Genomic DNA, 144,179 nt, shown 5'->3' on the forward strand with positions numbered 1-144,179 from the left:
CACCCAGCAACTGCAGCCTCACCTTTCTGCCAGAAGCAACTGATGTACCACTCCGTCGACAGAGTCATCGCAAAAACGGTAAGTTTTTAACTTTTTTGTTTGAATATTGTAACATTAAAACCTTTTTTATATTTGTAACGCACTGGTGGGTACATTTAGTCATTACCTGTGGTTTGATTTTGGTATGTGCAGCCATATACTTCATCAGAAAAATAAAGTGCATTTATTCCATCTGCAGCACTAAGTTTGAAACCCAAGTAATGGTCTTTCAGAGATTGTTAAAAAGGTACCCTGGAAAATTCGCTCCATTTAATATAACGGCAACGCAAGAACAAAAAATAATTACGCATTGTTTTAGATTATCTGCTTTAAGTGTGGATGATTCATCTATCACCGAACACACAGACTTGTTAAGGACAGTATGCATATGGTAGGGAATAAAACAACATTGAGGGTCACGCATCATTTAGTCTAATAGTTGTGACTGTTTTCACCCGGTTTAGGAACGAGGTGCAAACTGCATTCCCATATTCAAATGCACTTGCTCCACTTTGCACCGGACTAGTCCCGAGCAAGACAACATCGTATCATTCACAAAAATGTACAAGTTCATGTACATATCGTTTTCTGTAATGTTGCTATAAAAATGTTTGTTGCGCTTCTGTTATGGGTCACAACATTTTCGCGTAGTATTGCGTGCCGGCAAATAGTTGTTCAATTTAGTATTCGATATTAGTAAGTCGCACCGACCTTAGTATACCGAATTTAGTATTATACCCCTGCTACACGGGCGCTTCGAATGCCTTCCAACCTAATGTCATTCGAATTTTAGTATTATACCCCTGCTACACGGGCGCTTCGAATGCCTTCCAACCTAATGTCATTCCACTCGACTGCCGAACTTACGCTGCTACATGAAGTTTCTCAACGGCATTCGGTTCGGATGACATTCGAGTCGACGGAGCTCGGCGGAGACATTCCATATTTTGGAATGCCCTCGACACGCGAACGCAGCCCGAACCGACCGACAGGCGTTGCCGCCGCCATCGCTTCGCCCCGCCCACAGCCGCGCGAGTGCTTTCGGCTCTGTGGCTGCTCATTTTGATACCTGCTGCTCGCTTTTTCCTGCTCTTTACTTAGCAAATAGCTCGTGTTCTGTCTACGTAAGTGCTTGAAGATAACAGTGCACCAAAGAACATTTACTGCGTGAGCATGAAATTTCTCCAGCAGTGTGCCGATGAGGACGCCTGCGCGCATATACTATTGTTTACATCGCTGCGTACGAACAGCTAGCGCTCGTTTACATGACTTAAAACACATTCAGCGCTTTAGTTCTATTAAATAATGTCATCTTTTTTGTACTGGTTGTACCCGTGGCTTGTTAAGGCAGTGCGACAATCTGGGAGGAAGCGCCGATACGATCGCTCGCCTGAGAAACACTTGACAGCTGGGCTACTGACATCGTGTACGATCGGCGCTTGTCGCTAATTGCCCCGACTTCGTCCGACGCGATCAGTAGTTTATCTTAAACTGCTTTATTCAGAAGTATGATTTGGGACCGTTCGCGGTAATTGAAAAGGCATAACTTGTTATCCACAAAATAGCAACGGCGACGACTGCTGCTGGTCGTAAAGCAGTGCTCGGCGGTTTGGGTCACACCGGCGCTTCCCGTTCATCGTATGCGCGCCCTCCGATGTGAGCAATAGTTGATTTGAGGTCACTGTTGTCAAAACTACACTCGTCGATCATTTGCGTTCGTTCAAATTTGTGAATTCGCTCTTCACAACCGCCGAATTCGAAGACGTAACCCTGCGGACTCGCTAGGCCTAGTCGTCGCGGAAGGGAAGGGAGTCGCCGTTGATTAAAATTAATTTGGCAAGCGCTTATAGCTGGTGAGTGTTCGAGTGTGCAAATGTGAAATATACCCGTTCCTTTCGCTTAATAACAATATGGATAAGGTAGAAGGGCGAATATATTCACACCGTCGCCTCATCAGCGTGTTTTCGCTCAGCCGCCGGCCTGCCGAGGACATGAAGGTCGGATTCGTCGGGGTCGTTGGCCTCAAAAACTTGTCCCACTACAGTCATATATGCTGCTGTTGACCGTGATAGTGTCGTTGTCGCACTAGTGTGACCACCGCCGCCGTCGTCATCGTACACTGAAAACGAGCTGAGGAAATTTGCCTTCATTGTATTTTGTATTATGCTCTTCACATTTTTCCACGTTCAAGATTTTGTACATCATGTTAATTCGCCCCCCCCCCCCCTTATGTAATGCCCTCGGGCCCTTAAGGAGAAAATAAATGAAATAAATGAAATGCGTTTGGAAAGTGTCGTGCAGCGCCGCGGAAGTCCGTCGAGTCCGAATGCCATTCCAAGTTGCGAATGTCATTCGGCTCAGGTGTCATTGAAACGTGCCCGTGTAGCACAGGTATTAGCCTTTCTCGCGATTGCCGAGGACGATTTCTATTAGCGTTTGTCGTGATGACGCTCTGCCGCCTTCATATTACCAGCAGCATTTTTTTGTTTCATACAGATAACATGCCAATTTTCCTCGTAATAAGGTGCACGTGTACTTGCGGATCTTATAAACCTAATAAGTACCACAAAAAATAAAAACCTGAGACTCAGTTTCAGTTTCCCTACTTTTGGTTTCACCCCCCCCCCCCTCCCGCTTTCTTCAGATAACTGAAATCGTTTCCTAAAGTATTGACAAAATGTCTCCATTTGTCTTTCATTTAGCGCAAAGGATACCTGATCCATTGGAAAGGGTACTCCAAATGGCATTGCACCCTGGAGCCTAAGAGGAATCTCAACGAGGCCTGTCTGCGCGAGTTCACATCCCCAAGGAATCCATCGAATCGACTCCTCCAGTCTGCCTCTGAAGAGATCGTGTACGAAATTCAAAAAAAGCTGTCCAACTGCCGTCGATCAAGCGGTCTCCTGAAGGTGAAACTTGACCAGGACATTTATCGATGGGCTTTTCACGGGAAAGTCAAACCATTAGAAAAAAAAATGGCTACTCTGTGAGGAACAAGACTTCTCCAGGCTCCAACTTCCGCCTGCATGGTCGATACGGGAAACGAAACTTGGGAACACGGTGGCGATTGAGTTTCCAATCAGAATTAAGGGTGGGGTAACACTTCAGAAGTCCTGCAAAAGGTTTCCTTGCGGATTTCCTCGTGAGACCTTGCAGGTTTTTATCGTGACAAAGATCATTGCTGGCGCATCGTAATACAGTGAAAAGTGTTTATTCCCATGGAGTTCTACTTTTGTTCTATTTTTTTTTCGCGCCATTTTGGCTTGTTTTGTACAACGTGTCACCTGCTTAGCTCACTGAGTGTTACTGTCTCTATTCCACTGCTATGACTTCTTGTTCGTCAAATTTTCTAGTTTTTATTTAGTTTGTTGTTTATAGCTCCACGAAATGGCCACGCCACATAACCACATAATCTTGTCTGCTACCTTTGACAGTTGCAGTGTCACATTCACGCTGACCAATGAGACAGCTATAAAGACAAGACACGAGAAGGACCTTCTTCGAAAGACATACTTTGAAACTGTGCAATCATTTTTGCCCCCGAATGTAAGGCTTCCCAATATGGGTAAATATTTTGAAGACCGGTTTACGTCACTGTGCAATATTGCGGATAGGCGCTACAGGAATTTGACAGGCCGTGCGAAAGCGTCCTTCTTAAAAAATAAAAGGTTCATAAATATTCACCTCGAGACTCAATCTAGCCCACCTGAAACGAATAATGGAGAATCCATAGAGAACATCATAATTTCTGCTCTGCAAAAAGAACTCGAAAGAGTAGGAAAAGTTCCAGAAAAGGCCATAAATGAGCTCAGAGACACCCTCTCTGCCTATAAGGCTAAGCTTCTTAACCTAGAGCAGGAGAATGAAAAGCTGAAATCCGGAAACAACTACAATGCTACTGAACAAAGGAATAATGGTCGGCGAGGGGTGCAAAAAAACAGACCGAAGGAAGCTTAATGCCGCTGGATATTCCATCGCGCAAGCACTTGACGCTGTACTGGAGAGCTACGGCTTAAATGTATGCCAGCTTCTCGTAACTGACTTAAAATGCCTGCTGCATAAAGTAACATTCAAGGAAAATGGAGAAATTATTTGTAATTGCGGTGTAAAAAGAGGTTTCTGCAGCAATGGTCAAGTTAACTATAATGCCCTTTCTTCTCCAAACAAACAAAGCTTGCGAGAAGTTGCAGCCCTCTTGGACGTACATTTTGTCAGTAACGTTTTCTGGGAGCACCTCTCCGCGAGCGTCCCTAATCTGCCTACCATAAGGCTAATAAATGTTTACAGAGAGCACCTAGATAGCAGGATAACTGTCTTCAAGACACCAGGTACCTCACCTCGCGCTCAGGTTTCATTTGAGGAAGACTTGGCGTTAGCTGCGCAAGAGCTAGCTAAAGATGTAGGCATAAGTGTGACAGAGATCTCCACCGAGGCACTCCTTGTAAAAATAGAGGGTGATGGCTGCGTTGTGAGTAGACGCACGGCCTGGACATTATTATTCATCATTTGCAAAACGCAGCAGCTAAAAAGCCATAACCTTCATCGCCTTCTCGGTGTGGCGGAGATCTCGGAGGGTTATTTTGAAATAAGAGAGGCTTTTCGGGATTTGATAAAAGAAATTAATGTTGTCGCACGAAGGGGTAGCATACCTGTAGGGGACCACGAGATTCCGATTCACATCTGTCTAGGGTCAGATTTGTAATTTTTGCTTGTTGTTCAGGGTCTGCAGTCTACTGCATCACACTATCCTTGTCCATTTTGTCGAGCAAACGCACAGACAAGGTGCTCAGTTCTGACAAGTAACAGGAACTTTAATGAGCCTCCTTTGATCCGCACTCTTGAGAACATGAAAGCTGATTGCTGCGCAGAGGCGAACGGGATGAAAAACGTGCCATTGTTTAACTTTGACTCTGATTTAATAATTCCTGATGTATTGCACATGAAGTTAAGAATAGTTAACCGCCTTGTAGATGGATTGCTTTCAGAAGCACAAGACAGAGATTACCGTGAAAAAGTCCGCAACCCACGTTGTATGACCATACACGTTCAGGGCATCGTTGATGCCATAAATAAGTGTGGGATTAAATTTCACGTCTGGGAAGCCAATGAAGGAAACAAGGGAAAAACATTCACGTCGGTATCGGGCGGCGATTGTGAGCGCCTGCTGAAGGCTTTGCCTGAAAAACTGGACGGGAAATTGCACCCTCAAACAGAGGGAAAAACTTTGCTCGTTTGGAAGCTTATGCGGAAAATTTTGTACCACCTGGAAAATGATGTTGAAGGTCGCAGTATAGAAAGAGAAACCTCAGAATTCTTTCACACGTTCTTAGAATTAGGAGCCCAAGGTTGCAAAGGCTATGGTGGCGATAGAGTTACGCCGTACATTCATATTCTCGCGCCCCACGCTTCCGCAAAGCACGAAAGGTTCAAGTGCCTTGGTTGGTTTTCAAGCCAAGGGTTAGAGAAAAAAAACGACGTGCTAAAGCTTCTACACCATGGGAAGTCTAACAAGTGGAATGCAGCCGCTGACGCTCTCAAGCTGGCGAAAAAGCTTGAAGTGAGTGAGAATATCAGACTAAGCCGTGCATATAAAAAGCGGGACCAAGAGTATTGGTTTGAGGGACTTATTCAAGAGACACGGGCGAAGAAGCTACGCTGTGCAGAAGAAAAAGTGAGCGAAGGAAACTGTCTACAAAATGTGGACGACATGGATGCAGGAGAATTGCGCACGGAGCTTCGGGCTATGGGAATGTCGACGAAAGTCAAATCAAAAGAAAAACTTCGCAACCTTGTAAGGAAAGAAAGAGAAATGCAATGATTGTAGCCATAGGAGGAGATAACAGTTATGGGGTGAGATGTGCCTTTTAGTTTTGCGTGTTTCCTCCTATATTTATAGTGCTGTGTTGTACCTCTAGTTTAGAAAGTGCATCACTTCTTGAAGATGAAGAGTACTGTTCCTGATTCCTTATGTAACCTGCCCCTAAAGGAGTGTTCGGTGTGTACTAAAAATAGTGTATTTGTATTATGTGACTGTTTACCTGCCATATATGCCGTGAGCAATTTTTTGGTGTAATATAAACGTTTTATGTGTATTTTGTAAGTATTGCCGTTGTCACTTTTAAAATGATTTTTTGTCTTGTCTTTTGCGTAAGAAAATTCTTTTATGTAAACAAACCATGGATAACCGATTTATAACGCAATCAGTACAGCTAGAAAAAGTACTTGGGGGGGGGGGGGTGCTTTGAAAATGAACATGCACACACGCCTTTAAGTTCTGCGGGGCAGCAGGAAAAAAATTTGCAGCGAATTTAAGAAAACTGATTGGGCGTATCGGGCGTAAATCATATGATACTGGCATCAAGTGCACAATGCGCACAAACAGGCTCGAGAAAAGTGACGACAGCAGTACTACGCACATTCAATGCCATCATTTATGTGCATTTGTATGTCCTTCTTTGCTGACTCATTTTGTTTGGCAACCGATTAAAATTTTGCTTTGTTCTTTATTCTTTTCGCAAAGTATTGCTCCTTTTGTATGCCATGTTGCTGTGAAGTGTGTTTAGTTATATTCATATTCATTACGTTTGAAGTGCATCGTTCTGGTTGTACACGAGGTAATGACGCTATGTGATTCTGATTGTACACATTTTGTTTCCAAATGTTGTATAAAAAGTGTATAATGAAATATTTTATGTCGGCACTATAGCCCTTGTCCTTGCCTTTTCGCGGGGAAGTTATAACTCCTTCCGCACCAGCTATCAGATAGTGTGACAAGTGCAAGTTTACTGACAGCGACGCCATGAAAATAGACCTATTACATTTGCTCGATTTCCTCCCCAAAGGTGCAAAGGAGAAAAGAAATATAACCTCCAGTGCTTCGAATATTACTGTAAACGTAACAGATCACTTCCCATGAGTGTTATCGTTACGAAGGCTTCCCCTTCATTCATGGTAATTTGCTGACATTGTGCTTTCCGCTACGTGCTATAATGACATCCCCGCCTGCTATAATGACATGCCCGCCTATTTGATATTCTCATTAACTTTGTAACATAGAATGCAATTCGTGACTTATTTTATTGGTATACATTCCTTTTTAGCGTCTCGTTATTTTTGTTGCGCTCTACCTCTCTATTACAACTGTATTTGGTTTGATTTACCAAACGCTGCTGTTTCCACAGTAAGCGATAGTATTGTTCAGTGCAGTATAATTAGTTTTTCACGTGACCACAGAAATCAAAGCTGCTGCAGGCAGAGTAACCTGGGAACTGGGAAAAGCTACAATGAAATAATACAAATTCGTTCCATTACGGGCTATGAGGGACAGCGCACTGGAGCGCTTCGAACTAATTCGACCCCCCGGGTGTAAACAGCCGGAGCGTTGTTGCATTTCGCGTACGCTGAAATGTGAGCATAGCGACTGGGTCCTGAGCCGGCCTTACATCACCCGGCACCCTGTGCAAGACTTTGCCACTCCCCCCCCACCCGCCTCTCTCTCTCTCTCTTTGAATGTATTTGTGGGGGTGTTTATCTTGATTTTTATTGGCCGTCCTAACGGGGGGCACTTCTAGTTTTCATTATTTTAACAGTCTCAATGTAGTATTTGTACTGGCGTGGGCAGGACACTTAGTTGTTTTTTATTTTTCTTCCCCCTCTAATTTATACCCCTTGACATCCTTTGATCTTGCTATTGGCGGTCAATTTTTTACACGTTTTCATTGCATTTGAAGAAGATGAATCTTAAAAGGAAGCTGCTTGCGATAACTCAACTCATCTTTTATACTGGTGAAATAGAAACATTTATTGCTTAAAATGATTACAGCCCAGCCTCAAAGGACAGATGCAGACGTTCTTCAAAGGAGGCTCTCAAGAGAGTCGCTTCAGACGATTGATATGACATCGCGACTAACCCTGTTAATCCGTGGTTAACCCTCTTGCACCTGGCGGCCCCTTGCGATGTCACTCTGGGGGGTGCGGGAGAATTAACTGCGATATCATGACAATCGGCCGACGAAGCAGCGTAGCAGCGACTGGCAGCGTAGCGGCTGGCAGCGTCTCAAATTGCGACAGCCACCATATTTACCATTTGGCGGTATCTTGCGGTATCTTTAAAAGCGAAGTTTCGTACCTCAAAAGCGAAGCCTCATTTTTTCAGTTGTGTTACACAGGATGGATCCCGGCAATACATCATGCATGCATATTACAGAAGTCAGAATGAAAGAACAGCAAAAAAAAAAAAGTCGCCGATAGCTGCAGCAATAGAAGTATGAATAGTGATCATGCGTGAAATTTTTCATTCATACATTCATACTAATATATTTTCTATAGAAACGAGCACATTTATTAAAATTAGTTGACCAAAACAAAAGGTTCTGAACCCAGGTTAGAACTCTAAGTTCAATCTCGAGTCACCATGTTCGGACAACGCTAGAGTCACTAATTTGAAAGCATTACAGGTGTACGTGACAGTAACAACCTGAATGTCTATCTAGACGCTATTGGCTTCTAGACTCCAAATTCTGTGTTCTGCCCGACAACAGCTGAACAACTTCAGAATGTTTCTGAGTAAAGCTATATCAAATTTTCTTAAATAAGTATTAAAAGAATAAACTTAAACATTTATATCCGCGAATTCTTTTTGATGTCGGCCGTTTGAATGCCGCTACGCTCTTTAAAAGTAACAAGAATAGATAAAATTCAGGCGAGCTAGTTCTCATACCATAATATATTATGATCACACGCCCCAATAAACTTTTTAGATAATAGCAAAGGGCTGACAATTTGCAAAGTTGCTCCACGACAAGCATATATGAACAGCCGCGAATACTTTATGTAGCAGCGTTAATGCATGGTCATCGTAACAACCTTCTTTATTTAAAGCTCCGGTCGAGACACTGGGTTCGAGCTCTGACATGTGTTCTTGTCTGCAAGGCAACAGTCACCCGATAGAAAGGTAAGCGTCGAAATGGACGCAACTTCAGCAGTCCGACCCATTTCTGCAGCGTAGCTCGCTCCAGGGCGCCATCTTTCATATTTTAGGCAATATCAGGTTTCAATTAAAAGGCCTCAGGAAGCTTCTTGATCAAAGCTATGCCAGATCGTTGCACACCATTTTAAACTGCATATATTTGGGTACCTAAAACCGGGAAGCATTTTCGATATCTATCCGTGTTACGGTGCTATACAGTTTCAAAGTCTGGAAAAATGCCAAAACTTTGGCCCCCTACCGTAGGCAGCATCGTATAATATTCAAACGCGCTGGCAAGCTCGTGTATTAATAGCACAGGACAGAAACTTCGGCACATTCCTCAGCTAAGTGTGTATTACACAAATCCCCGGAACATTTTTTGTAGGTGCTTTTGTTCACGTTTTACGATTTTTTTTCTACTCCTTCCCATTCAGTTACGCTCCCTGTCGCCGCCACTGCCGGTAGATGGCGCAAGTAGTAGTTGTCCCAGAAAGCTGGGCATGTGATGACGTGTTTTGATGTATATATGTTGTAAGAGGACCTTGGTGTGGGCTAGTTGCTTCATACTGCTACGACACAGACTGACAAAGCGCAACGAAACTAGGACGATTAGAAGAAAACACGAAACACAGGACAGCGCCTGTCCCGTGTTTCGTGTTTTCTTCTGCTCGTCCTAGTTCCGTTGCGCTTTGTCAGTATATATATGTTGCATGTGTGAAATAAAATTAGTTGGAAGTTAGCGCTCGTGTTGTTCGTTTCTTCTGTGTCCTGTCTACTCCGCGCCATAGTCTCTTTCAGTTTATGCTCACAGACGCTTATGAGCTCCTGCATGGCGGCGTCTTTGTGTGGAGTTGACGTCGCGGATTATCATCGAGCAGGTTAGACAGGGCGTATGTACCGACGGGCCTTTCGAAGACAGTGTGTGCTGCTAATGTAATGACGCTGCCATCCTCGCCGGTATACATATCAGACCATCGCCCTTTTCTTCTGTCACTCTGGGTTCTGGTGGCTGCAGTGTCTCCTCAAAGATCATGGCGTTTGGATGCGCGCATCCTGCACGACGCCAGCACGAGAGGACTAACGCGGGCCTTGCGTTTATCGGTTGTTGGGGCCGTGCCTGGTGACTGGGACCGTCTGAAGGAGCAGTGGCGCCACCATTGCGCGGTTTCTGGTCGAGCCCTAAGGGCTCGCGTCTCAGCTGTGGTGCGTGTAGTGACGGCGAAGCTGCGTATAGCTCACCGCACCCCGTCGCCATCGTCGCTTATGTGCGCATGGAAAGAGGAGCTTTCGGAGCGTCTCCAGCGCCTTTTACGATCAACCTCTTTGACAGCGGCGGCATGGCGTTGTCGACGCAGTCCAACAGCTCATACTGAGGTGCTTTGGTTTGTACGCCAGGAGCTGTTGTGCCCTCAAGGGGCATCTTTACATCTTCCGCCACGGCTGTGGCTGAGCCAGTTGGCAGGAATTTCAGTGCGTTTTTCGTCCATTTCCAGGATATTGCTTAGTCGCTCCTTCTGGTTGATCGCGATGACGTTCCGCACGCCAATTTTTTTGCAGGCTTGCCGCAGGTTGCCGCTGAACTTCATGATGGCCTTATGGCTCCGCCAACACCAGGTGAAATCAAGGAGGCGTTAGATTCCATGAAACGAAGCTCAGCGCCTGGGCCAGGCGGTCTTCCTGTGTAGTTCTATTTACAATTCTGGCATATTGTAGGCCCCATTTTCTCGCAGGTGTTGAAATTGTTTCACTCGGCATGTCTTTCCCGATTCATTTAAAGGAGGCCGCGTTGTCCTGATTCCTAAAATGTCTCTTTTCTCGTTATGTCCGGCAGATTGGCGCCCTATCACCTAAATTCAGATTATAAAGTATTAGCAAAATTACTCGTTCGCCGTCTACGGTCTCTTCTCCCGTCGCTTATTTCCTGCCACCAGGTTTGCTCCATTCCGGGTCCTGAAATACATATATAGTTTATCTTCCGTAACGCGAGATATCCCATAGAGTATACTATACGGCGGCGCGCACAGGGTCTTCTTGTTATCCTCGATCAAGTGAAGGCGTTCCACTTTTTAGAGCATGAGTGTATTTAAGGTACATTGGATGCTTTCGGTTTCCTACCTTATTTAGTGCTTCTCATTAAAGAGCTGTACAGGGACATTTCAAGCACTCTGTTCCTCGATGGCTGGGAAAGTACTGCATTCGATGTTGGCCGCGGCGTCCGTCAAGGTTGTCCCCCCCCCCCCCCCCCTTTGTTTGTCTTAGCATTAGAGCCTTTCCTCCTGGCAGTCAATCACCACTCTCTTATTAGAGGTCTGACGTTGCCAGGCAGTGAGGCAGTACGCGTTACTGGTTATGCAGTAAGACTTTCTGACGGGCTAGTTGGTACATATTCATTTCTGGAGGCTGTGCGCTGAAAATGACGTTCACAGGAAAAAGGAGACAACAGGAAAGAAGCGCAACTTTCAACTTTAATGACGACAAAAGAAGCCAGGCGCACTTGTATATCGCCTGTTATCCAGAGATATGCTGCATGAGAGATCCCCCTTTGCTCTTGCTCGTGTTTGGTGATTGGGTTGACGCTCTGTCATGCAGCATATCTCTGGATAACAGGTGAGATATAAGTGCGCCTGGCTCCTTTTGTCGTCATTAAAGTTGAAAGTTCCGCTTCTTTCCTGTTGTCTCCTTTTTCCTGTGAACGTCTTTTTTATCGCACAGCCTCCAGAAATGAATATGTACCAACTAGCCCGCTAGAAAGTCTTACTAAATAACATTTCTCCTACTACGGGCTCTTTACTGTGTCACCAGCCCAGGCAAGCTGCTGCTGCTCTGTGGGTGAACCTAATAGCCGTCGCAACCTGCCGCTCTCGGTTTTTGTCTTACTACATGAAGCGGAGAATTGTGCCCTGGGAAATTCGATTACTCTTCGGTGGCCTGGAAACCTCATGGTGCCATTCCCGAAGGATCTGCAATGTTCTGAAATTCAAATCCTGGCGACAGATACGTCACTGCTATGACTGGCTCCGAATTCTTTTCTCTGAAGGGACTGATCCTTTGCTGGCCAACTCCTTCTTCAGTGGATACAGGAAGCTGGCAGCCGGATCCATCGAGTTTCTGTGGCAGACAACGAGGCTATCACTGCCACCAAAAGCCCGACCAAGTGAGTGTGCCAACACCGTTACCACCCTCAGTGACGTCGATCTTCCAAGCGGAGTCAAGAACACCTTGCAAAAAGGACCCAAGTACTGTTTTGAGCCTCAGACGAAACGCCCGGCTCTGGTAGCGATGGTACGAAAAATCGGCTGCAAAGTCAATGACAAAGATAGAGACCGGATCATTGGGGAAGGTGTCGCATGCCTCAGCAAATCCCATCCGAGCAAGAACCCTCCGCTCAATAGCCTTGCCAAATTCATGAAGTCGTCTGACCTCGCTGCTCTGGAGGCAGACAAAGAAGGTCGTTTTGTTCTCATGCCGAATGATACCTTCAACAAAAAAGCCACTGAAGCCATCGAGAAGAACTTTAGACCAGTCGACTTCAACCCTTCCAGACAAAAACGGGCCCCACTAAAACTGCTTGCAGGCATGAACCTGGAATCAATAGGAAAGGCAGTCAAAGCGGCTCAGACCAGATACCTGGAAATTTTCTTCTCAGGAAAAACGCGCAAGCCTGCATGCCCACTTCGTGCCATTGTGTCTGAAAAAGATACGTGGCAAAAAGTGGTGAGCGACTTCCTTCGGCGCCAGCTGGACAGGATAGCTGGTGGTGACCTTTACCGCGTTCGAAGCTCAACGGAAGTCGTGCAGGTCCTGGAAGGAGGCAAGTTGTCAGCCTCCACCGTGTTTTCTATTGACGTTGAGGACTTATTTTACTCTGTGCCTCACGACGCTTTGTTTGATGCTGTCCGAGAACTTTTGGAAGAATATGGCGAAGTCAGGTTTCAGAATTACTGGTGTCATAACTGATAAATTTCTCGACCTCCTAGAGTTTAATTTGGATTCTACCGTTATTTGCTTCCGGGAAGAGTTTTACTTACAAAAGGCGGGAATATGTAAAGGTTCGTCCGTTGCTCCGTTCCTATGTGAAATCTTTCTGGCGTCATTTGACCGTCGCATTGAAGCCAGCTTGAAGGAAACAGGGATAGCACGTATTTTCCGATACGTCGATGACTATCTTATCCTTCTTAATGTGCCTACACACTGTGCCGCAGATACACTTATAAATCAAACTCTCACGGCCTTTTGTTCTTTATCGAGGGACCTAAAATTCACGCATGAACAGGCAGAAAATGGTCGACTCCAGTTTCTGGACCTTCAACTTATATTTACAAATGCGCATGTGTGTTGGGCTTATCAGCCGCGCTCAAAGAAACCACTTTTGAATTATGACAGTGCCCACTCCAAGCTGGTCAAGCGTGGCATAGTATCCCTTTGCATGATATCCGCATTAGAATAATCATGCGCCCACAATATAGGGGAAAGCTTCCAGTCCCAGATTGACCGGATTTTATCTGCAGGTTACCCAGCCCACCTGGTCACCGGCATGTCTGAAAACCTTTTGAAAAAGGTAAAAAATTCAGACCAAGCTAAACACGACTCAGAACAGAAACCTGTGCAGGTAATGCCTTACCTGCACAGTCTCTCGCACAATTTGAAGAAAGTTGCGTCTTGTCAAGGGGTTAAGCTGGTTTTTTCTGCTCCCTGCAAACTAGCAAAATTATTTCCGATGGTGACCAAGAAGCTTGATAAGAAGGTTTGTAATATCAAGCATCAAACTGTATACATGCTATTGTTTCCTTCCTTGGCCAATACCTTGGCAAGAGGGCCTCTTCTTCAAGAAGACAAGAAGGGCGGGCGTGGTCTCACTGGGTGGTGACTGTTCGTATCACTAGCTTCTGATTGCTTGATTGTCTTTCGCTTTTGCAGGGCGCTTGCAGGTCGCTAGGGGCGCATGTCGACGTCCTATCCTGGCCAGGGGAACTCCCCCTGGTCGGCCAGCCTCCCCCCTAACCAACTCCCCCTGGACGCCTTCTTTCGGGGTGGCGTCGGCACTATTCCCGTGGCATTGGTTCCATCGGATGGTGGCGCCATTCGACTCAATAACCCGGATGCGGTTCAGACTGCGCTACAGGCGATTACGCCTCACTTCTTAAAAATCTGTGATGTCCGGTAGTACGGCAGAGGAGGCGTGGTGTGCAGGTCGGCCGACCAGGCCTGCATCATGGATTTGTTAACGTGCACAGCTTTTGGAAGCCAGTCGGTAAGCGCATTTATACCGCCGCACTTGGCGTGCTCTAAAGGTCTGGTGCGAGGGGTTGACCCACGCCTTAGCCCTAAGGAAACGCTTGAGAAACTCTCCTCCGCAGGGGTGATTTCTGTACATCGGTGCACTCGGGTCGTCGAGGAAACAAAACTTCCAACTGAAACGGTAATTGCCACTTTTGCGGGTCTCTCCTGTCCATCTGAGTTGAAGGTGTGGCACCTGGTTTTCAGGGTCGATCCGTATTCTTCAAGGCCACTTCAATGCCGCAACTGCTGGAGGTTTGGCCACAGCGCGAACGCCTGCAAGTCGAGCTCAAGGTGCAGTGTGTGTGGTGGTAATCATGACCGTGAAGGGAGGTGTTCAAAAGATGAGATGTGTTGCTTGTGCAGCGGTAGTCACTCCGCCACATATTCTAATTGTCCTGCAAGGGCTGAGGAGGTTAAGGTGCTGGAAGTGTTAGAAAAGCGCTGGTGCTCAAGGCGCGAGGCTATGGCTATTGTTAAGGAAAGGACGTACGGGCACTCAAGTGTGGCAGCACGGCAGACGACTGCGGTCGTGGATTCAAGCCTGTCAGATGCGATTGCTACAGCGGTTGAAAAGGCAATGGGCAAGGTCATGGATCGGCTAGTGAATTCAGTAACAGAGTGCACATCGCAAGTCATGGTGGCGCAAATGACCTCTTCAATAATGACCTCCAATGCTGCGTTGAAGTCATCCGTGGATCCTGCAGTACTTACTGAACTCAGTGCGGAGACGCCTTCTCTTGTTTCAATGCAGCCGCAAAAAGAGCGCACGCCTCCAACTCATGTACCTGAAGTCACGACCGGAGCATTGATGGGTGTGTTGAGCTGATGGAGCTCGATGCTCGAGCTCAGAAACGTAGCCGGTCTCCTTTGGCCGTTGCTGGTCCGTCTAGCTCCCCTCAATCCAAAACAAAAAAGAGTAATTCAGGAAAAACTGGTCACCACAGCATTTTGGAAAAGGCAGTTGCTGCTGCAGATCTCTCGGCAGAATAGGGTCTCTGGGAGGGCTGCAGTGGAACTGCCGTTCCATTCAATCAGCCTTCACTGATTTAGTAACTGTTTCAAATCGATTTTCTCCTCATGTCATTGCGCTTCAAGAAACCTGGTTGTCGAAAGAGTTTTCATTTCAAATAGAACATTATCGAATTTTTAGAATGGACCACCCATCAAGGGGGTGGGGGGGGGGAGGCGGTTTGCTTCTGCTGGTTTCATCCAGACAGATTCTGTCACAAGGCACGATTGGTGTTTCAGCGTGTGGACGCTCATTGCGAAATTCAGGCAGTGGATCTTTTAGTTCCTGGTTTCCATCCCGTTACTGTCGGAAATGTATATTTTCCATCTGGGGTTCATGACACACGGCCATTAGATTCCTTACTCTCTGTCAGCAGATCACATGTGTTGCTTGTTGGGGATTTCAATTCGCATCACTTGACTTGGGGTTATCGAACAGACCAGTGCGGTTTGCGTCTATGGGATTGGGCTTGTGTGAATAACCTAAACTGTCATAACTCGGGTTTTCCGACCTTTCTCCGTGGGCACTCCCGATCAGCATTGGATTTAACGTTTTCAACCCCAGGGGTAGCAGTTTCCTCCTGGACTCCGGTTGACTCTGCAACAAACAGTCACCATTTCCCACTCACTTTTGACATTGTGTGTCCGATGACTTCTATCGGCGGATTCAGTTGCACCCTAATCGATTACAACAAGTTCAAAAGTTCACTCAGTTCAGAACTACACTCTTTGCCGAATTTGTCTCAGGAGAGCAGGGTGTTAGGCTTATGCTCTATTTTAGATCGGGTACGGAGGCAATCAGAGTTTACAGTGTGCGATAGCATAGGCACTTCTCTGAGCCCTTGGTGGAATGCAGAATGTTCAAAGGATTATAGGCGGCGCAAGGCAGCCTGGAAGAAACTTATCCATAATCAATGTCCCCGGAATTGGATCGATTATAAGTTTCTTGCAGCTACCTTCAAGCGCAAAGTCGCTAGGGCAAAAGAAAAATATGATGAGGAGAATTATGACCATCTATCAAAATCAAATAACAGACAAGCCTTGTTTCGCTTTCTGAGGTCAAGGAACAGGCTGCCACCGCCTCACAACATTCCCTCTAATGTGCTGACTCTAGTAGAGCTTGCCAGGTCATTAGAAGAAATTGGCGAAGGCTTGGAACACCGTTTTTCGGCTGCGCTCTGTCGCCCACAACTGCTTGGGAATCACTATGATGATTTCCTTAATGTCTCGATTTCTGAGCTCTCCCAGGTGATAAATCGGTTACCTTCTGCAGCTCCTGTCCTGACCGTGTCACCTCAATGATTAAAATAGTGTGCGACGAATCCCAATGCAAATTGGGTCCGGATATTGGAGCTGTATCCCGGATGTATGGCTGTATGGATCCGGATGTATGGAGTGTATCCCAAATTATCCCGTGTTCCTTAAAAGTCTAGCGCCGGTGGTCTTAGACAACATTCGACCAATTTCATTGACATCGAATCTGGTGAAATTGGTTGAACGCGTGCTGTATGAACGAACCATGCCCATTATTACTGAAAAGGGACTACTTAACCCCTGTCAGATTGGTTTCAAGCCTGGGTGCTCTATATGGTGTGCGCATACTGACCTCGAAAGCCGTGTCCGACTAGCGCGCCGGCGTCGACAGTATGCTGCGCTGGTAACTCTAGACATCTCGAAAGCATATGACAGTGTCGAACATGGGGCTCTGATGTACAGACTACGGGCTCTGGGCTTGCCAAGTTATTTTGTGGAATGGGTGTCAGCTTTCCTGGCTGACAGAGAATTTTATTGTTGTCAACGCGGAATTTCTACAAGGAAATTTCATCAATCTAGAGGTGTGCCTCAAGGTGCAGTTCTCTCTCCTGTTCTATTCAACCTCTTACTCAGTTCGATTCCGACTTCCCCTGACGTGACTACGTACGTGTATGCAGACGATATAGCTTTCTTTGCTGCTGCGAGTGATTTACATTCTGTGTATATGGTTTTACAGTCATATTTAAATTCCCTTGACCGATGGTTATCTGAATTACACTTAAGTCTTAATGTAAACAAGTGCGCTTTGTTACCTTTTCCGGTTACTCAACAGGTATTGTCTTATCGTCATCATGTCATTCCTCAGGTATGTTCCCTAAAGTATCTCGGGGTAACTTATGACTCCTCTCTCTCTTGGCGGTCACATATAGATCAGGTTGCTGCGAAAGGGATTCGGGCGGTAGGCCTTCTGCGAAGGATGAGTAGCCCTCGCTGCGGTATGCGCAGACATGCTCTTCTGCTGATTTACAAAATGTATATCCGGCCAATCTTGGAATTCGGTTGCGTTTTGTTTTCTGGAGCAGCTGCATACAAACTGCGCCCACTTCTGCTCTTAGAGCAAGAAGCTCTGCGCCTGTGTTTGGGTCTCCCTAAATACGTGGCAAACAATGTTTTGTATCTGGAAGCGCGGGTGCCGTCTCTTACTGCAAGGTTTCGCCTTTTGACAGTACAAACGTTTTTAAAGTTTTGCGACTCGGAGCAGCATGCATCCGAGTTGATCTTCCTAGGGCAGCGAGCGGAGTTCTTAGGTGTCGGATGGTCTCGCCTTCAAACTCCCCAAATCTGTTTCGTTGAATCTTTGCTGGGCCCACTCAACGTGCGAATACCTGAAATTGTTCCGGTGCGGTCCATCCCCGCAACTGTGTCTATCATCTACGATGACATTTATCCATGTAATGCAAAATTACTGCCTTTCTCATGGTTAAATGGTATGTTGCAGGGTTATTTGTTGACCTTCAGCTCACATGTTGCAATTGCGACTGATGGCTCGGTGTGTGCAGAAAAGGCAGGTGTAGGTATTTACTCCCAGTCCCTTGACTGGTATTTTTCTCTCCGTCTCCAAGATTTCACTCCTATATATCTATCTGGCTGGGTTTCTAGCAGTGGTTCTCGCTCTGCGCAAGGTACCAATTTCTTTATCAGCAGTAATAATAATTACGGACTCGTTATCTTTATGCACTTCCCTCTCGGCGTCCACTGAATCGCAGCTCTTTCGGATACTAAAATTCCTGATCCCTCCACACATCACATCAATTCGACTTCTTTGGGCTCCTGGGCACAGGGGTCTTCTATTAAATGAATCAGCTGATGCTTTAGCGAAGGCAGCCCTGAGTGGACCGATTGTTGACCCGCTTCCAACAACTGCTTACATCACGGCGGCACGCTTTCGACGGTACACTGTAATGAACGAATTGGGCGCATCAGCGCTTACTTCCTTGGACGACTTCCAGCACCTTTGACAATACCAGTTGTTGGGCGAGTTGGTGCTGTGTGTTGTGTCTCCTCTTCTTTGTTCCGTCTGTCGCGCTGTTATGGATCATTTCCAGCACCTACTGTTCCCTTGGAGAAGCTCAGTCTGGCGATCGCGCAATCTTGAAGTTTCCTTCACGAGGCTTCGTTGCCGGGTGCCGCAACTAAATTTTTACCTCTACAGGCCTGGTCTGGCGATCTCCCCATTGTGTCCGTATTGTGCGGAGCCGGAAAAAATAGAGCACTTCCTTCTTTTTTGCTGTCGCTACTCATCGATTAGGAGGCGACTATTAGAAGTTCCAATACAGAATCTCAGTTTGCGCCTGTCTTCTGCGGTTGTTCTGTCTCTTGGCGCTTCTATGCTTGGCCATACCAATGGGAATGTTTGCTCTGCCGTTCATAATTATCTCCTAGAATCAAAACGTCTACCATCATGAGCTTTCGTCCTGCCCACCCCATTATCAGCATTTCGGTTTTTAAAACCACTTATAGTAATCCCTACCCCTTCTTTGCCTAAATTTTAGTTTTTATGTCCCCTCTAACCTCCTGCAACCACCTCGGCTATGAAAACTGTGCGATCCAAATTTTGGTAGGTCATCTCATGCTTGCCACATGCAGCTGGTCATTTAAATAGTCACCGCCTGGTTATGGCCAATCCCCCTTGTGGGTATGTGCCATTGTGTGAGGTCAACAACAACAACAACAACAACAACAACAACAACAACAACAACAACAACAACAACAACAACAACAACAACAACAACAACAACAACAACAACAACAACAACAACAACAACAACAACAACAACAACAACAACAACAACAACAACAACAACAACAACAACAACAACAACAACAACAACAACAACAACAACAACAACAACAACAACAACAACAACAACAACAACAACAACAACAACAACAACAATGTTGTGTACGAGATCCCCCTGACATGCGTCAAAGTGTATGTGGGGCAAACCAGAAAATGCTTTAATGAGCGCGCCCGCAAGCACAACGTCATCCTGAAGAACAGATCTGGAGGTAACCTTCCGTTACACTGTAACAATTGCAAAAACTGCTACCCCAAGTTTAATAAAACAAAGTTTCTAGCTAAAGCCCCAGACAAGACTGAGAGAGAATTGAGGCTTTTTTCATTGACCTAAGAAAAGACAAGTGCGTTAGCACGCCATCTATTAACCTTTCTAGGAATGAACTATCCTACTTGGATGGTTATATCTAATCTCTCAAACCCTTCGCTCCTAAGTATTTTAGTTGGGTTTAGAATTTTTAATGTGCCTTTAAATTTTTCTGCCGCCCTTTACGCGGTTTTTTCCCCGTCCCCCTTGTTTCCTTGGTTTGTCAGAATTTGTTGTTATTCATATTTTCATGTTGTTACGCACTTCTTCTATATCATTGACAACTTTCATGCAGATCTGTATTCTCATGTTGTAATGCATTGTTGTTAGCCCATACCTCGGCACGTGTCGATATGTTCACCTTCATAGGTTTTAATCTCACTGAAAAATCCCCCTTTGCTCTTTCTCGCGTTTGGTGATTGGGTTGACGCTCTCTCATGCAGCATATTTCTGGATACTAGGTGATATATAAGTGCGCCTGGCTTCTTTTGTCGTCATTAAAGTTGAAAGTTGCGCTTTTTTTCTGTTGTCTCCTTTTTCTTGTGAACGTCTATTTTAGCGCACAGCCTCCAGAAATGCTTATGCACATGACATCAAACTCTACATAGCTGATGAACGCTGCCTGTTCAAAGCATTAAACGTTTTTCGCGAACACGCCTTCTGGTCGGGGGCTGCTCTTAATTATTCGAAGAGTTATTGGTTTTTTGTGGCTTCTCCTCAGAGACATATTAAATGTGCAATACCTTTGCAGTGGTGTGCGCAGATGCGCATTTTAGGCGTGACCTACGGCTGTGCTCGAATATGGGATGGTATGTGATCTTACAGCTTACATAGGGGGTCTTACAGAGGTCATTACAGCTCGTGTGCGGAGGGCCCAGACATTTGACCTGCCTCTACTTGAGAGGCGCTCCCTGGTTCAGTCGGTCGTGCTGGGTGCCTTCTGGTACCTTTGCCTCATTGTTAAACCACTCCTGCGCGTCATAAGGCGGGTGCAGACTACGGTTTTTATTTTTTTTTGGTCAGCTGGAACCGAGGTTTTGGCTCGTGCTGTTCTTGGACAACCACGGGAGAGAGGCGGTTTTGCCTTTCCAACTTTGTCCATCACGTCCTCGTTGTTAGCTTTAAGTGCATTTTGCGTATCCTGCTAGGGGACGCGTCTCCGGCGCGAACCCTAGCGCGGTACTTATTGGGCCCTTCTTTGCGCTTTTTGAATCCCTCGGCCCCTTTTAATCATGGGCCTCAATCACAGCAGCCTACCACTTTCTATGCTACGTCAGTGGCCTTTTTCAGACATGTAAGCGAAGTAGCACCTGATGTCAACATTGCCGCAGACAGTGTGGTGGACAATATGGGCTCGCTGTTGTTGCCTGCTGTGCCGGCGACTCGCCGCTTACCGATGCGCCGCGTTCAATGGGCGCGCATAGCGTCGACGCCTCTCGCAGACCATCTACGCGACTTTGTTTGGAAACTTGGTTGGGCAGTGCTGCCTACTTGTGATCGGCTAGAGCGTTGGGGTGTTTTACGCTCCAGTACCTGTCTGAAATGCCCGCTTCCGGAATCTAATCGCCACGCTACACTCACCTGAGTGTTAGCGCGTGTCTTTTGGCGCGCGGTTCATGCGGGATTCCGTGGCCAGGCCACTTCGAGCTTTGTGTCCCGCGGCCGCTTCCCCAGCGGCCGTTTTGCTCGCCTGTTAATTGTTGCGGGTCTTTTTAGTTTATGGCGCAATCGATGCACCGCGGTCGCTGGTGGCTTTCGACGGCGCGCTGTGTGGCCAATACTTGGCCGTCTTCGAAGGGAGCTGATCAGTTTCTTGTCAGAAGAGCTCTTTTACTTGGGAGAGGAAGAGTTCTTCCGGCAGTGGTCGTGCCCATTCATTTCTGTTAACAATGGTCGTCTTGTTCTGGTCTTTAGATCAAACTGGCGCTAAGGTTCCCCCCTTTTTTCCGTGTCAGATTATTGCTGTTTCATTTTTCTGTCAATAGGTATGCTATCCCATCTTAAATCGCTCACAAGCAATTGCAATTAGTTGCTCAATGCTGCTTATTCTATCTCTTTAATTGGTTCGCCTTACTTGCTTATCGTCATGCCTACTTGTGAAGGTCAATGTATTCGGTAACCTTGGCATGTGTACGTATGTAAATAATTTTTTTTTTCAATCAAAATAACCTAGGTACGAAATAACCAGAAGCCCTCTCCCCCCTGTGATGACCCCCATAATGCGCAGGTCCACACGGGACGGAGAGGCAAAGAGACACCGTATGGCTCAGTTTAAACAAACAGATATATTCAATAATTATACATGATTAAGATTCAGAGGCTGGGGCTTCCGAGCTTACGTGCCGACGACTTCATGGTGGCGATGGAGTGGCTCCGGAGTTGGGCTCGAGCGGTTGCTGGCAGAAGCTGCACGCCGTCGGGCTTCGGCGCTGAAGGCCCTCTTGGCGAACGATGTCGTCCTGAGCGTTCTCTTCCGTACTGCTTGTCGATTTTTATATCCTCTTCTCCACACTCCCTAGGGTGAGGACGCCCACGCCGGAGGGGAAGGAGGGGGGGCTAGGGCTTTCACTTGGGCGCACAAACATACCACCGCACTTAAGGTCTCGCCCCCCTCACGTGTTGAGTCCGAGGGAAAGAAGGTTGTCTTCGAGGTAGCGCATAGCGTCGGCTGTGGTAAGGCGCGCTCTGGCCCGCTGACAGTTCCCGCAGGTCACCGGCCTCCATTCTCCATCCATCAACTGACACTCGCTCCTCAAGGTAAGGCGAACTCTGGCCCGCTGACAGTTCCCTTGTCCTGGAATGTGCTCGGGAGAGCCGCCCCTGGAACCGCCACGCCAATTGGGGAGGATAAAGCCCGTTTCCCCGCGGCGGCGGTGGCGGGTCCGGTTGGGTCCGGTTGGGCTTAAACCCCTTCGTTCTGGTCGTCACTCAAAGAGCATGGCTGGGTAATTGATGATGCCGCTGTCATCTGGGTCTTCGTCTACGCCGCGCCGTCGAACGCAGAACCTCGTAGCACACACAAGGAATGTCACACTCGCTCACCCTCCAGAAGAATGTTCTCCGAACATTTGAGTCCCTGCAGCTCCCCTTGTCTTTCTGAATCGCCTCGCACAGTGCGTCCGACAAAACACTTTTCGCTGCACTCAACACCACTGCACAACACCATATGCCTCCGCTGTCATAACTGGCGTCTCCAGGGGCAGCACTGATCTTCTTTTACAGATAAACATGAAACTCAGCACCCAAGCCTCTCCTTTCTAGTCCAAACTGGACGAAATAAATTTACCACAGTTACAAAGGAGCTCCCACTTCTAGCACGATCACGGCACAGATAAAAATATAGATAACGAAAAGAAGTAGGGCAGGTTCTGCATGCGCTCCGCATGCTCTCCTGTGAAGGTGTTACTTAATGACAGAAAGGTTTAACTACTAACTCCGATAACTTAACACATACGCATATAGCAATGTTATGAGCTGCGGCATTACACAATTCTGACCAGTTCACAACTCCGCTCTGTTTACACCATTAGTCCGACTTAGCTTTCCGATTTCGCAGCGGATATCGGCCTTCATGAGTCATACTAAGTAAGTCTGTGACCCTTTGTCTGCTTTGGGACTCGCGAGGGCTCGTGGCAGGAGCCTCTCCTGGCGTTATCTGCGCGGCAACCTCGCGCGCTTCTTCTTCTAGCAATGCATGAAGTAAATCCGGTGGCATTCCGGCCGTCACCTCTGGCGCCTGCCGAACAAATGCAGGAGAGGGCGTTTCTTGCGAACTATCTGCGCGCTCCGCTTCACTTCTGTCCCCATCAAAATCCGCGCTTTCCCTTTCCTCATTTCGTGAATACTGAACCGGTGCCGACTTGAGGCGATTTGCGTGTATCCTTATCAAGCGCCGGTTCACGTCTCGGACTCTGAAGTTTACCGGAGAAAGCTTCTCGACAACCTCGCACGGTCCTCTCCACTTCGTCTGGAACTTACGAGCTAGCCCAATCTGCCTTTGGCAGTTTTCAATGTACACGCTGTCCCCCACATTAAACGGCGCGTCTCTAGCACTGCGATCGTGCACCTCCTTCCTGCGCTTCGCCGCTTTCTTTAAGGCCTCCTTTGCGATGTCCCTCGACACTTGCAAGCGCGATTCTAGCTCCACCTTATAGTCGTCCAGTGAAGCGTATGGGACACGACGGGGGCCCTCTGGAACTTCACTAGGCTGGTCCGGGTCTCGGCCGTAGAGAAGAAAGAATGGCGATTCGCCCGTGCTCTCGTGTGCTGCGGAATTGTAGGCAAACATTGCATACGGGAGCCACAAGTCCCAGTCCCGCTGGTCGCGCGAAACAAAATGCGACAGGAACCCGGCCACGGTTTGGTTCAGTCGCTCCACCGCGCCGTTGCAAGCCGGATGGTACGGTGTTGTCTGCTTCTTAGCGATCTTAAGTAGCTCGCAAACTCTCCTCATTAGCTGCGACACGAAGTTCGTTCCCCGATCTGTCAAGAGTTGCCTCGGGGGTCCATGTCGGAGCACGATCTGTTCGACAAATGCTCTTGCAACCGTGTCTGCCTTCTGATCTGGGAGTGCTACCGCTTCCGCGTATTTTGAAAGGTGATCGACAAATACTAAAATGTACTTGTTTCCGGAAGTGGTCGTGGGCAATGGGCCCATTATGTCCATACCTGTCCGCTCGAAGGGAGCCGACACCTCAGGGAACGGCTGAATTGGAGCTGGTCTTCGTCCCTTGGGTGTTTTTCTTTCGAGACAGGAATGACACTTCTCACAGTAGTCTCTAACATCCTGTCGCATGCCACTCCAAAAGTACAAACGCTCCACACGCCTGCGTGTCTTCGCTACGCCAAAATGACCGGCGCATGGCGCATCGTGAAACGCGCGAAGAACCCTTTCTGTCCACGACCGAGGTATGACGACTCTCTCCCAAGCGGTTTTCTCTGGTCTCCCTTTCCTGGTTGGCCTCGTGCGCCGACACAGGGTGCCGTCTTTGCCAATGAAATAACCTAGCTGTTCGGGGTGAGACGGTGCGCCCTCTAAGCTTTCGATTATTCGCTTCAGGTCAGGATCTTTGCACTGCTCTGTGCGTAATTCGGCGGGGTCCACTACGGGGACAAACTCATCTATCGCTGCCACGGCAGCTGTGCGGCTGAGTGCATCAGCATTCAGATGCGTCTTTCCTGACTTGTGCTCAACTTCAAAGCAGTATTCCTGCAGGTGTAGATTCCATCTAGCGAGTCGCGAGCTAGGGTCCCTGACACTCATCACCCATTTCAGAGGATGGCAGTCTGTGACTAGCTTGAATTTGCGGCCGTAAAGGTAGCATCTGAAGTGCTTTACTGCCCAGACAACAGCGAGGCACTCCCTTTCCGTAGCTCCGTACTTTTGCTCTGTGGGTCTCAGCTGTCGGCTAGCAAAAGCAACGGGATGTTCTTTGCCCTCGATAACCTGAGATAGCACGGCACCAACTGCGAACTTTGACGCATCTGTGGCCATAACGAAGGGCAAATTAAAATCCGGGTGGCGCAACAGCGGTGCACTCATTAGCTTCCTTTTCAGGGCCCCAAAAGCATTCTCCGCGTTTTCGTCCCAGCGAAAGGCGACATTTTTGGCTGTTAAGGCGGTGAGCGGCTTAGCGAGCTTGGCGAACTCCTCTATGTGCCTTCGGTAGTAACCGATCAGGCCGAGAAACTGCCGGACCTGGCGGACGCTAGTCGGGGATGGAAAATCCGAGACACACCTTAGTTTCTCAGGGTCCGGTCGCACGCCGTCAGCTGAAACAACTTGCCCGAGGTATTTCACCTCGTTTTTGAGGAATTGGCACTTAGAGGGCTTCAGCTTGAGACCCGCTCCTCTTAGTCGCACCAAAACCTGCTCAATATCGCGCAAATGGTTCTCAAAACTGTCACTGTATATGATAATGTCATCCATATACACGAAGCACAGCCTCCCCAGAAGACCTGCCAGGATAACATCAGCGGTTCTCTGCCAGACAGCAGGGCTGTTGGCCAGACCCATCGGCATTCTTTTCCATTCATAGTGCCCTGAGGGCGTGTTGAATGCCGTTTTCTCGGCATCTGCCGGATCCATTGCTATCTGCCAGAATCCCGCCGCCATGTCCACTACCGTGAAGTACCTGGCAGAGCCCAGCTGAGAAAGCGTCTCCTGTATATTGGGGATGGGGTATGGATCGATGCGAGTTACGGCATTTAGTTTGCGGTAGTCCACTACCAATCGATACGAGCCATCTGGCTTTTCCACCAATAGTGCTGGTGCTCCCCAGGGTGACTTTGAGTGTTCGACAATGCCGCGATCAATCAGGTCCTGCACCTGCCGCTCCATCTCCTCACGTTGGGAGTAAGGAATCCTGTACGCACGCTGGTAAACGGGCGATGAAGTGCCGGTTTCTATCCTGTGCTTTATAACGCCACAGCAGCCCAAATCCAGGTTGGACGCGGCGAATACTTCCGAGTAGTCGTTCAGCAAACCAGCCAGAGCCTCCCTCTCCCTGGATTTTACGTGAGAAAGATCGAACGACACCTTTGGAGCAGCCGAAGGACTAGCATGCTCTACAGTTGCGAGTACCGTATCGGTGGGCTCACGTTTCTCTATCGCAGAGGTGAAGAAAGCCAATGTTTTGTTCTTGGGAAGGCTCAGTGGCTGCTGGCTACAGTTAACCACCCGTAGGGGCACTCTGTGGGCGTCATTAACTGTCACGAGGCACGCGGCTGCCTTCAGGCCATTGCTGAGAGAGTCGACCGGCTGAGTCGACCGGCTCAAGCACTCCCACGGCGCCGCTCTCTACATCTGAAGGCACAAACGCGTACAAAATGTGCTCCGACCAAGGAAGGACGACCGCCTCATCGACCAGCCTGACGGCAACCCGCGAATATACCTTCTCCAATGATCCCACTGTTTGACGGGTGTCAACATCGGTAATGCGAATCTCAGCCCCTCTCCTGTTCAAAAACGGAACTTTTGATCCGCCCGCATTAACCTCTTCCTCAGAGAATGAGACTACTACCTTCCCTTTTCTCAAAAAATCCTGCCCTAATATACCTGACACTCCGTTTGGCAGAGACACCGTGTCCGGGCATACGTAGCAGGGGTGCTCCAATGCAATTCCGCCGAGAGAGAAGTGTAGCCGGTAGAGTCCACTTATGCCAAGAGGATCCCCCGTTATGCCTACAAATTTGGTTGCCATGCCACCAGACGCTTCCAACACCTCACGGTCCCCCTTCCTTCGAAGCGTGTTAAAACTGCTCTCCTTAAGCAATGTCACCTTTGACCCGTATCTATCAACAATTCCATGCAACAACCATTTAACTTGCAACGCACAACAGGGCATGCCTCGTCGGCCACACAAACTACCACCACCTCATCATCCACTGCTCCCTCCCCACGCTCCTCAGGCTGGGGAGGACTATCTAGTTTTTTGTCTCGGTATCTGGAGCCCCGCTGTAGGCTTGCTTAGGGCGTGTCTCGCCTGCTTCTCTTTGTGGCTCTCCAGGGCGCACGTTTTGGCAGAACCTGGCGATGTGTCCGCGACCCTGGCAAGCGAAGCATACGATTTCTTCAAAATCTCGCATACCGCGCCTGTAGCTTTGTGGCGGTCTCCGGTTTCCAGCGAATGGGCGCTGTTGAGCGCGCGCTTCAACCTGGCGTTCTACCTGCTGAGATAGCAGCTGTTCTAAGCGATCTAACCGCTCTGTCAAGAGAGCAACCTCAGGGTTGAGCACCGCTCTCTCTATGACGCGTACTCTCGCTGCTGCTGTCGTTAACGCCTCATTTCGTTCCTCATCCAATGCGGCCTCCACGGCTTGGTCGAAATTGCTCGGCTTGCGCGAGAGCACGAACCGGCGCACGGGGTCTTGCAGACCAGCCACGAACAAAGCGGTCATTTCCTCTTTAAGTAGATCCTCCGCGTATTTCTTCCTTAGCTGGTCTCCTTCCTCCTCCCTGCTTAACGTATCGCGTGCTAGGCGCTGAAGCCGCGACGCAAATGTTCGCACGTCCTCCCCTACCATCTGTCCGGCGTCACGGAACCTCTGTACCCGCACGTGACGTGGTTCAGTGTCGAAATGCTCAAACGCGAGCTTCTTAAATTCCGCAAATGATTTTGTGGATTTTACTTTTTCGTCTCGCCATGCAAAATCATGAGCAGCTCCTGCCATCTTACACCTCGCCATTCCCAGCATTTGAGCATCGGACCATCCCCCCATTTTCCCAATCTCTTCTAGCATGGAAAAGAAATCGCAGATTGGAACCCCTGTCTTATCTCCCGTAAACGTCGGAATGACGCTTCCTAATGCCAGCATGCTTGCTCCGAGCGACGGCTGTGGAGTGGGAGCTCCCTCAGATACAGAAATTTTTTTTTTCTCAAGCCCTCCAGTGCCTCAAGCCTCTCAAATGGGGGTAAAAGTCCCACAATCAGTCCCGTGATTTCCTTTTGATTACAATTTTGAAGTCATGAATGTCACAGCATTCAGAGGACATTTGCTTTTGAGACCCCACTTCTGACACCAGTGTGATGACCCCCATAATGCGCAGGTCCACACGGGACGGAGAGGCAAAGAGACACCGTATGGCTCAGTTTAAACAAACAGATATATTCAATAATTATACATGATTAAGATTCAGAGGCTGGGGCGTCCGAGCTTACGTGCCGACGACTTCATGGTGGCGATGGAGTGGCTCCGGAGTTGGGCTCGAGCGGTTGCTGGCAGAAGCTGCACGCCGTCGGGCTTCGGCGCTGAAGGCCCTCTTGGCGAACGATGTCGTCCTGAGCGTTGTCTTCCGTACTGCTTGTCGATTTTTATATCCTCTTCTCCACACTCCCTAGGGTGAGGACGCCCACGCCGGAGGGGAAGGAGGGGGGGCTAGGGCTTTCACTTGGGCGCACAAACATACCACCGCACTTAAGGTCTCGCCCCCTCCCGTGTTGAGTCCGAGGGAAAGAAGGTTGTCTTCGAGGTAGCGCATAGCGTCGGCTGTGGTAAGGCGCGCTCTGGCCCGCTGACAGTTCCCGCGGGTCACCGGCCTCCATTCTCCATCCATCAACTGACACTCGCTCCTCAAGGTAAGGCGCGCTCTGGCCTGCTGACAGTTCCCTTGTCCTGGAATGTGCTCGGGAGAGCCGCCCCTGGAACCGCCACGCCAATTGGGGAGGATAAAGCCCGTTTCCCCGCGGCGGCGGTGGCGGGTCCGGTTGGGTCCGGTTGGGCTTAAAGCCCTTCGTTCTGGTCGTCACTCAAAGAGCATGGCTGGGTAATTGATGATGCCGCTGTCATCTGGGTCTCCGTCTACGCCGCGCCGTCGAACGCGGAACCTCGTAGCACACACAAGGAATGTCACACCCCCCTCTCCCCCCCCAGAAAAAAATAAAGGAAAAAGCTAAGGGATTGGGGACACGGGAGAAACTGAGCAGCAGCAATAGCGACCGATGGCATGCACAAGAAAGCGCTCTGTTCGCGCTATCAGAACGCTTGTCTGCACGAACCATACAAGCATTTCTGAAGATATAGATGTTCGACAGAAACCTGCCTAGAAAGGTAAAACATATGGTACTATAGGTGACTTTGACGCTTCTGCCAGGAGCGAGACTATCTTCTGCCCTCCAAAAGACGGCCCAAAAAGAGAAGAAAAAGCCAGAACTCCGGATTCAGTGCGTAGCACCGCCCGACAGGGTTGATCTCTTTCGCGATGGTTCTGTTTCTACTCCCCTTTCCTCATTTTGATGAACAGCGAACTCGGCTCCACCCAAGCTCCGCGTGGCTATTGATGGTATGTGTGAAAGAGATTAGCAAGCAGCCCTCGAGTGTATGTAAAAAACCCCAGGCCTTATTCATCTACATCATCAACACCATCAGTCTGACAACGCCCACTGCAGCACAAAGGCCTCTCCCGTATCTCTACAATTAACCTTGTCATTTCCCTTATGAAAATGGTCTATAGACTGATTTTTTCAAAAGACAGTCTATGGAGAATCTGTAGACTAAAGTCTATAACCGCCTTAATTTCCTTTTGTCTATAGATGGTCCATAGACTACCTATAGACTGAAGTCTATAACCGCATCAATTTCCTTTTGTCTATAGATGGTCCATAGACTATCTATAGAGTAAAGTTTATAACAGATTATTTTCCTTTGTCTACAGACGGTCAATAGATTATCTATAGACTAAAGTCTATAACCGCCTTCTTTCCTTTTGTCTATAGGTGATCCATAGACTCTCTATAGACTAAAGTCTATAACTGTCTTATTTTTTTTCTGTCTATAGATGGTCCGAATATCTGTAGACTAGTCTGTAACAGACAAGTTTTCTTTGTCAATAGACGGTCAATAGATTATCTATAGACTGAAGTCTATAACTGCCTCATCTCCTTTTGGGCATAGAAAGTCTATAGTCCATCTATTGACCAAAGTCTGTAGTAGAAATAATTTTCCTTTGTCTATAAGTGGTCAATAGATTTTCTATAGACTAAAGTCTATACCTTCCTTATTTACTTTTGTTCATAGACAATCTGAAGGCCATCTATAGACTAAAGCCTATAACCGCCATAATTTCCTTTTGTCTATAGCCAATCTATAAACCATCAGGATAGATAAGCGGGCGAGTTGGTGATACATAATGCAAAAAAACAGCGCGAACAAACGGGGACTACACGAAGAATACACAGGAACAAGCGCTGACTCTCAACTAAAGTTTAATCACAGGAAGCACACTTATAAAAGGAAACAGAAAACGAAAAAACACAAAATCAGAACGCATGTGTTACTATGTGATATCCAGATATGCAACCTCACAGTCACGCAGGAGCAGGGATGGTTGGCTGACACATAATCTTGGTTTCTTTGTCATGTTATACGCCTCGATAATTTCCCTGGTCAACTGGTCGGGGTGTTTGTACAAAATGTCAGTAAAATGCAAGGACGGAAACCATGATTGACACTCTCGGCAATGATCAACTAGATTAGTGGAGCGATTAGATTCTAATGAATTGAGATGTTCTCCGAGTCGTGTGTTAATACAACGTCCCGTTTGCCCAATGTATATCTGACCACAGGATAGGGGGATTTTATAAACTACCCCTTTGGAGCACGGCACAAAACTTTTAGCGTGCTTAACACCACAGGACGCTACAGATTTCTTGGGGTTGCGGGGCTTATTTTCTACTGCTGAACAAATTTTACTGAGCTTATTCGGGGCCGAAAAAACCACATCAACTTTATACCTATGGGCCACATTTTTAAGACCATGAGACAGGCGATGTACATAGGGAAGGACTGCGAACTTTTTCCGTTTCTGTTCTTTCTGTGAAGACGGCAGCAATGTCGGCGCTTTAAGCTTTTTAATTATTTTATTGCAACCCAAAGTGATAAGCTCAGCTGGATATCCTGCTTCCTTTAGTCTCTTAGCCTGATTATCAAAGCTTTCTTGCATAGCATGGTGACAAGATTTTGACAACGTTGTCAAAATGAGAAAGCGCAGGTAGCAGTACATAAGAACTTTGTCCCTGTCAAAAAAAGGGAAGTGAGAATTAAGACGAAGTTCACCGAACTTTGTAAGAGGTTAAATCTGAATGCACTCGCCAGGGACATTACTAATAGCAGGGGAAACAGCCTAAACCCTTTTTTCACAGCTAAGACCCACAAACCGGAGATTCCGTTCAGGACAATTGTTAGTGAACAGGAATCGTGGCAGGTAAACGCCAGCCAGTTCTTGCTAAAGAAGCTAAAATGCCTTGTCTTGGACGATCCCTTTCTTACCAAAAAGTCAGTCGATGTAGCACAGTTTGTTAAGTCTAATGAAGACATTGGCTTTGGTTTTTCCATGGACATACAAGACCTTTTTTATTCCGTGCCTAAAGATCAAGTTCTACTGTCTGTTAAGGAATGCATTGAAGAAAACGGCGACGTGTCGTTCCAGAACTCAGCAGGCTTGTCTGTAGATAACATTTTAGCACTTTTGCAGTTTTACTTGAATGCTACTTTTATTGTTTTTAACGACCAGCCTTTCTTGCAGCGAAATGGCATCTGTATAGGGTCTTGTGTAGCTCCTATTCTGTGCGATATTTTTTTAGCTAAGGTAGATAAGCGGCTGGAGCAGACTTTTAAGGAGAGCGGGACAGTTTTAAAGGTTTTTATGTATGTAGACGATTTTTTAGTACTTTTAAAAAAGCAGAAGACCTTCACCTACCCCTCTACAGTAGGTGAAGTTTTAGATACTTTTAACGGACATGGTCTTGGTTTGACTTTTACCCATGAACTGCCCGACGTTTCGGTTTTACAGTTTTTAGACCTCAGATTAACGTTCTCTGAAGGACACGTCACGCACAAAAAAGGAGTTGTTGCCGTATGACTCGGCGCACTCCAAGACTAAAAAACGAGGAATAGCTTCGCTTTGTATGGAATCTTCTCTCCAAAAATCATGTCCACATCAAATGTTTGACAGTTTTAATCATCAGATAAGCCGGCTTTTGGCTGCAGGGTTCCCCTGGTCGGTACTGACTGCCGTTTCCGAGGCCATTCTTCAGAACTCCAAACGTGGAGCAGGGCCAAAAATTGCTGAAACTCAACAAAAGGCCCCTAGGTCTGAGGTCGTGCCGTATATCCACAAAATTTCGCACAACTTCAAAAAAGTTGCAAGCAGACACGGTGTACCTGTCGTGTTCTCGGCTCCCAACAAATTGGGAAAGCTCTTCCCACGCATTTGTGACGCAAAAAACGTGGGTGTCTGAAGAAGCACCAGAAACCGTTCGTTCGGTGTTCCACTGGAGTGGTTTACTCCATTCCTATGTCTTGTGGAAAGTTTTATGTCGGCCAAACTGGAGGTTGTCTGAATGACCGTCTGGGGGAACACTCCCTAAATTTAGAAAACCGAGAGGACAAATACGTGCATTTGGTTGCGCACATTAGTAACTGTGAAGAATGTGTGGCCCGGTTTGAAGAGACGAAGGTTCTTGGCAAGAGTAGAGATAAGACGGCACGGATTAGCCTAGAAGCCTATCATATAAAGAAACTTGGTGGCGAGTGCATCAGCGAACCTTCTTTATCTCTGTTCGCGGCTGAGATCGCCTTTTTTAAAGCGGCTAACTGTTAATTTTCACAAATGTTTCTTTTCATGTCTTACGCATGTCTGCCCGCGCATGCGTTCTGCTTTAGTGGCTTTTTCGCACCTTGTTTTGTTATCTCATTCTTTCCTTCTTTTTTTATTTTTTCATGGTATATCACCCCACCCTTCGGCCTTTATAAGGTGTGGCCTTCCGCCAATAAAGCCAGTTGACAGTTTGCGCTTGTGTGTGTGTGTGTCGCCTTTCTCGTGTGTCGTTTTATTTGCGCAAAAGAACATTTCTAGATCAAGATATAAACGAAGATTCCTTCCACTAAGACCTCACTTGGCAGTGGTGACCGTAACTACGAGCGTCATGTAATCGTCGCTGCCTTTGTGCAGGTTTGTGCATAATAATGCCTCACTCAATGTGATTTTGTTTTCCTTTTATGCCGTCGCTGCTGCTAAGTGGATGGGTTTTTTGTAAAAGATCTGAGCGTACTATAGCTCGTTGTTGTGCTTGCCGTCTTCCACTCACTGATATAATCTTTCTAACATGCTCAGAGTGCAAATTTAATTTTCATCGTGGTGCATGTGCGGGAATAACAGAAGAATCTTTGAATGCTAAGCGCGAAGCACAAAAGAAAGCATGGAAATGTGACTCTTGTCGAGGCAACCACAGGGGCACAAGCACCACAGAAAATCCGCAGCATGACTCCGACATGATACTCAGATTACTGCAGACTGAAACGAAGCTTGATGCTCTTTTGCCTTTGTGAAAAAAGTTTGATGCATTTGAGTCGCAAATGCAGTTGCTCTCAGATAAGTTTGACGACTTTCAGAACCACCTGACTGTTCAAGAAAAAACTACAAAACAGCTAACGAAGCGAGTTGAAGGGCTGGAATCTAACAATGTAGGTAGTGATATAACTCAGCTGAAGCAGGACCTAGATGATTTGGAGTGGCGTAGTCACTTTCTAACCCTAGAGCTTCATATATTGACTGAAACCCAGGATGAGGACTTGCTAAGCAAAGTAAATGAGATTGTAGAAAAGCCGCAAGTTAAAGCTATTACACAAGACGACATTACCGCTGTGCATTACCTACACAGGGCTGAACTGACGAAAACATTGCAAACCTTTTCAGCATGTACTTTGTAGAAGTTGTTGCCTGAAATGATATTCATGGTACATTATCGTGTGAGCAATACATGAATGTTCAATGTCCTCAAGCTGTATTTCTCGCTCCAACTTGCGCCAAAGAAGTCCTCAACATAATCATGACGCTGAAGGACAACTGTGCATCAGCCTACGATGATGTGAAAGTTTCCCCCGTGAAAGCTGTAGCCGCACTGATAACTCCAGTCCTTACGCATATATGCAACTGCATACTTCAAGTATGAATATTTCCAAACCAAATGAAGCTTGCGCGTGTTTCAGCTATTCATAAAGGAGGCGCTTTTGAAGACTTGAACAACTATAGACCAATGTCAGTGCTTTCAGTCTTTTCAAAAGTTGCTGAACACATAATGAACAAAAGAATTTTCGATTTCCTCACTCTGCATAAGTTGAGAGTAAAAGAGCAGTTTGGATTCAGAAAGAATAAGGCAACTGAAACTACTTTACTTTATATTAAACAGACAATTCTTGACAACATTAAGAAATGAAAGCTTACTTTGGGTTTATTTCTTGATGTCAGGAAAACCTTTGATTCTTTCCGTCATGATATATTATTAATAAAGCTACCGTTCTATGGAATCCAAGGTACAGCACATGCCCTGATGGAAAGCTGTGTAATTTGCAGGGAGCAATTCACCACAATAAAGAGCACCGAATTCGATCCAGGCACTATTAAATATGGAGTTCCATAGGGATCCATTCTAGGCCCCATATTATTCTTGATATATATGAGTGATATTGTAAACTCCCCAGGCTGCTCTGAAATGGTATTACATGCAGATGACACTAATGTATTTTTTTTTCAGATTGCAATGGAAGCTTCGTTTACAGGGAAGCAAATGAATGGCTTCACTATTTAGACTTTTGGTTAACCTTTAATAAACTAGACCTAAAGATAAACAAGATGGAATACCTTATTTTAAATCCTAAAGGTAGCAAAAAAGATAGTGAGTTCAAATTGAAGTTCCGGAATAACATTATCAACCAGTCTAAGAGGACCAGTCTAGGCGTTATCTTTCATGAAACGTTTCTCTAGAATTCGCACACAGAAGCTCTCCGAATTGAACTTTCACGTGTTTTTGGCATATTAAACAGGTTGCCAGTGAAGCAACAAACTTACTATGCTCTCTTTCATTCACGTTTAACATACTGCTCTCTGGTATCTTCAGACACAACACAAAGAAACCTTGATTAGCGGCACCCTCTGCAAAAGCGCTCAATATGTGGTAGTCGAAAATTCCAAAAATAGAACATTGCTTTCCATACTTTAAGATCTCTGACATCCTAGAGATCGGTAAGCTATTCAAATATATGTTATTTCTGGAAATCGTGCACCAGTATATGTTGCACCGTTCAAATATTGAGCTTCCATACAAAAAGAAACACTCCACATCTCCTTAGGGAAGATAAAATACAGGTGCCCCCAATCTTGCACCAACTATGGTGATGTGAGATTATGTATGCAAATAGCAAATTTATTGAATCAATATCCAGCCACCTTTGAATTATTACCAATCTACCCATCACTACTTAAAGAAAACACTAAGACATATGTACCTAATGGAATAATAAGTCAAAGAATTTCTTTTGTGTCATGGATGATATTTCGATGTGTTGTACATATAAATAGTATTCGGGAATCTGTAAACCTTTTTTTTCCATTAACAGAAGCATGCACACGGTCCTCAGCGTTGTCCATTTGTTTTGATTTGTGTGCTTGCATACATATTGGTTGTTGTACGATGTACTGTACTGCAAATGTGTTCGAATATGCCTATAGTGGTGTCCACTGCTGTCAGGGGTGGGATGCCCTCATCAGGAAACAATGCCGTTAGCCTTCTCACCCAGGACAATTTTTGTATATTTTTTGTCCCAAATAAACTGTACTACTACTACAACCTGAATGATGCAGGTTCGATCCTGGTCTAGCCGGTCGCGTTTTAATAGAGGCAAAATGCCAGAGGCCTGTGTTCTATGCAATGTCAGTGCACGGTAAGAAACCTCAGGTGGCCGAAATTACTCCGCAACCTTCCACTACGGCGCTTCTCATAGCCTGAGTCACCTTGGGTTTTTGGACCACACAAAACCAAACCAAAACATCGACTAGTTTTATTGAATGGGTTAGCCAGGATATATATGCTTGTGTTGTAAAGCACATTTGTAGAGCTGGAGTGGGATTTTTTTTTTCAGTTTCTCTTATTTTTTTCCTTCCACTGCACAGGTCAACATGCCCGGATGACTGACTGCAGACAACTGGTCGCAAGATTGCTTCTGTGGAAACTATAGTCGGACCAGTACTTTCAACATTTATTTTTATGTGGTGCATTTTTATGGCGCATGTATTGCATATTCCTTGCCTGCATAGCTTCGAAATAAACTAAATTGGAAGTAAATTTATCGTCATGTCATTTGTGAAGAACGTGTGGTGACCTTTTTCAACAGTTGTAGACTGTCTATAGGCAGTCTACAGACAATGGTCTATTAATGTTTTTTAGACAGAGCTCTATAGAGTGTCTAAAGACAAATGTCTATGCCAGGCCACATAACTGTCGAATGTCTATAGACAGTCTATAGACCTATGTCTACTGGACCAGCAGACTTTTGTCTATAGATTGAAATCTACAGGAAGTGTATGGCCTAAGTCTATAGATCATCGATAGACTGCCTATTGACCTGTGTCTATTATCAGTAAACATTTGTCTCTAGACGGTATATGGACGGAAGTCTATAGGAAGTGTATGGCCGTAAATCTATGAATCATCTACAGACTGTCTATGGACCTGTGTCTATAGACTATGGATCTTTCTACTTTCAGTAAACATTTCTCTATGGACTGTCTATAGACAAAAAGTCTACTTATAGTGTATGGCCATCAATCTATAGATTGTCTATAGACTGGTCTAAAGGATTTGTCTTATATAGACTTCTTAGGCTTAAGTCCATAAACAGACTATGGACTGTCTAAAAAAATTTTTGTAAAGGTTGCCAGCCGCGGCCACCCTATCACCGCAAACTTCTTAGTCTCATCCGCCCACTCAACTTTCTGCCGCCCCCATGATATGCATCCCTTCTCTTGGAATCCACTCCGTTACTCTTGAAGGCCCAAGCCCATTTGTTCCTCTTGATTTTTGCTAGGTTAGCCCACTCACAAATATTCGAAAGCACTTCCCATATTTTAGAAAACGGCCCACCCCAGAAAATGGATTGAGGTCGATTGTAGGGTGTATGGAGGTGCGAATTGGTAAGGATGAGTGGGCGAATTAAAATGAATAAAGGTGGAAGATTGGGTCGTGTTAGCATTATTCTATACGGGAATCTAATGGAAGCTACCCGAGAGTTCTAGACCTCAGATATTCAAATTTGGCAGTGCTGGAGACGTCAGGACCCTGTCGACCAATCAAAGAATTTCATTACTCAGAAACGCGATGGTTTTTGCAAAACGACCACCTATATGCTACCGCTTTAAAACCAAGGTGTTAAACTCTCCGACAAACCAATTTTAACGCTCGGACACCCACTCTCACTCCCTTGAGAACTAGCCCCGGAGAGAAAAGGCGAAGGAGTGCTTTAAAGGAGTTTGGACTCCTAATTTTATTGCGCGTTTTCTTCTTTGAAATGATGTGTTAGACATTAGAATACATGGATCGCCACATGGTTTTTGCCTGCGACCGATGTTCTCTAATACTCTTTTCATTTTGGTTTCATCAACGGAACGATAGCTATGATGTGTAGTTTATGTCTAGTTCACGTGACGCACGCAAAAAATGGCATTATATACGCTGATACGTAGTTTTAACTCAATGCCGCACTTAAACCATCCTGCTTAAATAGCTGTAATTACAGCAAACGACGTATCAGCAGTTATACAACCTTTGTCCGTAAAGTATCGAGACTGATTTATTTTCTGCTCTAGAAATGATTCCCCAAAACAAATGTTGGTGCGTATGAGTAGCGCCATATTTTCGGGCTAACCTGAGCTATTTATGTTAAATGTTGTGGCAGCTGCTAGATGGCACTACATGAAGAAAAGGGCAGAGAAGAAGGTTCCTAGTGGCACATCAACAGGACCACATGGTATTCCGATTAGGACCAAAATCCAAGCAAACATTAATACAGGTAGTGAATAAAATGATAGGGGATGGGAAAGTCCCCGACGAATGGCGATTAAGTAGAATGAACATGATATATAATGGAAAGGGGACAAACTGACGTAAGTAACTACCGTCCCGTCCCGTAACAGTGACATCTGTGGTTTACAGGGTGGTGATGCAGATTATAAAGGAAAGATTGCAGACTTGGGTGAACAACGAGGGGGTGCTAGGGGAGCTACAAAATGGGTTCTGGAAACAGAGGAGGTTGGAGGACAATCTGTTTTCATTGACGCAGTGTATAGAGACTGCTGAAAAGGAACACAGGCCCCGATGGCTAGCATTTCTGGATATTAAGAGAGCCTACGACAACGTTATTCAAGAGTATCTGTGGGACATACTGGGCACATTGGATATGGAAGATGGAGTAACTAATCTTTTATAAGATATATATTGACACAGTGCATTCCGCATTTTTGCTTAGCGCTGACCTGAAGCACTCACCGTCTCTAAGAAGAGGAAGCAGAGGTGTCAGCGATCTTGAGCTGTGGTGCAGACGTTCGTCGGATCCTGCGTTCCTGTGTTCAGTGATCACCGCATCCACGCGTGATATTTATTGGAGCTTTGCTGGGTAGTGCACCCCATGCTCGGGACCCCTCCAAGAAGCCGGGACTCCAGCCCGCTTGACACCTTGAAAGTCGAAGTTACGCCCATCCATCAAAGTAGCCGGCGGCTGCAAGGACTGCAACCAGAGTTCGGGCCTCTGCAGTCTCGTCCGACCGCCAGGAAACTGACCTCAGCGCGACCATCAGTGCCCACAAACACCTCCGTCAGCATGCCGGATGCCATCCCTTTGCCGTCTGTCGTGCTGCAGCAGCCACGCGAACCACCCACCTTTCAAGGTTTCCCAGGTGAGGACCCGGAGGACTGGCTCGAGAAGTTCGAGCGCATAGCCCAATACAACAGGTGCGCTAACGACTCGAAGCTGCAGCACGTGTTTTTTTCACTGGAGGGTGCAGCTCGTATTTGGTTTGAGAACCGAGAAGCCACAATAACAACATGGGGCTCTTTCAAGACTCAGTTTTTGCAGGCTTTTACAACCGTCCTCAGGAAAGAACGTTCCGAGCTGCTCCTCCAGACACGCGTCCAACTACCAAACGAGACCGTCCTCGTTTACTCCGAGGACATGGCAAAGCTCTTCCGCCGGGCTGATCCCAACATGTCCGAAGAGAAGAAGCTGCGTTTTCTTAAGAGGGGCATCAAGGAACAGATCTTCGCTGGGTTAGCTCGAAGTCCGCCCAAAACGGTCGCCGAATTTGTTTCCGAAGCCACTACGATGGAAAAGATGCTCGACATGAGATCCAGACAGTACGAGCGTCCGCCGTCGCTGATGTCTACCAGAGGTGTCGATGCTCCTAGCCACGACATACTTCGGGAAACCATTCGGACCGTCGTACGGGAAGAGCTTCAAAAGCTCTTTCCAGCCCCGGAGTCGCCGCAAGTTTCTTCCATTTCGGACATTATTCGTGAAGAGGTCCAACAGGCGCTCACGCCGCCAGCCCCTCTTAACCCGAACACAACACCCCAGATGATGACATACGCCGCAGCCGTTCGCCGTCCACCGCCGCCTCCAAGTCGCCCGGATACACCTGGCCACATTCACCGCCAACCACACCCACCTCACCCTTCTCAGGTTCTCCCTCGGAAGAGCGACGTCTGGCGTACCGCCGATTATCGCCCTCTGTGCTATCACTGCGGCGGGCCCGGTCACGTCTACCGCAACGGTCGTAACCGACGTATAGGTCTGCAGGGATATCGTGTCGATGCGCCCCGACCGCAGCGTGGTCAATGGCCTCCAGAAATAAGCGATTACCTGGCCGCGACACCCGAAGCACCACACTGCTATGCCCGGTCGCCGTCTCCACGTCGTTTCTCGTCTCCGCGACGTTTTTCCGCCGACATTTCGCGTGGAAGGTCTCCTAGTCCCCGTCGGGAAAACTAGAAGCGGCAATCTTTGGGGGCAAGGTTGCTCACCTGCGACATGTCCAAGATCCTCCACTGCTGCACAAACATGACCGACCGCTTATACGACGCACCGACGATCACCAGACCCATAACACGCCTCGCCGCATCAATTATTCGCCGCAACGAAACCGCCTGGTACCGCACCGCCACTGTGAGCGGACTCCGCGACGTTTCCGTACACCTACGACTACAACTGCTGATCTGAACATTTAAATCGACGGTACCGACGTCACCGCACTTGCGGACACCGGCGCCGACTACTCGGTAATCAGTGGACCTTTTGCCGCGACTCTGAAAAAGGTGACCACACCTTGGACGGGCCCACAGCTTCTTACTGCCGGGGGTCATTTGATCACCCCAGCTGGCACGTGCACATCACGATTAACCATCGAAGAGAACACGTACCTGGCCACCTTCGTCGTACTCGACCAGTGTTCCCGGGACGTAATCCTCGGAATGGATTTCTTGACAGAAAATGGCGTGGTCATTGACCTTAAATCGAAGTCAGTGACGTTCTCCACCAAGAACGCAATCCACAGGGCTTTCGAACGTCCCGCGGCTCTTTCCATCCTTGATGACGTCACCATTCCACCCCGTTCGAGCGTTGTGGTCTCTGTCGGCGCGAAGACGCTGCTAAAGTTTGAAGGTGTCGTCGAAAGCAAACCAATTATGCTTTTCGACCGCTGTTTTGCTGTCGCCAGGGGGGTCGTTTACCTCGAAAACGGAGAAACCGAAGTCCTGCTTACGAATTTTGGCAGTGAGCACCAACATCTTAGCCTTGGGACTACTGTGGCCCACGTTCATGGTATCACCGACATTCGACGAGCGTTCAGTCTTGCCATGGTGTCGTCAACAGAAGTTCACACCGGTGTTCCCGACTTCCAGTACGACATTAACCCCGCACTTTCGCCGCAGCAGAGAGGCCAAGTAGAAGATCTCCTCCAGCGCTACGGCGATACCTTCTCGACTTCTTCCCGCGTCGGCAGAACACACTTGGCCAAGCAACGGATAATTACAGATGACGCCGTGCACCCTCTCAGACAGTCACCTTACCGCGTGTCTTCCACGGAACGCGCCGCAATCAGCCGTAAAGTTAAGGAGATGCTTCGAGACGACGTCATTCAGCCCTCTCGTAGTCCCTGGGCGGCACCTGTCGTCCTCGTGAAGAAAAAAGATGGTACAATGCGGTTTTGTGGGGACTACCGTCGCCTAAACAAAGTAACTAAATAAGATGTTTACCCCCTTCCTGGAATCGACGATGCTTTCGATCGCCTCTGCTATGCAAAATATTTCTCGTCCATGGACCTCAAATCAGGATATTGGCAAATCGAGGTAGATGAACGGGACCGAGAAAAAACCGCATTTATTACTCCGGACGGGCTCTATGAGTTTAAGGCAATGCCATTTGGTTTGTGCTCTGCACCTGCGACGTTCCAACGGCTGATGGATACAGTTCTGGCAGACCTGAAGTGGCAGACATGCCTCGCCTACCTTGATGACGTTGTGTTCGCCCCAACGTTCGAGGAGCACCTTCGGCGCCTTGAAGTTGTGCTGCAAGCCATAAAGTCTTCTGGGCTAACGTTAAATGCCGCTTTGCTTACACTGAGCTAAAGTTCTTGGGTCACGTCGTCAGTGGCGAGGGAGTTCGGCCGGACCCGGACAAAACCAAAGCTATTGCCAATTTCCCTCCACCGCAGGACCAAAAGGAAGTCCGCCACTTTCTAGGATTATGTGCCTACTATCGTCGCTTTGTGAAAGATTTCGCTCAAATCGCCGAGCCCCTGACGCGTTTGACATTGACAGACACGCCTTTCACGTGGGATGCCCCTCAAGCACAAGCATTTGAAACTCTTCAACGCCACCTGCAAGGATCTCCAGTTCTGGCTCACTTCGACGAAAACGCAGATACGGAGTTTCATACTGACGCAAGCAACGTAGGTCTGGGTGCCGTTCTGGTTCAAATCCACAGCAGTCGAGAGCGAGTCATCGCTTACGCCAGCCGCTCTTTGTCTCGCACTGAAGCTAACTACTCAGCAACTGAGAAAGAGTGTCTAGCGATCGTGTGGGTGACGTCGAAATTTCGACCCTATTTATTTATTTATTTATTTATTAGTTACCTGCATCGCCCCGCAGGGCATTACAGCAGGGGGGTACAGACTTCATTTATAGGTATAAAGCAACTATTGCAGTGCATGGAAAAATGCTTCGTTAGATGTAATACATACAATGCTCGATGGCAAACTGTTCCAGTCCCGAACAGTTCTAACAAAAAAAGAATAACGCAAGACGTCACCCTTGCAAGAAAATTCTCTGACCTTCAAACAGTGGTCTAGTCGCTTTGATATATAATGAGGTGCCTGGATATATTGTTCGCGGTTTATGCCAGTTTTTGAATAATAAATCTCATGGAAAAATTTCAATCTGATGTACCTTCTACGGTCCTTCAACTCTTGCCAGTTAAGTTTTCGTTTGCTTTCCGTCATACTAACTTGCCAATTATAATTACCAAGAACAAATCTAACTGCCCTATTCTGAATTTTCTCTAATTTTTCTACACACTCAGATGTGTGTGGGTCCCAGCAAACACATCCATATTCAAGTATGGAGCGTACGTAACTGAAATACAGCTTTGTTTTTAAGTTACTTGGTAAATGGCTAAAATTCCGCCGTAGAAAACCCAAACGTGACGCTGCCTTATTCGCAATATAATTAATGTGCTTATTCCATCGTAAGTCCGATGTAAAAAAGACGCCTAGATATTTAAATGACTTGCTTATGTTGAGAGTAAGATCATTAATTCTATACCTATACGGATGATTAGCACGTTTTCTTGTGAAGGTGACGTGAACAGTTTTGTTTATATTTAAGGACATGTCCCAACGTACACACCAGTCCGCCACAGTATCTAAATCAGTTTGCAGGATTTGTGAATCAGAAGTGGAATTTACTATTCTGTAAACAACACAATCATCGGCAAACATCCTGAATGAAGACTGTATGCCAACTGAAATATCATTAATATACAGCAAAAACAAAAGTGGTCCCAATACTGAGCCTTGGGGAACTCCCGACGTAACTGGTGCATACTGTGAAGAAATACCGTTCAGAACAACAGCCTGCCTTCGTAACGACAGATATTCTGCAATCCACGCAATTATTTTACAATCCAGGTTATACGCTTTCAATTTGGAGAGAAGAAGACTGTGCGCGACAACATCAAATGCCTTGCGGAAATCCAAGAAAACGCAGTCCACAATTTGTTGCTTATCGATTGCCGATGCCAAATCATGAACGAACTCCACCAGCTGCGTATTGCAGGAAAATCCACGCCTGAAACCATGTTGACTAGTGCATAAGAGATTGTGTTTGGTGAGATGGGCCATAACGCAACTATATATTACATGCTCCATAATTTTACAGGTTATGCTGGTTAAGGAAACGGGTCTGTAGTTCTGAACGGAGTTTCGCATACCACTCTTATGTATGGGCACGACACGCGCTACCTTCCAATCAGCAGGCAAGTCGGTTTCATTAAGAGACTTCTGGAACAGCCGGGTGAAATACAGACATACCTTTATGGAAAACGTTTTACTGTAGTTACAGACCATCATGCCTTGTGTTGGCTTGCGACCCTCAAAGATCCATCAGCCCGCCTCGTCAGATGGAGTCTGCGCCTCCAAGAATACGACATGACAGTGGTGTACAAGTCCGGCCGGAAACACTCGGATGCCGATTGCCTCTCGCGTGCCCCCGTCGAATCCCCAAAGGAGGACGGCAACTACGACGACGACATCACCTTAAATGCGATCAGTGCAACCAGCCTTGCTGACAAACAATACGCCGACCCAGAACTTCGGGACCTCATTGAGTTTCTTAACGGGACCCGCCCGACTGTCCCGAAGGCTTTCAAGCGCTCGGTAGCATCTCTCTGCGTTCGCCATGGTGTCCTCGTAAAGAAAAATTTCGCCGCAAACAATCAGCAATACCTTATTGTTATACCGACGAGCCGAAGGGACGAAATCCTTCAAGCTTCACACGATGAACCGACTTCTGGACATTTGGGTGTAGCCCGCACGCTTGCAAGAATCAAAGAGAAGTATTACTGGCCCCGCCTTCAGTCGGACGTTGCACACTACGTCAGAACGTGCCGAGGCTGTCAGCGTCGCAAAGTGCCCTCAACAAAACCTGCTGGATTCTTGAAGCCTATAGCACCACCATCGCGGCTTTTCCAGCAGATCGGGATGAACATGCTGGGCCCATTTCCTCTTTCTCATTCGGGAAACAAGTGGGTCATCGTGGCAACTGACTATCTTACCCGATACGCGGAAAACTCAGCTCTGCCAAGTGCCACAGCCCTTGACGTAGCAAAGTTTTTCATCCATCAGATCGTTTTGCGTCACGGTGCCCCGGAGACCCTAATCACCGACAGGGGTACAGCTTTCATTACTGACCTCCTACAGCAGATTTTACTCTACAGTCATACAGACCACCGAAGGACGACATCCTACCACCCTCATACGAACGGTTTAACGGAACGCTTAAACAAAACGCTAGGTGACATGCTCTCCATGTATGTCGACGTTCAGCACAAAACTTGGGACGAAGTGCTCCTATACGTCACCTTTGCATACAATACGGCCGTTCAGGAAACGACAAACATGCCACCGTTCCGTCTCGTTTACGGCCGCGACGTGACCACGATGCAAGACGCCATGTTACCGTATATGGACGACATTGACCCGAATGCGGATCTTCACACCTTCCTGCACCTCGCTGAAGAGGCTCGTCAGCTGGCCAGGGTGACGACTCTCGACCAACAATGCCGAGATGCCCAACACTATAACCTCCGACGCCGTGTTGCTCGGTACTCATCAGGAGACCGTGTGTGGGTCTGGTTTCGCATTCACCGACGCGGACTTAGCGAAAAGCTCCTCTGCCGGTATTTTGGACCTTACAAAGTCATCAGACCACTTGGAGACCTGAACTATGAGGTCGTTCCTGACGGCTTTCAGAAGACTCGGCACTCCCAGCACCCTGAGGGGGTACAGGTTGTCCGCCTCAAGCCTTACTACGAGCGGTAGCGCTAGAGCTTGACAACACGTGAACTTCCCTTGGTGAACTTTTTTTTTCAACACACCGGCTACGCATCGGGACGATGCTCTTTTTTTTCCTGGGGCCAGTGACACAGTGCATTCCGCATTTTCGCTTAGCGCTGACCTGAAGCACGCGCCGTCTCGAAGAAGAGGAAGCGGAGGTGTCAGCGATCTTGAGCTGTGGTGCAGACGTTCGTCGGATCCTGCGTTCCTGTGTTCAGTGATCACCGCATTCACGCGTGACAATTTAAAGGTACCAGAGTGCTTATAAAATGGGAAAAAAGGTATCAGAGCCTGTAGAGATACAGCGGGGGCTTAGGCAAGGATGTCCTCATTCTCCTTTGCTGTTCGTGGTGTACCTGCAAGGGTTGGAGACCAAGCTAGAGAGGAGCGGACTAGGCTTCAGCCTTTCTTTTTTCAAACAAGGAGAATGGATTAAACAGTCATTACCAGGACTAATATATGCCGATGATATATTGCTAATGGCTGATAACAAGGAAGATTTACAAAAGTTGATAGACATGCGGTACAGAGGGAGATGGATTAGGTTTCAAGTTTAGTAAGGAAATATCTGCAGTCATGACATTTAATGATGAGGTCGGCGAGCATTGAATACAGGAGTTCACGCTAGAAGTAGTGGATGAGTACAAGTATCTTAGGGTGTGAAAAAAAAACGGTGCTGAGTATCTGACAGAGCATGAAAAATATGTAATGAATAAAGCTAGTAGGAATGCAGCTGTTATGAAAAATAGTGCACTGTGGAATTACAATAGGTGTGAAGTGGTAAGTGGGATCTGGAAAGGGGTGATGGTTCCTAGCCTGGCTTTCGGTAATGCGGTCCTGTGCATCAGACCAGATGTTCAAGCAAGGTTAGAAATTAAACAACGTGGCTTAGGGAGGGCAGCTTAGGGAGCACATGGCAATACACCAAATCAGGGGTTACAAGGTGATATGGGATGGGCGTCGTTGGAGAGCAGAGAAGCTAGCAGTAAGATCGCATTTGAGGAGCGATTGAGAAAAATGGGGGAAAAGCAGTGGGCTAGGAAAGTTTTCAGAGACCTGTATATGAGGAATGTTGATACGAAATGGAGAAAACGAACTAGAAAATTGACAAGCAAATACCTGGACAGCAGTAGGGAGGAAAATCTGCAATTTTCGGTTAAGAAAAATGTTAAAGAAACAGAGAGGGCTCTCTGAAAAACAGGAATGCTGACGAAATCAGCACTGGGCATATACAGGAATTTTAAGCAAGAAATTGCCAAAGGGAATATTATAACTGTAGGGGAAGCTCTTTGTTGTTTGAGGCCAGGACGGGAGTTTTGCGGACTAAGACATATATAGAGTCAGGTACCACGCCATAGACACGTTGTGCGTTGCGTGCGGAGAGGAGGAGGAAACGGCTGAACACGATGCTTTTCTCTAAAGGGCTTCACCCTACGGTGGAAAGCAGTGGGACTTATTTATCCAAGGCATTGGGGTTTAAGGACAGTGAAGGGAAAGTAGATTTTAAGCGGGCAGAAGTAACCAAGCGAAGCTTAGCTGATTGGTGGGTAAATTCAAGAGAAGAGTAAAATTTCATGTCATGGCTAGGTGGCTTGAGCCACCGCCCGATTTAAAGGGTTCAGCCGCATCCATCGATCCATCCACCCATCCTTCTACGTTGACAATAGTCGTCAGCACATTCTACTGTGAGTGAATGTGGATAGATGCACGTCTACCTCGAACAGCGTGTAAATATACGATTCTATGTGAAGCTTGGAAAGACAGCCGCACAAACGTATGAGCCCCTTCGTAACGCTTACGTCAAAGAGACATTATCGCCGGTGCGAGTTTTCGAGTGGTACAACAGGGTCGTTTCGGGAACGTCGGTGGAAGACGACACAAGGCAGCGGCACCCTTCAACCTCCCGGAATGAAAACAACGTGGCTCGGATCACGGAAATCGTACACCAAGACCGCACCATTACAGTCTGCATGCTATCAGATGCTCTCGGCATTAGTAAGACAACATGCCACCAAATTTTGCGTGAGACCTTGGGGAAACGAAAGCTGAATGCCAGACCTGTGCCGCACTCCCTCAAACAGAGCCAGAAGGACACGCGGGCATCACTGAGCGGTGATTTGCTCTCCGAGGCAGAGGAGGATGCTGCATTCATCGACGGCATCATTGCTGAAGACGAAACATGGTGTTATCAATACGATCCTCAAAAAAGAGGCAGAGCGCCGAATGGCGGTCCACAAGCTCTCCGGCGTCGAGAAAGGTGCGGCGACAGAGGACGAAAACAAAGACGATGCTGATAGTTTCTTTCGATGCCACAGGTGTCATACACCTCTAGTTTGTCCCACAAGGAGAGACGGTGAATCAGGAGTTTTATATCCGCGTGCTCCAACAGATGCATGATGCACTGCGACGCCGTCGCCCAGACTTATGGGTATCTGGACAATGGAGGCTTCTGCACGATAACGCAAGGCCGCACACTGCTCTCGGCGTGACAAAATTTCTCGCCAAGCACAGCGTAAGTGTACTTACCCATCCGCCATACTCGCCTGACTTCTCCCCAAGCGATTTTTTCCTGTGTCGTCATGTGAAGAGAGCCCTAAAAGGCCACTGAATGGAGAGCGTGGAGGCCATTCAAGACGCCTTGACAAAGGCGCTGACAGCCCTGCCGAAAGAAGCATTTTCCAACTGTTTCCAAGACCTCAAGAAGGGTTGGAAGCACTGTATAGACTGCAAGGAAGGCTATTTCGAAGGGATGCTGCAGAAATTATTTCAATCTTAAACGCGTTTTTTTAATGGACTCAGCCTCGGAACTTTACGGGCAAAGGTGCTATATTCCCGCTTTTTTTTTTGTCTTACGTGTCTTAACATCAACTGCACGTCACAGCCGTCGTTCGGCTTATGAAACTGAAACTGAAACAGCGTCAAGAAGAAATTTAATTATAAATTATCAAGCGATTGTACGCAATAACACGGGGCGGTGCATGTTACTATTGTCCGGGACGTTTGAAAAAAGAAAACACGCAAGCAATACATTCGTGTCGTTGGTCCTTTAAGAAGGGTCGTGCACTGGATGCCCCTACACCACAGAGATAAAGAGATTCCCAAAAATACTTCGACACCACATTAAATCGTAATAAAATGATGCCTAAGACACCGCAATAACTAGGCGCACGCAAGCTACACTTGAAACCACCGAGGTATCAGTGGGAGATGTGCCAAACAAGTGTTGCCACGCGGCCGAATGCAACAACGGAGCCTAAAATTTGTTGCTGCCCAATACGCCAGTATGGTTTCGAAACCTCGATAATCTCTCCTTGCCTACGCAATCCATGACATACTGCACTTACGACTGGTGCATTTTTGTGGTAAAAAATTTACAAATGTGGAAAGTTGGCCGAGTGGCTATCGATCCAAGAGAAAAGGAGCGCGAAAAACAAGACGACGCACGAAGACAGGACACACATCACGTGCGCTAATTTCCGCCTTAAGGAAAAACACACCGACCGGGACCTGAGCCAAACTACTGAGCGCATGCGCCAAAGCTAGGAAGCCGAAGAAATGAAAGGAAAAAATAAGCATAAGAGGATAAATGTTATTGCAAACCTAGGAATCTCAATTCTCGTTTCGATAATAGTTAGAAGGCTCGCTGACACACAGATCACGCAAAGTAGCTATCTGTGTGGCTTCAATGGTTTTTCTTTTCAGTTTATCTCTGGTTTTGGCAACGACAGAGCATTTATTCAGAAAAGGCACGCACGCGCACTCTTTGCAATGCGCGGCCAAATTGCTGCCCGTTAACGACGTCAAGTTGTTGCTGCGTTCACGAAGCCTTTCGTTGAGGCACCTACCGGGCTGTTCCACATACTGCTTCTCACAGGACAGCGGGATGCTGCGTACGATGCCGTCTGTGCATTTTACAAATCTTTTCCGGTGGCGGATGTTACACTGCGTATTTTAGGGATGTTGTTCGGCGGGCAGGGTTCTTTTGCACATGGAACTTAGTTTATCTTGGGCTGAAAAAACCACCCGATCATTTCCCTTCTTGCCTATCTTAATTAGATTGTGCGACAGATCATGAATATAAGGGATGACAGCTGTCTTGCACTGCGTTTTATCTGTCGCTCTTCCTCCTTTCTGAAGTTTCTTCTAAAGCAAGCTTTCAGCCACTGAAACTCTGATATCATTAGGATACCCTGCTTCGAGGAATCTTGTACTTGAAAGCTGACGCTGCTAAGGTGGGGTCATGACTTTTCGAGAGCATTCTGCATACATAGGTTAATGATGCCTCGTTTCACGAGTTTAGTATGGGCTGACTCGTATGACAGAAGGGGTTTGTTAGCGCGAGGCGAATAGCACCAACAAACGTGGTTTTTCATGAATTTAAGGCGGCTGTCAAAGACGGATCTCTGGGTCAGTTTGTATTTCATTTGTCAACGTAGCGGGAAAAAGCACCATTTCACAATTGCAAAGAGGTCCGCTTTGACTTGCTCAAGGAGCGAAGGTGTACAGTCAATAAGGAATAAAAACAATCATCAACATATCTAAAAACTTTTGCCACATATGAATTGGTAGGTCTATCCTGAAGAATCGTATCCAAATATGCATGGTACAGGTCGCTGAGTACAGGGGCCAAGCAGGACACAATACCCATTCCCTGTTTTTGAAAATGAGGAGTACCGCCAATTAATGAAAGTAGAGCGGAGATAGAACAGTAGCAATTCCAAAAATCTATCGACAGAAAGGCCAGATTCATTTTGAAAAGCAACCGCACCGTAATGATGGATGGATTCTTCAACAATGCTGAGTAGGTTATCAATTGGCAGAGTAATATGTCTTTGACATCCATTGAAAAACCGAGAAGACTCCTGTCATTAAGAGATTTCATAGCAGTAACGACCTCCTCTGATCTTCTTACAAGAAATGGGTCATTAACGGAGAATACATTTAGCTTTTCTTTAAGAAACACAGCGATTGACTTCTGCCAAGTGTAAAACCCCCCTCTCTGTCGGAGGGGAGGACCCAAACCGACGGCTCATTTAGCACAGACACTACGCGATTAACATTTATTTTTGAAGGGCGAGGCTTACAGAAGGAAAGGACATCGACTTCGTCGGCGGTGCAACGGCTGGAGTCCTCTCTGTCGGCGAGGCGGGAAACGCATCGCACCATAGAGAGCAGTTTATGCGGAGAGTTCGGAGACTCTTTGCAAACTTGGGGTCGAGGGACAACACCTGAATAATGTCTTGGGGAAGCGATAGACTGTCAGGGATGCACACTTTGTTGACTTTGCTGGAGCACTTAGGAGGGCAACGGGAGCGAAGTATCTTCAGCTGAACTTGCCAAAGGACTTCAGTTGTTGTTCGGTCATCCAGTAACAGATGCTCACGAAGTTGGCGCTGAGCGGCACTGGGGCCCCGTGCACTCTGCAGTTGCACGGCTAGTAGCACTCTCAGAAGGCGTGCGTAACGGTGGCATTCAGACTTGATAATTTTGCAGACCGTACGGCAATGCCCTGAGGAGGGATTGAAGCCAAAGAAAAGTTGTCTGACATCGTCAGGTAGGATATCAGAGCGGATGCGAAAGGCAATTTAACGTGCTCTGCAGACGGTAGCAGCAATCAGGGACACGGTCGCAAATGGGTTTGGGGAGACATGTAGAAAGACGCCATGCGCTCAGTCGTTAGGCTCAGGTCCCGGTCACGAGGTTTTGTGTTTTTCCTTTAGTGGGAAAATGAAGTTGGCGTTCGTGCTGTGTGTTCTGTTTTTGTCCGCCGTCTTGTTTTTCGTGCGCCTTTTCTGATGGTTAGTGGTAAAAGACTCGGCGCTTTGCTGGGTGCAGTTCTAGATTAATTTTCATTAGAGAAAGTTAGCTGTTGTTTTTGTGTTGATGTTAAGTTGTTACATAACAGAACGCATTGACCACGTGGAGAAGAGAAGCCACCTCAGTTGCTACTGCTTTCTGACCGATTAGAACTTGCAAAAGGTGTTGTTTGCAAGGCAGGAGAAGAGCATAGTGGCAGCCCAGAATATTGTCAGGGTCTACGGTGCGCGCTTTATAAACAGTAAGTACAAAGCTTTTGCCAAGCCTACAATATTGTTAAAGGGGCTCTGAAATAGCTTCTGAGGATAGTACATAGACAGAGAGAGGGAATAAACTTTATTTTGCTCTAGTTTTGTTCGTCTGCGGTGTCAGATGACTTGGGTCATCTTCTCTTGCACAGGGTCGTCTGCCCCTATTCCAGGGCTCCGCTTGATGCCGCCGCCATGGACATGTATCTTTATATTGCGTGGGGTGAATTTTGCTTAGTATACATATGCAGGTTACGGTAGGTACCCGTTTGCAGCTGTCTCCAAGCTACAGCCTCTTCCCTGCTAAGTGATTTGTGTGGTGGGGGGGGGGGGGGGGTAACGTCTTCTGATTCCCTTAAAATAATCTAAAATCGCCGTATATCCCTGAGGGATAGGTACGAAAACCTTGGGGCTGCCTACGCGAGAAGCTCGGCTTTTCGTATGCTCTCGAGCCACCCTGTCGGCCTCTTGGTTGCCTACCACTCCTTCGTGACCTGGCGTCCATACTATCGTATGCAAAAGTGGTCTTCCTGGCATATCGTTTTGGGGTGCGCCGCAAGGGCGGAGTATGCGGAGGGCGCTGCGGCTGATTCTGCCGTTCATATAGTTTCGGCAGGCTGCTTGCGAGTCTGATATGATGGTTAAAGACTGCTTGGACCGGTAGCCCTCCGCTTCCGCTAGAGCTACGGCCGCCTCTTCGGCCTCGACTACCGTGCAGTCGTATAAAGATGCGCTAGGGATCTCGCGTGGGTCCGAGCCTATCACCGTCGCCACCATTTTGTAATTGCCTTGTCCTGGAATTTTGGCGTATCTGGCTGCGTCCACATACACCGTTTTGTCCCTCAAGGCTAGAGTGTTCTTTGTATATAGGTGGCTCTGGCCACTCTGCGTGCAGTGTGCAGATTCGTGTCCATATTTTGGGCAGTGGAGCCGCCTTTAATGTTTGTCTGTGTTCGTTTGAATTTCTACTAGCGCTCCTTCGCCACCCAGTGTCATTAATACTTCCCTGCCCGTTGGTGTAAGCATTAAACGTTGTAGCTGGGTTACAAGCTGTGCTCTTTTGAGCTCGTCTTGCGTGCTTAGGAGTCCTAGGGACATCAACTTTTCGGTCGGTGTGCTGTTTAGTAATTGTAGGGCAGCTTTGTAGGCGCGGCGTAGGATTGCTTCTACCTGTTTCTCCTTGGGTAAGGTTAAAGTAGGGGAGACTATAGGTCATCCTGCTCCCCACTAGGCTCCTTACGAGTTTAAGCGTATCTTCCACGCGCATGCCGTATCGTCTCTGCGAGACCCGCTTAATCATGCGAGCAACCTGCAGCGTCGATGCTTTTAGTAGGGCGAGGGTGTGAGTACAGCGCTGGTTCGATTGTATCCAAATTCCTAAGATTCTAATCATGGGTTTCTCTGGGATCGGTTTGCCTTCGAGGTAGATTTCGAGGTTTAGCTCGTCGTCGTCTGCCGGAACCGCGCGATTCTGTTTGCCTCGCCAGACGCGGAGAATTCCCGATTTTTCTCTCGAGCACGCGAGGCCTCTGGCCTTGACATAGTTTTCTACGCATGTCGCGGCTTCCTGAAGTTTCTCTTCCTTTTCCTCTAGCGACCCTCTGGTCATCCAGATTGTGATATCGTCGGCGTACATGGCGTGGTGTATGCCGTTGATTGTTTCTAATTGTTTAGCTAACCCAATCATCGCTACGTTAATGAGCGTGGGAGACATGACTGAGCCCTGAGGTGTTCCTTTGTTTGGGGTGAATTTATCCGATCTAAGTTCTCCTAGTCCAATCGTAGCTGTTCTGTCCGAAAGAAACGCTTTAACATAGCCATGGATCCTCCTCCCGCAGTTGAGGTCGTCTAGACCCGTAACGATGGCGTCGTGGCTGACATCGTCGAAGGCTCCCTTTATTTCAAGTGCCATTATAACGTGTTCCCGTTGTAGGGTACTCCTAAGAGTACGTGTTCTTTGATTTGGAGAAGTATATCTTGGGTGGATAGTGTGGCTCGGAAACCAAACATAGAGTGGGGGTACAGCTCATTATCCTCCATATACTGTTGTAGCCTGCACGTTACCTCTCTCTCGTATAGCTTGCCTAAGCACGAGGTGAGCGATATTGGTCTTGAATTTTCAATCTGTAGCTTTTTTCCCGGTATAGGAATCATGACTATCTCGGCATGTTTCCATTCCGCCGGTACCGTTGCCGGTTCCCAATGTGTATTGAGAAATTCGGTTAGTTCCTCTACGAGGGTGTCGCTAAGGTTGCGGATGAGCGCGTTTGTAACTTTGTCCGCGCCTGTGGCCGTATTTTTAGTCGCGCACTGCATAGCCGCGTAGACTTCCTCCATCGTAATGGGTCTGTCTAGATCGTTATTTTCTTTGCCCCTGTACCCGTCCGTGTAGGCTGCAGGGTTTGAGTCCCCGTAGCATTTAACGCGAACCTTCTCGAGGAGCTCCGCATCCGGCCCTTCGTATTGATGGACCAGGCGGTATATGGCCTTATTATTTTCCGATTTACTTTTGGTTGGTTCTATGAGCGCCTTGAGAATACGCCAAGTTCTCGCTGTGCTCAGGGTCCCGTTAAGTGAATCGCTAAATTGCTGCCAATTTTGCCTCGCCAGTAGGGTGGCGTGCTCTTCGGCCTTCGCCGTAATCTCCGCAATTTTGCGTTTCAATTTCTTGTTGTACTTTTGGTACTTCCACCTTTTGGTGAGCCCTCGCCTAGCCTCCCAAATCCCTAGTAACCTTGTGTCTACTTCGGGTGTTTGCGTCGTTTTCGCTACCTCTTTGGTGAAATGGTTCTGTTTTCCTTTTAGCATTTTAGTCCAATCCTCGATCCCATTTTTTTCTAGTTTGTCGCATGCCTTTCGGAAGGAGTCCCAGTCAGTAATTTTCGCGGTTCCTAATTGACGTTTAAGTCTTTCGGAAGAGATCTCCGTTTTTATGATGTAATCATCGCTACCTAGATTCTCCATTAAGTTTTCCCATTGCGCCAGCTCCGTGCCGCGAGTAAAAGTGAGGTCGGGGCTCGTGTCGTTATTGACGCTGTTGCCTGTTCTAGTCTGGGAGTCTGGGTCTGTGAGGAGCCCGCATTCGTTAATTTCGGCCGCCTCCGCAATTGACTTCCCCCTTGGCGTCGGTAGTCCTGTATCCCCAGATCTCGTTTCCAGCATCAAAGTCTCCTAATATTATTAGGGCGTTGTCCTTTGCTAGTTCTCGCGTACCCTGAAACAGTTCCTTAAATTTTGCTTTCCTTTGTTTCGGAGGGTTATACGCGTTTACTATGAAAATGCTGGCTTGTTTGCTCTTCTTTTTGGGTATAATTTCGACTATTACGTGTTCTACGTCCGTTTCCTCGATTCTGTCGTGGCTGATAGCCACCAACGATTTACTGACCAGGGTGGCCGTCCTGCCCTGTTCGTTCGGCTCGTAGCACGTGTAACCTGATACTGTGGGGGTTGTACCAGTCTCCTGAAGCGCTATAACGTCTGGTGGGGTGTCGTGTATGTATATGTATTGTTGCAGTAGGCCCTGTTTTCTGCGGTAGCCTCTACAGTTCCACTGCCAGATGATGAAGTATTCTTTTCTTCCTTTAGTCGTTCTGGCCATATTAGTTTTTAGCGGGGTGTTGTTTTGGGCATCTAGGGCGGCGAGGCCTGGACGGTGAAGGTGGTGGGCCTTTTCCCTTATATTTCTCGAAAATTCTTGCAGCCGCCGTGGTGGCTGAGTGGTTATGGCGCTCGGCTGCTGGCCCAAAAGACGCGGGTTCGATCCCGGCCGCGGCGGTCGAATTTCGATGAAGGCGAAATTCCAGAGGCCCGTGTGCTGTGCGATGTCAGTGCACGTTAAAGAACCCCAGGTGGTCGAAATTTCCGGAGCCCTTCACTACGGCGTCTCTCATAGCCTGAGTCGATTTGGGACGTTAAACCCCCATAAACCAAACCAACCAACCAAAATTCTTGCTTTGTGAGATTACTTCTTATTTCAGCAAACTGTGATTGTGTTTGCTGCATAAATTGTTGTAACAGAGAATGCATCGTAGCTTGCATTTCTTCCTTGAATTTTAAAAACTCGTCATCTCCCTGCTGTTGCATGGGTGGTGACGGTGTCCTAACAATTTGGGGCTGTGGGTGCGGATGGCTGCTGGTCCTCAGCTCCTGCATTTCCCGTCTAATTGCGGCAATTTGTCTTTTTAGCTCTTCGTCACAGCTAGCGATTGTTCTAGTTTCCTTCGCAGTTCTGCGTTTTCGGGATGATCCTGTTGTTTAAGCGCGGGGGGATTTTGTTGTTTGCCTGAGTGCGGAGCAGTGTTGGAAGGGCCTGCTCCCCAGCTCACCTTGGTGCCGGGCTTTTTCTTCTTGTTGAAGGGTTTACCGTTGGCCCAGGCCACCTGTGGTGGTGGTGGTGGCGCCTTAGACCTCGAATGGCTCCTCGAACGGCTCCGTGTTCGGCTCCTGGATCTCGAGCGGCTTCGCGACGAGGCGTCTCCCTCCGAGCTGAACCATCTCGGTTTCCTGGCGTACCTGCTGCGGCGGCGACTCTGCCTGCCGCCGTCGTATCTCGCCTCTTTCTTTAGGCGCTCTTGACATTCTCTGGAGCCGGTTACGTGGCCGCCCCCCACAGTTCATGCACTTTGGAGCGCATTGATGACCTTCGGTCAGGTTTTGCGTCCCGCATTGCTTGCATGCCTTGGCGTCCAGCGATGGGCAAACGTCGGACCGGTGACCATGCTGGCAGCAAACGTGGCAGTATTGTTTGGATGGTTGGTATGGAAAACATCTGAACTCGCCTCCGCCGTACATGAGGAATTTGGGTACAAATGGTCCGTTGAAAATGATGACGGCTGTCGTTGTTTTTCCCAATCTTCGGGCGCTGTGGATGGTGACGCCTTGCGTGCGGGTCCACAGTTCGGATTTTAGCTGTTCCGGCGTAGCTCCGGGAGGCACTCCGTGTTTAACGCCACGGCGAGTCTTCTCGGGAGCGGCAATGTATGCGTTGACTGCGTATGAGCGGCCGTCGAACGTGATGCTGGTAATGCGCCTCGCGGCTTGAGCCTCGTTGGGTGTGCTTACAATGATAATGTTGGATCCGGTCCGAAGTCTAACGATCAGGTCCCGGCCCTGAAATTTGTGTCCACTTGCCTCTACTACTGCTTGGGCCACTTGATATTGGTGCAGCGACTTGACCAATAGTCCCTTCGGTCGCATTATTATCTGGTAATCAGCCTTGGGGAGCGGCGGCAGTCTCTGCCTAGGCCACCGCGGCTGCCCGCCTTTTTGCTGTAGCGCGCCGCCGACGCCAGCTGCCGGCGGAGAGCAAAGTTCACCTGGAGCGGTCGGCGAACTCCCCTATGAAAAATTCCCGGCCGCGTTGCTGGCGGCGTTCCGTTCGTGTCTTCTCTGGCGTTTCTTCGTATTTTATTCGTAGAGCTCCCAATTCGCTTGGTCTGCTCTTCGGGTTTCTTGTTGCAGCTGCATGTCCGTGTCCTCGTAGAAATCCCCGGCTGCCGACGCATCGGAGTCGGAGGCGCTATCCAGGTATAGTCGTGATCCATTTCTTGCGGTTTCGGTAAATTCCTGGTCATTCCGGCAAGTTGTGCGTCTTCGTGGGATAAATTCTCATTGCGGGAGTCGAAATTGGGTTGCATCTCCATCGCGGAGCGGCCCGGCTCAACGGCAGCGCCCGTAGTCGTCCTAGGCCACGCCTAGGCTTAGCGGCGCACGATTCCCGCCAGAACACCGGGGGTTTCAAAGTCTGGTAAGTTGCCAAAAAATGGGCCTACTGTGCTGAAACCGGTGTCCGAGTGGTCCCGCTCGTCAGTACTCGTCGTTCCAACAAAAATTTGGTGGCCCGGTTGGGGTTGAGACTCCGTGGAGGTGGAAAAGTGCGGAGCCCATGCGACGCACGTCCGCACGAGCCAGCGTCTCAAGGACGTAAGGTCAGGATAGTACATAAACACTCTCAATCACTACATTCTGTCGTCATGAACACCACTTAATGAATGCACTTCTACACGCAGCACAGAACCCACGAAGCCGTGCGAAAGTTCACGAGCCCTCTCCGCGGTGACTATAATGCACGCGCCCTCCTCCGTCTCACGCCCCGGCGTATTTCTCTGCGGAGAGGGTTATTCGTTAGATTCTTTCAGACATGAGCGAGCTACCATGGCTTCGGCCAGTCAGCCGCTTGCTTCGGCGGCTTGCTTCATTGCTACGGCGGGTCAGGACACCTCCCCCCCCCCCCCCCCCCCCCACAAACACACACAGGAAATTCCCGCGCGCATCACGCCCACCGCTAAGTGTGCAAAAAGTTAGAAGAGGAGAGGGAAAGAAGCTGAAATTGAGGTTTTAACTATAGATATCTCAATTCCTACGAAACGCAGTGAAAACAACACTCTTGCTGGAGGATAATCGTGAAGCGGCGTCCTTGAACATGCGAAGAATCCTGCGCCTTTATTGAGAGAACCTTTGAGACGCATCCTTCTGAGTGAACATATGTATGAAACACTTGTTCGTTCCATAATTTTGATAATCCGTATTTTAATTATGGCGTTCACACGTTCGGTGCGCGAAAAACTACCGCAACGTGCAATTTTAGTTAGAAAATGCAGAGTTACATGCCTCTCCATTCCGCAGAGAGGCCTGCTGGAACCAGCGCTGGCCAACAAATCCAGTGATGCGGAATTTTCCCATTCGGAATACACAGAGTGTTGACCCACCCTCGGTGCCCCTGACGTCCTACTGTTTGCGAACAGCCCGCAGTGAATTCTTCATTTCTAACGGATTAGGAATCTCCGCTTTGCTCCCTCTCTTTCGCGCCTGCACTCCGGGAGTAATTCCTAACAGTAAGATGAAAAGCGGCCGTCGTCGCTTTCAATTCACGCAGTTGTGTGCACAGTGACGGACAAGGATAGCACTTGCAAAGCAGTTCCAGCGCGCCGAACATGAGTCCGGGCCATTTTCTCGAATAGGCGCAAAAGAAACGCTTGGAAGTCATCCGAGTTCTGCCCATACTCTACCGGCAACCAAAGAGCTTTACTGGCCTTTTTTATTTATCAATTTAGCTGCAGCACCTGACGAAAAAATTTTCTGGATACTCCACTGGGGATTGGTATGGCATTTTATCGAATTCCCCCTGTGGGAAGCACGGACTTTGAATTAGGTTCGGCCATCTTAAGTTTCCACTTGATTTGGGTTCTTTGTGGAGATGTTGCGCCGCGCAGTCAGACATGCTACGACTCGTCTACTTTCATCGACTTCGCGGCCTTGCGTGCAAGTAAATTGCTAAGAAGGGCTCATTTCTCTGGAGTAGCAGTATCTGGCTTGCTTTGTTACAGCGACGTTGCTAGCGCAACACTCCAGGTGCACGCTGATTGGGCACACCAGAGTGGCATCACGCATGACGTCCTGGCAACGCGCCATGCTGAACGTTCAGAATGCCAGTCACAGATTGGTCCCCATAATGTGACGTCATTCGTTAGGTCGCGAGTGTAGCGGCACACACGCAACAGACCTCCGACACTCCTGCCTAGAGTTACCGAACAACTTGACTAACGCGACCATTTGGCATAGCCGCAGCTGTTGCTGAAATTCGCATTAGCGCAAGTACAAATGTCCGCCCAAGCCTTTCTTAACTTAACAGAGTTGTTAGTGGTCTTCAGGTAGGACGTTAAAACAGAGTCCGGCTGCTGTGCAAGGAAGACGCCTCACCGGCTGAAGTTTGCCTGTGACGCCGTCTCGTCGAACGTTGAATTAGCGGCACATCTGTCGACGGTGTAGGTCATGGAGAGTGGCTCCACCTTCGACAGGAAGCGACCAGCCGTCTGCCACGTCTGAACGGCGAAGACTCTGAGAGCAGCCCAAGCCGTCCCCTGTGCAGCGATTACGTGAAAACCAGAGAAACCCCGAGAGGAACGCGATCACGGCTGTTTGATCGGCCGCATTGTGGTCGCGTTTCGCTGGAGGCGAAAAGCAAACGGCACCCGTGTGCTGTGCTTTGTCAGCACACATTAAATTTCCGCAGGTGGACGCAATTATTCCGGGGCTCCTGTAAGACAGTTACTGTGCCATTTCTTTTTCTTAAAACCAATTTTCATTTTGTGAGAAAGAGGCGCTACATAAAAGGACGGAGATGTCTCACTTACTTAGTCCTGCAAGACCTGTTTTCTTAGGCCTGAAAGGCTGACAATAAGGAGCAATGCCGTCTTCTCCAAGTTTCCTGTGCTCGTCTTGTTAGCGCACGCTATACAATTGAAAAGAAAGAGGGCTTAAAAAGCGTGAACATAGGGTCAAGAAAGACGAACACAAGGCAGTTATAAATAATTAGCAAGGAATCAGCGGTGCTTTATTGGCTACGTTTCAGATTCAGGTGAACACTGCGCTGCTGAGATGCACAACGAAGGGACAGAAAGTAAAGACACCGACAGCACGTAGCGCAACTATCTATAACGACTGGTTGATTCAAAAGGTTCATGTGTATCCACCTAAGAAGCATGGAACATGAAAAACAAACGAAAAGATGATATTTTCTGAGAAATGACCACTTTTTCTCAAGAGATGTTGACTTGTTAGACTTTGCGAAGGTTCCATAGCCCATTTCAGCTGCTGTAACCAGTTAACGCGTCCGGCTCCCGAAGGACGGCGCCACTGTACGATTCCATTCCACACTAACATTCAGTTACCTTTCAGTTGTGAGATCGTGCGCCTCCAGAGGGCACGTTACTCGTACGACACGCTTAGGTTTCAGCGGAAATGCGTTGGACTCTCGAGAGGAGCTGAATACGGAAGAAATGTTTGCTTCTTCGAAAGTATTTGCTGAAACTTTCCTTTCACAGAGTGTGCGCGTCCCCATCGTTGCAAGGATTGTGGTATGTTGACAGCGACCGCGTTGTATAGCCTCTGCTGTCCGCCTGGCCATGGCCCTCGCCCACACAGGTGGCGCCGGCAGCCACAACTCTTTGAACATCCCAGCCGCCCGCGTGTACGAAAATCCGACGCACCGACTGCTCCAAATATCGGAGGTTAGCTGACTATTAAGGTTCATTTCAGGGGTTGTTGGTAAGACGTCCTTTAACAATGAGGACCGCCCAGAAGGCAACGCCATACGACACGACGTGGACTGAAGAGTGCTGATCATTCTTTAGTTCACCGAAGAGATGTGAACTGGCCTGAGAGGACTGATTAGAGGCGCTTTTCTTTGTGCTTTATTAGTCTACGTCACTTAAGCGCATACTTACTTTAAAGCTCATGAGTTAACTATCTCGTCAAAAGTCTTGCTTCTAATGCCCACTGTATGGCCAAAGTTGTGGACTGAATGGTTCGATGTTAGGAACGCCCCCTTTGAAACGGGATGGCGGCAGGTGACACCATGCTCGGTATACCTTTTCCTTTATATTTCTCTAAGCAAATCGGTCAAAATCAACGGTTATAATCTATACACTTGCCCCTTTTCTCTTTATAAAATTTTTGTTGACATTTGTGTTCTGACCAATTCTTAATGTTGAACTTGTATCCTTACGTCGCAGCCCTGCTTTCGAACCAAACATCTTCCAATCGCTTTTTCCTAACGTCTAACGCAGATTGGGATATTCACGTTACCTTTGTTATCTCTAAACCCTAGGGCCTCTGGGGAAGTGACTGTGCCTGTATCGACATCTGGGTGGATATTGCCACGTTCTAGTAAAATGTGTTAAACCCGCGTAGCGCCCCTGGCAGAGTAATCGCTGCGAGCAAAAGAAAGAAACAAAAGAGGAGAATAATGTTTTCTAGCTGCCCACCTTGGCGTTCGCCCAGGACAGCAGAAATGCGCGAATGATTGCTGCAAACGTGCCCGAGACTGCAGCGTAGAGCGCGATGAAAAACTGCGTCGCGAGAAGGAGCATGAACGCAGGATGTGCAGTGTCGTTCAATATTAAATGGCTCGCGGGAGCACATATCCTCCGCTCTTCGCGAAGCACTGCTGCCGACAGCCGGCGAACATGGGTAGCACCAGGTACATGCGCGAGTTGTGCGTCTTGATGGGAGTGGAAAGGGGGACGACTCGCGTGCATTTATCTCTCTCTTCTGAGGGGATGGTCGCTGCGCTGTGGGAAGGGGGTGGGGGGAGGTGGGAGAGAAAGGAGGGAAAGTGCCAACGCCACCTAGACTGGCTCAAGGCCGGGGGCTGCCTGCGTGTCGTAGGCCGGGTGGGGCCGCCGTCCGGCGCAAGGAGCGCTTCAGTACAATCCGTATAATTGTGCGCTCAGCTGACTTCTTTTCTTCTTTGTTTCGGCTACGCGTGCAATATTCTCTCTAAAATCGGTCAGAAAAACACAAGAGAGAGCCAGGTGTTCGCAACATGCTTATATATGTTTTATTCATTTATTTGTCAGAGCTTGCAGCTTCCGCTTCTTAGTCTTGTTGTCCGGGTCAGACACCTTGTCATTTTAATCGTCGGCACATATTTTTGAGGAGAATATTTTTGCTGCACCAAAACACATGCTTAAACACTATCTCACTCGTTTGTACCTTTTCACAGACGTCGCAGTCTGAAGGCTCCTCATCGCTGAGCAACTGGAGTGTGAGTTCCGTAGCCACTTGGCGCTGGTTCTGGACCTTTAAGAATTCCGCACGCTTGGACAGCTCTTCCACGACAACGTAATAGTGATCCACAGCATTCACAGCTGGCATTGCTGGGTAAACCAGCCCTCCCCTGTCAATTTCTTTGACAAGGCTGTACTTGTGATTTTCAGGCGAAACTGCGACACTCTTGTCAATTGTCAAGAGCTCTTTGCATTTTTACGAATTGGAAAAAACAGCGCAATCAAAGACGAGACACAAGAGAAGCACAAAACACCAGCGCTGACTAACAACCAAATGGTTTATTGCTACAGGTGAGGCAGCATATAAATGAAATGGCACGAGTAACAACACAAAATAAGCATGGGAGAAAGATACCGCACAACGACACAACTTGACTAAAAAAAGGGCACGTCACTGATTAGGATACGCAAGTTCCTTTGATAGTAGATTTATCGATGGGCTGTTGATACAGGTGTTACCGAGCTTTCTGATATGGCAAGCCTCCGAAATGACCCTTGTGGTCTCATCTTTATAACGGGCGATGATAGTGGTCCTATTGAGGTGCGCTTCGCAATCATCACACTCAGCACAGTGCACAGCAAGATGGTTTCTGCGAGACTTGTTCTCTATATCTTTTGCATGTTCACGCAGTCTATCATTGATGCATCATTCCGTCTCACCGATGTAGAAACTGCCACAAGAGGTCGGGATCTTGTAAACGACACCAACACGACACTGAACAAACTTCCGCTTATGCTTCTTCTGGCAGCCTTTTCTGCTTCTATCCTCATTAACACGCTTGCACAATCCGCTAAGTTTATTCCTGGCTGAAAAAACCAGCCTAATGCCTCCTTTGCTCACTATCTTCTTTAGATTGTGCGAAACTTTGTGCACATACGGGATGCACACTGTTCTTTTTCTTTCTGCCAGACCCGCATCAGTGCCCTTGATCTTTCGCAGACAACATTCTGCAAGCAGGGACTCAGCAACATTTGACACCATCTTCGTGGGGTATCCTGCTGCAGATAGCCTGTTCATCTGTGCGTGGAAACTGCCTTTTGTCTGAGGCAGATATGAACTTTGCAGTGCGGCTCTTAGGCATGCCTTAGCGATACCGCGCTTAACAATCTTCGAGTGAGCTGACCGGAAAGGGAGAAGGCTCTTCCTGGGCCGCGGCGAGTATGCACAACAAATATGGTTGTTAGAAATTGTCAGTTCCATGTCTAAAAACCTGAGCCTATTATTAGAAGGGAGCTCTGAAGTCAATTGGAGGTCATTAAGTTAATAACAGAACACGTCAAAAATCTCTGCAACTATTTGCTGTGCGTCATTAGTGCGATATAAAATTAGAAAGTCATCAACATATCGCATTATCTTAACAATGGGCGCGTCATCGAGCTTAGTTCGAAGACGCCTGTCATAACTTGCTGGAAGTAAATCGCTTAGTACAGGAGCGATGCTCGAGCCAATGCAGACTCCTTGCTTTTGGATAAAAAACTTGCTGTCTATAGTGACAAAGGTTGATCTCTTGTAAAAACTTAGCAATTCTAAAAACCTGCTAACGTTCATTCCACATGCGTTTTGGAATTTTGTTACGCCAAAGCGGTCGATGCAAAGGCTGACTTCCTCGGTCACAGAGCGCTGAGGCAAGGAATAGTAAAGGTCCTTCACGTCATTCGAGAAAGCGCTTACACGTGGTGGGCACTCTTCCCGAAGGAAGTCTGAAACAGTCTCGGGCTTCCTGATGAGGAATGGGTCTTCCACCTCCAGGTGAGAAAGGCACTTCTGCAAGAAAACAGCGACTTCACGTTGCCACGTGCCTCTTTCAGACACGATTGCGCAAAATGGGCACTGATCCTTGTGTGTCATCGCACTGCAGAACATAGAAAGGCTGGTTCCTTTCGATGCCCCTACAGACGAAGCCAGCATCGAGAGGCCGGCTTGTTCACAAAGCTGGACCGCTTTTTCTTGCACCTTGGCAGGTTTGACGGACTTTAGTTCCCTGAAGTTGGCTTGGACTGCTTCTTGAGCCTTTTCTTTGTACAGGCCATTAGACACGATAACAAACCCACCTTCCTTGTCTGACTGTAGCAGCTTCACCTTTGCATCTCTCAGGGCTTCCGCAGCGGAGGTGAGAAGACGTGTGTTTCCTTTCTTGACGTCTTTTGGGAGGCATTCAACTCCTTCCAAGATGCACCTGTTGGCGTCATCTATGGTGGCCCTTTTTGCAGCCGTCCGCACAAGAGAAAGTAGCTCAGTTTTGTCCAGACGCGGATGTTCACATAACTTCGGTCCCTGCTTGAGAAGGCTGTTGACTTTCGTAGGGATGTTGACGTTGCCAAGCACAACCACTTCCTGTTGGACGGGCCCTGGAGGTCTCCTTTTCCGTGGACGGTTTCCGTGGTTTCAAGTTTACTTCATCCCGACTGCATCGCCGAGCCCGCCATCTACACAAGTTTACTGCAATCAAGGGGCCTGTTCTCGCTTCCACTGGGGCGTTGTTTGATCGGAACTTTTTGGTCGTTCTGGCAGTGACAGTGACGGCGCACAGACATCATCTAAGCAGCTCTTCCGCAATTTTACAGGTTATGCGTCATGTTCTTCATGTTACCTGACAGAAGATTTCAAGACCGTACTGCTGCTTTCTCGAGGATCAGGCCTCGATCGTCGACACGGTGCGGCTGACAATTTTTCAAGTTTACTTCATCGCGACTGCATCGCCCAGCCCGCCATGTAGACAAGTTTACTGCAATCAAGGGGCCTGTTATCGCTTCCACTGGAGGCGGTGTTTGATCGGAACTTTTTGGTCGTTCTGGCAGTTACAGCGACGGTGCACAGACATGATCTAAGCAGCACTTCCGCAATTTTACAGGTTATGCCTCATGTTCTTCATGTTACCTGACAGAAGATTTCAAGACCGTACTGCTGCTTTCTCGAGGATCAGGCCTCGATCGTAGACACGGTGCGGCTGACAATTTTTCAAGTTTATTTCATCGCGACTGCATCGCCGAGCCCGCCATCTACACAAATTTACTGCAATCAAGGGGCCTGTTATCGCTTCCACTGGAGGCGGTGTTTGATCGGAACTTTTTGGTCGTTCTGGCAGTGACAGCGACGGTGCACAGACATGATCTAAGCAGCTCTTCCGCAATTTTACAGGTTATGCCTCATGTTCTTCATGTTACCTGACAGAACATTTCAAGACCGTATTGCTGCTTTCTCGAGGATCAGGCCTCGATCGTCGACACGGTGCGGCTGACAATTTTTCAAGTTTACTTCATCGCGACCGCATCGCCCAGCCCGTCATCTACACAAGTTTACTGCAATCAAGGGGCCTGTTATCGCTTCCACTGGGGGCGGTGTTTGATCGGAACTTTTTGGTCGTTCTAGCAGTGACAGCGACGGTGCACAGACATGATCTAAGCAGCTCTTCCGCAATTTTACCGGTTATGCCTCATGTTCTTCATGTTACCTGACAGAAGATTTCTAGACCGTACTTCTGCTTTTTCTAGGATCAGGCCTCGACCGTCGACACGGTTCGGCTGAAAATTTTTCAAGTTTACTTCATCGCGACTGCATCGCTGAGCCTGCCATCTACACAAGTTTACTGTAATCAAGGGGCCTGTTTTCGCTTCCACTGGGGGCGGTGTTTGATCGGAACTTTTTGGTCGTTCTGGCAGTAACAGTGACGGTGCACAGTCGTGATCTAAGCAGCTCTACCGCAATTTTACAGATTATGCCTCATGTTCTTCATGTTACCTGACAGAAGATTTCAAGACCTTACTGCTGCTTTCTCGAGTATCAGGCCTCGATCATCGACACGGTGCGGCTGACAATTTTTCAAGTTTACTTCATCGCGACTGCATCGCTGAGCCCGCCATCTACACATGTTTACTGCAATCAAGGGGCCTGTTATCGCTTCCACTGGGGGCGGTGTTTCATCGGAACTTTTTGGTCGTTCTGGCAGTGACAACGACGGTGCACGGACATGATCTAAGCAGCTCTTCCGGAATTTTGCAGGTTATTCCTCGTGTTCTTCATGTTACCTGACGGAATATTTCAAGACCGTACTGCTGCTTTCTCAAGGATCAAGCCTCGATCATCGACACGGTGCAGCTGACAATTTTTCAAGTTTACTTCATCGCGACTGCATCGCCGAGACCGCCATCTACACAAGTTTACTGCAATCAAGGGGCCTGTTATCGCTTCCACTGGAGGCGGTGTTTGATCGGAACTTATTGGTCCTTCTGGCAGTGACAGCGACGGTGCACAGACATGATCTAAGCAGCTCTTCCGAAATTTTACAGGTTATGCCTAATGTTCTTCATGTTACCTGACAGAAGATTTCAAGACCTTACTGCTGCTTTCTCGAGGATCAGGCCTCGATCATCGACACGGTGCGGCTGACAATTTTTCAAGCTTACTTCATCGCGACTGCATCGCCGAGCCCGCCATCTACACAAGTTTACTGCAATCAAGGGGCCTCTTACCGCTTCCACTGGGGGCGGTGTGTCATCGGAACTTTTTGGTCGTTCTGGCGTTCTGGCACTGACAACGACAGTGCACGGACATGATCTAAGCAGCTCTTCTGGAATTTTACAGGTTATGCCTCGTGTTCTTCATGTTACCTGACGGAAGATTTCAAGACCGTACTGCTGCTTTCTCGAGGATCAGGCCTCGATCATAGACACGGTGCGGCTGACAATTTTTGAAATTTACTTCATCGCGACTGCATCGCCGAGCCCGCCATCTACACAAGTTTACTGCAATCAAGGGGCCTGTTATCGCTTCCACTGGAGGCGGTGTTTGATCGGAACTTTTTGGTCGTTCTGGCAGTGACAGCGACGGTGCACAGACATGATCTAAGCAGCTCTTCCGCAATTTTACAGGTTATGCCTCATGTTCTTCATGTTACCTGACAGAACATTTCAAGACCGTATTGCTGCTTTCTCGAGGATCAGGCCTCGATCGTCGACACGGTGCGGCTGACAATTTTTCAAGTTTACTTCATCGCGACCGCATCGCCCAGCCCGTCATCTACACAAGTTTACTGCAATCAAGGGGCCTGTTATCGCTTCCACTGGGGGCGGTGTTTGATCGGAACTTTTTGGTCGTTCTAGCAGTGACAGCGACGGTGCACAGACATGATCTAAGCAGCTCTTCCGCAATTTTACCGGTTATGCCTCATGTTCTTCATGTTACCTGACAGAAGATTTCTAGACCGTACTTCTGCTTTTTCTAGGATCAGGCCTCGACCGTCGACACGGTTCGGCTGAAAATTTTTCAAGTTTACTTCATCGCGACTGCATCGCTGAGCCTGCCATCTACACAAGTTTACTGTAATCAAGGGGCCTGTTTTCGCTTCCACTGGGGGCGGTGTTTGATCGGAACTTTTTGGTCGTTCTGGCAGTGACAGTGACGGTGCACAGTCGTGATCTAAGCAGCTCTACCGCAATTTTACAGATTATGCCTCATGTTCTTCATGTTACCTGACAGAAGATTTCAAGACCTTACTGCTGCTTTCTCGAGTATCAGGCCTCGATCATCGACACGGTGCGGCTGACAATTTTTCAAGTTTACTTCATCGCGACTGCATCGCTGAGCCCGCCATCTACACATGTTTACTGCAATCAAGGGGCCTGTTATCGCTTCCACTGGGGGCGGTGTTTCATCGGAACTTTTTGGTCGTTCTGGCAGTGACAACGACGGTGCACGGACATGATCTAAGCAGCTCTTCCGGAATTTTGCAGGTTATTCCTCGTGTTCTTCATGTTACCTGACGGAATATTTCAAGACCGTACTGCTGCTTTCTCAAGGATCAAGCCTCGATCATCGACACGGTGCAGCTGACAATTTTTCAAGTTTACTTCATCGCGACTGCATCGCCGAGACCGCCATCTACACAAGTTTACTGCAATCAAGGGGCCTGTTATCGCTTCCACTGGAGGCGGTGTTTGATCGGAACTTATTGGTCCTTCTGGCAGTGACAGCGACGGTGCACAGACATGATCTAAGCAGCTCTTCCGAAATTTTACAGGTTATGCCTAATGTTCTTCATGTTACCTGACAGAAGATTTCAAGACCTTACTGCTGCTTTCTCGAGGATCAGGCCTCGATCATCGACACGGTGCGGCTGACAATTTTTCAAGCTTACTTCATCGCGACTGCATCGCCGAGCCCGCCATCTACACAAGTTTACTGCAATCAAGGGGCCTCTTACCGCTTCCACTGGGGGCGGTGTGTCATCGGAACTTTTTGGTCGTTCTGGCGTTCTGGCACTGACAACGACAGTGCACGGACATGATCTAAGCAGCTCTTCTGGAATTTTACAGGTTATGCCTCGTGTTCTTCATGTTACCTGACGGAAGATTTCAAGACCGTACTGCTGCTTTCTCGAGGATCAGGCCTCGATCATAGACACGGTGCGGCTGACAATTTTTGAAATTTACTTCATCGCGACTGCATCGCCGAGCCCGCCATCTACACAAGTTTACTGCAATCAAGGGGCCTCTTACCGCTTCCACTGGGGGCGGTGTGTCATCGGAACTTTTTGGTCGTTCTGGCGTTCTGGCAATGACAACGACAGTGCACGGACATGATCTAAGCAGCTCTTCCGGAATTTTACAGGTTATGCCTCGTGTTCTTCATGTTACCTGACGGAAGATTTCAAGACCGTACTGCTGCTTTCTCGAGGATCAGGCCTCGATCATAGACACGGTGCGGCTGACAATTTTTGAAATTTACTTCATCGCGACTGCATCGCCGAGCCAGCCATCTACACAAGTTTACTGCAATCAAGGGGCCTGTTACCGCTTCCACTGGGGGCGGTGTTTGATCGAAACTTTTTGGTCGTTCTTGCAGCGAGAGCGCCGGTGCACGGACATGATCTAAGCAGCTCCTCCGCAATCTTACAGGTTATGGATGGTGTTCTTCATGTTACCTGGCGGAAGCTTTGAAGACCGTACTGCTGCTTTTTCGAGGATCAGGCCTCGATCGTCGACACGGTGCGGCTGACAATTTTTCAAGTTTACTTCATCGCGACTGCATCGCCGAGCCCGCCATCTACACAAGTTTACTGCAATCAAGGGGCCTGTTATCGCTTTCACTGGGGGCGGTGTTTCATCGAAACGTTTTGGTCATCTGGCAGTGACAACGACGGTGCACGGACATGATCCAAGCAGCTCTTCCGGAATTTTACAGGTTATTCCTCGTGTTCTTCATGTTACCTGGCGGAATATTTCAAGACCGTACTGCTGCCTTCTCAAAGATCAAGCCTCGATCATCGACACGGTGCAGCTGACAATTTTTCAAGTTTACTTCATCGCGACTGCATCGCCGAGCCCGCCATCTACACAAGTTTACTGCAATCAAGGGGCCTGTTATCGCTTCCACAGGGGGTGGTGTTTGATCGGAACTTTTTGGTCGTTCTAGCAGTGACACCGACGGTGCACAGACATGACCTAAGCAGCTCTTCCGCAATTTTACAGGTTATGCGTCATGTTCTTCATGTTACCTGACAGAAGATTTCAAGACCGTACTGCTGCTTTCTCGAGGATCAGGCCTCGATCGTCGACACGGTGCGGCTGACAATTTTTCAAGTTTACTTCATCGCGACTGCATCGACAAGCTCGCCATCTACACAAGTTTACTGCAATCAAGGGGCCTGTTATCGCTTCCACTGGGGGCGGTGTTTGATCGGAACTTTTTGGTCGTTCTAGCAGTGACAGCGACGGTGCACAGACATGATCTAAGCAACTCTTCCGCAATTTTACCGGTTATGCCTCATGTTCTTCATGTTACCTGACAGATTTCAAGACCGTACTGCTGCTTTCTCGAGGATCAGGCCTCGATCATCGACACGGTGCAGCTGACAATTTTTCAAGTTTACTTCATCGCGACTGCATCGCCGAGCCCGCCATCTACACAAGTTAACTGCAATCAAGGGGCCTGTTTTCGCTTCCACTGGGGGCGGTGTTTGATCGGAACTTTTTGGTCGTTCTGGCAGTGACAGTGACGGTGCACAAACATGATCTAAGGAGCTCTTCCCCAATTTTACAGATTATGCCTCATGTTCTTCATGTTACCTGACAGAAGATTTCAAGACCTTACTGCTGCTTTCTCGAGGATCAGGCCTCGATCGTCGACACGGTGCGGCTGAATATTTTTCGAGTTTACTTCATCGCAACTGCATTGCCGAGCCCGCCATCTACACAAGTTTACTGCAATCAAGTGGCCTGTTATCGCTTCCACTGGAGGCGGTGTTTGATCGGAACTTTTTGGTCGTTCTGGCAGTGACAGCGACGGTGCACAGACATGATCTAAGCAGCTCTTCCGCAATTTTACAGTTTATGCCTCATGTTCTTCATGTTACCTGACAGAAGATTTCAAGACCGTACTGCTGCTTTCTCGAGGATCAGGCCTCGATCGTCGACACGGTGCGGCTGACAATTTTTCAAGTTTATTTCATCGCGACTGCATCGCCGAGCCCGCCATCTACACAAGTTTACTGCAATCAAGGGGCCTGTTACCGCTTCCACTGGGGGCGGTGTTTGATCGGAACTTTTTGGTCGTTCTGGCAGTGACAACGACGGTGCACGGATATGATCTAAGCAGCTCTTCCGGAATTTTACCGGTTATGCCTCGTGTTCTTCATGTTACCTGAAGGAAGATTTCAAGACCGTACTGCTGCTTTCTCGAGGATCAGGCCTCGATCATAGACACGGTGCGGCTGACAATTTTTGAAATTTACTTCATCGCGACTGCATCGCCGAGCCCGCCATCTACACAAGTTTACTGCAATCAAGGGGCCTGTTACCGCTTCCAGTGGGGGCGGTGTTTAATCGGAAGTTTTTGGACGTTCTGGCGTTCTGGCACTGACAACGACAGTGCACGGACATGATCTAAGCAGGTCTTCCGGAATTTTACAGGTTATGCCTCGTGTTCTTCATGTTACCTGACGGAAGATTTCAAGACCGTACTGCTGCTTTCTCGAGGATCAGGCCTCGATCATGGACATGGTGCGGCTGACAATTTTTGAGATTTACTTCATCGCGACTGCATCGCCGAGCCCGCCATCTACACAAGTTTACTGCAATCAAGGGGCCTGTTACCGCTTCCACTGGGGGCGGTGTTTCATCGGAAGTTTTTGGTCGTTCTGGCACTGACAACGACGGTGCACGGACATGATCTAAGCAGCTCTTCCGGAATTTTACAGGTTATGCCACGTGTTCTTCATGTTACCTGACGGAAGATTTCAAAACCGTACTGCTGCTTTCTCGAGGATCAGGCCTCGATCATAGACACGGTGCGGCTGACAATTTTTGAAATTTACTTTATCACGACTGCATCGCCGAGCCCGCCATCTACAGAAGTTTACTGCAATCAAGGGGCCTGTTATCTCTTCCACTGGGGGCGGTGTTTGATCGGAACTTTTTGGTTGTTCTGGCAGTGACAGCGACGGTACACAGACGTGATCTAGGCAGCTCTTCCGAAATTTTACAGGTTATGCCTCATGTTCTTCATGTTACCTTACAGAAGATTTCAAAACCGTACTGCTGCTTTCTCGAGGATCAGGCCTCGATAATCGACACGTTGCGGCTGACAATTTTTCAAGTTTACTTCATCCCGACTGCATCGCCGAGCCCGCCATCTACACAAGTTTACTGCAATCAAGGGGCCTGTTCTCGCTTCCACTGGGGCGTTGTTTGATCGGAACTTTTTGGTCGTTCTGGCAGTGACAGTGACGGCGCACAGACATCATCTAAGCAGCTCTTCCGCAATTTTACAGATTATGCCTCATGTTCTTCATGTTACCTGACAGAAGATTTCAAGACCTTACTGCTGCTTTCTCGAGGATCAGGCTTCGATCATCGACAAGGTGCGGCTGACAATTTTTCAAGTTTACTTCATCGCGACTGCATCGCCGAGCCCGCCATCTACACAAGTTTACTGCAATCAAGGGGCCTGTTACCGCTTCCACTGGGGGCGGTGTTTAATCGGAACTTTTTGGTCGTTCTGGCGTTCTGGCACTGACAACGACAGTGCACGTACATGATCTAAGCAGCTCTTCCGGAATTTTACAGGTTATGCCTCGTGTTCTTCATGTTACCTGACGGTAGATTTCAATACCGTACTGCTGCTTTCACGAGGATCAGGCCTCGATCATGGACACGGTTCGGCTGACAATTTTTGAATTTTACTTCATTGCTACTGCATCGCCGAGCCCGCCATCTACACAAGTTTACTGCAATCAAGGGGCCTGTTATCGCTTCCACTGGAGGCGGTGCTTGATCGGAACTTTTTGGTCGTTCTGGCAGTGACAGCGACGGTGCACAGACATGATCTAAGCTCCTCTTACGAAATTTTACAGGTTATGCCTAATGTTCTTCATGTTACCTGACAGAAGATTGATTTTGAAGACCGTACTGCTGCTTTCTCGAGGATCAGGCCTCGATCGTCGACACGGTGCGGCTGACAATTTTTCAAGTTTATTTCATCGCGACTGCATCGCCGAGCCCGCCATCTACACAAGTTTACTGCAATCAAGGGGCCTGTTATCGCTTCCACTGGAGGCGGTGTTTGATCGGAACTTTTTGGTCGTTCTGGCAGTGACAGCGACGGTGCACAGACATGATCTAAGCAGCTCTTCCGCAATTTTACAGGTTATGCCTCATGTTCTTCATGTTACCTGAAAGAAGATTTCAAGACCGTACTGCTGCTTTCTCGAGGATCAGGCCTCGATCGTCGACACGGTGCGGCTGACAATTTTTCAAGTTTATTTCATCGCGACTGCATCGCCGAGCCCGCCATCTACACAAGTTTACTGCGATCAAGGGGCCTGTTATCGCTTCCACTGGAGGCGGTGTTTGATCGGAACTTTTTGGTCGTTCTGGCAGTGACAACGACGGTGCACGGATATGATCTAACCAGCTCTTCCGGAATTTTACAGGTTATGCCTCGTGTTCTTCATGTTACCTGAAGGAGGATTTCAAGACCGTACTGCTGCTTTCTCGAGGATCAGGCCTCGATCGTCGACACGGTGCGGCTGACAATTTTTCAAGTTTATTTCATCGCGACTGCATCGCCGAGCCCGCCATCTACACAAGTTTACTGCGATCAAGGGGCCTGTTATCGCTTCCACTGGAGGCGGTGTTTGATCGGAACTTTTTGGTCGTTCTGGCAGTGACAACGACGGTGCACGGATATGATCTAACCAGCTCTTCCGGAATTTTACAGGTTATGCCTCGTGTTCTTCATGTTACCTGAAGGAGGATTTCAAGACCGTACTGCTGCTTTCTCGAGGATCAGGCCTCGATCATAGACACGGTGCGGCTGACAATTTTTGAAATTTACTTCATCGCGAGTGCATCGCCGAGCCCGCCGTCTACACAAGTTTACTGCGATCAAGGGGCCTGTTATCGCTTCCACTGGGGGCGGTGTTTGATCGGAACTTTTTGGTCGTTCTGGCAGTGACAGCGATGGTGCACAGACATGATCTAAGCAGCTCTTCTGCAATTTTACAGGTTATGCCTCATGTTCTTCATGTTACCTGACAGAAGATTTCAAGACCGTACTGCTGCTTTCTCAAGGATCAGGCCTCGATCATCGATACGGTGCGGTTGACAATTTTTCAAGTTTACTTTATTGCGACTGCATCGCCGAGCCCGCCATCTACACAAATTTTCTGCAATCAAGGGGCCTGTTATCGCTTCCACTGGGGGTGGTGTTTGATCGGAACTTTTTGGTCGTTATGGCAGTGAGAGTGACGGTGCACAGACATGAGCTAAGCAGCTCTTCCGAAATTTTACAGCTTATGCCGCATGTTCTTCATGTTACCTGACAGAGGATTTCAAGACCTTACTGCTGCTTTCTCGAGGATCAGGCCTCAATCATCGACACGGTGCGGCTGACAATTTTTCAAGTTTATTTCATCGCGACTGCATCGCCGATGCCGCCATCTACACAAGTTTACTGCAATCAAGGGGCCTGTTATCGCTTCCACTGGAGGCGGTGTTTGATCAGAACTTGTTGGTCGTTCTGGCAGTGACAGCGACGGTGCACAGACATGATCTAAGCAGCTCTCCCTAAATTTTACAGGTTATGCCTAATGTTCTTCATGTTACCTGACAGATTTCAAGACCGTACTGCTGCTTTCTCGAGGATCAGGCCTCGATAATCGACACGGTGCGGCTGACAATTTTTCAAGTTTACTTCATCGCGACTGCATTGCCGAGCCCGCCATCTACACAAGTTTACTGCAATCAAGGGGCCTGTTATCGCTTCCACTGGGGGCGGTGTTTGATCGGAACTTTTTGGTCGTTCTGGCAGTGACAGCGACGGTGCACGGACATGATCGTCACGGCCTTCAGTGGGCTTGGCAGTACGGGCGCGATGACATCGCCTCTCCGTACGCCGTTGTTGGTTGTGCAGCTACTAGTCCTGGCCTACTGTTCCTGCGGAGCAGACAACCGGACTACCGGAGACGGACCTCTGCTCGGTGCTTACCTGCTGGACGATGTGGCTGGACCGTGGCGATATCACCCTGATGCCTTGGCTCCGACGCATGGTTTATGCGCCCACCGGTTTCTTCTTCAGCGATGCCCGGCTCCCTCTGTTGCAGGATCACCCTGCCTACCGCGCACCCTCAGATCATGGCCATGAATTCCCGGTTTATCGCTTCTACGTCACCAGCCCTACATGAATCACCGCGACATCGTCACGGCCTTCAGTGGGCTTGGCAGCACGGGCGCGATGACATCGCCTCACCGTACGCCGTTGTTGTTTGCGCAGGTAACCAACTGTTGTTCTTTATTAACTAAGCGCACGCGCTACCGCGGTCTTTTTGTGCTGCCAAGCCCACATGCAGCTTTTGTCATTCTTTGTGACTGTGGACATGTAATACAGGCGCTTCTGCAACTGTCTGGGGATGTCGAGCAAAACCCGGGTCCCATCACTCGTGCCGCTGCTTGCGATGAGCTATCTGCTTTGTTGGAAGCTCTGGACGAACTAAAGAATGGACAGGCAACGTTATTAGATGAAGTTAGAAATATCCGCGAAAAGCAGACTGAAAATGATAAAATGCTGCAAGATATCAAAGAAAGAATAACTAACATTGAAGAAGAGTGCCAATCGCTAACGACAATCAAGGCAGATATAAAAAGTGTTCAGACGCTCGCAGAGGCAAACGCTTGTCAGATTGAACATTTAACTGCTCGAGCAGACGATGCCGAAGATAGGGCGCGGCGAAACAACCTGGTGTTTTGCGGGGTGGACGATGAGTGCGACGAAAGTTGGGCGAGCTCTGTGGAAAAGGTGATCGCCGTTTCCAAGGAACACTTGAAATTATGCATTGAAACGAGGCACATAGAGCGTGCCCATAGGCTTGGGTACTTTTCTCGTAACAAAACGAGACCAATTCTAGTGATGTTTGCCCATTTTAAGGACAAAGAAAAACTACTGACCACTAGCAGGGCAAGCAGCACTCTAAAATTAGTGTTGCCGAAGTCCTTTCTTTAGCCACTCGTTTAGCCCGGAAAGCCCTAATTTAATTTAAAAAAAAGCTTTCGCAGCACTCTTCGCCACAACAGACTAGAAGCAGGAAAGGACACATACGTTTATGATCCGGTCAGCAAACAGGTTGTTCTTCGTGCAACATAGCAATTGGCGCGTGCCAACCAGGACTGTACAAATAAATCCCTCTCTTTCCTTTCCACTAATATAAGGAGCGCGCTACCCAAACGCGACATCCTTGGTAACCTTATCGATTCTTCAGATTGCAATGTCATCGCGTTAACCGAGACATGGCTGAATTCATCTATAGATAATTCAGAGATTTTTCCTTCCCACCCAGACTTCCATGCTTTTCGTGCCGACCGCAACAACAGACGCTGCAGTGGTGTTCTCATCGCTACTCATCCTGATTTGAATTGCCACAGAGTATCCATTCATACTTCTTTAGAAATCGTGTTCGTATGCTGTCGAACTGCACACCCCCATATCATCCTACGCGCATGCTATCGCCCGCCTGATTCCGACAGCTCATCCGTGCCCCAGTTCCATGACGCACTTAACTCTTCAATATCTCTGTATCCACATGCCGCTATTGTTATGTTCGGTGGTTTTAACTTTCCTGATATTACTTGGTCTGACCTTGCCCTCTCCCTCTCGAAAAATAATACTGAAAGCAATTTTGTTAACACATGCCTAACATTTTCACTATCCCAGATGGTTGAATCAGCAACTAGGCATACCCATCCTTCAGCTAACATCCTGGATCTTGTGCTTACAACCCACCCCGATAGAATTCCTTCGCTGTCATACCTAGATGAAATTAGCGATCATAAAGTAATCCATGGCACATTCTTAACTAGACTGAACCGCGCAGCCAAAAGCAACAAAAAACTGACTTTGTATGAAAAGGGTAATTATCAAGATTTCAACGAAGAACTTACCAGGTTTTGGGAATTCCTATCTGTTGATTTCTGGACGCGATCTGTCGAGCAAAACTGGTTGATGTTCAAGTCTAAAATGCAGGAACTAATCATTACCTATATTCCAACCATAAGCATTAGCGAGCGTAGTTCCTCCCTTTGGTTTAATCCTGCACTCAAGCGTCTTAAACGCAAGAAGAATCGCCAATTCCGTACAGCCAAATTTACCAAGAGTCCAGAGGCGTTGCAGGAATACCGCACCACGTCCAAATTATATAATTCGGAAATTACTAAATCTAAACGCTCCTTTTATGAAACCACCCTGCCTAACTTACTTTGAACTAACCCAAAACAATTTTGGAAAACAATTAATCCCAAAGATAAAGACAAATCAGTTTCATTAATGGATCAAACAGGATAGCCTGTCCCCAGTGACGAGGTAGCGGAAATACTCAGTATAACCTTTTCTTCTATTTTTACAAGAGAACCTGATGATAGCCTCCCCTATGTTTCCTCGTATAACCATCCCATCATGCCAGATATCACATTTTCACCCCAAGGAATCTTGAAACTAATCGAAACTATAAAATTGACTTCATCAGCTGGCGTCGACGATATCAATGCCAAAGTACTCGAAAGCACTAACGAAATCACCAGTGTTATTTTGTCCCACATTTTTCAGCAGTCACTCTCATCCAGCATCGTCCCTCATGATTGGAAGGTGGGTAAGATTCTTCCAGTTCCAAAGCCAGGTTATACTCACTACCGACCCATATCTCTAACCAGCGTCTGTTCCAAAATTATGGAGCACGTTATTTACTCGCAAATTACAAATTTCCTTACATCTGTTAAGTTCTTTCACCATAATCAGCACGGATTTCACAAAGGACTTTCATGTGACACTCAACTTGCCTTATTCCTTCACGACAAAAGTACTAATGTAGACCTTAACATACCTGTTGACGCTCTCTTCATCGACTTCGAGAAGGCTTTCGACAAAGTCTCTCACAAACGCCTACTACTAAAGCTTTCACAACGAAATTGACCCGCTCGTCTTCAACTGGATACAGGCTTTCCTCACTAATCGTCAGCAGTTTGTTGAAGCCAACAACAAATCTTCACTCTCTGACGTACTCTATGGTGTGCCGCAAGGTACAGTTCTTGGCCCTCTCCTTTTCTTAATTTACATAAATGACTTGCCTAATAATATCTCATCAAACATCCGCTTATTCGCCGACGATTGTGCTATTTACAGTTCTATTTATAGTGCAGCAGATAATAATGTTCTTCAATGTGATCTGTTAAGGCTGGAGGAGTGGTGTCGTAGATGGCTGATGGTCTTAAACACTAACAAAACTGCGCTTGTTTCCTTTCACAGACGACAAAATTACCCTACCCCAAATTATCTTCTTAACGGTTCTAGTGTTTTACCCCGCAACTGCATTAAGTATGTTGGTGTTGACATCTCGGGCACCCTAAACTGGTCTACCCATATAACACGGATAATTAACAATGTTAACAAAACTCTTGGCTACCTACGTCGTAATTTACGTCTAGCTTCACCAGCAGTTAAATTGCTAGCTTATAAAACATTAACTCGGCCGAAGTTAGAGTACGCATCAGCCATCTGGGACCCCGCTTAACTTAACCTAACCCACTGTGGTGAACTTGCGCAAAATTACGCCGTTAGATTCATCTACTCAAACTACTTATACTCCACCAGTGTTACCTCCCTGAAAAATAATGCATGCCTACCTAACCTCAAGCAACGCCGTATTGTTGCAAGGCTATGCCTGTATCACAAAATATATAACTTTCCTCACAACTGTCCTTTCCAACCTGCTCATCGTTCTTCAGCCCGCACAAGCCACCACAAGGCCGTTTACCCACCTGCTGCTCGCACCGTGACCCGTCTTCATTCCTTCTTCATCCAAACAGCGCGTGACTGGAACTGTCTTCCCACCAGTACCATCCTTCTTACAAACCCAGACCATATCAAGAAAGCCATCGAAACTATGTTCTATTAACACCAGGTTGTTAGCACACCCCTCATGTAAAGCCTTCAAGGGCCCTTGAGGTATCTATAATAAATAAATGATCTAAGCAGCTCCTCCGCAATTTTACAGGTTATGGATCGTGCTCTTCATGTTACCTGGCGGAAGATTTCAAGACCGTACTGCTGCTTTCTCGAGGATCAGGCCTCGATAATCGACATGGTGCCGCTGACAATTTTTCAAGTTGACTTCATCGCCACTGCATTGCCGAACCCGCCATCTACACAAGTTTACTGCAATAAAGGGGCCTGTTATCGCTTCCTATGGGGACGGTGTTTCATCGCAACTTTTTGGTCGTTCTGGCAGTGACAGCGACGGTGCACGGACATGATCTAACCAGCTCCCCTGTAAGTTTACAGGTTGGTTGCAATTTTCTTACGTAAAGCGTCTTTGACGCAGTAATAAAAATTTCGTCGCCGTCGCTGCCAGCGGTGTCTGTTTAGGTTTCGTGAATATTTTCGTGTGCGCTGTCTTGGATGTTGTGTTGGATTTAGTAGCATCAGTCGGACCATACCGTAATAAGGGATGCTAAAAGGTTCTGGTGGCTAGGCGAACATTGAACTGCTTAAACGTGTTTCACCCACCATGTCCGCGGACTGCCTTGTGTGTTTGAAGGCGTTTGCGCCAGACTGTCTATTTCTTTTATGCACCGAATGTGGCAACCGATATCACACCGAGAAATGCTCAGGTGTTACAAAGACTGGTCTTAAAAGAATGCCAAAAGAAAAGCTGCGGGCCTGGTCATGTCCCACCTGTATTGCGGAGAAATCTTGGTTAACACGTGGTCAGGGGATCACCGAGTTTATCGCTGATCACTCCTCTGAAAACCTTCAGGAACCGTTCCTCACGGATGTCATGGAAAAATTGAACCTTGTTCTTCTTCACTTAGTAAAACACGTTGCGGGGCTAGTTGGTTATGCATATTCTTTCGTTAAAATTTAAGCAGCGCTAACTTTTAGGACGAATACACAGAAGACATGACAGGACGGGCGCTGACTCCAACTATGTTTATTGAACACGTTTTTTCGTAGAACATATAAGACAAAACGAACCGTGAGCGCATGCGCATCTGCGACAGACCACAAAAAGAAAAGGCCAAGATGACAACGATGACAGCTAAGGTAGATTAATGAGGGCGGCACGCATTTCGTCCCATATTTTTAAGCAATCTGAATTCGCTGGCATGCAGGGAGACAGAAGTGGTGCTGACACACGTGTCGCCTTTTGCCTTGATGAAAAATGCTTCGGATAATTCCCGAGCTAATCTATCTTTGCTCCTGGTTAGAATTTTGATTTTGTCAAGCCGTGGCTCACAGTTCTCATCGTTTTGGTCCTTGCAAGAAAGGCAATGAGCGGGTAGATTCAGGCATGAGTCTGATGCGTTTCCCAAACTTCGTTCATGTTCCCTGGCACGGTCGTTAACACAACGCCCTGTCTGGCCAACGTACACTTTGCCACAAGAAAGGGGGATCTCATAGACCACACCCGTGGCACACCGGACAAAGGGCTTGGCGTGTTTTGTTCCACAGCCGGATGTTGCAGGGCCACTGCTGCTGACCTTAGGGCACATCTTAGCCAGTTTACAAGGCGCAGAGAACACCATCGGGACGCCGTACTTGTTGCCCACCCTTTTTAGGTTATGGGACACCTTGTGGATGTAAGGCATAACCACTGGTTTGGCATTCCCGGGTCTTTCTTTTCTACGTGTCTTTTTCTGCCTTCCCTTGAATTTCTGTAGGAGTGCTTCGGTCACAGCTGTCAACACGTGATCAGGGAACCCTGCTTTTCGCAGTCTTTCTACCTCGCCCCGAAAGCTCTCTTGCATCATGTGAGGGCACGACTTAGCAAGTGCGGATTCTAGAGAAAGGGTCGCAATAGCCCTCTTAACAATTTTTGACTGGGCCGAATCAAAAGGCAAAAAATCTTTCTTGGCTCTAGGGCGGTACACCAGAATACACACTTTTCTCCGAGCATGATCTTCAAGTCCAAAAACTGGAGGCTGTTAAGTACAGGTAACTCGTAGGTAAAAGAGAGCCCTTTTCCATGTTGTACAAATTGTTCTAAAATATTCATCGCAATTTCCTCATACCGGCCTTGGTCACTTTTCTTTAAAATTACTAAAAAATCGTCTACGTATCTAAAAATCTTCAGGACATTGCCTTCGTCAGTTAGTGAAGCCAAAGCGTTGTCGAATGATGCAAGAAAAATGTTACACAAAACTGGAGCGACACATGATCCGATGCAAATGCCCTGGCGCTGTAGATAGCGCCGGTTGTCAAACTCGATAAAAGTAGCGTTGATATAAAATTCTAAAAGTGACATGAAGTTATCTACACTTAAGCCGGCTGTATTCTGGAATGCGATAGTACCGTTTGCTTCAATGCACTGTCTGACAGCAATAAACAGGTCGTTATGTGGTATAGAATAAAAAAGATCTTCAACATCTATGGAAAAGGCATATCCAATCTGCTCTCCTTTCAACACACTGGCAACTTCCAATGAATTCTTGGTGGCAAAGGGATCAGAAAGAACCAGATTATTTAAGTGCTTAAGCATGAACCTACTAATATGTTGCTGCCAGGTACCTCTCTCGCTAACAGTCGTCCGGAAGGGTGCATCGGGTTTGTGCATCATTAATCTACCTTAGCTGTCATCGTTGTCATCTTGGCCTTTTCTTTTTGTGGTCTGTCGCAGATGCGCATGCGCTCACGGTTCGTTTTGTCTTATATGTTCTACGAAAAAACGTGTTCAATAAACATAGTTGGAGTCAGCGCCCGTCCTGTCATGTCTTCTGTGTATTCGTCCTAAAAGTTAGCGCTGCTTAAATTTTAACGAAAGAATTGTTCTTCTTCGTATAGAAAAACTAAAACAGAAGCAGGAAGAGCAAATGGCAAAGTAGGAATTGACACAGAGTATCATCCAAGAGCAGAGCGAAACAATTCAGGGCATACAAAATTCAATAGAATTCCTTGCATCTAAGCAAGATGATGTGCTGAACATTCTAAGCTCACACAAGGAAGACATAAAAGATCTCAAAGAAAAAACAGGTGACCTCCAGGCTCTACTAGTTGACATAAGTGTGCAAATTTCTCGGTTAGAAGGAGCTGTATAGAAACTAGAATTGTTTTCGAGGAAAAATAACCTGGAGATTCAAGGGGTAAAAGAAAGCCAAAATGAGAATCTGATGGACACGCCTGGATTTATAGCAAGCAAACTCGATCTGGATGCTCTCAGTCTTGATGACATCGAGGCACTTCAACGAATTAAAGGCAACCAGGCACACCTCCACCAATACTAGTGAGGTTTGCAAGGCCCACAACCAAATAAAAATGGGTGGAAAAGAAGAGCGTACTTTAAGTAGATGGGGAGGAAAAAATCTATCTAAACGAGAACCTGACACCGGCTAGAAAGATGCTTCTTTGGCAGACTAAAACTTTAGGAAAGGAAAGGCAGTATCGTAACGTCTGGCTTCAAAATGGGCGTATTTTGATAAAAAAGGCGAAAGTTTTTTCTGTTGTCCACGTTAACAAAGAGAAAGATTTGAGCGCAATAACATGAGGAACAAAAATGCGCAACTTACTAAGCCCAAAGTAAGCCACAACGAGAATGGTTTCGTCGCACTACCTTTGCGTCCAGCAAGACCTACTTGAATCTAGAACGGTTACAATTTTTCTTCCAACATGGCAAGACCCACGACTCGCGATAATCTGAATACTGGCCTTCTGAAGCCGCGTGATTTGGTAGCATCCGTTGGCACTAGCAAATGGAACGTTTTGTGCTTACACATGAATGCTCAGTCAGTCCGAAAAAAAGGAAGACGCGATCATAACGTTAGTTGATGGCTGTACTTTCCGTTTCGACGTGATAACGGTGATCGAAACATGGTACCGCGACGAACGCGAAGTGTTGAAATTATCTGGATATGTGTCGTTCGTTTTTAACTGCTCGAAAAAGAATGGTGGTGATGTTAAGCTACTGGTCGAAAACACTTTTGACTGCGATGTGCTTACTGGCTGGTCAAAGCTAACAACCGATTACGAGGTTTTGTCGATAAAAACTCCATTTGGCATTCTCTCGAGCATTTATAGGCCGCCTTGAGGGGACGTAGAAACGTCTTGCCTTTCATGACTCATAATTGGGTTGAATTTATGACTATAACTACGAGTTTATTCTCGGCGGCGATATAAACATAAATCTCTTGATCCCGTCAAGCAATCGGGATGACCTTTCTAACTTATTAACAGCTCACGCATGCACAAATGCTATAACGACTCTAACCCGCACTCAGCTAAACACGTCCACGTTGTCTGATGTTTTTATCACACACTCTGTAAACCCACCGCTTTCTTCTGATACTCTATCTCTACACGCGAGCGGTCAATTGCCAATTTTTTTGGTGCTCAAAAGCGGCTCGCTCCTGTAAAAAAAATCAGATACCCGTGTAACCAGATTTGAAGATATAAATAAGAGAACGTTTTTTGAAGCTTGAAAAAAATCAGCCTTGGCGCAAATAAGTTCACACAGACAAAGCAAAAGAGACAAGGAAACAACGGACAGGCGCCTGCCCGTTGTCTCCTTGTCTCTTTTGTTTTGTCTGCGTGAATTGTTTTGCGCCAAGGTGGATTTTTTCCTAACTTTAATATATCCTAAACTAACTAGCCCAGCAACATGCCTTACTGAAATAAGAGAACGATTGAATTATTTTGTAACTGCTTGTGTAAAATTCATTGGCGTGAGGTCTTTCGTCCTAAAGATGCTGAAGAGGCAAATTAACTGTTCATAGCAAAACTTGAAGCGTACTGCAACAATTGTGTCCCGTATGTGACGAAAACGCGTCAGCGATTAGCACGCAAGCCATGGGTTACGCTCCAATATCTCAGGGCTATTCAGGAAAAAAACGCTCTCTTTGAGTGCTTCCTTAAGACTAGGAATTCGGAAGACCTTTAAACGTTTAAGAACCAACGAAATAAAACGAACAAGTTTTTGCGTAGAAGACGCATTAGTTTGAAAACCTGTTCAACAATGATCCATCTGAGCGATCTGACCTCATGTGGAAGCATTTGAACTATGTTTTAAATCGCCATTCAAACCATAGTGACTGTCCAACTCAGTTGACTGTCAATGACAGAACCTTTATCGGTCACGAACTTGGTGAAGCATTTAATAATTGTTTTGTGTCTGTGGCGGGCAGTAACATAACCCCAATTGCGTGAGTTATCTGAAGAATAAAATACCCGAAAGTGCAATTTTGTTACCGGTGACTGTGCCCGAAATCAAAGAAGTGTTCTTGTGCCTGGAAACAAATAGGTGTGTCGATGCTGATGACTTGCAGTTACCACCGATTAAGCATGCCATTAATATTTTAGCGTCCTTGATGGAACATGTTATCAACGTTTCCTTTTCGACAGGGCATTTTTCCATGTCGATTACAAATAGCAAAAGTTTGTCATTTTTAAAATAGACAAAAACAACATGTCCAATTACAGACCTATATCAATCCTACCAGTCTTCTCAAAAAGCATTGAAAAATTGATCCACAAAAGAACATACAGTTTCCACGCTAAGCATAGCATATTAACGCCTCTACGATGTGGGTTTACAAAGCACCGTTCAACTGAGACCGCGTTACTAACAAAAAAGGAAATCATTTTAGACTCTTTTGAGCGCCAAAACTATGTGCTGGGTATTTTCGTGGACTTCTCGAAGGCCTTCGATCGAATTAACAATACCACTATTTTAGCTAAACTTGAACACTACGGTTTTCGAGGCATATTTCTGATGCTTTTGCAAAGTTACTTAAGAAATCGACATTAGCAAGTACAAGTGAACAGCTACACTTCTAACTTTGCATGTCTCCGCAGTGATGCTCCTCAAGGCATCATTCTCTACTCATTAATATTTAACATTTACGTAAATGACCTAGCAAACACTAGTGATCATATTAGATTTATCGTATATGCCGATGACACGAGTCTTTTCTTTCCTCGACCTAGCTTAACCGAACTCAATTATAAATCAAACAATGTACCTGCGCTTTTAATAAACTAGAGCGTGGTAAACTCTACTTATAAATGCTTCGAAAACGAAAGCAGTTTTATACCGCCCGAAAAACAAACCAGCGAACGTAGCCTTCTACGTGACCTTGCTGGATCCATCGTTGAAATGGTGTGCGTTGTCAAAAGTCTCGGAGTTCTTTTCCACGAAAACCTGTCGTGGGACGCTCATGTTCAAAGGACTTGCTCCAAAATATCTCGTAGCGTCGGAATAATATCTCGCTTGCGTTTTGTTTTGCCGCGAAACATAAAATGAATGCCTTATCATTGCCTGTTTTTCTCCACACAAAGATATTGCTGCTTAGTGTGGGGTACTACCACTGCTCCGAATATCGCCGAAATACATACGTTGCAAAAGAGAGTTGTGCGTCTCAGTTCTAATGCTGCTTACGGCGCACAATCACACCAAATGTACGACCAACTAGCCCACATTGCGGCCTTGCTCTGTCCTATGTCTGCTGCGGTGTACAGCCTCCTGATGTGTCACCAACTGCCGTGCACATCAACCCTCAAAAGTTACGTGTCCCTAGACGTAGGGTCTTTTATATATTCCCTCGCCCCCGAAAATCTAGTGTGCACTGTACCGCCCTGTGTCGTCACCTCCCTCTGTCCTATGTCTGCGGTGGTGTATAGCCTCCTGATGTGCCACCAACTGGCCTGCACATCTACCCTCATAAGTTACGTGTCCCCAAACGTAGGCTCTTTTATGTATTTCTTCGCCCCCGAAAATTAGTGCGCACTGTACCACCCCGTGTCGTCACCTCCCTCTGTCCTATGTCTACTGCGGTGTATAGCCTCCTGATGTGTCACCAACTGGCCTGCACATCCACCCTCATAAGTTACGTGTCCCCAAACGTAGGCTCTTTTGTGTATTTCTTCGTCTCCGAAAATCAGTGCGCACTGTACCGCCATGTGTCGTCACCTCCCTCTGTCCTATGTCTCTTGCGGTGTATAGCCTCCTGATATGTCACCAACTGGCCTGCACATCTACCCTCATAAGTTACGTGTCCCCAAACATAGCCTCTTTTATGTATTTCTACGCCCCCGAAAATCAGTGAGCATTGTACCGCCCTGTGTCGTCACCTCCCTCTGTCCTATGTCTGCTGCGGTGTATAGCCTCCTGATGTGTCACCAACTGGCCTAGACATCTACCCGCTTAAGTTACGTGTCCCCAGACGTAGGCTCTTTTATGTTTTCCTTCGGCCCCAAAAATCACTGCGCACTGTACCGCCCTGCGTTGTCACTTCCCTCTGTCCTGTGTCTACAGTGGTGTATAGCCTCCTGATAAACATGGCTTTTCTCGTTCAGTGGAACTGTTGAGGAATTACATTGACAAAACAGATATTACAGGGTCAATGTTGCCCGTGGCCTTATGTCTTCAGGAAACCGATCTAGGTCCACAACACATGAATGTCAAGAAACATTATAAAACTTTTTAGACGCGATCGCGAGCAGGCAAATAGACTCTCGGGAGGCGTCGCGATTGTCGCTCAAAGCGGCGTCCCTGCTGGAGAAATCGAACTCAAATCAAAACTTGATGCCGTTGCTGTAAGCGTCGTGAACTATAAAACAATTTTTATCTGGTCTGTATATATTACTCCACATTTTACATTAACTGTCCATGATCGACAAGAACTGATCGATTAACTTCCAGGAACATATCTAGTAGTTAGGGGTTTTAACGCTCACTCCCCTTTTTGGGGAAGCGAACGCTGTGACTGTAGGGGTCAAATAATATAAGATTTTATCCTCACAAATAATGTATTTCTTTCAAGTACGCAAAATTCCATATACTGCTCCCCTACCTCGGAGAAAATGACCTGTTTAGATTTGTCGTTCAATTCACCTTCTGTTTTTAATGGCTTTAAATGGGATGTCATTGACAACCCATACTGCAGCGATCACCTCCCTATAATAATCCTTTTAACATCTCCACCGGAAATAATCCCTACAAAACCGTGACGCTTCAACCTGCATTTAGCAGACTGGCAACTTTTGAGAGCAAAGGCTGCTTTAGAAAATATAGTTTTAGAAAATCTGAGCATCGATAGAGTAAACGAAAAGTTCACGAATTTCACCGTAACAGCCACGCAGTTAGCTTTTCCTCAGTCTTCTGCAGTGGTGCGACAAAGCCACAAAGTATGGTGGACAAAACGCTGCAAGGAAGCAAAACAAAAAACAACAAATTAGAGCTTGTGTTAAAGTTCGCAGGTATCCGAGACAAGAGAATCGCGTAAATTTTTAAAAAGGCAAGATCTAAAGTTCGGTACGTCCGTCGCAGTGCCGAGAAAGTATGATGACAGAGTTATGTTTCATCTATAAACAACCAAATCACATCTAGAAAAATGTCGGAGCAGGTTCGAAAATTAAATGGCAACTTCCTGCCGTTCCCAATTCCTCTTCTGACAACACTGGCACACAAACAAGCATAAAAGAACAGGCAGGCATTTTGAGTAAACACTTAGCTGCAGTTTCCAGTCCATCGCACTTTACGCAGTCATTTAAAAAACACAAAAATATAACGAAAAAATTAGGACTTCCAATAAGTGGAGGTGAAAAATAACAATACAACAATTAAGTTACTCTCCAAGAAATAGAGTACTGGCTGCTGCAGGGCCCGACCAAATACACTTTGAAATGTTTGCCCATCTTTCCAAGCCTGCCGTAGAAGCACCTTTAGGGTTCTTTAAGACAGTTTGGACGTCAGGGAAATGCCTCGAGCCAGGAAGAAACCTATTATTGTACCGTTTCTTAAACCTAGTAAACCTCCAACCTCTCATAGCAGTTACAGACACATAGCCCTTACTAGTTGCCCTGCCGAATCCATAGAAATTGTCCTGCATGTAAGATTAACTTTTGTCCTTGAGTCATGTGGGCTTCTTGATATCCATCAGTGGGGTTTTAAAAAGGGATGCTTCACTACAGATCAGTTAGTCCGTCGTGAAAATGCTGTCAGAGAAGCTTTTATACACAATCAACACTGTCTTCCAGTTTCTTCTTTCGATTTAGAAAAAAAAAAACTAATGATACAACCTGGAGGTTCGGGATTCTTCAGGACTTAGATGAGCTTGGCATCCGTGGCAGAATGCTGAACTCCATTAAAGGCTTTTCATCTAACCTTTCATTTAATGTCCGCTAAGCTCAACCATTTCGATGAATTTTTCAGGACAATGGAGTACCTCAAGGGTGTATTTAAGTACTATTATCTTTATTGTAAAAATGAATTCTCTTAATAAAATAGTACCAGTGTCCGTTACGCATTCACTTTGTGTACGCGACCTCCAGATTGCTTGCACATCGTCCAACATATGAACATGCGAAAGACAAACGCAATTAACAATTAACAAACTGGCAACATGGGTAGACAGAAATGGTTTCCGGTTTTCTGCGCAGCAAACAGTAGCCATTATTTTCTCACTCAAACGACCCTTACCGGCAGATCCGACCCTACATCTGAATGAAACCGAGTTTCCCGTAAAAAACGAACAAAAATTTTTAGGTATCACATTTGAGAAAACAACTCACATGCCAGTCACTGATCATACTCAAAGTCCTTTCACATATACACTGGCATTCTGACAGTTCATGCTTTCTAAAAATTTATCGCTCTGTGGTAAGATCCCGCTTAAACTATGGTAGTATAGTATATGGTTTAGCAAGGCCATCATATTTGAAATGACTCGACCCAGTGCAAAATTTAGGTTTACGTATTTCAACTGGTGCTTACAGGACGTCACCTATAAACAGTCTTTATGTTGAAACTAACGAACCATCGCCTACAGACATAAAATTCACGCTCACATGATCATACATTATAAAAATTCGTTCCCTACGGAAACATATCTGTTACGGAATAGTTACAAAGTGTCCACCCAGAACACTCTTTAATAGCAAACCGCAAACTACCAGGCCACTCCTGCTGCGTTTGGAAGAGATGTGCCAGAATCTGGGCGTACTGAACATATTACGTAGCATTGCGCTCAGACGAGAGCCACTACCTCCATGTTACAACTTTCCTGCGATATGCGTTTTCACTCTTAGTTGCACAAAAAGCAAACTCCGCAACACAATACATTACAAGAATGTCTTGCACTCGAGGAAAAATACAATAGTTTTACGGACTTTTGTGCTGACGGTTGAAAAACAGATGCCTACGTAGGAAGTGCAGTAGTACCAGGGATTGAGAAGGAAATAATCAGACTTCCACACTGTGCATACAATTTCACAGCTAATATAAAGCCGTATGCTTAGCCGTAAAGAAAATGGTAAATGAGAACCTCAGAGACAGTATTATTTACACAAACTCTCTTAGTTTACTTACAGCTCTACACTCTATAAATACAATTACTTCGATGTTCGTTGACATCACAAAACATGACAAAAGCTATAGCTCAAGGAAAAAAACATAAAACTTTCTTGAGTGCCGAGTCATGTCGAAATTAAACGCAACGATAGAGAAGACCTCTTCACTGCGCAGGCACGTGGCAAGCAAATAAAAAAAGCAGATATTCTCTTCAAAGATTGCATGAACTCGGTACACTGTGGAATAAGGAAAAAATGGCAGTCCGCTTGGGACAATGAAGCAAACATGATACATTAATGATATTGTTAATGAATGCCCTAATGTGAAATGTGTTATGTATGCAGATGATGTCACACTTATTTTCTCGTCAGTCACAGGTGAAGAAGGCATAAACCAGGCAAAGAGAACATTGAGGACACTGCACGAATGTCACTTGCAAACCAGTTCAAAATTAATGCAACTAAGGCAAAAGCTGTTATCTTCACACCAAAAAATAAATGCGTTACGACACCATGCGATCTTATGCTTGGTTTAGAAAAGATTGAGGTTGTAGAAAATATTAAGATATTAGGGGTAAATTTTAATTGTCAGCTCAGTTGGGACAATCATGTTGACGCTGTCATTAGCAAACTTTCTCGTGTCACGGGTATCAATCATCAACAGGCATCGTCAGATGCTTCCATATAAAGTTAATATAAAGTTAAGCTTCTCCTATATAACTCCCTAATTATGTCCCGCGTGAACTAAGCTCACCTAGTTTTGGGAACAACCACAGTTGCAAATAAAAATAAAATATATATTCTACAGAAGAAGGCTATGCGTGCAGTACTTAATGTCGGTTATGAGGTAGAAACATGCGATCTATTCAACCAACTCAGTGCTGTAAAAATATTTCAAATGTACCATTTTAGACAGGCTGAAAGATACAAAAAGGAAATAAAACAAAATTTCTATCACATGAGCGACATGGCGCACCTTTCGCTAAAAGTACAAACTTACCCACACAGACATAGCGATTTGTAGGCACGTTCCAACATGCCGCACAATGTATCGTACCCATAGCCTATCAAACACGTTACCCCGTCTTTTAAATAAGTTTCATACTGCGAATGTTGACGTGTCCCGAGTATTTCGCAAAGATATACAGAGTGTATGTGCTACATTTTAGATTGTAACATGCATATTTTACTGTTTCTTTCGAATTCTTTTCATACAACGGCGTTATTGAAGTAATCTCAGACGCGCTTTGTTTGCGATATTTTCTCTCTGTTCTTTTGTTTGATATTATTCCTGTTTCATCCCCTATCTTGATTGCATGTGTTTCGCTTCATGTTGCATGCTGCCCTGTGTGTAGGGGCCGAGGGGCTCGTCAAGCCACATCTTACTGGCTTTTTTCCCTCGACCCTCTCCATGTCTGCATGGAAAATAAAGAATTGAATTGAACAACAAATTACATTTACATTTGTAAAACCGGTTTAGGAGAATAGAAATCCTGCACCTAACAAGAACGTTTCAAAGAAGTGAATATCTGCCGTCGTTGTATAGGACACACGCACCTGACACACAATTTCCTACTCACAAAACAAGATCGACTTGTTTGCAAAAATGCGGAGTTGAAGTTGCGATTAGCCACATTCTATTGTCTTGTGCGAAAGTGGGAAAACTAAGGAAAAAATGCTTTACTCAGTTTTAAACGAGTACATTCCTTTTCACCCTACACTGCTTTTAGGATATGACGCAGTTGTTGATATATCATGTTTTTTTTTGCTTTCTTAAAGATACGGGTCTTCTCAAGAGACTCTAACTTTTTTTACCCAGTGGTCTGCTTGAATTCGAATACACTTCAGCCACTTTCTCACGCCTGAGAAGAAGGCTGAAGTCTTTATTTTGTTTCATTCGGAGCCTCGATATCTTTGCCCAGCCAAGGATGGCTACTGAGGTTACCCAGCCCTCTTTAAAGCTTTTACTAGTAGCCATTTCTAAAATTTGTGTATGTGTTCATTAGGCAGTATTAACGTTTGAGGGCCTCTACAGGCGGGACGATTTTTACATTTCTATAATATTCAACCAAACACTTTTCCAATACCTTGCGCTTGGCGCATGATGGCCTCAGTTGCCTATGTGCCATAAAATCCAATGCAACACACAACACAATAATTTTCTTTCTAAGATTTTCATGACACAATTAATTGAGAGGCTCTTTTAGTACATATTGATGCAGCTAACTTCAAGGTATATAGACACCAATATTTTGCTTGTGTGTTTCCATCCTTGGCATGATGCGTTAGACATCAGTATGAAAGGATCCCTCCATGGTGTTCATGTGTTTGCGCTAAACTATTTATATTTGAATTTCTTCTTGATGCTGTTTCGGTTTCAACAACTGAACAACAGCCGCGGCGTGAAAAGTTGTTCTTGGTCTCATGAGGCATGAAAAAACTGCGATACAATCACCACAATCCAATCCAACGCAATGCAATCACTGAAATACGGTCTTGAGGCAGGAATTTAATTCTTAATGTGATCTCCTTCCCCCTACTCCCACTCTTCCGTGAACAGACCTCTGTGCTAGGTTTATTTAATAGAGATTGCTGAGGAATATATGGTACAGTTCTAATTCACTACGATGTTTTAGCCAGCCGGCCTCATGAGCCGAAACAACAAACCAGCGATTATGCTGAATATTGCAGTTTTTGTCATACCTCACATGACCTGAAATCACCTTTGCCCTCACAGCCATCCTTCGGTTGATGAAACAAATTTAGTATAAAAGAAGGAATTTCATTACTGATTATTTAGTGGTCATTGGCAAAAATACACCATGGTGATTCATGTATTCTAATGTCATGAGCATCGTTACCGAGAGGCAAACATGCCACTAAAATTAGTTGTCTGTTCTCCTTTAAATTCAGTAATTGTATGAAAGTAGTACATTTAGATTCATGGAAAGAAATATACGTGCTTAGACATCCGCTCATAAAAAAAAGGCTCCGGTTGTGGAGATTTATGAATCCTGAGGCACGACGCCGGCTGCATGGCCTAGCCTTTCATTGACCTAGATAGACAACATGTAAATCGCAACACTTTTGATGCCATTAGTGCACTAATGAGTCTAGTACCTCCATCATTGTCGAGTGCTTTGGTTATGGAAAAAATGACCACACTACTGAAAATGGAAACCCAGGATTTAGTAGCAGCCAGGATCCCAGCTCTAAAATTGCATGGCTTTCGGGCTAGGGTAATAACACCACCAAAACAATCTATTTTAAGGTGATGAAGAATTTCAACACTTTAGTTCTAAATTAGAACTTCACTTCATTTTCATATTGCATGAGCCTTGTCCAGTGTGCTCAGCTGCTACTTGATAAAGTTAAATAAGTTTTTTTGCCAAAGAGAACGAGGCGAAGAACATTTTGTTGCGGCCACAGATGTTCACCAGAGTAGTCAAATATACTTGCGTGAGGCAGCACTATGTTGCTGCTTACACATGACAGGGATCTTGTGCAAGCACGACCCAGTCACACTAACGCTGGTTGCACTTCAAGCATCAGGAATAGCAAGCTCACTGCCCTTGAAGATTACCATTAAACTAGACTCCCTAACGAAGAATAATTCATATACAATGTAAACTGCAAGTGCAGGGTGTATGATAGACCCACTAAATTTCAATACAATGTTTTAGATTTTTTATTTTACTCAATGCTATACTGTGGCATAAAAGAAGATGGCTGCGCTGTTCCAACCTGATCTTAGGAAGCCATGACACACACTGCTGTTGATAAGCATCGGATGAAGCTGGTAGGTGTGCTTGAGCACTGTAGGATAACATTACAAAGCTGAATACGCTACCATTTGATTGTATGCTCTAAACAATGCCCTTAGCTAAATGCAGTGGCAGTAAACAATAAGCAGTTTTCTATTTACCGCAGCAAAACGTCCCGTGAAAGAAATTATTTCATTTCTATCTAGCATCTATTAATTTTACCAAATCAAAATGGCTTTATATGCAGCGCTTGCATAGGTGGCAGTTTTCTTTGTAATATATCATCTGAGCTCATTCAAGAACCAGATTCACTACTTCTGACCACATGTTTTTCGCACATCATATGGCAAACAATGAAAAAGGCAGGCACGGCTGAGAATCACCAACATGTCGACAATCACGTTTGTGACGAAAGATGCAAATAAATTATCTTCATTACAAATCTGCATAGTAGACCAGGTAAGGAAACAATGATGTATACGTTGTAAACTCAAGCGGTTGTGACATGCCAAGCGGAGCCACAATAGTGCATTTCTGAGGCAAGTAAGGGAATTTTTCCTTCTAAGCCCATGCAGCGTGTTGGTAAATAAAAAATGCAGCAGCTGACAAAGCACTCAAATGTGCAACAATGCGCACAGTAGTAACGAGTCGCACAGTAGCCGCCGGCCATGCGCTGGCAGCCAGAAATATGATAACACAGGCTCAAGTCAGATGCAAATGGTTTCCGTGTGTTAATGTTGTATATAGTGATAAACCAACTGATACCGGTTTAACCTTGCATAAGACTGCACGGTTGCCGTGAAATGCGCTAAATAAACCGTTACCACAGGGCCTCTGTATAAACCTAGCAAGCGCAAATTTTCCTCAACATTTTGCTCGCACTCCATGCGGAATAGAAAACGCTTAAAGGGCTAGAGACACCAAAATTTCGAGGTTGTACAAAGAGTTTCATACGTTTCCTTGGTATGTGAGCACCATATGAGCCAAGTATTAAACTCAAGGAAGGTCTTGAGTATATTTTAATCTCATTTTAAAGTTTGTAAAAATAGTCGCTCTTGGAAGTCCTACCCATCTCTAGTGCATCAACGTGATGTAGGGACGGAGAAGAAAACACATCAGGTATTTGTACGCCATTGCACAGTTTTCTGACGTAGGCGCAAAGTTTTGTGGTTTTGCGGCCAAGCAATTTTGCTCGCGAATCTTCCTTTTCCTAAACGCTCACGACTGTGGCTCACAACCAACGAGTCAACGCATGCTGTTGTAGCTAGCCCGCCAGTCACGCAGTCCTGCTTACGTTTTAGTTTACGCGCACACTGAGCTTCCAGGCACACCAATCGTCATGTCTCCGGTTTCGTGCGTTGTTGACATTTGCCTCAGCAAGTTCGGCACCGAAGCGGCGTTTCATAAATTTCCTCGGGATGCCGCGCAGAAAGAAGCCTGGATAGATTTTGTGCGTGTGGCTGGGCGCCACTATTGGACTCCGAGCAAGTATACTGTGTTATATGCGCCCTACACTTTGACAACAGCAGCTACGAGTGCAACGCGGCATACCGCGCTGGCTTCGGCATTCGAGCAAAACGTTTCCTCAGCCCTGGCGCCATGCCAACGTTGTACTACCTCGCAGCAGCGCAGCGTCTTCTCGCTGCGGAGAGCTGACAGAGCGGACGAACAGTGCCAAAGCGTCAGGTGTGTATCGCATGCTTTCTCAATGATGTCTGTTGGCGTGCATGTTCGTGCTGCAGCGTCAGCTTGTGCAAAAGTTTTGCGCCGTGTGTCGTCGATGGTGTCAGCGGGCTTCCTGACTCCTGTGAGTACGCGGGTATAGAGGAGACTTCGAGCACAGGTTGGCATTTATCGATTATCTGGTTTACTTGGGTTTTCTCATGGTGCTAGAGGTTATGTTTTGGTTGGCTGCTTATCTAAAGATAACAGTAGCCCCGAAAACGTACAGAAACGACGCGAAATAAATGTTACGAAACTTGATGTGAACGCCGCGACTTTACTAGAGCTTCGCATGAAGATGGCCTCGTTGTTTCTACCTCTGTCCAACCACCGGCGTCCGCTATTGTGTTGTGCGTGGAACGCCGCCGCAAGCGTTGCGGTTAAATAAAATGGACCACCCTCGAGCCCAAAATTCAAAATTTTTCCTCTCTCCCACTCTCTCTCAAGCGCATTTCGGTAATATAGGTAGCAGACGATAATAAGGAGCTTAGCACTGCAATGCATTCATGTAGTAGAAATTGCTCCTGACATTGCAACCATTGTTGCTGAGCTACTGTATGTTTAGTCTCCAGCACAATAGGTATGAACGACTGAGAGGGATTTTGATACAAATAGAGGTGCCAGAGCTTAGTTTTGAAAGTGCAGTGCATAAGGGCAAAAGAAATAAGCAGCCCGGACAGCCTCTCCCTTCTCAGTCTCGTACAGCACAACACAGGGACGCCTTGGAGCACTGCTGGGAGTGGCTTGGCATACTGGGAAGCCTGTCAGTCGTTTAGCCCTACTTTCATTTTGTGCACTTCATAGACTAATTGTTCACTACCAAAGTGCAGAGTTGGACATTATGTCCGTGCAATGCACTCCAGTATAGAGGTAGGAGGTTTGTGCTCATTGTATTTGAAGCACACCAATTGCCGTGCGTTCAGTTTCCTTCCTTGTTGACTTCTAACTTAGCAAGACAGGCATTTAAGCAGCTCTGTACAAGTTTCCAGAAATGAACCACAGTGTTTTTGGAATACCAGCATTAGGTGCTCACTGTGAAACTCAAAACGATGCTGTACAAGACGAGAAATGCAGAGTAAAATGTGGCGTGAGGAATGGTGTTTGAAATCAGGTGAAAACATTACGTCACTTAAGGCGTTCAGGTAACAATAAAAACAGCCTTGACTCAAAATTGAAGGAAAGGAATACAAAACTACTTTGGGGTCAACTGAAACAGAAGTAAACAACTTTAAGCAGAGGCAGAAAGGAAGGCTGTGGGCTTGCGTAGGAAATATCAAAGGACAATTGGGAAAGAATCATTCGATAATAATTCAGGATGCTGAGCCCTACATTTTCAAATGGTAATGGCGGCTACAGAAAGATAACTAATTAGGAAAATTGAGGGTAATTTAAGAAAACAAATGGTCTATCTACCTAGGCTGGGGCAGTAGTCATCCAGAATTGATACATATACAGGCTTCAGAAGTAATGAAAGTAATGTGAAACGTCCATCATTGACATTATCCATAGACAGTTGCAAGATTGTCGGGTTAAAAGCAGTGCAATGACCTAGTGATACAAGATCAAGATTCAGAATCGAGATAGCTTAAAAAATAGCGAGATTTCTACTTGAAGTAAAAGTTCCACAGATTTATTTGCTTAGAATAAAAGAAAATACAAACTGTAGTGGCATCCACTACCACCCTGTTTCAGTGAAGGTCCTCGGAAATAATTGATTCATCCACTGTTTCCTTGTACATACCAAATCTTGTGATACATGGTTTTGGGGCAAGCACTTGAGAAACAACCTGTGTGACTGTCTAGCATAAGTTTCTCATGGCCTACCTGTATAAATTCCTGTTTGTATACTCTGAAGCCTTGCCATTAGTTTCTATGCACATTTTTGTTCATTTTATCCTGATTTTAGCACTTACCCTCGGCCAAGCAGCACCGCTTCGCACAGTGCGAGAAAAATCTGCACCTACCAAGTCTGATGCACAGGTTCAGGCACAGCCCCAGTGGCATGGAAATCTATGCAGGTGGCATTCATGCTTAAAACGAAAAGTGTTGGTGTGCAAACAGGGCATGCAACTCAGGAAGCTGGTATGTGTGCAAAGGATTACTTGTCTCCGTTTGAAAAATAAAGAAACATATTGTAATGCATGCATTGCGGTTTTGAGAGTAGTTGGTGCTGTTAATCTCTGTAACAGCAGCACTAATTATACATTATTGTGCCATTACATGTGATTTTCTAACATAACATTCTTTGTGTTCTTGGAAAGAGTACTAATGATATAGTAATTTGCACGCCTGCTGACCCAAAATACAGAGGTTCGATCCGGGCCTCAGCGGTCGAATTTAGATGTAGGCAAAATGCTAGAGGCCCATGTACTCTCCAATGTCGGTGCACATTAAACAACTCCAGATGGTCGAAATTTTCTGGAGTCCTCCACTACGGCGTCTTTTATAGCCTGAGTTGTTTTGGGACGTTAAACTTGATAAATCAAACCAGAAAGCACACTAGCGTGGGGTCTTCTTTGGAATCCTTTAACAGTTCTGTAAATTGTTTGTTGAGCAGCACTCTTCTCTGAGAGAAGCGTCAATGTGGTTTACTGTTGGCAAGCCAGACATATGTTTCTTTTAAAGTAGCTGTAAGCGAGCTAGTTATTTAGTTGATCATTAACAGGGAGCAGCCTCAGCAATAAAAGTTCAGTGTTTTGCCCAGCAGTTGGAAATCATTGCACTATGCCTCAAGAAAGACAAATCATGTGCTTCTGTGGTGTAAACTTACAAGTATGCACACAATAGGCTGGTGTCTTTGCACTGAAGAGTCGAGGTACACCAATGTAATGCATCTCTGATACTAGAGACATGCACTGCTCATCTGTGGTACAACTCTGCCTTTCTGGCCGTTTACTTTCACAATGTTTGTAACTGCACATTGCTCTTAATTCTCCTCCCAATTGCAGAATCTCACACAGACTTCACAGTTGCCGATATTGTGCTGCAAGAGGACACAGCTCCGAGGTGTTCGTCGCCAAACTAGGATGGTTTGTCTCCAACATTCGAAGAGAATCCTCATGACAGAACTTACAAACCAAGTTTGGGAACCTCAGCAGCATAAGTGTATTAAAAAAAAAGGCCTAGGCACACGTATAAAAGCTCAGAAGCTAGTAGGTATCTTCGTTAATGGCCAAATTTCCTTCAGTAGAACCTGTGCGTAACACCAACATGCAAATATTTTTGGAGTAGCACCTGATGGTCGTCGTTCTTTAGTGTTCATGGTAGTTGTACATTGAGCATATTGTTTCATTACTTACATGACAATACTAAACTGCCTGCACGTCTTCCTCTGAACCATCACCACCTCGGAGGTTCATTGTTTATGAGGACTGCTTGCTGCAACTCACCAATCTCTGCAGGAAGTGTCATCACCCAGCACAATCTTCACTGAAGGTGAACTTATCCATTGCACCGGTTGCAGTAATCTTTTTGCTCAGTTGATCACAGTAATATGCTAAATATGCCGTTTTATATCTTCCTGCCATAATTAATTGTTTAATCTTATCCCTGTGTGTTTTTCCAGGTCATCGGCTATGCTGTTTTGATGATAACAACATGTCTAAATATGCACAGCACAAAATGGTACAGCGAGCCAATACAGAGGCGGTTGGGTTGACAATGTGCTTCTAGCCGCTGCCATTTCGTTCAAAGGATGCAGGCCAATGCAGTCCCTGCGACTCCTGGAGAATTCCGGCACCTGCTGCTTTTCAAAGCGCATATACGACAGAATCCAAAAGAACATCTTGTTCACAGCTGTGTATAAGGTTTGCATGTTTAATTTACAAATGCCTGGATTTCTGCTATTGTAAATGTAGGCATTACATATTCTTTCTTTAAATATGTTTTTGAAACACTGTGTGCTGAAAATTTAGTATCTAATTTTCTTGCTGCCATGAATGTATTATTCACACCGCTGTACAATTCATTTTGTTCTGGAGTTAGTGTTTAGCCTGAGAAGTGTTATGTGTACAGTTATGACCACAGCATGCTTTGATGATCTAACTTCTTTTACTACGTAAGAATTGTATGGCACCTAATAAATATGCATGAGTATGTCTTTTGACCTGCGAAATGTCGCGCAAACCTTCCAGTGTTACATTGACGACATTCTTCGAGGTTTTCCATTCGTATTTATATACATCGATGATGTCCTCGTCGTTAGTTCCTCTCCCGCCGATCATCTCCGTCATCTGCGCCTCGTCTTGGAATCTTTTGTCGACCGAGGAGTCAATCTTAACACTGACAATTGTGTGTTTGGTGTTTCATCCTTGGCATTCCTCGGACATCTCTTCGGCGCCCACAGTATTCAACCTCTTCCAGACAAGGTCAAGGCAGTCGCGGACTTCCCCCTATCCAGACTCAATATGTCAGCTCCAGCGTTTCCTTGGCCTCGTCAGCTACTACAGATGTTTGATTCCTGGATGTGCTGCCGTTCTGCAACCACTCAAAAGTTTACTTTAGTTGGCCAACCCAAAGGCACCCGCTTTCACCTGAATCGAGGCTGCCAATGCTGCTTTCATGGCTGTCAAGGAGCGTCTCGCCTTTACCACCCTTCTAGTTCACCTGGCGCACAACGCACCCACGAGCATCACGGTCAGTTTCAGGTTCCGCTGTTGGCGACGTCCCGCAGCAGTTTCTTAACAGGGAGTGGTGTGCTCTCGGTTTTTTCTCGAAGATGCTCTCACCTTCAGAGCAGCAGCACAGCGCTCTCGGCCGTGTGCTGCTCGTGCATACATCGCTGTGAAACACTTCCGTTTGTTCATGGAAGGCCGAAATTTTGTGATCTTCACGGACCACAAACCACTCACGAGCGCTTTCTCTTCATCCGAGACCACCTACTCACCCACGGAAACTCGACATTTGGCCTTCCTGTTGGAACATTTACAGACATCCGGCACATCAAGGGCGCCCATAACATTTCCGCCGATACCGTAAGCCATGTATCTTTCTTGCAAACACCTTCTTTCACCCTGCAAGTCGTGGCCCGTTATCAACTGTAGGATGAAGACCTTCAAGCAGTTTGTTCATCATCCTTGCACCTGCGCCCTGTACATTGTACTGATCCTGGAGTCGACATTATGTGCGACGTGAACCTTGTCACTGAACATACATGCCCTTATATAGGTGCCTGTGCCTCTACGCCGCACCCTTTTCAGCGATGTTCACGGCCTTTCTCATTCCGGCAACCGTGACTCTCAGCGTCTTGTAGCGGAGCATTTCGTCTCGTCTGGCCTCAACGCCGACGTTCGCATCTGGGCTCTGGTGTGCACTGTTGCCCGCCAGCAGTGCAAAATATATCATCACACTATGACCCCTCTAGGAAGTTTCCAGTCTCCGGAATCCCATTTTGCAGTTATTCACATCGATCTTGTCGGACCATTACCATCATCACACGGTTACTGTTATATACTCCCCACGATTCAGTGTTTTACGCGCTGGCTAGAAGCCAGTCTTATACCGGACTTCACTGTGGAGAAGGTTGAATAATAATGATAATAATTGGTTTTTGGGGAAAGGAAATGGCGCAGTATCTGTCTCATATATCGTTGGACACCTGAACCGCGCCGTAAGGGAAGGGATAAAGGAGGGAGTGAAAGAAGAAAGGAAGAAGAGGTGCCGTAGTGGAGGGCTCCGGAATAATTTCGACCACCTGGGGATCTTTAACGTGCATTGACATCGCACAGCACACGGGCGCCTTAGCGTTTTTCCTCCATAAAAGCGCAGCCGCCGCGGTGGGGTTCGAACCAGGAGAAGAAGGTTGCCTCCGCGCTCATTTTCACGTGGATTCCCCGTTTCGGCGTGGCAGCGAAGATCATCACCGACCGTGGCCGCCCTTTCGAGTCCGTACTTATCGCCAGTTTGACCCAGCTTCTCGGCATCGCCTTCCTCAAAACTACAGCTTACCGTCCCCAAGCCAACAGTTCGGTCAAGAGGTTACATGCAGCCGAAGGCATCGCCACTTACTTGCCAGTTGTCCTTTTAGATCTTAGTACGGCCAACAAGGGAGATTTAGAATGTGCCTCTTCTAATCTCGTCTATGGCGCATCGTTGCGTCTACCAGCTGATTTCGTCTGCCCGTCTGCCCAAAGCGCTGTCGGTTCAATCCTGCCATACTTTATATTGAACGTCTAACCACTCTCCTGTCCCGCATCACTGCCCGTCCGACACCTGCTAACCAGTGCAAGCTGACCTTTGTCCACCGTGATTTGAGAAACAGCGCCTATGTTTTCTTATGCGTGGATTGTGCTTCCGGTCTGCTTCAGGCACCCCATTTCGTCGTCGCGCGGGGCGACAAAACGCCGTCTGTCATCAGTTATGACACAGTCATCTCCCTCAACCACATAAAGCTTGTCCACGTGGACAAACACCGTCCTTCCTCCATCAGCTGCCCTCTCACTTTTCTTTCTACTTTTTCTCAACAAGACATCTCCCTGCCCTCTTTCACCTAGCCGGAAGGCTTTGCTGGGACGACTGTTTCTCCTGAGGGGGAGGCCTTGTGGTGGCATGTTAGCGCTGTGCGCTGTGAGGTGAAGACCTAAAAGAAGAGACGCGCAGCGGCTGGAATAACCAGTTTGGCTGCAGCTCTTGTGGAAGCAATATCTTCTAGTGTAGCATAGCAGCCAGCCACGCTGGATCAGTGCTGTGAAGAAGACAACTGCGAAGTGCAAGGAACCTTTGCTGACTTAACATTTGGCTTGAACTGTTGTTGGACGTTGCAGACTATGTAGTTTGAACTTGGCCAGAACTCCCCCTTAATCATTGAGTGTAAGACAGCAGAATCTTGTGCTATTTTTAATACATTCTATAGAGGCAGTAAAACTGCTCAGTGAGGCATGCAACTTGATCCTTCAGCTGCTCAGCCTTAGCACTTGAAGGATGAGGTGTGAATATTTGCACAGGATTGTGGACGCAGGGTCCAAGTACACGCAAGTACAAGTGCAGCACAATTACGTTCTGCAGCTGAGCTTCAGAAACATTTTCTAAAAATAAAACAGCTGTAGCAGACCTAAGAGACAATAGAAATCGTAGCAGCAAAAAGTAGGAGGACCACAGAAAATAGCTTGCACTCATCATAAATTAGGTCCGAGTAGTACCGACAGAAGACCGGACGTGTTGGGGCCAGGATGAAGTAGCATTTATAAACCGTTATTTTTCTAAGCTGCATGATAGCTGCCCTCTACATGAAAGCTGTCTTTTGCTTTCTTTCTCGTTGTAAAGCTCATTCCACAGTCGCGGGCTTAGTGAAATTTTGCCCTGTTTTCTTTGTGTATATCGTTCTGTCCAATCAAAATTCCCGAAGTCTGTCATCGTTTTGGTGTGTGTTCATGTCCTTGCTCAGTGTAGCCTCTCAAAGTCCCACAGGTGTGCGCTTTCCGAAGTAATGTCCTGCATGTATGTTCATTGTACTACTGTATCCGCTGGTTCTTTTAGATCTTAAGGTGTTGTGTAAAAAGTATTTTTTCACCATTTGTAATGCATCTCAGGCCTCCAGGTACGGGCCTGCTTCGTGTGTTACGTTTTTTTGTATTGTGAAACGTTGAATAAGAGTTACGCATCTGATGGCCAAGGCATTTTTTACACAGACTCACAGGTGACTGGTGCGTAGGAGCACATGTCTTTGTATGAAAGTTGTTTATATTTGTGGACTGCAGAAAGTTTATGACAAAAGACAAAAGAGAGGTAACACAAGTAGTTTCAGGTGGTGATGTTTTGGAAAAAGCAGTAAATCGTGGAAAAAAAATTAAATGATGTAAACGGCCAAAATAAAAGGAAAATGAGACAAAAAATGACAACTAAAACCAGGTTTGGAACTCTAGGCTGCAGTGTTTGCAAATGGTTAGGGTAGGCTGTCTTGTTCCATCTCTTCATGCAAGGTCGGCGAGCACTTAGATCTTAGTTTTTATTTATTAGGTAAGTTTCCCCCGAAAGGCCTCTTTCGAGAGTACTACGGAGAGAGAGGGGGGGGGGGTTAGTGTACAGGGCCTATAAGGATTGAAAACAGCAACAAAAATATTGTTTACCTTCTGAAAGGCATCTTCTGCTCTGCAATGCGATGGTCACTATGCATTATGAGAGTCAAATTGATAGCGCCACAAGAGCAACAATGAAGAAATGAATGCGAGTTAGTCACACCTTTAAAAAATTGAAACGTTCTTCGAAATATCACACAGTGCCCTTCATGTTTGGCAGTTATATATTCTTGCACAGGTGGCAGGAACTCTGCAAACAACACCCATGCAGCACTGAGTCAAATGGGCTATGCATTTTACCTGACATATATATGGTCGTAATGGCCCCAACTGCTCGCTGCTGATTTTTGTTTTATCTAGGCTAGACGATTTAGGCTTAGCTATCCTGAACAGGTATAGACAGCGCAGTGCTTGGTTTTCTAGTAGCTTGAAGGTTGGATTTTTTTTCTCATAGAGTGCTGGTGAGTGATTGAATATCTCTGATGATGCCCCCGTGCATAATCCTGCACCTGTTGTAGCGAGCTTGCCGTGGAGTACAGCCCTGCAAAAGTTTAACACCTGCTGCTCACTTTTATTGCTGGAAGGCCTGCTACTGCCTCAAGAGTAAGCCCCAGAATGGATGCTTAGCGTTATTTGAAAGTAGTAACACTTTTTGTTACTCAGTATTGTTTTCGAAACTCACCTCTTACTATAAAACACTATGAATGGGTTGCCACCACACCTACCATGCTTGATGTGCTAGCTTGCTTGGGCATCGGGCATCTGGCCATGGGCAGGTTCTTATTTACCAGGGTATAGCTTTCGTGAGAGTTCATATTAAATTGACAACATTCCTATCGATCTGCTGTGCTCGCTGATATGCGCAACACCTGCACGAAGGAAATGTAGCTGCCTGCTCAGAATTCTTAATATAAAGCTCAAATTTGAAATATTTCACGGAACTGCGAGAAGCTGGGTCTCTTAGTGATACTACATCCTGGCTTTCTTGAGTTTGTAAGTTCGTTTCACAGTGAAAGCTTCTTGATAGACATAAACAGTTTCTTCTTGATCGTTCATAATTGTTGCCAACTATTACCAGTCCTTTTTCATTTTGTTCCTCCGTCTGCTTTATTTAATTTAGCTGTAATGTGTTGCTTCTTCCAAATTGCCATCATTCAATTAGCACAAGTGTCACCTTTTGCTGTCCTTGTCCTTCAAAAATGAGCCCACTGCAACTTGTCTAACCCTCATGTCTTCATTATTTGCACGTATTTGCTTTGTGCGAAGTGCACTCAGGTGGTTGTGCTGTATTGCTTGTACAAAACTTCATTAGTGTACTGTTGATCAGGGTAACACTTGTCTGCTTTTCCTTTCAATAAGAGATGAGTAAATGGGAGAAAAAAATAATGGGAGAGGGTTTGATTCTATGAAACTGGTTCGTCTGGATAACATAGATATTGAGGAAATGCTGACATGATAATAATCAGTAATTTGCAGAAAGCAAGGCATGCACCCTGACGCAGTATGTGGGCTTTATGCACTTCTCAGCAATTTGCAAAAAGCGCATACAACTGTGGAAGTCCATTGTATAGCGATGTCTGTCATTGTACCAGCATATGCTTGGCATAAACTGGCTCGGCTGCATGGGATCACTCTTTATGCATGGCAGCTGATGCAGGTATAGCTGTTCTGCCATTTTACTGTTGCGCATGAAAATGTGTGTGTTCATTCATAGTGATTAGAGAGCAATGTTACACTTTATCATAGGTACAAATCCTGCTATGTGGTGTGAATTTTGGCAGTTATATTGTTGAAGGCAGCATTTCATGCATATGTTGTATGTGTAGCTAGGCCAGCCAAAAGTATGTATATGTATGCAAAGTACACATGTCTGAAATATCACTTCTAACAATTCAGACTAATGCACAGTTTATTTTTTGTTTTACCTGAAGTCCATTGTTTTGCTTTGCATTTTGATGTGAAATAAATGACTACACCTTGTTGCCTTCTGTGGGCAGAGTTCATTTCTGACACTGATTTATTCCAGGTAGCGAAACCCACAGTATCGCTGTGCGGGGAAAGCATTTCTCATTTCTCTCATGACACAGCTTGGCAGAACTCTGCGATTCCTACTCCCAAGGCCACGCCAAATCAAGCGCACAAACTGTCGGTACGCCGTGTACATGTAACGACTGCAAAAAATAGTCACTGCGTTATGATCGTGAAGTGCAAAACACAAAAAACTTAGTTACAAAATCCTGAACAGTTTTTCCATTAGTTTTTCAATATCAGTGGCAAGTGAAAGCAACTGAGGTGCCAGGCTAGGTGTATAGATAGAGTAAGAGAGTATGTAGCGATATCATGTAGGAAGCTATATTTTTACTGCTTTCAGCCTTGCTGTCAGGATTGCCAAAATTTCAACCACTGTCCTGGAACTTTAAAACTTAGTTCATACGAAGGAGGCTGCATTCAAACTGTATAGCTGCAAGCGAAATGGTGGTGAAGCTAGGTGTGAAGATCAAGACAAATGTGGAGTTTAATGCAAGAGACACAAATGTCATCATTGAAACTGATACAGGAGTGGAGCATGACAGTATCACAAACCCCTCTCATATATAATCGAACATGCAACTTCCTGTTACCTGTGGATCTCTGGCGCGTTGACGAGGGTGGTCTGTCTTCCAATGGTGCCAAATATGCAAGTTGCAGTGCGTAGATGTTAAGGCACCCCTGTACAAACATGCTGCTGCTGGTTATGCACAGCGCAAACTCGGGGATGTGGGCAGCTACTTCAGGAATTTCACGGCAGCACACAGACTCGAGCACGGTGTCCATATCGCGACAGCGGCCGCATTCACACCTAGGATAAACGTCGTTATTATTATTATTACTACTACTATTATTCCAGCACGCAAAACTGCACTTGCAAGCCGTCGCGCCCGCAGCCGAAGGAAGTTTCGGAAAGACCGCTTTGTGCATGCATCGGCCGCGTTTTGGCGAGTTCTCGAAATAGCGCACGCTGGCCACGAAGCATGCGACAAGCGCAAGATCGTGTGTTCCACGGAGCACGATCAAAAAAATAAAAGAAACGAATAGAGGTGTGCGAATGGCTTGCTGGAGTGGCAAAATTATGGGCCTCAATCACGCAGTCTACGGCACTATACATGTACGTGGGAGAACACGTGCAAGCAGTTGAGGGAGAAATGGCATCCAAACGGCGTAATGGGTGTTCGCGACAAAATATATACGCATTATTTACGCAAACAGCAAAGAGAGCTACAACATGCGGGGTTGCATGTGTTAGTGGCTTCGTTTAAATTTTGTCCGCGATGTTTGACTGACATAATGGCAAAGAGATCGGGCACTGCGGTTGGGACACAAAAAAAAAAATACCTTAGACGAGCAGCAAAATAACACGACAACAACACTGCTTACCAGTTGACGTTGACCACACGCTCGGCGTCCGCTGGCATAACCTGAACTGCGTCGGGCCTGATGCCTGCCTCCTCTACGGAATCGCTGGCCAGGGGGGTCAAAAATAAAGTTGTTGTTGCCTCAAATACGATGGCACATGCTCACGGTGGGGTATTCGCCAGGGTTTGGTGCAGATCGAAACAGGAAAAAAACTCATCCAAGTTTATCTCAAGCGGTGCAAAAATAAAGTAGTTGTCGGGGTTCGCAAACGCGGCGTCTTCTTCAGCGTCTGTGTTGTCCTCCGATGCCTCATAATCAGTGTCCTCGAAAAAATAAAATTGTTCGCCTTCTGACTCGGAGCTATTCGCCATTAATTTGCGACTTGCCCTGCTCCCGTCTCTCCGCCGTCTCCGTGTTTACGCACGTGCGTGTCAAGCAGACGACGTGCCCACTCGACATAACGGTTTTCTGGGCCCACGTGACAGCGCATTGTCTGGTTTTTGACGTCGTGCAGAAACCTGGCAACTACGAACCTAAACTGAGACTGATGGGTACAAATAGTACGATTATTAATTATTAATACGAGTTCGTGCTTCTAACATCGTGCACCATGCTACGCATTATTGACAACCGAGAGGTGGAACACAAAATAGTGGTGTCTTTACCCCTTTAATGCATTGCCTTCAGTGAGCTAGGCTTTGCACCCCGCAAGAGCATCGAGTTGAACGACATATACAAAGCGGTGCCTTAATCTGTAAGCCTTTAGCGCCTCTGGGTTACCGCCTCGCAAAAAATGTAGTCTCAACTCAATACTCGCTAATTCAGAAAGTGATAAAGTGCCGCCCTTGATTAAAGCACCGCACAGTGAAAGTTACGCACAAAGGGCTGTACAAACTGAGGTGTGATGAGCCCAAAGTAGAAGAGGAAGCTATGGAAATCGCACGGCGAATACACCCCTATCGCTGGGCCCCAAAGCTGCGTGTACACATTGCCGCGCCACTGCAGAACGATAGCACAAACTGCTGAATGGCGCCTGCCTGTAAAAAGCACCTATATACTCGGGAGAAATTGAAAACTGGTTTTTGGGGAAAGGAATTAGGGCAATATCTGTCTCACATCTCGACGGACACCTGAACCGCGACGTAAGGGAAGAAATAAAAGTGGGAGTGAAAGAAGAAAGGGACAACGAGGTGCCGTAGTGGGGGGCTCTGGAATAATTTCAACCACCTGGGGATCTTTAAAGTGCACTGACATCGCACAGCACACGGGCGCCTTCGCGTTTCGCCTCCATCGAAACGCGGCTGCCGCGGTCGGATTCGAACCCGGGTACTGCGGCTCAGTAGCCGAGCGCCTTAACCACTGGGACACAGCGGCGGGTGCACTCGGGAGCTCATCCATGATTTTGCACGCAACGCTGCATCGTCTAATGTCACAGAAACGGCTGGCACCGTCATAAAAGGAGCACCTGCTCTGCGCCCAAACCGGTATCTGATCCTGGCATGCTGGCGCGGCTAAGTCTGAGTAAACACCTGTCACCGCTTTAAAACGCGGTGACATGAAACATGTCACACTGCTCCCGTTCGGCAATATAGTGCACTTTAATAAATGAAGCGCGCTTGAATAAACCAAGAGACGACCAGGCGCCAACGGGCGATCGACCGTTGTTGCATCATACTAGAGCGGGGATAAAACCGTTAACAAAAACAAATGAGCACCCCTAATGTATTTCACAAGATCATGTACCGCTCAGGCACACAAATACAATTAGTTTGCAGGAACAGACTCACCCTGCAGCATGGTCGTGCCCAATTCTCAAAAGAACTCGTGAAAGCAACACATGTTGAAGCGAGCGCGCTTCTCCTGTGGAAGGGCGCATGGTTGCCTTTCTGCATCTAAACTCGCACCATAACCAGCAAATGTCTGCGATCGTCGCTTCGAGCTAAAAGAGTTTGGCAATATAATAACGCTGGCAGAGAGACTATTGTTTCTTAAACTTCAATATTAAAACACTAAAAGAGCTTAGTGTTCGCCAACAGTCATGCATAAAACCAAAGCGCAGTGTTTAGGAGCCGTGGTAAATGTAGCCGGCGGTGTATGCAGCCTCCGCATCGGGCCATCTGCATATACCAAGGTTTTTGAGGGACGGCTGGTTTACGTCAGGGCTGAAGGCTGGCCCGACATTTGATGCCAGTCTTGAGCCAAGCAGCCTGACATATGCTCACGGCCGGTCAGTTGCCGAGCTTGATTTGTCGATTATAAATCAAATTCATTTTAGTCTGTCTCCAGGTGTGCGGAGGTTGCTTATTTGTATGACCATGTCCAATGCTTATATCAGCGTTTCTTTGCTTCTTGGGCCAACTTAATTAATCAGCTTTAATGGAATTCCGTTTTTACCTGCAGATGTGCATTTAGGAATATTTTCTTCCGCCCTTTTACAGTTAAGACTGATCAGCTCTAAGCTGTTGCGCTTTCCTCAGTTGCTCCCTCATTTGGGAACATTGCCCTATCATCGTGCCCAAATAACTCAGCTATAACTGATGTAATGTAGTTCACAGCGTCGTCTCCCTCTAAACATTTTCCCTCAGCATCTTGACTGTGTTCCTGCTTTCTTTGATTCTTTTTACCCAACCAGCTTATATGGTTCCAGAGTTTTCTTGCCCCTGTTTAATTGCTTCGCGAACTTAAGCCGGCCAGCGATCAGAGGACTGCTTTATTTTAGCCTGGACGAGGACCTGCACTTCCTGTTCCTTTTGTCGATAAGATTCCCATTTTTGGGCTAAATCTTATTCAGATAACGGCTCTGCCTATACTTTGCTGTGTTCCTTTGAAGCCAGCCTTCGTTGTTCGATGGCCTCCCTAATTTTCTGATTCCCCCATTCCATGAATTTTGTACTGATGAGTAATTCTAAATGATTATAGTCCCACTTTTCCGTGGGGTCTTTCTCTTTTGCCTCCTCTATGCCGGCTGCTATGAGCGCAAATTGTTCGTCGTTTAATTTTGCGCTCTTTTTCACTTCTCCGCATTTCTCTTTTGATCAGCCTGTGCTTCCCTCTTCGTCTTTTTCCATTATTGCGAGTTTGCTGTGGATTCCGTGCGACATTAGGCATTAGTCTATGGTGGTATGTCTCTTACGGGATTCCCACCTGATTTGTTCCTCACATTCAATTTTTTTATTTAATATAACTAGGCTGTGCCGTTCACAGAAGTATAGCATTAACTTCCCGTTACAATCTGGGTATCCATCTAGATTCTCGATGTGGCCATTCATGTCACTCAGGAGAATAATATCGGCACCGTCTACAAACTGCTTTACATCATCATTGAGACGCTTAAATGTAACCTTGTTTTCTTGCCTGTATTTGTCCTCTCTCCCCAAATAAACTACTCCTAGCCATGTCCTTTTACCGCCAATAGAAACTGATATCCAGACATGCTCTTTGCAAGCTGATTTTATTCTATGCCAATTTGTGCCTTGTTATCTAAGCATACCTACCCTCCTCCCTTCTCCGTTGTTGTTCTGTTGCTCCCTTTCCAGACGTAGCCATCAATAAATGGTGGATCTTCTTGATCCCTGATATGTGCCTCGCATAGAGCGTACGCACCTACCTCTCCGTCCTTTAACTGCTGTTCTATCTCTAAGCATTTCGCTCTCTTTATACCCCTTTGCATGTTTAAGCAACTGGTTCTGGTGTTAAATTTCTTTTTAGAAGACGCGGTCGAGCGCCATCTCTTGGTGCTGCGCCGTACTCCGCTGCGCTCGTAGTTGTCTCGTCCGCCCAATGCTGGCGTCACTACACTTTGTCATACCTCCATGAATAGCCCCGTCGGGAATTTGGATGGATACACAGATTGCAATGAGAAGTTAACGCATGTCTTCTGTAAGCAGCACATCCCAGCAATTTTAGATAGAGAAACTAAATGCTAGGGACAAATATGAGGCACAAATCACTTGGTAATTCCGTAAAAGGCAGACGACCATTGACCACTGCCCTATGTCGCAGGGAATATATAGCAAGCCCGCCGAATTAAAAGCTGACGAAGAGGGGGAGTAGAGCCTGGGTGGTGTACAGTACTGGGTGGTGTTGTCGAGGGACATAGGTTACGTCTCATGATTAGCAAGAAAAAATCGGCAGTCATGAATTTCTAATGGTGAGGTCGACGATCATAGGATACAGTGGTCGCTGTAGACGTAGTGGGATAGTGCAAGTACCTCGGGGTGTAGATAAGTAATGGCGCTGAGTATATGATAGAGCATGAAATATATGTAATGACTAAAGCTGGCAGGAATACAGCTAACTTGAAAAATAGGGCGTTGTCGAATTACAGTAGGTACCAACTGGTAAGAGGGATCTATCTGGAAAGGGTGACGGTTCCTAGTCTGACTTTCAGCAAAGCGGTCCTGTGCATGAGACCCGATGTTCAAGCAAGGTTAGAAACAAAACAACGCGGCATAAGGAGCCTTGCTTTGGGAACACATGACAATGCACCCAATAAGGGGTGCAAGGTATCATTCGATGGCATCATTCCAGAGCAGAGAAACCAGCAGTAAGATAGAATTAGAGGAGCGATTAGAGAACTGGGGGAAACATTGGGCTAGGAAATTTTTCAGTTACTTCAACAACAGGAATGCCGGTACCAAATGGAGAAATCGTGCTAGGAAACTCACATGCAAATATATGGACCGCTGATGGGGCGCCAGTCAGCTAATATCGGTTAAGAAATCGGTTAAGAGGGATCTTTAGATTACAGGGATGCAGTCGAAATCGGCACTGGGAACATACGGAACGTTTAAACAGTAAATTGCCAAAAAAATCAATGATAATTCAAAAGGATGCTCTTTGTTCGAGGCCAGGATGGGAGCACTGCGAACTAAGACATATTGAGTAAGGTACCACGAGATAGACACGTTATGCGGAACGTGTGGAGAGGAGAAGGAAACGTCTGAAAACTTGGTACTTTTCTGTATCGAGCTTAACTCTACAGTCGAAAGCAACGTGGCTGATTTATTCAAAGCATTGGGGTTTGCGGACACTAGAGGAAAAAATTGAAGAATGATTCGCGAATGCGAAATCAATTGAAGAGCGTTAGTTAAGTTGTTTTTTTTAGTATGTTTTCACCTACACTGTGACTTTGCATAGTGACTTCAATTTCCTGATACTGTCTTTTATCCTTCATCTTTTTATCCCCTCCCCCGTGCAGAGTAGGAAACCGGTTATTCTTCCGTGTAACCTCCCTTCCTTTCCTCTTCCTCTTTTTTTTGCTTCCGACTATGCTTTGCATTGCTATTACGATGATTATTAACGTGCACTCGTATATTCGAATATCAATCTCAGGACCCAAATTCGAATAGCAATGTTTATATCACGAACCAGCAATTCATTTGGTACCACCCGCATCCATCTGCGATAGATTAGCTAGGGAATGATAGAGTAGTCCGGGAAATATCGGAAGCCTTTTTTATCAATGCCAGAGGCGAATTGTGTGTCAGCACCGCTTCTGTCTCCCTGCTTGGCACTGAATTCACATTGCTTGAAACTAGACGACGAAATGCAGTCTGCTCTCCTTTATCTACATTGCATTTTTCCTGTCATCTTGAAAAAAAATTTTTCGACCCTGCCTTCTGTTTTCTTCCCCTTTTGATTCTGCGGTTAGAGATGCGCATGCGCTCACAGTCGTCTTCATAATATATTCAACGAACATACTTGGCAATAATCATATTTGGAGTCAGCGCCCATCCTGTCATGTCTCTGTGTATTCGTCTAAATATGTAGCGCTGTTTAATTTCAAGGAAAGAAATGCATCCCCAACTAGCCCCGTGTTTTACTATTCAAATCGTAGTGTTGGACTCGATACTTCAACAAAGATCTTCGGTACAGATAGCCAGTATTATGCTTGAGATATGAATACAAGATGTGGAAATAAAAGTGATTTACCATATAGATAGATACTCGAAACTGTATTGTCGATACCTCCATACATCACTGAAAACGCAGAGTGACAAGGCTGGTAATATGATTCGCTATGCTAAGAAATTTCTTCCTCCTTTCTGGAAGCTTTAGTTCCCTGTGTTCGCGCACTGTTTTTTTCTGCACCTCAGCTTATGACTTCTTCTCAGCGTAGCTCACGCTACGTATATCCTTGCATAGCCGAGCCCGAATGCGCCGCAGTTAAAGTGCTCTCATCCGTGCTTCGTAAAAAGTATTGCACGAAAGAGCTTCGCGTTGTGGTCGGTTCTAAGATATGCGCCAGCGGGTTCGGGCGCCAGTTAAAAGCCAGCTCCCGTCCCGAGGCGATAATTACTCTTACGCTACAGAATGCATAATGCGTCGCCATCCGCCGCCAGTCACGTCAGAGCCGAGCAAAGATAGAAGCCCTTTCTCGTAAGCGAAGAGAAGGCGCGGCGCTGGCGATGTTTTTTACAAATCACCGACGTGATTGCAGCAGTGATCACCGATGATCGCAGCAGTGGTCGCGGTCATCGAACCTACCTCTAAACATTGTTCATTGTTCACCCAGGTTTCCAAGCCCCTGCAGATCCCAATGTGCCTACTCAGCGTTGCATCTTCCTGCTAGATGGTCTGATTACTGCCACGTGTCAACGGGGCAGATACTACAGTGTCTTCATTGATACGTATGCCACGGAACCGTGCCTTCGCTGTAGTCCCTGCGTAAGTATCCTTCTTCCAGGCTTAAAAGCCGTCACCTCGAGACCCCCAGCTTCATTGCAGCAGTGGTTGCGGTCACTGAACCTACCGCTAAGCCTCGTTCATAGTCACCCAGGTTGGTGCCTTTGCTCTTTTGCAATTTGGACTACCTTGACTGCAACCACTGCTACAGTCAATATATACTTCGCTGTGCTCATTGTCTCCCCTTTTCTCATAATACCGACTAATGTCAAGCTGGCTAAAAACATTGATAGTTTAGAGGCTATGTTTGAGGCCAATATGAATGAGTTAATTAATCAACTCGTCACAAAAGTAACTATCAAGATTCAAGAATCTGGTCAAGACGTAGGTGCACTAACTAAGGAAGTGTCTGGCATGGATACTACTCTCACGCTTTTGAATGATGTAGTCGAAGAAGTTCAGAGTAATCAAACGGCCGCAAACAAATCGCTCAAATTCGAGAATGAAATGCTAAAATATCAAATCGTCAAACAGGATCAATATTCCAGAATAAAAAAATGTTGAAATCAAAGGTGTCCCTTGCACACAGGGCGAGGATGGTGTTGCAATTGTGGCATCGATTGGAGAGAAAATAAACGCTGCCCTGTTGACACTGCAGACCTTGACATTTTTCATCGGGTGCCCGCTGAGTCAGGGAAGAAAATTATTGCTCGCTTCATTTCTCGCGCTAAAAATAAACGATTTCTTGGATAAGCTCGTAAGTAACGGCTTGACATCGGTGCATTTGGTTTCCCAGGTGAAGTAAAGGAGCCAGTTTATGTAAATGACCACCTTACTGTGGAAAACAAGAAACTTCTCAGTAAGGCACGAGCACTCAAGAAAGAAAAGGGGTGGCCGTTTCTCTGGACGAAAAACTTTGGCACGCAAGGCAGAGACCAATCATAATTTCCGCATTAAATTTGAATTCGACTTTTCCATTTTGACTTGAGATTATGCATTTTTGTTCCAATCTCGTCCATCAATATGGCCTCATACTTTATGCCTTCAAATCTAAAATCTTATCTTTCCCCTTCTTGCTGATCTTTTATTCATTTCAAAGCGCGATGTCTACGAAAACATTCGGACGACTTTACTTACCTATCATCAGCCACGCAACACTAATTCTCCTTAATCTGCGTGAGCGAAACTTGGCTGTCTGATGCCGACAGGAACCTATACACGTTGTCTTCATAAAGCGCTGAATACTGCCATCGTAGCGATAGTGCGCACGGTGGCACAGCGATCCTTATTTACTCTTGCTATCACTATCGTCGTCGACTCGATCTATCGCTAAGAGTGGAAAATTGTGAGTCTGTATGGATCGAACCAGACGAATCTTACTTTTTACTAGATAGAAAAAATATAGTTATTGGCTGCATATACCGGTCACCTTCGTCCCATGTCAAAGATTGCTGCTCAGCTCAACACTCAGTCTTAGGGGTATTGTCAACGGAACGCAAAAATGTTATAATAATGGGTGACAGCAATATTAACCCATTAGATCCCGACTGGTCCTCATATGTAGACTATATGGAAGTTTTAATAAATATGGCTTTGAATTGTTATCAACATTCCCACGCGCATTTCCGCTAATGCTTCAAGCTCCCTCATAGATCACGCATTATCCAACCTAATGTCCGCCCCTGATGCAGGTGTCATAGAAGTTGAAATAACAGATCACTACCCTATGTTTATACAGGTGTATAACTGTGTTAACTGTGTTAGGCATTCTCAGTTCATTAAAAATCAGTGAACTCTGCATTATTCCTTGAAGGGGTTGCTATTATTGACTGGTCAGTGATTATGGTTCTTGATGACGCTGATATTGCATTCAATCAGTTCTTTGTTATTATCTCTAATACTATCGATGAGTGTTCTAAAATATATAATTACAACAAGACATTTTCAACTCTGAATAATCCCTGGATGAGTTTTGGCCTTTGAGCAGCTTGAGAAAGAAGGATAACCTCTATACAAATTGCAAAAAGCAACCATTTCACTTAAGGCTTTTAGCGCGTTATCAGAAATATTCTAATGTATTAGGCTTGCTCCTTAGAACAGCGAAGAGAATGTACTATGAAAAAGAAATAAATCGCGCCAGAAATAACGTTCATAAGCAATGGAAATTTATTAATTTCTTCGTAAACAGAAACTCGAAAGCTCCCATATGAACAATTTCGTCCGGTAAGGAAACATATCACAATCCCACAGACATTGCTGAAGCCTTTAATGATTCATTTGCTCTACCCTCAGGAGTTTTAAATACGCCCGCTATTCGACCATTACAACTATCTCCACATAGCATTTTCCTTTACCCTGTCTCTCCTGATGAAATCGGCAAAATAATACGCAATCTGAAAGACGCCAGTTCCGGCATCGGTAATACGCAATCATCCCATAATAAGTTAATTGCGAATCTCATTTGCAATGTCTTCGCCCATATTGTTAACTTTGTCTTGAAATCAGGCACTTTCCCTATTGCACTGAAAAAAGGCAAAGCTAATTCCAGTCTTCAAAAAGGGAGATAAACAAATCATTTCCTCTTACCGCCCAATCGCTATTTTATCGTTTTTCAGCAAAATTTTTGAAAAGGCCATTGCTATCCGAATAAACAACTACTTAATAAAATTTGACATTCTCTCACCTATTCAGTTCGGCTTCAGAATGGGAGTCTCCACCGAATTTGCTGTGATCGCTTTCATCGATAAAATTAAATCCCACATCGACGCAGCTAACTTTGCTGGTGCATTCTTTATGGACCTTTCCAAAGCATTTGATTCCCTCAACCATGCTATTTTATTCAATAAGTTTGACGCTATGAGCATAACTGGGCCTGCACTTTCGCTAATCAGAAGCTATTTATTCAATAGAAAACAAGCCGTGTTCATCTCAGGAACATACTCACAATTCAAGACTACTAACGTTGGAGTTCCGCAAGGCTCCCTTCTTGGCCCTCTTCTAAGTTTATTATATATCAATGACCTCCCTAGGTGTCTTTATAATTCCAACTGTTTTCTTTACGCTGACGACACAACAATCTTAACCTCGGATTCACATGTCAATAAAGTGGTTGATTAAGTTAACATTGATGCACAGAATGTATTCGATTGGTGCAGAAATAATTTGCTCTCCACTAAGCATCCAAATCTAGCTTTAGAGTTTCTAGGTCACCTCATAAAATTCTTTGTGAAAACCCCGTCTGTTGGCATAGGCTCAAACTCCTTCCTTTCAGCTGATTAACGTATCCTTTCTAGATGTAAGACTGGAAAAACATCTTAAATTTCAGACCCACATCACACCCATTTCCCAAAAGATGGCGTATTAGAGTACTAATTAAATTTCGCCCGTATTTTCATGCTCCCATTCTCATTTCCCTCTTGTATTCGTTCATCCACTCGCACATTCAGTATTGCATTTCATCTTGGGGCAATACTTATCGTTCGCATTTATCTTCTGTGCAAACTATCCAGAATCAAGCAATTCGCGTTATCACTTATAGTCACTACTCTGTGAATGTCCCTCGTCTTCTCCTATCACACCATACTTTATCTGTGCTCGAAATGATCGACTACAAGTTATGTACCCTAATGCGCAAATCTGTTAGAGAGCTACTTCTTTTATCGCTAACTACCGGTGACCAGAATCCGCGTCGCAACGACACACGTTTTGCTAATCACAATAACTTATTACCTCCTAAACCTGACAGTAGTTATGGAAAACAAACAGTTTGTTTCTCTGCTATTAAATTACGGAAGTCAATACCAGTTACGTTTAAGCAATCATCAAATATCTGTGCCTTTAAATCCGTTCTTCGTCAGTATTTACAATGCCCCTAATATTATTTCACATGGTAAATAGTACTAGTTTTGTAATTTATATCATTTTATAGTTTTTGTTTTGTGCTGTTCTGTACGCTATTAGGTATGTAATCATTTTTTCATTCAAATAAGTGTTTGTATTCTTTCTCGTATCTCACAAAATGCTCCCGATGCCAACAACTTTAAAATTTTGCATCTGCTGTCTGTATATTCTTCTTTATAATTGTTCTTATAGGAGGTCCCGCCCACAGTCTCTGACTTTGGGACCTCCTTCTGTATTCCAGTGTTTTTCTAATCTTGTACCCTAAACATGCAATAGACGAACCTTGAACCTTGAACATTGGTGTGAGCGCTGTAATCGCGGCGCATTCGAGCGCACGGAGCGCGCTGTCACGTGGTATTTTCTAAACTCCTCGGGCTTTCGTTTTCTCCGAGAAAAAAAAAAACGGCCACGATAAGCTGTCTTGTTGGAAGTGCCTGGGTTGGGCTATACTTGTGGAGCTCCACAGCTTTCCTATTGACGCCTGAATGTTTCAAGCTATATTTTAAAAATATTTAGTATATCTCAAACAATTATTCAAGTAAAACAAGCAAAAAAATGTGCTGAAATTTTACGTAAACCCGAACAGCATCCACTCGATTTCACTTCTGAAGAACGCTTAGGTTTTTTTTTTTAATATCTTGGTCCAAGTTAGCTGCGACCCCCTATATAGATCCAGGAATTACGAGGAGGCATTTGACTCCGTTGAAACTTCAGCAATCACGTAGGCATATCGGAATCAGGGCGTAGAAGAGACACGTAAAAATACTCAAAGATATCTAACGGCTGTGCGGCTGCCACAGGCGTCCATAAACTTAGCAGTACCAACAAGGAAGGGTGTTAGGAAGGAAGACACGATCTCGCGAATGCTATTCACCGCCTGTTTACGGAAGGTATTCCGAGGCCAGAATTCAGAACAGTTAGGGATAATAGTTAATGGAGAATACCTAAATATTCTGCGATTCGCTAATGACATTGCCTTGCTAAGCCACTCAGGAGACGAACCGCAAAGCATGATCAACGAGTTCGACACAGAGAGCAGAAAGATGGGTCTAAATTTAATATGCTGAAAAGCTATGTAATGCTGAACAGCCTCGGAAGGGAACAGCAATTTAGAATTGGTAGCGAGGTTCTGGAAGTGGTACAGGAATACGTCTGTTTAGGACAGGCAGTGACCGCAGATGATAGTAACTAAAAGGATAAGAATGCATTGGAGCACATTTGGCAGGTTCTCTCAGGTCATGAATGGCAGTTTACCAATATCCTTGAAGAGAAAACTATACAGCAGCTGGATCATACCGGTACTCACCTACGGGGCAGAAACATAAGAGGCTAACAGTAAAGGTGCCACTTAACGACAACGCAGCGATCGATGGAAAGGATATTGATAGCTGTAACGTTTAGACACAGTATAGAGGACAGAGTGGATCAGGGTACAAGGCGGATTAATGATATCCTAGCAGAAATCAAAAAGAATAAATGAGCGTGGGTGCGACATGCAATGCGAAGGCAAGACAACCGCCGGTCCCTAAGGGCAAAGGAATGAATTCTAAGAGAATGCAAGCGTAGCAAAGGGCCGCAGAAGTATAGGTGGGCGGATGAGATTAAGAAATTTGTGTGGATAGGTTAGCCCCTGCTGGCATAGGACTGAGTTATTCGAAGAGATATGGAAGATGCCTTTTTTCTGCAGTGGGCGTAGTTAGGCTGATGATGTTGGATGTGTTAGCAATAAGTAGGTTTAATTTTTGTACTGTATAAAACTGTACTGTTGGACGCTCAACTCTCTGCTGTTGATGAATGTAAATGCGTTTTTTTTTTGGTGGGGAGGGGGGGGGGCGGGGGGGTTAGACTGACGAACACAGTGCTGATTTGCAACATTTACTCGGCATCCAGGAAATCGACGGTTGGTCGTGGATGGCGCCACAAAAAAAAAATAGTCGAGAAGTTTAAAGTCCGCATGTGGCCTTAACTGGCGGCTTTTTCTGTTAAGAGAGAAGCACAGTATACGTTGGCGTAGTTTTGGCCCTCTCTTGCAGCCATGTCAGCTTGCATACTTTTTTCCTGCATTAGTTTAGCTTTATACTTTTGGGACCAATACAGTCTGCCTGCGCCCACAGGCATTACAAAACAGTCATCAATCATGGGCAGTTCCCACCTTAAAGCGTACTCACTCAACCGACTACTTGCAATTATACTAACTGCTTGTTGCACGACAAATGATTGCAGTATACCACATTGTGTGCACACTTCGCAAACTCTTAGTAACAACTCATGATGACGCGTGACTGAACAGCTACTTTTACCATTCAATTGTGCACGATGCAAAATCGTTAAAAGAACATTGATTACGTGCTGTTTTGAATTCGTTGACGACATCTGGCCCCCTCAAAATGGACGGAAGTTTTCAGCAGCTCTGTATACAGGTAACATGTGTCAATTGCTCACCTCATATCGGCATTTCCATTGAAGAAAACGTGCTAGCATTATCACGTTTGGTAAAAGTGGTGTGCTCACAGCATTAAAAAGAGGCACAGCATACTGCTGCCGTTATTCTTTACCTTCACACTCTGCCACACTACCTCAAGAGGTTGGCTGTTGTTAAGGTTGCTTATTTAGCACCTAAATAATGTTGGAAAACATATGTAAAAGCATGATGTCTATTAAGTTTGTTTTTGTAATGTTTTCATTCACTTCTGTACTTTTGTTCTCAATGTACTGGTCTTCTGTCTTCTTCCAGCATTTTTTATATTGTTCTTATCTATAGTGTTGTTTTTGTTTTTGTTTTTTTTTCTTCACTGCCCCACCCGCTCTGTAGTGGGAAAGCCCTGAGGGTTAAATAAATTAAATGAAATGTTTAAATGAAACTCGGTGAGTGTTCAGAGGGGTGCACAGTTATTTTTCCTGGTTTGCAAAAAGTGTGGTGTATTGCAATCCTCTGTCTCACAGCAAGTAGTATGTTGGACAGAGGGGCTGGTATCTTAATAAAACACTCAGTGGGCCTGCTAGCAAGGTAAAAACTGATCATGAAGGATGCTTGGCTGTACATTGTAGTACCAGTGGGTGCACAGACTCATTTTCAAAAACGTGAAGGAAAACAGGAGCAAAAAATAAAAGTAGTTGAAAAAGCTGCAGCATATACTGTATCAATATATGCTCGGTATCTTGCCGCAAAGCTCACCTAACTGAGGGGCAATGAAAGCATTAAAGTTTTTCTCCTTGCATATCTACTTGGTGACCTGCCCTCAATATATGGTCAGACATTTTATCGAATTAACTCTGTCTTTAAGGGAGTACTGCGTTTGGGTGGCCTGCATGTTTCTGCTTTTTATGTGTTATTTGAAATATGTGCCAGAAAACCGAAATTTTTACGGTATCAATATGCTGTTTTGATGATTTACATGCTTCCCTGCCGCAGTGGGTGCTCGCAGAGCACAGTGGTGCGGGTTTGATGAAGGTATAATGGAAGGCGCTGGTGTGCTGCTGTGTGCGATATCACAAATGGTCGAAATTAATCCAGAACCTTCCTCTGCAGCATTCTTCATTTGGGACGTAAACCTTATATTACATCCCATGTCTTATGTGTTGGCTCAATCGGCCTTATTTCTGAACAAATTCTATTTAGTTTTCAGCATCGCTTCCTGGTTGCATCTAAAGCTCCAAAGGGGCACCTTTCGCTTGTGATGGGTGTGACCTTCGGCTGGTGAAGGAGTGGAGGACCTGGCGGAGATCCTCATCAGGGGCCTGGCAGCGGTACCGGCCATGCTTGCAACTTACTCAAGGGCATCACCCAGGCACATCATTTATGAGTGCCGGCACTGTAGCTCAAAGGCCATCAGCACGGGGAATGCTATGAGTAATGCAGGCCGTAGGATCTGCGGTGAAACCTGCAGTACTCATAGCAGTGGGTACTGCAGTGACAGTGAGATCTGTTTATGATGTGTTACTGAGCTGGGTCTGCTCCTCGGAGTCTGTGGACATCTGGGGCTCTTTGATGCGCACTGACATCACTTAGCACACAGGCGTTTTTGCATTTAATCTCCACTGAAGTTGTTTCTGCTGTGGCCGAAATTAATCTACAGCTCTCCACTGCGGCGTCTCTTGTAGCCCGTGTAGACCGTTGGGGCATTAGAACGCAAGTGACAAAGATTACTCACATCCACTTATTTTGTGCTGGCCTGCTTCAATATGTCTATCATTGGTAAGCTGGAAATATTGGTTGTGAAGAACAATTGGGAGCGATAGGAAGAGTGCATGGAATTTCACTTCACTGCAAGCTGCGTCCTTGCAAATGGCACGGTGGTTTATAAACTTGAGGCAGTTGCCTCTTCAGTGCTTTGGAATACCTTGCACCCCACAACCATGCAGGGTTGTTTGTTACTACAAGTGAAATACATTTCACACATCACAGCACTCCCAGAACATTTCAGTGGCCCTCCACCAATGATGTCACCACTGTACCTGGTTCCATATCCGCAACAAATAGATGTGACCATCTATTGTCCAGCTTGCCACTGTTCACGTACTCCCAGAAGCAAACTGTTCGCCTCTGGATCAACAATGTCCAATTTGTGCTGCAGATTGCTCCATGGTCCGTATCATGACAGGCAGCAAGCACCTGGTGTGGGATCCATGGAGCCAAGCAGTCATCAGCCCATTTACTGACGATTAACACAATGACAACACCAGCTTATTACAAGTTGCAACCCAATTCTCACCTGGTTTGCAGTTATGATTACAGCAAGCTCCAAATTACCGACAGATGTTCAATACCCCTGATGCACTTCTAAAAAGTGAAGCCTTGCGCAAATAGTTTTCTTTTTCTGTAGTGCTACAAGTATAGCCGCACAGTGCTGATCATCAGTCATTGCCTCTCTTGCAATCTGCATAGAACTTGTCCTGGTTCCACAGTACGTACAGATGAGCCAACCCTTGCCACTGTATTCGGGTAAACCATCGCAGCCACAGCCATGTGAGTGCCCTTTCAATGCTCCCTTGTTCAGGCTGATCAAGCGTGAAGCCATTCATTAATTCAGATGAGGGCAATAGTAGACATAGGCTACTGCCTCTGCTGCAGATCTCTAGCTAGCCACCTCATCTTTGCAGAGTGGGATGGCTACTGCTGCGAAGTAAGCCTGGTAGGGTGCTCTTTCCCAATTTTATGACTCGCGTATCTTTCGTGCAGACCAGTCATTGACTGACACTGTTTGCATCAAGTTCCTTGGGGAGGGTTTCCTAGCATTTAGGTGCTTAATAAAACAGCACCACTTCCTTACTCTTTGGCCTCCCGCACTTATAGTAGCCTTTCAGAAGATTTTCAGAGCTCACAGCTGGTTTGTGAATTTTTCTGTACCAACTTTGCACAACTAAGTATCGACAAAGTGGTACCGGAAAACATGTTCTACTATTTAGGCCATGAATTCGGTGAACATACAGCAACTTTCTGAAGTACAGGCCTGGTGATTGCCTTGTGAATGATGACGTACAGCCGTACACAGACCTGTCTAGAGTGCTCGAACTCTGAGCCATGTGCGCTGCACGGTGCGACGTCTAGCGGCAGTGCCTGGTTCAAGATTGCGCATCTTTGTGTCGTCTGAGCATCACACATTTTTTACAAATCAGGCGCAGCCGCTAGATGTCACAAGGGTAGATGTCGATCTGCAGGCTGCGGAGCGCAGACGGCACGGAGTTAGAGTGATCTAGACTGGTCTGTGGGCAACTGTACTGAGTCGTCTACTAGTGATGTCTTCTGCAACTATGGAGACGGCAGCTGCCTGTCCAGCAGGAGGTTTTATGCTCCAGACGTCCTACCTAGAAGTACCGTCTGCCTGCTCTCTGACCAAACCAGGTGTAAAGGATTGAACGCTAGCAAAGTTTTTGGGTGGTCTTTCGCTTTGCATTGACATATTTGATGGACCTTTGAAGCGATATTCACGGTCAACTGAGCTGTCCCACATAACTGCATAACACTGTGTGCCAGACTCAAAACTGCTCATTTTTTAGCATGAAATCCCACAGTTGTGTTGGAAGGGCTACTTGGCGTCAATAAAATTAATGTTACCGCTAAAAGGCATATCTAGTGGCTGTTGTATATGAACATACCACTGTAAGTGTATCATTTGCTTGTAAGTCATGATCCTTGACTTACATCTGTATCAATGTTGCTTTAGTCATTCCTTTAGTAGCTGCAAATGTGCTTCCAAATAGATTTTGCAGCACTTTTTAGAGGTTGTCACCACTTTGTCATAGTTTGCAAATGTATTAAATATTTCCGAGCATCCACTTGCGCCTCAGAATCCATAATTTGCAGCTTGTTTAACCTCTTCCAGTGATGGCCTGCCCGACTTCATTGAATCTTACTGTTGTCTAGCCTTGCTAATTCTGCATTTCTGCACCCCAATGGGATTACACAGCGTTGCACACCATCATATCATCCTGCATAATGAAGCCGCCAAGGTGGCTTAGTGGTTACAGCGCTGGTCTGCTGACCCAAAAGACATGGGCTTGGTCCCAGCCGAAGCGGTCGCATTTCGATGGAGGCGAAATTCTAGAGACCCGTGTACTGTGCGATGTCAGTGCACATTAAAGAACTCCACATGGTTGAAATATCCGGAGCTCTTCAATATGGCGTCCCTCATAGCCCGAGTCGCTTTGGGACGTTAAACCCCCATAAACCCACGAAACAATCCTGCATAATGGTGTTGCCGAAAGCATTGTCCAAATAATTCATTCCACACTCACAAAAGTCGCGAATATAGCTTCAGACAGCTCAACAGATACTTGTAAATTATGCGACAGCTCTGCTAAAGACACCAGTTTCTTTATGTGTACAGCTACAGATGGGCTAGAAATTGGAGTAGCATTCATTGTGCAGCCCCCAGATTTCACTTCATCACTTATACAGAAACAGGTGATGCTCATACAGTAAAGAGAACTCATGTCATGCCTAGATCTTGTTTCCTGACAACATGATGAATCTTTTGTCTGAGGCTTGTATTCAAGACCTTTCACAGTCGTCAGCCATAGTTGCTGACACAAAAGAAAGATTTTACGCGTCAAGTTACAGGGTAGTCAGTACTGAATTTTCTTCCAAGAACATGTTTATTCTAACCTTGGTACCCCAGATAGTTGGTTTCTTTATAGTTGTCTAGTGAACATGTCTATGTCCACAGAGCCAGGACAGTCTTCACTTAATGAGCCCAGTATGAAAGAATTTCCAAAACTTAAAATCAACTAAGTCCACAAGAATTGTCAGAGTACACATTCTCCTGTAATGCCTCGCACATCACTGCCTGGTTAGAGAAGGAGCCGTTCTAATAGGGTGCTGGTTGTGCACTCCTTTATTGTGTTAGGGGCACTTTAGTCATTGCGACGTATTATGATGTGATGTGTACTGAGTGAACTTGTGCGCAGATATAACTTCTTCATTGACTGCTAGTTTCCGAATGTTGTGTGTGTACTGTAGCTGTGGAAACTGCTTAAAGAGTGCAAGTGTAGCAGTGTGCATGCGTTACCTTTTATACAATACATTATAACGCTATGCTGCGGATTATGCAGGTGATGTTGAGAACCGAGGTGCAGAGGGTCTGCAAGATGCGGATGGGTTTGCCATTGTGTTGAACCCAGAGGCCGAGGACTCTGATAAGCGGACGTTCCTCAACGAGACGATTGGGCCAGGTGGCTTGCAGGAGGCAGATAAGGCCAGGTTACTTTAGCGTGGTCCGTGTAGTTGAACCACTTCAGTTTTTTTTTTCGGGGCACATTGCATGCCGTTGTTGGCGACGAAATCCTTGATGGTTAGGGTGGCTTTTGAAGAGCCTCCTCCTTGGCCGCGAGAGAGCCCCGAGTAGATCATAACGTAATATCCTCTGCATACATGGTGTAGCCAATGTCCTTTTGGGCAGTTAGTTGGTTGATCAAGGGAGCCATATGCAATATTAAAATGGACGGTGAGGGAACAGGTCCTTGTGGGGTGTCCTTATTAGGAGTTCCGAAGGCTTGGGATTGCGCGGTGCCAATTGTGATTGCGGCGGTGCAGTTGGTGAGCAAGACGATGATGTACTGATAGATACGGGTGCCACAGTTGATGCGATTGAAGCCGTTCAGGATGGCTTTGTGAGCGAATCATGCATGGTAGAAGTCTTGGTACTCGTAGGTTGATCATACCGCTCTAGAGAGAGCAGCTCTTTAATTGAAAGCAAAGAATTTAGCCGCCGTTTAGATCCGCTGACATACCACGTAACTTCTGCATTGGTTCTTTGCGCCAAACTTTTTGTGCTTGGAGCAGATGGCTGGAAAGATTCGTGCTTTCATGTGTTAAGTCTTATTCAAACATAACAAATTCCTGCCTCTGACTAACAACCTCTCGAATTGCAAAACCATAAAACAAAAGAACTCGAAAGGTTGCTACACATTTTTATGCTTACGCGCTTATAGGCAGCAACAAATATCTAGAACCCGTTTGTCTTCAAGACGTGCACAACTAATATCTTTGCACATAGGCAGCAGTGCTGTGCAACTTGTGCAGGTCTGGGTTAATTGTCTGTAATAAAAGTTATAGAACCAGTACGTGCACCAAGTGTAACCATCGGTAGGTCTAGACACTGCACCTTTCCGTTCAAATGAAAAAAAGATCAATAACAGTGCGCCTAATTCATTTTTGGAAGTTCGTTTCATCCAAAAAGGTCAGTATCCCTGAGATTTCCACCACTGCTTGCTGGTTGTCGAGTACGAGTCGCATTCGAATAGAAAATAAAGCACCAGAACAGCGAGTAAGCTGGGAAAACAGGATTGTCGGAATAAGAAATGCGGTTGGACACTTTGAGGCATCACTCTGCTACCTTATACACATGACGATGCAGAGGGGGAGGGTCACCTGTTCACAGGCGTCATTATCTCATTTGAGCAATTTTGTTGTTAAGGTGTTTATTGCACTACATGTAAGGACACCAACAACATTTGTAACCGTTAGAAACCACCGCCAATGCAAACGATGCACAAACATGATGGAGAAGTGTCGCATCCTAGCTTCCACGGCGGTTCATTCATAAGTGTATTTCTCGTCATACTGGGTGTATTTCTTGGCAGCACGAAATTGTATTTCTGTTAAGCGTTTCATGCTTTCTTGTTTCCTTAAATGACTCGAAGCAATGAACAGTGAGTGGTTAGCAAGAAATAGTTGTGAATTGACAACTAGCAGATAAACTGATCAAGAGGGGAAGGCAATTAGACATATAATGAAGAAGGACGTTCTGGCGGGCTAGTTGGTTAATGATGAACAGAAAGGGTATAAACTGCGCGAACAAGACGGGACGAGAGGCACACAAATCGACAGACAAAGCGCAGACTTCCAACTGAATTTATTTGTGAAAAACACATTGTTAATAAGGCCAGAGAACATAAGAAAAAATAAAAAAAACACTTCACCATAGGGTTCAACGATAGAAACATCAGCAGAAATTTACAGGTTAATCAGATCCGATGTGAACACGAACGATCCCTTCTAAAACCTCTAGCTCAGGTGTTTGATAGCGACAGCGAGCTAACGCAGCAATCTTCCATTACATAGCTCTTTCTGTTCAATTAGACATGACAGGCTGCTGTATGCACTGTAAGGGGGCGGAGGATTTTTCAAGCCACAAATGTACGGCTTTTCCCTCCGCCTCCTTCCACTTCTTTGTGGAGAATAAAACTTGTATGTATGTATGTATTCCACTTGTTGAAGTGTGGAAACTGTAGATGCACATAGTTTGCCTGTTGTCTTTTTACTCATTTAAAAAAAAGTTTAGGTTCAACGAAGCTTTTTGAAAACAAACTAGGATATATTTTTAGCTACAAGGCCTCATCGCTAGACTCTTGTGCTACTACGTGCGTTTTGGCGATAGAATTTCATGTTGTAAGCATTGCTGTATATATATATATATATATATATATATATATATATATATATATATATATATATATATATATATATATATATATATATGTAAGTACAGTATTACGACAAACGCGACTGTTCGTTTTAAAGGTTTATTGTGCCAACAGTTTCGGGAATGGTATTCCCTTCGTCAGGGCAGGCTTACAATGAAACAGTCTTGTCAATATAAGGACACAAAGCGGGCGAGGATGTATAAACTCCGCCCTCAAAGCAAACTTGAGAGTGAGGGCAAGGGGCCGTATAATGGACCGCGCAGCAGCTCTCACAGGGGCAGTGGCTAAATTAAACACAGAAAAAACACAGAGCAAAACGGGGAGGTGGAAATAGTAAAGGAGTAGAAAAGACAACGAATTTGAACAGCGATAGAAAAGGGAAAGGAGCGTTAAACACGGCTCTCGGCGCACCGGGAGGCCGCAGTCCCCCCCTTCTCTACGACACTCCCGCAAGACGCCGCCGAGTCCGCGCCGCCTGGCGCATTGGAACCCCTACAGAATATATATATATATATATATATATATATATATATATATATATATATATATATATATATATATATATATATATATATATATATATATATATATATAGTTGTCCGGATCCAGAAATATGTAATGCAGAAAAGGAGCACAAGCACGAAAACATTTCTTTACGACGTGCCGGCCGGGGCCCGGCCTTCGTCAGGTACTGCCCAAAGCGTCTGTGCTTGCGCCGTAAATACCTGTTCTTCCAAAAGACTTGTGACCAGCCACTAATATCTGATGACAATGTAATAAAATGCACATTATGTCGTAAGTGACGCACAGTGACGAGGCGTACAGGCTTTCGGAGTTCACACGTGCTCCTCGCAAGTAAAAATAGCATACAAAATTTACGCTGTGGCATGCAGAAAGCAATAATGAACAACACGCAATGCAGCGTTAAAGGAATGGCACAGAAACACGTGGCCAGTCACTTCGTCATCTGATAAACAATAAGACATTAACACAAAATAGTACAAGGGGCTTAGGTGATACAGTACACAGGTATTCTACTAATTCACATGCGTTGGGCTCGAGCCATGCGCCTTCGAGATGTGAAAAAAAAGGAGCAAAGGAGGAAGACAAGCTAGTACCAACATGCTAATCAGTACTGCATAAATAGCGCACAAAATCAGGAACAACAAGAGGCAAACATCAACTCGTGTTGCGTTACTCGCTATTTTGAGAGAAAAATATTTTCCCAGGGTTTTCATTCAAACCAAAGGTAAGTGCTATGAATTTGAAGATTAGGAAGGATTCTCGAACTTCTCTGTCAGGGTGAGATTTGAAGCCAGATTCAAGTATTATGGCTGTAATGTTATCAAATGAGTGGCCGGGAGTCGTGACATGTCTTGAGAGCGGAAGATTAGGTAGAGTATTGGCATGTGATCGATGGTTATTGAATCGCAACCTGAAGGGTAGTTCAGCCTGTCTGATGCAGCTTCACACACCGCATTCGAGAAAATAGACAACATTGCTGCTGTCGCAAGTGAAATTGCCTTTTATTTTACAGTAAATGTCTGGCGCAGTAGTTCTTGTCAATGTGGCAGTGGTCATAAACGTGCATACCTTACAACACGGTTTCTTGCAAGGAAGGCAGCCAGTTGGAGAGGGGTTAGTTGTTTGTGATGAAGTTAGCATGTCGCGCCGCTTCTGTGACCTGCGGTATGCTACGCGGGGTGGCTGTGGAAAGATTCATGTCAGGCGGCTGCTCTGCATATTGTGATGTTTTCTGAGGATGTCATTAACATTGGGCATTGATGCACTATCGGTTAGCAATGAAGTGGTGTTTGATGGTCGTTCCACGTGTTTATCTGAACGAAGGATTTCCTTGGGGTCCTTTGCATCTGCGCGTTTTATTGCATCGTCAATGATTTGCAGTGGGTATCTTTGTCTTCTAAGAGCATTTAGCAGTTTCCCACAGTTGTCAGGAAAGTCGGAATCGTATGAGCAAATCTTTTTAAAGCGAAGTGCTTGGCTATATGGTATATTAGTCTTGCAGTGCCTCGCATGGCTACTTTAGAAATGGCGGTATTGATGCCTGTCGGTAGGTTTCCTACAAAGCTTAGTTAAAATCAGCTTAGTTGTGAGTTTGGTACCATACACAGATACTATTACGTCCGAAAAATAATGGTTGACATCGAGTGTGACTCCGTAAAAGAAATTGAAGGGTGGACGGTAAAAAATGCTGCTATGAAGGATAGAAGTTCTTATTCGCCGTGCTGCCAGATGAGAAAAATATCATCTATGTATCGCTTCTAATAAAAGGGTTTTAAGCTACAACTGCCAAGGAATTTGCCCTCAAATAATCCCATAAAAATATTGGAATAATTCGGGCCTATTGTGGTCCCCATTGAGGAATCGCTCATCTGTACAAAATGATGGCCATTGAATTGAAAATGATTCAATTGGAGAATTAGCCTCAATGGGAGCTCCAGAGTGGATGTATCGACCACCTTGTGGAAACATATCATCGTACACGTGGAGTACCACGCGAATACCATCTTCATGTGGAATGCCAATATAAAGGGAAGCTACATCCATGGTCGCAAGTAGCGAACCATGAGGGACATCAAGGTCAATAATATCTGTTAAGAAATGGTTGGTGTCTTAAGGTAAGATGGAAATGTGGGTGGAATGATGCTGATTAAACTGTCAACATAGCGGGACAAGGGCTCAGTGACCGTTCCAATGCCTGAGACTATGGGACGGCCGGGATTGCCAGATTTATGTATTTTAGGTAAAAGATAAAACCTGCCTGCAATCGGGCTCATGGGTACTAGCGATTGGTTTGCTTTTTCAAAAAATTTTCCATCTTTCACAAGCTCTGCTATACTATCTGTTATTATTCCCTTAAATTTTTCCGTATGGTAAGCGTCCAATCGTTTATAAAACGTGGTGAGATCAAGCTGTCTTTCTGCCTCAGCAATATAATTGGTCTTGTCCATGACTACCACAGCGCCACCTTTGTCTGCGGGCTTGATAACTATTTCAGGGCGATTCTGCAGTGACTCAATTGCTTTCGTTTCATCTATGAACAAGTTATGCCTGAAAGAAGAACGCTTTTCATACATTTTTAGAATATCCTGTTGCACAGCGGATATGTATAGATCGAGGTGTTTGTGCCGTAGACAGGGTGGGGTCCTTTGACGATGTGATGGCATATGAGTAGACGCGGGCCGTCCATGAAAAAACTCGCGTAGCCTCATCGTGAGCGTAAATTTTTCTAAATTTTTTATTACCTGGAATTCGTTATAACCACCCGTCGCTGGACAGAAGATCAAGCCGCGCGAGAGCACAGCAGTTTCTGCTTCAGATAAAGCGCATTTTGATATGTTGACGTTGTTTCTTTCGAACGGTGCATTGGCCCTTACATCACGCTGTGGAGGTAACGAGCAGATGCTATCGCGAAGCAACTTGTTACACTTTATAGCTTCAACCTCTTTACTTTTTTGCGCTTCATATTCATCTATCAAAGTATACTGCAAAGGTTTTAGGTTGGGTGTCTTTAACGGACGACCAGTAATGATCAATAACAATATGGGCGAGATCTAAGGATGCTTTCTCTAGAGTATCATTCCACATATTTGCGTTTCGGGTGAACATTTCAGAGGCAGCTGGTTTCAAAGTGAGCTTAAGGCCTTTGGGGACAGTTGAAGCACGGACTAAGTACATAGAGTGGGCGCGTGAAGTTTATATCGAACGCGTATGCCAGTCAACTTTCTTAGACTAAAAAATCGAGTTGACGTCTCCATACCGTTCGGAGCGCTGCGTAGTCAGCCCGCAGAGCTGTCGCTGTGTTCGCCGGCTTCCTTCTCATAGGATAGCTGTGCTGTGGCGTAGTGTTGGTTGATTTATAGGCGGGTCGTTTCTTTCTTCAGGCCGCTACTACAGTGGGCAGATCATTTGAGGTAGGCTGTTTTGTGGAGGGCAGGCTTGTGGCCCCTTGGCGGGCAATGGGTCAGCCACTGGAGAGCTCTGGTTCGGTGGGTCTCATGGGCAAGTTGTCACTCCCGGATGTAGAAGATATATCTAATTGATTACGGAAACACAAATGCTGTTGGTGGCTCGCCATTAGTGCAACGCCCTCGAAGCTTGGGTGGACACCGTCCGCTGCAAGAACACGCACCGAAGGAAGCCACTCAAAGCCGTGGTCGAAGAAGACATGCCGTGAGTGCCGAAAGAAACGATGTGGACGGTCGTGTAAGGCGCACAACTCACGGTTACAGTGTCGTACAATCGCAGCGTTCCAGTTTGCACGACGGCGGTTCGTGCATCGAGGAAGTAGAAGGATGGCGTAAATCCTATGTAGTCAAAGTCGAGCTTCGGCTATGAAGTTCCGCACATCTCGGTGTTTCTCGAATGTGATGCGTCCTGTGTCGTCGACCAAATCATTGGTTCCGATGTGGAGAATAAGCGTGGCAGCAGATGAAGGCACGAAGACAAGGGGGGGGGGCAGCATGACTTATAGTCGCTCCAAACTGAGAGGTGAAGGCCGGTGTGCCCACTCGAAGGGGATCAAAGGGCTGGAGAACGTATTTAGTTTGTAAGTCCCCTATGACAACCATGGTGACTGGCGTCTTCGGGAACTTCCACATGATGGTTTTCGCCGTGGCCCGCTCAGGATCTATAGCTGAGTATGCTTCACAAATGCTTTCCCAGATCCAGAAGTATGCAGTACAGAAAAGGAGCACAGAACGGAAACAGATTTATTTTCGACGTTTCGGCCGGGGCCCGGCCTTCGTCAGGTAATGCACAATTATCTGTGCTTGCTTCTTAAATTCCGGTTCTAAGAGAAGACATATGACCAGCCACTAATATCTGATGACAGTATAATGAAATGTTCATGACGTCGTAAGTGACGCACTGTGACGAGGCTTCCAGGCTTTCGGAGTTGACAGGTGCTCCTCGCAAATAAAAAAAGCATACAAAATTTACGCTTGGGCATGCGGAAAGCGATAATGAACAACACGCATTGCGGCGTTAGAGGCATGACACAGAAACACGTGGCCAGTCAATTCGTCATCTGTTAAACAATAAGATTAAACCCAAAAGAGTACATGGGGCATAGGTGATACAGTACACAGGTATTTTACTAATTGACACGTGTTGAGAGCACGGAAGGTAGCGAAAAATTCTTTCATCGTGAATTCCGCTCGGGCAAGTAGGTGCAGAGGAAAGCCTAATTTGATTTTGTACTAGGTGCAATGGTCCCACCACCACCTGCAGTGCGCGGTCACTGCACACAGCATTGCACCAGCGTACGCCATGCAAGAGGCAACAGCACTGGGGGCACCTCTCGCATACCATTGAGGCCAGTCAGTGACACTTGGCTTCAGACTACTATATACACTGTGCGAGCGCACCATCACCTGAAACTAGGACCACCACTGCAAGTTTTTATTGAAGAAAGCGAAACTACCTTGTCACAAGGCAAATACACTGCTGGATCCAGTGAAATTTGTCGTCTAATGCACTGAAAAAAGCTTTCAACCTGTTGGATTGTACTTTTCCATAGTACGCAATAGCAATGTGAGCACAAGTGGCAACAGCTCTGGGGACGACTCTCAGGTACCACTAATGCCAGTTAGTGCATCTTGGCTGCAGACTGGAACAAGTGCTCATCATCCTGCATCATTTGGTGCGAGCGGGTGTACCCAGATACAACACCACTGCACATGCCCGCCATTTTCTTGACCGCAAGCGCGGTGAGCATGTGCATGACCTCGCCAGCATCTAGATGACAGCCGGGCAAGTGGAGCATAGAGGAGACTAGTGCAGAAGCGCTGCCGTACACTTCACGGTCCGGTGGCATGGACCAGTGGCCGGCGAGACGTTCATGGATCATGCTCAGCGCTAGCGGCCTCCGTCCTAGATCTAGCACAGCTGCCTGAAGACATCCAGCTTGAGTGGTTGCAACATCTCCATGTCGCAATTTGTGTAGCGTTAAGGCTCGAGTATCTTTACGAGATTTGTTCGGGCGGAGAGCATACCTGCGTTTCGTCTTACAGTCCTAGCATTGGATTGTTATTGGCAGAGCAGCCAAGCTTCCTTTCATCATTGTAGCGCTAGCACGTTTGTGAATGCAGCAGCGCCTGTTGTACCGTGGCTAGCGGAACGTAGCATGACATTACTGGAACCACAGGGGTCTCGCTCAGACGCTATCGTGGTGTTGCACTGTACTGTGCTTGAAGTGCAGCACGGGTGCACGGGTTTTGCACCTCTTAGTGTTTTTTTTTGTCAGCCCATAATAAACGGCGCTGTTTGCTCCTTGCGTGTATGAGATGAAAGAGATCACTTGGCTTTTTTCGTGAAAACACCTCTTGGAATTCTCAGACCACAACTGCAACCCAAAAGGGTTTTTCCTTAAGGCATCAGCTCACATTTACGATCCCCTCGGTCTTATTGTCTCTAGTCACTATGATAGTCAATTTGAAGTTACATGCACTTTGGCAGCTAGGTGTTGACAAGGATGCACATTTGCCTGAAGAGGTACAAACAATGTGGACGCAGTTGCGTCCAATGCTGCACAACTTAACAGAGATAACAGTTTCCAAGATGGTGTCTCAGTGCCAATAATGTAGAATTGGAGGTTCACAACTTCACGATGCAAGCCTCAAGGCATATGGAGTCGTTGCATACGTGCGTTCATGTCGACAAGGCAGGCTGACAGTAACACTGATCTTGTCCAAATCGAGGGAGGCCCTACTGAAAAAGCTTTCCCTCCGAAGCCTTGAATTAATGTGAATGCTAATGAGTGCCAGGCAAGACTACTCTGACTCCATAGTACAGCCTCCCAGTGAGAAAATGATATCTCTGCACAGATTCAACAATCGCACTTCACTGGGTGCGTGGTTCAGCGCAAACCTCTAGTCACGAACCGCGTGCTGGAAATACAGACATCTAAACCAGATCCATGATTCAGACTCCTGTTCAGGAGAAGCAAACGCAGCTGACCTCCGTACATAGGGATTTTCCCCCGAGGTGCTCAGATAAGCAACAATTTGGTGGTGAGGACCTCCTTGGCACTGAACCCCTGCAAACTGGCCACATAGCGAAATCTGTGAAGATACAACCGCCGATGAAGAAAATAAGCCAGTTTGTGTTCACACTGTGACACAAAAGGTGAAAAAATCCGTTTTGGTGTTTAAACATAGAACGGCCTTGTCCAAGCTGGTCTGATTGAAGCTCATTATTTTTTCTGCGCAACGGCAGACAGCCAAAGAAAGGTAAGTATCGTAGAAGAACTTCTTGCTGGGCGAGTTGGTGCATAGCTTTCTTAGTATGGCATTGCGCATACGACGAGACGAACACAGGGAAGAGTAGGACGACAGAAAGAGCGCACACTATCAACTGACTTTATTGCTATCACCGCGACATATATATGCAGAAATAACACGTGCAAAACAAAGAAGAGAGGGAACAAAGATGAAGGTTGTGACAAGCCAAGTCTGCATGTGTCAACAAAAGCAGCGGAGAAAATTTTTCTATTTATCATATAAGGTGATCGAGGTATCACTTACACAACTATCACCTTTTTCTCTGATGTGAATGCCTCCAAACGTTCGCGGGCTATTTTGTTTTTGCTTTTGCCCAGAATCTTGATTTGTTTGAGCATCGGCTCACAACCAAGGCATGAAATGCAATGAACGGGCAAGTTCGCCCCTTCTCTTTTTTCTATGGAAAGGGCACGCTCGCCTGCTCGTTCACTGACGCAGCGTCCAGTTTGGCCGACATACACGCGTCCACATTTAGCGGGATTTGGTAGACCACGCCAGTGGCACATTTGGCAAACTGTACAGCATGTTTGATTGTGCATGCGCTTCGTGGGGTTCCATCCTCGGTGATCCTGGAGAATAACCCAGCGAGCTTTTTTGGGGCCGAAAATACCACCGGAACGCCATGCCTGTTGGCCACTTTTTATATCGTGGGAGACTTTGTGCATATATTTATTTATTGATACTGTCAGCCGTAAGGCCGTTACAGGGTGGATGCATACAATTGAATACGTACACACAGCCACAAGTACACAAAGCCACAAGTACAAAATTTATACAACTTAAAATCATCAATTATTTTGCCAGCAGATAAAGCCACAAGTGCCTGATGTAGGTTAATGTTCAAAATAATACACTCAGTTTCAGACCACCGAGGATCGGAACCGCAGGTGAAGAACATAATGATTGACAGCAAAGACAAATGGCTTCTATAGGCTTAAATAACGGGACAGATAACTTTCAAATTGGTGTAGATTGTCTGCTTGTAAAAGGTCCTGGGGCAAGGAATTCCATTCATCTATGGTTCTGGGGAAGAAGGAGTATTTAAATGAATTGATTCTGGCCGTCATGGGTGTGACCTGATCTTTGTGAGAAGATCTCACAGCTCTAGAGGAACGTTGTGTCATGTAAACGCTTATGTTCAAGTTGAAGTGGTTAGTATATAGCAGATAAAACATTTTCAGCCTGGCAACTTTCCTTCGCTTTGAAAGTTGAGGGAAGTTTAGTTCATGAAGCATGTCAGTCACTGAATCTGTAGATCTATATTTGGACAGAATGAATCGAGCCGCCCTTCGCTGAACTTTTTCTATCCTGTCAATTTGGTTTTTCTGATGTGGATCCCATATTACGCTTGCATATTCCAGTGTCGGTCGTACCAGTGTGAGATAAGCTGTTAGTTTTGCTTTTGTGGAAGCAAGCTTCAGTTTTCTTCTTATGAACCACAATTTTGTTTCGGCCTTTGAGCATATGTTATTGATGTGTGTATGCCAGTCTAGATTTGAAGTTATAGTGACGCCTAGATATCTGAAATGGTCGACTCGAGTTATATAGTGCCCGTTTATTTCATAATCAAAAGAAAATATATTTTTCGTTTTATTGGAAATTGTAAGAAATGAAGTTTTTGCATAATTGATTTCCATTCTGGATAATGTGCACCATTGGTTGATAGTGCTCAATGCCGAATTTAATAGTAACTGGTCTTCTTGGTTTGAAATGACAGAGTAAATTAAACAATCATCCGCAAAAAGCCGGACTTTAACAGGGGGCGGAATAGATACTGCAATATCATTGACGTAGCATAAAAATAACAAGGGACCAAGCACAGACCCCTGAGGGACTCCCGAGGGCACTCCCAGGACGTCTGATTTGGCGCCATCTAATTCCACGAACTGGGTTCTGTTAGTTAGATAAGCCTGTATCCACCGTACAATATTTGTGTTTATGCCAAGTTCGAACAGCCTATCAATAAGTTCATCATGTGGGACACGGTCAAATGCTTTAGACATGTCCAGGCAAACTGCATCCACTTGATCCCTGTTGTTCATTGCTTCAGAAAAATCATGTACCGTTTCTACTAGCTGGGTAACAGTAGATAACCTTCGTCTGAAATCATGCTGATTGGGATTTAGCTTGTTGTTGCCCTCTAGATAGTCGGATAAACAGTTTACCAAGACATGCTCAAGTATTTTGCAACAGGCACAAGTGATAGAAATGGGTCTGTAATTATCGGGAATGTGCTTGTTTCCAGATTTATGTATTGGTACAACCCTAGCCTGGAGCCAATCTTTTGGTAAAGAATGCTGCTCCACAGATGCCTTAAATATGATTAGTAAATATTTAGATACCCATTCTGCATATCGTCTAAGAAACTCATTAGGAATAGTATCAGGACCAGAAGACTTTTTCGTGTCTAAATTAAGTAGGAGGGAAAATATACCTTGCTCAGACAAAGTGACATCTGCCATGTCTGATGGCGGTATGCACTTTTCGCTACTAGAGTTCTCAGGCGGAGATATAGGGTGGCTGAACACAGAATGAAAATAAGTATTGCACCTGCTAGCAATTTCTGCTTGATCAGTAATAACATGACCATCCACTTCAATAAACCTCATTTGTTCATATGAGGGTGAAAGGTGACGCCAAAAACGCTGTGGGGAAGTCTTCATAAATTCTGTTAGCTTTCAGAAAAGTATTGTTCTTTCGCTGTCATCAACATCTGTTTAAGCATCAAGGAAAGGCTCGAAATTTCATTTTGATTCTTTTCTCGATTGCGTTTTCTACGTTTTATCTTGCGTTTTAGTTGGATTATTTTACGACTTATCCAAGGATTATGCTTTCTGACAGTTTTAATTCGATGGGGAACGAAATTTTTCAGACAAAAGTTGACAATGCGTTTAAACTTTGTCCACAATGTGTTGACGTCATCCTGCACATCAAATGAGCCCAAAGACATTTCCAAATAGTCTAAAATGCTTTCATCCTCAGCTCTTGAAAAGTCTTTAAGAAAAATAGTCCGCCTTTTTTCATGTTTTGGTGGTATAAGTTGATTTAGGGTGACTAAGACAAGCTTATGATCAGAAAGCCCTTCCTGGATAGACACTTCATATTCGGTTATTTTACTACTTATAAAAAACAAGTCCAATATTGATTCCCTAGTTGCTCCTATCCTTGTTGCTTGTTTAACAATTTGTGTTAGATCATTATTAAAAGCGATGTCTAGCAAGGCATCACAGTGTTTAGCATCAGTTGTATCTATGTCTAGCGACTCCCAACGCACGTGCGGCAAATTGAAATCACCTGCAATGATTACTCTTGCATTCGCAGATACATCACTTGAAAGATAGTCTTGCAACGACTCAAGAAATATGACAGGGGCGTTAGGGGGCCTATAAACCGCTGCAATGACACAGAAAGAAACGCCAAGTTTTAGCCTGCACCAGATGCTCTCTGTTTTGGGGCAATCTTTCATGGGAACAAATTCAATTCCTTCTTTAAAAATAAGGGCTACACCACCACCATGTGAAGCACGATCCTTCCGAATCATTCTATATGTAGGCGGTATAATCTCACTGTCAGCAATTTCAGGACGCAACCACGTTTCTGTAACTGCAATGACATCTGGCTGATGAATCATGATAATGTGTTCGAGTTCAGCGGTTTTATTCAGGAGGCTGCGCGCATTGATATTTATCAGTACAAAATTCCTTTCTTCCGTCTCACACTGTCACGTTGTTTCGCTATCAGTTACGAGCGGCCGTTCTGCCTTCGTAAGGCAGTTCTTTTCGTCATCCCAGAAAAAAGCTTCTTTGTCAATGAAAATCCTGTCGCGTTCGAGTCGAACCTTTGCGCCATTGTTCTTTTCATGTTTAGCACTATCCCATAGTTTCTTACGCTTTTGCAAAGTTGCCTGAGAATATTCATGTGATAACGAAAATTTGCTGCCCTTTAATTTCTGGCAGTTATCAAATAATTTCATCTTTTCGTTGTAGTCAAAAAGTCTAAGTATCACCGGACGCGCCTTGTCCGTACGCTTCTTTCCAAGTCTGTGTATCCGCTCCACTGTATTAACTTCAACTCCAAGGCGTTCATGGAAAACATCATGCAACACTTTCTTCTTGAGATAATCAGTGGTTTCGATTTCTGTTTCGGCAATGCCAAACACAAGAACGTTATTTCGGCGACTTCTATCTTCCAGCTCAATTATTTTCTGTTGCTGTGAACGGATAGTGGCTCCCATGCTCTGTATCAACGAGTCTAGTCGTTCTTCATTTTTATGTACATTCACTAAAGTATTTTCAATCTCATGGATCTTTGCACTGACTTTTTCTAGTTGTTTAGAAAGAGTACTCTGATTTTCTTTAATTTCCTTGACATCTTCCATTAGAGTTTTCTGCCCTTTCATGAGTTTACTAAACATTTTCTCGACAGTTTCTGGCCCAGGGTTTAGTTCAACATCTCCGGAAAGCATCAACAACATTGAAATACACTCCAGCACAACATCAGCACACACTGCGGGGCACGGCAGAACAATGATGAACCTATCATCACTTCTAAAACATTTTACATGCTTACTAACCTGTAAAAACAGGATAAACGGTTCAGATGGCTTCATTCTGGAGGCTTCGCCGTGCCCACAGTACGGCTCGATGTCGACTGAGCTTAAGTAGCTGGTGCTGTCCGTAGTGATTGCCGCAGTAGCCGTCGAAGGAAACACGTGCGCAGGTCCGTCCCAGGTGGCAGCTTTCCACACAGGTAGCAGCAAAAGATTATCTTCAAAGCTTGTAGCGACAAAGCACGTACTCGAGGCGTGATCCAAAGTTGAAGCACGGCACAGGAAAACCTGTAAAAACAGGATAAACGGTTCAGATGGCTTCATTCTGGAGGCTTCGCCGTGGCTTTGTATACAGCATGCGCTCAGGGACACATCTGCGCTTGCCTTTATTTGTCTTCTGCAAAAGGTCCTCGGCTACCGCAGTGAGCAGCGAGCAGGGGAACCCGGCTGAAAACAGCCTGGTGATCTGATTGTGATAATAATAATAATTGGTTTTTGGTGGAATGGAAATGGCGCAGTATCTGTCTCATATATCGTTGGACACCTGAACCGCGCCGTAAGGGAAGGGATAAAGGAGGGAGTGAAAGAAGATAGGAACGAATAGATCCGTAGTGGAGGGCTCCGGAATAATCTCGACCACCTGGGAATCTTTAACGTGCACTGATATCGCACAGCACACGGGCGCCTTAGCGTTTTTCCTCCATAAAAACGCAGCCGCCGCGGTTGGAACGCATTTCATGCTGTCATGATTTCTTTGAGGCATATTCTAAGGATGAGTTTGCAATTGCTCTTTTTACAATGTTTGAGTGAGCAGAATCAAATATTAGTGCTTTCTGTGCTTTAGGAGCATATTTCCTACAGACATTATTCAAGGCAAACTGCAAGTTAATATCTAAAAACTGCAAAGAACCGTTAGTGTGGAGTTCGTGTGTGAACACCAAACCTTGGATATATTTATTTATTTATTTATTTATTTATTTATTTATTTATTTATTTATTTATTTATTGTACCCTCAGGGCCCGAAGGCATTACAGAGGGGAGTGGGAATACATAAAAATTCAGCCTAAACAGCAACAACAAGGAGGGAAAACAAAAATAAACCAGGAATACATAAAAAGTGAAAACACAGGAAGGCAATAAGATTAGAATGCAGTGGGGATATATAGACAGTAAAAATGCAATTTTTATACAGTAATAAACGACACATACTCAGAAAGAAACATTAAGGACTTTACGAAATGCATTGTTATCGGAAATACCTGCGATGTCGTGGGGAAGGTGATTCCAGCTGACACAAGTTCGGGGTATGAATGAGTCATGAAAACATTTGGTGTGACAAGATGGGATTCCAACTTTATGACGGTGATCAACGCGTGCTGATATGTAACATGGTCTAGACAGTAACTTAGGATTGAGAAAGCTGTTGTGGTAAATTTTATGAAAGAGACACAATGAGGCTATTGATCTGCGGTGGGAAAGAAGTGGTAGGGACAAACTTGATTTCATGGCGGTTACACTGCTTGTTCGGTGATAATTAGAAAGAATGAAACGGCATGCGCGGTTCTGTACAGCTTCCAAATCTGAAACGAGTGAATCGATGCCAGGGCTCCAGACAGATGCAGCATATTCTAACTTGGACCGAACCAATGTTTTATAGAGTAATAATTTTATTGAAGTAGATGAACGTGAGAAATTTCTGCGAAGGTACCCAAGCATGCGATCAGCGTTATTTATTATGTATTCAACGTGAGTTTTCCAAGACAGGTTACAAGAAACGTAAACACCCAGATATTTATAACATGACACGGTTTCAAGAGGCACGTTGTTAATGTGATAAGAAGAAGGGGCATTAGAGAGACGAGAAATGCGTACATGTTTACACTTATTAATGTTTAGTTGCATGTTCCAAGTAAAACACCAGTCAAGAACCTTGTTAATATCGGATTGAAGACAAGAGACATCATTACCATCTTTAATTTCGCGGTAAATAACACAATCATCGGCAAAAAGATTAATTGAAGAAGAAATGTTAGCCGGTAAGTCATTTATATAGATGAGAAAAAGGAGGGGCCCAAGAACTGACCCCTGAGGCACGCCGGAACGGACAGGCAAAGAATGAGAGTTTATATTTTTCGCTGTTACGAATTGTGAACGGTTAGAAAGAAAGCATTGTAGCCATGCAAGGACATTAGGGTCTATGTTAAGATTGCTTAATTTAAGAAAGAGAAGCTCATGAGAAACAGTGTCAAACGCTTTCGACAAGTCCAAAAATATGCAATCTGCCTGAGACCCGTGGTCAAGGATGCAATGAAGGTCATGTGTGAAACATATTAGCTGAGTTTCGCATGAAAAAGACTTACGAAAACCATGCTGGGCAATGCTGAAAAAGGAGTTAGATTCTAAAAAAGAGATGAGATGAGAATATATGACGTGTTCCATGATCTTGCACGGAATACTAGTGAGTGATATAGGTCTAAAGTTACCAGGAGAATGTTTACTTCCGGACTTATGCAGTGGAATCACCTTCCCAATTTTCCAATCATTGGGAATACAACCTGTTGCAAGAGACTGCTCAAACAATTTAGTAAGAATTATGGAACAATAGTACTTTGTATTAATTAAAAACTTCGAATTAATGTTGTCAACACCGCAGGAAGAGGAAACCTTAAGATTTTCTATGATGCACTGGATGCCTGACGCGTCGAATATAACTGGATCCATAGGAAGAGCATCAAAAACAGGGCACACGCGATGAACAAGAGAAACGTTGGTAGAAAATGCCGCAGCAAATATATTGTTTAGAACAGAAGCACATTCGTATGGAGGAAAGGCAACACCATCAGAAGAAGTAAGTAGTATTGTGGAAGGGTCTTTCTTGTTAACAACATTCCAAAATTGTTTTGGATTATTGACCAGCATAGCAGGCAGTGTGTGGTTAAAAAATGTGTCCTTTGCGTTTTTTAGCGCACCTTTGTACTCTGCAGCTGCGGAAAAGTAGGCCTCCCATCGTTGTTTAGAATTCAACATTTTCGCAGAGCGGAACAAGCGCTTCTTTTTATTGGAGAGTCTTTTTAAAACATTATTAAACCAAGGTGATTCCCGATCGCACTTCAAAGATCTTAATGGTACAAAAGTATTAATGAGATGTTCAACGATATCCTTGAACAAATCCCAGTTAGCGTAAAGAGAACGCTGTGAAAAGCCTGGTAAGTAATCATCCAAAAAACCAGCTAGTTCGCAGTTAATAGCATTAAAGTCAGCCCGTTTATAATCTCTAATGTGTTTAGTCTGACTAACTCGGATAGATACAGGAATTTGTACATCAAAATGCAGCAAAGAATGATCACTGAGACCAGGTAGGTAAAATATCGAAGGGATATGATCAGGCACGTTAGTTAGAACAAGATCTAAAACATTCGATGAGGATAAAGTAGTTCGAGTAGGTTTAGAGATTAACTGCGAAAGATTGAAATCCATACAAGTTGACAAAAACTTTTTACACTCTGTAGAAAAAGAGCTGAGATAAGGTGATGTACTAGTCCACACGATACTAGGGTAGTTAAAGTCACCAGCTAAGACAATAGGTGTACTCGGAAATCGTACAGTGATCATGTTAAGGGAATCATGCAATTCATCAACGAATGTATGGCTCGAGGACGGGGGACGGTAACATATACCCAAAATCATTCTCTTAAAACGTACACTAAGTTCCACCCAAACCAGTTCCAGGCTAGTTGGAATATTAATAGGCGATGCTACAAAATTATCCGCGACAGCTATTAAAACACCTCCTCCAGATCTCTCACTTCTGTCAGATCTAAACACGTTATAGCGTTTTTTGCAGTCAAATAGTTCAATGTCCGCTATCTTGGAAGAAAGCCATGTTTCGGTTAGTAAGACCACATCAGCATCACACGAATCAATGATAGGATTAAGTTCATCGCGCTTGGGTAGTAAGCTTCGTATGTTGGAAAAAAGAAAAGAAAGCGAGTTTCCAGTATCGGACACTGGCCCACTGCCCCTCGCGCAGCCCTACGGCGCGTAGGTCCAAAAAGAGTTAAAACATTGCTAGTTGAGTCAATGCAGGTCACCGTTTTCTGTTTAGAAAAAGAATTAACAAATCGCCAACATATCTAAAACATTTAAAAACACCATGGTTAGTAAGCCCTGCAGTCAAGGTAGGTACGGTCAATAGCAGCTAAAAATATTTCGCAGAGGATCGGGGCGACACAGGAGCCAATGCAGATGCCTTTCTCAATGCGCTTTCTGTTTACAGTTGATAATCGAGCTTGCAAGCTTAAACAATTCAAGTTGCCTGCAAAGCGCTGAAGCCTTGCTTTTAATCCTTGTGACACTTGGTTTGACGCGTACAAAGTTCTTAGCTATTGCTTGTGCCACTTTCTCGCTGAAGGAATCTTCCTTTAGGACAACGAATCCTCCATTCTTGTCGGCCTCAAGTAACCGCAGGTTGTTGTGCCTGAAGAAAGTAACGACGCTTCTAGCTGGGTCTTAAGTGTGCCTGGTGGAAGCCGTGGAAACTGTTTTTGTTAGAGCCTCCACTCCCTTCAAGAGGCACTTCTCACAATCCTTACTGTCGGCCTTGCTTGAAATGCATCGATTAAACGCTAACAGGTCGTGAGCTGGAACCAATGGCTCATAACTGTACTTCAAACCCTTGCCAACGATGCCAGCCACCTCCTCAGGCAGAACCACTTCGTCCAGAACTAAAAGGCTTTTTGGAACTTGCGCGTTACCTGCTGGTCTGGTGCGAGCGATAGCTTTCTGAAGGCACTTAGCCCACCAAAACTCAGTCCTCTGAGCTGCACAGAGAGCTCCTGAGCTCCTAGAGCACAGAAAGCACTTCTTCTATTTGATTCTGCTCACTCAATGATTGTAAAAAGAGCAATTGCAAACTCATGCTTAGAATATGCCTTAAACAAATCATGCCAGCATGAAATGCGTTCCAGCTTTCACAATCAGATCACCAGGCTTCTTTCAGCCCGGTTCCCCTGCTCGTTCCTCATTGCGGTAGCCGAGCACCTTTTCCAGAAGACAAAGAAAGGCAAGCGCAGCTGTGTCCCTGAGTGCATGATGTGTACAAAGCCGACTGTGGTGCCATATATGCACAAAGTCTCCCACGATATAAAAAACTGGCCAACAGGCATGGCGTTCCGGTGGTATTTTCGGCCCGAAAAAGCTCGCTGGGTTATGCTCCAGGATCACCGAGGATGGAACCCCACGAAGCGCATGCACAATCAAACATGCTGTACAGTTTGCCAAATGTGCCACTGGCGTGGTCTACCAAATCCCGCTAAATGTGGACGCTTGTATGTCGGCCAAACTGGACGCTGCGTCAGTGAACGAGCAGGGGAGCATGCCCTTTCCATACAAAAAGAGAAGGGGCGACCTTGCCCGCTCATTTTTTTAATTCACATATCCTAAAGGCCCTTTTCAGGCATTACATGGGGGGGGGGGGTGTACAGTTACATTTCATTTCATTTATTGATCCCTTAAAGGCCCGAAGGCATTACATAAGGGGGGGCATATTGGTTTCCAACGGCGATGATGGGAACATGCATAACAATAAAAAGAACAAACATACAAACAAACATAAAAGGGGTTGTAGTCATATCAGGGTTTTCCAGCAAGTGATACATCATTTAACAAAGATATGTCAAGCAATACTCGCTACAAAAGAGCGCAGAAGTGATCAAGATTTATGTGAGGTGAATTTTTATTTTCTCGCGGAATGTTTTGTGATCAGTGCATGCAGCGATGTCGTTAGGCAGTGAATTCCATAGTGCTATTGCGTTGGGGAAAAATGAGTTGTTGTAAGCTGACGTGTGGCCACTGATGCGTGCTATCGGGTTACCGTGACTAAGCCGGGAGGACGTTCGTAGTGGGGCGGTTAATAGAGCGTGCCGTGATCTTGTGTTATGATAAAATGTATGAAGTAAGCATAGGCGGGAAACGACGCGGCGTGATTCCAGTGTTGAGAGACGGAGGGACTGCTTGAGGGCGGTGACACTGGCTTCTCTTGAGTAACATGAAGTGATGAACCGAGCTGCACGATTTTGAATTGATTCCAATTCGATGGTGAGATACGATTGCCATGGGTGCCAGATGGATGATGCATACTCTAATTTTGGACGCACAAATGTTTCATAGGCGAGTTGTTTTATGTTAGGGGATGCAGATTTCAGATTCCTTCTCAGGTAGCCAAGTGTGCGTGAAGTGTCGGAGCAAATGGTTCTAATGTGGGTGACCCAAGAAAGTGTTGATGTGAGATGTACACCTAGATATTTGTAAGATTTTGCAACGGTTATAGGGACTGATGAAATGCTGTAAGTGTGATTCGTCAAGGTGTGTTTGTGAGTGAAGGAC

This window comes from Amblyomma americanum, chromosome 9, assembly GCF_052857255.1.
Source record: "Amblyomma americanum isolate KBUSLIRL-KWMA chromosome 9, ASM5285725v1, whole genome shotgun sequence".
NCBI classification, from domain to species: Eukaryota; Metazoa; Arthropoda; class Arachnida; order Ixodida; family Ixodidae; genus Amblyomma; species Amblyomma americanum.